The following is a 107,304-nucleotide window of genomic DNA, read 5'->3' on the forward strand; positions in this document are numbered from 1 at the left end:
AAGGGTCAAATTGTCCTCTTTTTTTCTGTGCATGGAGGGAGGGGATGAGAAGCCTGTGGTTGCACTACTGGGGAGCAGAAAAGGGAGGAAGAATGTTTCTATAGCATTCTTTTACAGAAATCCCTCCTTGAGCAATGGTTCCATGCATGGGGGAGATATACATCCTCTCCCTACCACCCCTGGGAATAAACACTGCTACAGTGTCAGTATTAACTTTTCCACGGAGAGATTCTTGGTACTATTGAACCTTCCTCTGAAGGCAGGGCTGAGGGAGAGAAGGTGGTGAGGGGAGTAGTTGGCAGGGGAGTGTGTTGCATGAGGATTCAGTTGGATCTGTACTGCCAGGAAACCTTAAACAGTGGATTGCAGGGGCTAAAGGGGGAATGTGGAGGATCCAGCTTTCCTCCCCTCTCCTTGCAAAGAGCAGAGGGAGAGATCCTTTCCTTGTCCCTCTCCCTGGCTTGTGGAAAGCAGAGCTCCAACACAGCCTGTCACCCAAACCATGAAGCAGGCATCTGTGAGTTCTAGAGGTTCAACCCCACTTCTTCAATTAGAAGGAAAAACACCTTAGGTGGAAGAGAGAGGAAACTCTGTAAGGGGAAGCTCACTTGGTTTCCTGTCACTGAATAAAGTTTCCCATGTAAGGGACTGCTTAGGCCTTAGTCGCTTATGTTCAGCTAGAAGAACATTTAATGGACATGGCCTAGCAGACAAACACTTATTTAAGGACTGCAGATCTTGATGAAGGGAAATGCTTTTTCCCTTCTGCGCCCACCCAGTCCTCCACCACCTCCATTTTATCCTTCCCTCCCCAAAATTAAAAACGAGCAGGTCCAGGGCTGCTCTGGATGCACTGAAATACTTTTTCAGGAACTATTAAAAAAAAAACAAAAAGGCCTGTGGCAGCTTTCACAAGTCATTCTTCTTCCTAATGAATCATTAAAGGGATGGTTCTTTTGGCGCATTGCTTACTCCATAACTTGCCACGAAATTCAACATTTTCCTGCTAGTGGTGCCTGCTCTTACTGGAACCTTGCGTGTTTCTCGATTGATCTCTAGCCAGGAACAGCTATTTTGTTTTAATGCCATTATCTATGCTGACAATTGGATTTAGCTCTACAAGAGTTAGCTGATGTATACATCAGCTAAAACCATGGGTCAGGTCTGAGAGCAGACATGTGGCCAGAGGAGGGGATTAGGAAGTAGGAGTCGTACTAGCTTCTAGTCCCAGCTCTGCTCATCAGTTTGTACCTTGCAAAAGCAATTTCTGTGCCTCAGTTTGTTTGTAAAACGGGTCTGATAATAGGAGTGACCAGTTTTGTGGGGGTATAAGGAGAACTAATCAGTGTTTGTAAAGCGCCACAGAATCCTTGGATGTACAAGATGCAACAGTACCAAGGACAAAGTATGCCTTATGTCACAGGGCTGCCCTTACCACCACCTCATTACATTTTTTGATGCAAGACGATCAGATTATTTCATTGAAATACATTTTTACCCCATATTTTTCTAGCTGTTGACCAAACACTCATTGTATCTGTGACGAAGTGGGACTGTTCTTAATGTTTCCTCTGAATACTGTGTGGGTGCCTTAGTTTCCCCTATGCATTTCTTAAGTCTCCAGTGTGCATAAATAGCTGACACTCTGTCTCCTGGCAACAAATGGCTGGGGCCCTCCCCCTGGCAGACGGGGTTGTCTGGCTCACTAGGCCCCAGAATGGACCCCGCTGTGGGATCCCATTCTCTGTACCTACAAGCTCTGTTTTAGACTGTGTTCCTGTCGTCCAATAAATCTCTGTTTTACTGGCTGGCTAAGAGTCATGTCTGACTGGGAAGTTGGGGTGCAGGACCCCCTGGCTTCCCCAGGACCCCACCTGGGCAGACTCGCTGTGAGAAGCACACGGAGGGGAAGAGGATGCTGAATGCTCCAAGGTCAGACCCAGGAAGGTGAAGCCATGTGAGCTTGTTGCCCTGAAGACAGTCTGCTCCAAGGGAGAGGAGGCTCCCCAAAGTCCTGACTGGCTTTGTGGGGCGCAGTTCCAGAGAATCGCTCAGAGACTCCGTGATAATATCCAAATGTTCTCACTTTTTGATGAAAAACGGTTTTGAGCCCACATTTTTAGTTTTGGATAAATTTTTTACCGACATCAGATTTATTTTCATGGAAACATGTTTTTGTCCCAAATGTTTCTCTCTCTCCACCATTTCTTTTGATGGCCACTTTCAAGCCGTGATCCTCTACAAAGAAAGTTGCAATAAGCAGCCAGTAGAAATTTATGAGCAAGAGAGGGAGAACAGAGGAACATGATCTTCCTTTAACAACCCACCTCTTTATTTTTTCCCTGTCCAATTACAAATAACCCTGGCACTTCTACCACTCAGTGTGGTCACCATAGGGCTTAGCTTTACTTGCACTCATATGAAGCCTCCATTCACACTTGCACTAGAGCACAACAAATGTTTGCACTGTGCAAGAACATGCAGGGTCCAGAGTTCAGTCTTAATTTTAATAAATACACAATGAGGAAAAGATGGTTACACACCTTTATAACTGTTGTTCTTCGAGATGTGTTGCTCATATCCATTTCAACGCCGCCCTCCTTCCCCACTGTCGGAGTAGCCGGCAAGAAGGATCTGAAGGGCCGTTGGGTCGGCAGGGGTATATATCCGGTGCTATAGCAGCGCTACTCCAGGGGGCGACCCAGCCGACCCACCGAGTGTTGCTAGGGTAAAAATTTTCCGAGGAGCGTGCATGCAGCGCGCGCACACCTAATTGGAATGGATATGAGCAACACATCTCGAAGAACAACAGTTATAAAGGTGTGTAACCGTCTTTTCTTCGAGTGCTTGTTCATATTGATTCCAACTAGGTGATTCCCAAGCCTTACCTAGGCAGTGGGGTCGGAGTGAGACGTTGCAGAATGCAAAACTGCTGAGCCAAAGGCTGCATCGTCTCTGGACTGCTGAACCAAAGTGTAATGTGAGGCAAAGGTGTGAATCGATGACCAGGTGGCAGCACAACATATCTCCTGGATGGGGACATGGGCCAGGAAAGCGGCAGATGAGGCTTGCGCCCGAGTAGAATGGGTGGTGAGATGGCTAGCCGGAATGTGAGCCAATTCATAGCATGTTCGGTTGCAGGATGTCACCCAAGATGAAATTCTTTGGGAAGAGACCGGCATGTCTTTCATCTGGTCTGCCACCGCTACAAAGAGCTGAGGCGAACGTCGGAAGGGTCTGGTCCTCTCGATATAAAAGGCGAGAGTCCTGTGGACATCCAAGGTATGCAGTTGTTCCTGACACGATGCGTGCGGCTTCGGGAAAAAGACTGGGAGAAAGATGTCTTGATTGACATGAAAGGCAGACACCACCTTAGGGAAGAAAGAGGGGTGCGATCGCAGCTGTACCTTGTCCTTGTGGAATACCGTATACGGGGGATCCGCTGTCAAAGTCCGAAGCTCCAATACTCATCTTGCCGAGGTGATAGTGACAAGGAAGGCTGTCTTCCAGGAGAGGTACAGCAGCGAGCAGGTGGCCAGAGGCTCAAAAGGGGCACCCATAAGCTTGGCTAGCACCAGGTTTAGATCTCAGGTAGGCGTCGGGCATCTGACTTGAGGGTACAACCGCTCCAATCCCTTAAGGAACCTGGAAACTATGGGGTGAGAAAAGATTGAACTGCCACTTTCCCCCGGGTGGAAGGTGGAAATAGCTGCCAAATGCACCTTTATAGAAGAGACCGCCAGGCCCTGCTCTTTCAGGGACCATAGGTAATCCAGGACACTGGGAACAGATACCTGTCCGGAGACTAAGTTACTCTGAGTGCACCAGTAGGAGAAACGCTTCCACTTGGCGAGATATGTCATCCTCGTGGAAGGCTTCCTACTGCTCAAGAGCACCTGTTGTACCTAGGCAAAGCAACGCGACTCAGACTGGCTCAACCACACAGCAGCCATGCTGTGAGAAGAAGAGATTGCAGGTCCGGATGGTGAAGCCTGCCAAAGTCTTGTGTTATGAGGTCGGGCCAGAGTGGCAGGGGGATCGGGTCTGCCACTGAGAGGTTGAACAACAGGGTGTACCAATGCTGCCTTGGCCATGCTGGAGCAATGAGGATCAGGTAGGCTCTGTCCCTGCAGAGCTAGAGTAGGACTCTGTGGACGAGCGGAAACGGTGAGAAGGCATAAAGTAGGTGCCTCTTCCACGGGATCAGGAATGCATCTGAGAGGGAGTCCGAGGAGCATCCTTGGAAAGAGCAGAACATCTGGCATTTCCTGTTCTCTCGAGAGGCAAAGAGGTCTATGTGGGGAAAGCCCCACCTCCAGAAAACAGAATGGATAATGTCCGGGCGTATCGACCACTTGTGAAACAGGAAGGACCTGCTGAGGTGATCTGCCAGAGTGTTCTGGACTCCTGGGAGAAAAGATGCTACCAAATCAATAGAGTGGGCTATGCAAAAGTCCCAGAGGCGAATGGCTTCTTGACAAAGGAGGGAGGAGCGTGCTTCGCCCTGCTTGTTTATGTAAAACATGGCCGTTGTGTTGTCTGTGAACACTGATACACAATGGCCTTTTAGATAGTCCCGAAACACCTGGCATGCTAGATGGACTGCTCTCAGATCCCTCACGTTGATGTGCAGGGCTAGCCCTTGGGGCAACCAGACGCCTTGAGTGTGAAGGCTCCCAAGGTAAGCACCCCAACCCAGAGATGACGCGTCTGTGGTTAGGGCCACCGAGGGTTGCGGTGGGTGGAATGGCATCCCTGCGCAAACCAGAGAGGGGTCTAACCACCAAGTGAGGGAGTCGAGAACCTTCCTGGGGATAGTGAGCACCGAATGCAGACGATCTCTGAGTGGACGGTATATTGAAGTAAGCCAGGTTTGGAAGGGACGGAGACATAGCCTCGTGTACTTGGTCACGAAGGTGCAGGAGGCCATGTGACCTACTAGGCCAAGGCAAGTGTGCACCGACGTTGTCGGAAAGGATTGAAGACTTCAAATTATCGAAGCCATCGTTTGAAAATGTGACTGGAGGAGGCAGGCTCTGGCCAGATTGGAGTCCAGAACAGCTCCGATGAAGTCTATTCTCTGCGGGGGTGTCAGAGTAGACTTTTCTGTGTTGATCATGAGGCCTAGGCTCCCGAAGAGGTCTCTGATGATGCACAGGTGCTGCGATATTTCTGATTGGGAAGTCCCTCGAATAAGCCAATCGTCGAGATACGGGTAGACGTGTACTTGACGATGCCAGAGGGAGGCGGCTACTACAGCCATGCATTTGGTGAAGACCCTTGGAGCTGTAGAAAGGCCAAAGGGAAGTACCGAGAACTGAAAGTGTTGATGGTTGACCATAAAACGGAGGTACCGTCTGTGTGGTGGATAAATGGGGATGTGGAAATAAGCATCCTTCACATCGAGGGTGGCATACCAGTCTCCCGGATCCAGGGATTGGATGATGGTCCCCAGGGATACCATGCAGAACTTCAGCTTTATCAGGAATTTGTTGAGGTCTCGCAGGTCTAGGATCGGTTGTAGACCTCCCTTTGCCTTGGGAATTAAGAAGTAGCGGGAATAGAACCCCTTGTCCCTCATGTCTTCTGGCACCTCCTCTATGGCTCCCAGTTTTAGGAGCGCCTGGACCTCTTGTAAGAGGACTTGCTCGTGAGAGGGGTCCCTGAAGAGAGACTGGTAGGGAGGGTGGGAGTGGGGGGTTGAAACAAACTGGAGGTGGTATCCCGCTTCCACCGTGCAGAGGACCCAACGATCTGAGGTTAGCTGGGACCAGGCAGGGAGGAAATGGGAGAGGCGGTTGAAAAAGGAGGAAGGAGGATCCGGTAGGATAACTGGTGGGCCGTCCTCGAGCGTCCCATCAAAAGTTTTGCTTGGGCCCCGTTGGTGGTTTCGGAGGCACTTGACTTTGGGTTCCTTGAGGACCAGACTGCCTCCGCCGATTCCCCCTGCCACGCCTTCTGATAGCGTCCTGACGCGGCCTAGACTGGTTGTAAGGGCGGTGTGGCTGGAGCCGGAAGGATCTTCGTTGGGTCACTGGCATGTGCATACCCAGCGAGCGCATTATGACCCGGTTGTCTTTCAGACTTTGCAACCTGGGGTCGGTTTTGTCTGAGAAAAGGCCCTGACCCTCGAAGGGTAAATCCTGAATGGTCTGTTGCAATTCAGGGGGAAGGCCTGAAGCCTGGAGCCAGGAGATACGCCTCATCGTCACTCCGGATGCCAGAGTTCCGGCAGCTGAGTCCGCTGCGTCCAGAGAGGCCTGGAGGGAGGTTCTTGCTACCTTTTTACCCTCTTCAAGGAGGGCCATAAACTCTGGATGGGACTCCTGGGGAAGAAGCTCCGTAAACTTCCCCACGGACACTCACGTATTAAAGTTATACCGACTTAGGAGGGTTTGTTGGTTTGCCACCCTATGTTGGAGGCCCCCAGCCGAGTATATTTTGCGGCCTAGGAGGTCCATGCATCTAGCCTCCCTCGCCTTAGGAGCTGATGCTTGCTGGCCATGACACTCCCGTTTGTTCACCAATTGGACAACCAGAGAGCAGGGAGGTGGGTGGGTGTAGAGATATTCGTACTCCTTTGAGGGGACCATATATTTCCTCTCTACTCCCCTAGCTGTAGGTGTAATTGAAGCTGGGGATTGCCAAATGGTGTCCGCATTGGCTTGTATAGTGCGGATGAACGGGACAGCCACTCTAGTGGGTGCATCAGCCGATAAGATGTCCACGACTGGGTCCTTTATTTCAGTGACCTCCTCCATCTGCAAGTTCATATTCTGGGCCACCTGCCTCAAGAGGTCTTGATGGGCTCTGAGATCGATTGGTGGAGGGCCTGAGGAGGATGTTCCTGCTACCGCGTCATCAGGTGAGGAGGAGGAGGAGAGGCCCGGGACCAATGGGTCCTGTGGTGGGTCATGCACTTAAGGGGCTTCATCTGCATCAGGTGGAACCTCGGTGACTGCAGAGGGAACTGGAGCCTCGTCCGTGCCCGTAGGGGAAGGGCGGCTCACTGTCGCCTCTGGTACTCGGTGTTCTGACGGGGCCAAGCATTGAGCCACTGATGTGGCACCTTGGGCGTGTTGGTATGCCCATGATGTCCAGAAGGACCAGTGATGAGGCCCTTGTTTGTGGCTTTGTCCCTGTGGATATTGGCTGGGGACGTCAGATTCCCCCTCCTGATGGTAAGATACACTGCCAGCCTGAGACGATACTGATGTGTGTCTCGAAGGCCATGGTGGTGCCGAGAGACACTGGAAGGGTGCCACTGTTCTTGACGCTCAATCCTGGGCGGTACCGGGGAGTGGCACAGCGAGCGAGACCGGGACCTTCTACTGTACTGGTGCTGGGAGGTCAACCAGGATCTCGAGTCCCTTCACCTGGAGAGACTGTGGGATACACGGTACCAAGATCGGTGCCGAGAGCCAGATTGGTACCGGGAGTATCTGTCCGGTGAACGAGATGTTGAACGTCGCTGCAAGTGCGACCGGTACCATGATGGAGAGCGGTGCTGGGACTGCGAGCGGCACCGGGAGCGGGAACGACGTGATCGAGAGCGTCTGCGAGACCGTGATCTGGAATGACGTCTCTCTGGTGGACCGACAGAAGGAGGCCTTACGAGGGCCGGCTTGCCGATGGATTGAACAACCTGCACCGATGGTGCCGGGGGTTGAGGACATATCGGCTCCGTCATAGAAATGTGAGCTCCCTTGCCGTAGAGAAGGTCTCCGGCGTAGAAGGGAGAACAAGCTCAACCACAGCCGGAGCCAGGGAGCTGTCTGGCACCGGACTCAACGGCCCTTGTGTGACCAGAATTGACAGTGCCGCGCCAGGTGGAGCTGCAATCTGCGGTGCCAGCTTCGTCAGTGCTGCAGCGGATGACGGTGCTCGCCGAACCGTCTTAGACCAGTGCTCCTTCTGCGAGGCTGGAGTTGGAGCACTATGTCATTTCCCAGTCGGGGAAAGGGAGCGGTGCCAAGGAGTCGGTGCCGGTAGAGGTCGGTGCCGGGACTCCTTCTCGGTACCGGAGTGATCCGGTGCCGAAGGGGCACTCCTTACTGAGGCAGTCTGTTGGGCTCTCGGTACCGATGTTGCAGGACTAAGTGCGGACTCCATGAGGAGCTGCTTCAATCGAAAGTCCCGCTCCTTCTTCATCCTTGGTTTAAATGACTTGCAAATGCGGCACTTGTCAACTAGGTGGGATTCCTCTAGGCACTTGAGGCAGCAGTCGTGGGGATCCCCTATTGGCATCTGCTTCTGGCACGCCGAGCCCGGTTTGAATCCTGGTGCCTTGGGCATGGGCCTGCACCAGGGTGGAGGAAAGGGGCTAATCCCCAATCCCCCCTTCAACTATATACACTAACTATGAATAGAAGTACTAACACTAACTGTAACTACAAGAACTTGAACTATAAACACAGTAAAAAGCAAAGAACTACGAGAAGCTAGGGATGTGGAGATCAGCAAAGCCGTGCTCCACAGTTCCAACGACCATCACGGGTGGTAAGAAGGAACTGAAGGGCCATTGGGTTGGCAGGGGTATATATCCGGCGCCATAACGGCGTCACTCCAGGGGGTGACCCAGCCAACCCACCGAGTGTTGCTAGGGTAAAAATCTTCCGACGAGCGTGCACGCGGCGCGCGCACACCTAATTGGAATTGATATGAGCAAGCACTCAAAGAAGAAAACTGACTTCCCTGAAGGAAGATGGATCATCTGAGCACCCCACACTCTCACTTGGCTCCCTGTTTGTTTCCAGATTCAAATCAAGGTCCTTGTCTCTGTGACTTTCAACCCAGAATACCCAGAGGCCAACTCACCATCCACGACCCGTCAAGATATCCTCCATGAGTGAAGTTGTGGAAACTGGAAGTCTCCAGATGAAATTTTTGAGAAACGAAGACCAAGCATCTGGGGGTGAACACAAGGGATGGTGAAGAGCCATTTAAGCTAATGGGCAATGCTGGCACAGGAACAAAGGATATGAACTAGCCATGAGTAAAGTTAGTGGGGAATTAGAAAAAGGTTTCAAGTATCAGAGGGGTAGCCGTGTTAGTCTGTTTCTGTAAAAAGCAACAGAGTGTCCTGTGGCACCTTAGAGACTAACAAATGTATTGGAGCATAAGCTTTCGTGGGTGAATACCCACTTCATCAGATGCATTTTGACGAAGTGAATATTCACCCATGAAAGCTTATGCTCCAATACATTTGTTAGTCTCTAAGGTGCCACAGGACTCTTTGTTGCTTTTTAGAAAAAGGTTTGTAACCCTCAGAGAGTTGAGGTCCTAGAACAGCCTCCTGGGAAGAATAGTGGGGACTAGAAACCTGACTGGTTTTATAGCAGATCTTGATAAGCTTGTGAACAGGATTATATGACATGTGCCTGTGATAGCAGGGGAATGGACTCAATGACCCAGGTGGTCCGTTCCAGTGCTACATTCTTACATTCATTCTCAGTGCTGAGTCTTAGAGCATGGTATTCGCTGCCAGATAGACTGACCCTTAATATGAGCAGTGTTAGAGCCTGGCGCAAAACCCATCCCTCCACCAAAGCCTACCAGCAATAGCAGAAACAGAAAGGAGAAAAGAATTAGGAGGACAAGGCATCCCAAAGGCAAATTTAAGCAGCTGAACCCTAACATGACAAGAGCTGAGTCCAATTCAACCATTATCGTTTGCTGATCTTCATTTAATATTGTGACAGGTTTCAGAGGGGTAGCTGTGTTAGTCTGGATCAGCAAAAACAACAAGGAGTCCTTGTGGCACCTTAGAGACTAACAAATTTATTTGCACATAAGCTTTCGTGGGCTAAAACCCACTTCATTAAATGCATGGAGTGAAAAATACAGTAGGCAGCACATGAAAAGCTGAGAGTTGCCTTACCAAGTGGGGGGTCAGTGCTAATGAAGCCAGTTCAGTCAGGGTGGATGTGGCCCATTCCCAACAGTTAACACGAAGGTGTGAGTATCAACGGAGGGAAAATTACTTTTTGTAGTGACCCAGGCACTCCCAGTCTAATTGTGTGTTTCAGTGCTATTCTTGTAAATACATAACTTGGCAGATAGCTCAGATTTGATTAGATGCTACAAAAATCTGATTAACTTATCTATAAGAAAATGCAGAAAAGGACACAGAATAGGAGAGAGCAGGGCAAAGAGAAATTGAGTGGCAGTAGGTGGGATATGTGGAAGTGAGCAAGAAATTGACAGGAACACAAGCAATCAGGCATGAACAAGGAAATAGAGTGGGAGCAGGTGGCTTGGGAGAACAAAAGCAGAAATGGATGGAGTATGGGTATACAGATCATGTGGGGCAGCAGGTAGAGGGGACTGGCTAGCTCATGGACTGGGTAGTGCAACATGGAGCATTTCCTGGTCACCAGATTAGCACTGGTGGGAAGCCTTTACCATCTGATGACTGTTGGCCTCAGTGAAATGACTTTTGTCATCTCCATTCAGTTCCTAATGTGCAGGTGTCCACCTCCCAAAATCACCACTGCAACTAGCAGTCTCAGCCCAGAAGCCAAGGGCTGAATGAGCCATGGACACTGAACTCCCTTCTCATCCCTTCCCGGTCAGGATTGAGGCACATAGGCAGTGAGGGGAAAGTTTTCACTGTCTTTATTTGTGCTACGCCTGTTCTGTGAGCGCTCCTTTTATTGTGAGAGGAAAGATCAGTCAGGGGATCTTCACTGTATTCCTGTAACAGGTCTAGTCAGTAGTCACCCATCAGTTGATGCAGGGGCCGATATAGTTTTAAGCTCCCAAAATCTGTTTGTCACTAGCAAATTAATCTGTGGCTGCTACCTGGCTTTCTGTACAAAGCTGATAGGACATTTTCCTTGGAATGGGATGGCTCAGGGAAGTTGATTTGGGTGAAAGAATGTGGAAGTTCAGCCCCCAGAGAATAGCTATTAGCCAGAATGGGCAGGGACGGTGTTCCCAACCTCTGTTTGCCAGAAACTGGGAATAGGTGACAGGAGATGGATCACTTGATGATTACCTGTTCTGTTCATTCTCTCTGGGGCACCTGGCATTGGCCACTGTCGGAAGACAGGATATTGGGCTAGATGGACCATTGGTCTGACCCAGTATGACTGTTCTTATGTTCTAAACCCCATTAGCAAGCTGACAAGTTGTGGCTTGTTTCAGGAGAGATGCAGGCAGTGGTTGGGTGATGGCATTCTGCCTAATGCCCATTCTACAATTCAATCCCCACATCCTCAGCAAAATGAAATTGTGAAGGCAGCAAGCCCCTGAATCCCATTAGAAAGACAAAGTGCACACGCATTTCCTGTGCAACTCGTAATTCCAGATCCCTGTAGAGCAATGTTTCCCAAACTTGGGATGCCGCTTGTGCAGGGAAAGCCCCTGGCAGGCCGAGCTGGTTTGTTTACCTGCTGTGTCCACAGGCTCGGAAGAGTGCGGCTCCCACTGGCCGCAGTTTGCTGCTCTAGGCCAATGGGAGCTGTAGGAAGCTGCGTGGGCCGAGGGACATACTGGTTGCTGTTTCCTGCAGCTCCCATTAGCCTGGAGCAGCAAACCGTGGCCACTGGGAGCCGTGATCTTCCGAACCTGTGAACACGGCAGGTAAACAAACCGGCCCAGCCAGCCAGGGGCTTTCCCTACACAAGCAGCGTCCCAAGTTTGGGAAACACTGCTGTAGAGTGATAAAGCCCACACAGCAGAGTTGATTTGCCCCCCAATGGAATACTGAATAATGTAATTTTTTTCTCCCCTGCTTTGTAGGATCCATAACCTTGCCAAATTAAGATACGTAGCCTAGACGAAAGCCCTGCATATTCTCCCCTCAATGCACACACACACTTAGCTTTCACCTACCTGAGACACCCATGGGTACCTTCAAGGAATCCTAATTAAATGCTCAGCATGTCCTTTTATCAGTCAGGGATGTTGTCATCCCCCTTATCAGACTGCACACAGCTGTGGAAGCATTGAGCCTTTGCAGAATTCAGTCTTCACTCAGGGTAACCTGCCTTCCAAGGTATGTTACAATGAAGGGCAAAAATCACAAAACCAGCTGGACTTTTGTCTTCAGGTTGTTGCCTGGTCTGTCAGCACGGAGATGGAGACACCTTTTTGCCCACCCTCTCAGACAAGGGGCAAAGAGTATGTGGGTGGGGTGAGAGGTGGAGAATGCTTTTTGACTTCATGATTTATAATGTGGAAACAGTATAACTCCCACCTCCCCTTGATCTGCATGGCATCAGCACCAGCTGCTGACATCATGAAGAGATTCCCTCTTAGCATTGCTAAGAACCATGCAGAAAAACCTTGTTTTCTATTAAAAAAGGCTGCATACATTTAAAAAAAATAACCCTCAAAAATAAAAAAAGGCTAATTCAAAACCAAACAAAGTCCTATCTGGTATCTCTGTCTATAAACTGCAGAGCATGCAGTCTTATCAGCTGGGGGCCATGTGGGAAGGACAGTGTTACACAGGTGTCTTTTGCGCTATCAGATTTTTTGAAGTGAATTTATTGCTGGCTAACAGCCCTGGGGACAGGACACCCTCTATCCCCAGAACAGGTATAACATGGGCAACAGCAGAGCAAGCACCTGCAAAGCTGCCCTGCCAATATGTCTCAATTCTGCCTGTGGCTCATACAACTGCACTGAGGTGATTAGCAGTGAGAAGAGAGTTCACTTTTCAGTCTTGATCCCCCCACACCCCCTCCTTTTAAACTCCCAGCAAATGGAGCCAGTTCACAGATTCATCAATTCCAAGGCCATACCACACAGGACTTTCCCCAGAATAATTCCTTTTGAACCGGAGTGATCATAATTCTTTGCTCTTATAAAACATCTTTCATCCAGGATTTTAAAATGCTTTATAAATAATGCATTACCTCTCACAGTACTCCTGGGTGGGTAATAGTAACATCCCTGTTTTACAGACTGGACGACTGAGGGACAAAAGAGTAACTGATTTACCCAGAGTCACAGAAAATCTGGGGCAGAATGGGGAGTAGAGCCCAGGAAACCCCCAGCTCTAACACCTAGATACAATCCCTCCAATGGTGTGACAGGTCTAACATGTACTGTCAAATGAGATAGGCCAGAGCACAAAAGTCTACTAGGAACCATACTGAAACCAACTCCCCCTAATGCTCATCAACTCAGCAGCTGCCACATGCTAGTGGTCACCACTGCCCTGACACAGAATCAGGCAGGTGAGATCTATGAAAGTGTTCCTGTCTTTATTACCAATGGCCTATTTAACAGCATGTGCTGTTTCTATTTGAATTCATCTAAATTGCTTAGTGACCCCCCTCACCCTTCCTGCTGAACCATTCCCTGACAGAGAAACTTTAGTGCTATGGTGTGGAGGCAAGATGAGCAGGTGAAAATGAAAAAGCCCTTGCAGCAAATTTTGTCCTTCGAGACTGTTTAAAACAGCACATAGAACATCAGGGCACTGACAAACACCACATTTGTGCTCTCCACCCATGCCAGGTATTTCAGTGGAATCCCTTTCTGCAACCTCCTGTGGCACAGAGCTGCTAGTGATCAGTGATCCTTTTGCACTAATAGGTATGGGTCCTGTAGCTGGAGACCAGGAGCAGCTCCTCCTTAGTCATCAGAAGAAGCTGCAATGAGAGACTACCAGCTGGTGTCAGATACTCAATTTCATGCTCAGTAAAAACTGTTCCTGGCTGCTGTGGCATTACCTTGGCCACAAACCTTTATTCCCAAAAGGAAAGTATCCTGGCAACACTGACTTTCCAGGAGATCTGGTGCCAAATCCTGCTCACAGGTCATGGACTTTAGATTGACCCATCCCAGCACTGCTGAGAAGACAAAAGAGCTGCATCCCATACAAGTTTCACATAAGCCATTACCTCCTGTGGTCAAATCAAGGCATTTCACCTGCACTTACAATTAAAATACACATTATAGTGCACATCAGCCTAACTCAGTGGTTCCCAAACTTTTGAAGTCAGCCCCTGCCTTACTCTTAATGTAATTTTCCCTCCCCCCTGCCCTCTAGGCACTGGGGCTGGGAGCAAGGCAACGGCTGGGGTGCAGGTGAGAGCTGGGGACTGGTACGGCCCAGCCCTCACCCCCAGTCACAGAGACCAAGGCCAGGGCTGGAGCTTAGGGCAGAGCAGAGAAGGGCTGGGTGGCACTTCCTCCATACCCCATTGTTGCTGGCCCAGGTCCCACTGTGCCCCGCAACTATTCTTCTGCACCCTTCTAGGGGGTTGTGCCTCAGAGTTTGGGGATGCCTGGCCTAACTCCAGCCTGACACCAAGACACTGCTGAGTACCTTCTATGCTCATATTGCTGAGCATCAAGCAAGTGGTGTATTCACTGAGCTGTGTAAAAATGAAGGCAGACACACATCTGTAACATGCTGATGAATGGGATTCTTAAGGGTAAGTGTGGAAGAGTGACAGACAAAGAGACAGAAATCGGCAAAGGAGAATTATCAGGTCTCTGACTGACCTGGACAGGGATAGGTAATCTCTTCTGAACACTTGCATAGACTTAGGTTCAGACCTTAGGTAATTTCAGTTAATTGTTTTCCAGATCAGAATACAGGTCAGGGTCCAGAGTCCCAGGCACATACTGCAAGTGTTAATGCTACAGCAGCAAATTGCTTTTACTGTAAGTTGCTAATAACCACCAGGAGATCATCATGTGCCCATTACATTATACAAGATACAAGCCCACCCACACACCAAGGCTGGCGGTAAGCGTACACAAAGGAAATAGCTTCCTGTGCCCTGCTCATTTGGAGCACAACATCTCTTGCAAGTTCTGCACCCTATTTGCTCATCTCAGAAGGGCCAGAAGCATAGCCTTGTTAAGATACAGGATTAAGAATGCGGAGATGTAGCATCTGCTCCTGGCTCTGCTGCAGACTCATGGTGTGACCGCAGACAAGTCACTTAACCTCCCTCTCGCTCCATTTCCCCATCTGTAAAATGGGGATCAAACTTCTCCACATCACGATGTTACGAGACCTATTCACATTCACTGGTTTATGAGAGGGCGTCAGGCACGATGGCGGTGCGTGCCACACAAATTCCCATAAATGAACTAGACACTACTATCCCCCTAGAAGGGCCAAAGGGTGAGGCAACTTGAGGCCCTGCTGAAGGGTGGGGTCTGTACATAGTGAAGTTGTCCCGACATACCAACTGTGAAGACCTGACAAAGGATTCTTCTCACTCCCAATGGGATGAGTGTGACAAGCTGTTTAAAGGTACAACAGGAGAATAGTTTTATTCTAGTGAGAAGCTTACAAAGAAAAAGTTCCAATACTTAGCTCCATGTGGACAAGGTGGGAATCTAGGAGCTCACAGCAAAGCCTGAAACCCTCACCATAATCTGCAAACAGCTAGTTAACTTCTAGCTCCCCCTAGTGATATGTTGCATAACAGAATTACCTGCCCAAGGAATAAATCTTTGAAGAGGCTCGTGCAGTTATTATATTGATATCACAAGGCAAAGTTGAGACTTCATTGCGTATTTAGAGGAACTAATCTTTCCAAGGGAATATGGCATGATTGCCATCTCCTAGTAGTCAAGACAGAGCTTGCATTGACTGCTTCGGGTGCCCATTTATTAACAGTGTGTTTAGTTTTGTACAAGACACAATCCTTGCCTGAAAGAGCATACCCTCTAAACACCAGACAGACATGCTGCAAGACCCAGGGTCATCATATGAAGTTTAAAAATCATTTTACTGCTTTTATTGATTAGATTATTCTTCTTCACTTTAAAATTGACTGTTGCAGAAATGTCTCGAGGCATTTCCTGCTTAAACTAATTAGACAAAGAGTGAATGCAGTTGGACTTACTCAAAAACCATGGTAATTTAGACCCACATGGTGGTCCAAGATGTTTGATTTGTAAGACTACCTTATGGAAAAGTCACATAGAAAATTATAGCCTTTCTATAAGTATTTTGAAGCAGACTTTAGAATTTAACAGATAATTATGTCCCTGTTATAGAATTCCTTAGTATGCTGCAAAAAAAACTTATGGAAAGCATATACTTCTAAAAAGAAACTACTATGATCTTCTTTAGAGAGGCATGTCAGACTGATTCAAGTCCTTCCTTACAGCAAACATCTTCCAATAGCCTATCAACCTTAGTATTTCCCTGAGAAAGGTCAGAACAGAAGAAAAACCCTCTAAGCACTATTTTGCTGTATCCCATTCTTCATCTGTCCATTGTTTATTTAGATACTAACCTCTTTGGGGCAAGGAATGTCTTCTTACTTTTACTGTAAAAGGGCCAAGAGCACACATGACACAATCAATAATAAAAGGTGCAGGGGGTTAGTATACTGGCCTTTCACCTGTGTGGATCCGAGTTTAACTCCTAGGTAAAATAGAAATATTCTAGAGTGGGGGATCCTTCAAGGTTAGTAATACTAGAGATTTATGCAGGTTAGAGAACCATCACACAGTTCAGCTTTGATATGTAGTTTTCTCAGGAGAAGCCCAGGACTGAAACAACATGACAGTGTCAAGATCGACAGCACTGACAGAATCATGAGGGAGCCAGGACTAGAATACCAGGGACACTATAAGTCAGGATCAAAGGCTATGCATCTGTAGAGGGCAGGGGAGCTGGCTCCAGATTAGAACAGTAGGGATTGGTGCAGATCAGGATTCAGGTGCTCTGCTAGAGTACAGGGATAAAATTAGAATAGCTGAGGATACTGCAAACTGAGGAACACTGCCATAGGTGTGCAGGGGCTTAGGACTGAAACAGTCTGTTTTGGGGGATGACTGCAATTCAGGACAGAAGTGCACTGGCGGAGCTGTGTAGGGAACAGAGTGCTGGAACAGTCCGATAGTGTTGCAGACACAGTAGAATCTCGAGGAGGGGAAAAAGAAGGCATATACATTTAGAGACTGGTTTGCTAAATGAAACAGTCTTTGCTCATTCTGAAGTCAGTATCAAAAACACTTCAGAGGTGCGAGGAAGTGACAGCTGCATTGTAAGAGAGGAGAGTTCACAGACTATCGCTAAATAAGAATGGTCATACTGGGTCAGACCAAAGGTCAATCCAGCCCAGTATTCTGTTTTCTGACAGTGACCAATGCCAGGTGTCCCAGAGGGAGTGAACTTAACAGCTAATGATCAAGTGATCTCTCTCCTGCCATCCATCTCCACCCTCTGACAAACAGAGACTAGGGACACTATTCCTTACCCATCCTGTCTAATAGCCATTAATGGACTTAACTTCCATGAATTAATCTAGTTCTCTTTTAAACCCTGTTATAGTCCTAGCCTTCACAACCTCCTCAGGCAAGGAGTTCCATAGGTTGACTGTGCGCTGTGTGAAGAAGAACTTCCTTTTGTTTTAAACCTGCTGTCCTTTAATTTCATTTGGTGGCCCCTAGTTCTTATATTATGGAAACAAGTAAATAACTGTTCCTTATTCACTTTCTCCAAACCACTCATGATTTTATATACCTCTATCATACCCCATCTTAGTCTCCTCTCTTCCAAGCTGAGAAGTCCTAGCCTCTTTAATCTCTCCTCATATGGAACCCATTCCAAACCCCTAATCATTTTGGTTGCCCTTCTCTGAACTTTTTCTAATCTGTACGCAGTATTCAAGATACGGGCGTACCATGGATTTATGTAAGGGCAATAAGCATAGGCATGCACAGCACATTTCATTACGGTGTGCACCCAGGGAATTTTTTTTTTAAAAGGCAAACATCATAAAGGTTGGGGTGCGGGAGGAAGTGTGCTGTGTGGGAGGGGGTGTGATGTGCAAGGAGGAGCTCAGGGTAAGGGATTGGGGCAGAGCAGGGGTGTGGGGTGTATAAGGGAGCTCAGGGCAGGGGGTTGGGGTTCAGGAGGGGTGGGGAGTGTGGCAGGGGGCTCACGGCAGAGAGTTGGGTGCAGGGTGCAGCAGGGGGCTCAGGGCAGGGAGTTGGGGTGTGAGGTGCAGGCAGGAGACTTAGGGCAGGGGGTTGGGGTACAGGAGGAGTGCGGGGTGTGGCAAGGGGCTTAGGGCATGGAGTTGGGGTGCATGGAGGTGCAGCATGCAGCGGGGGCTCAGGACAGGAGGTTGGGGCATGAGGTGCAGGCAAGGGGCTTAGAGCAGGGAGTTGAGTACAGAGGGGTGCAGGGTGCAGGCAGGGGGCTCAGGGCAGGGAGTTGGGGTACAGGAAGGGTACAGCAGGGGGCTCAGGGCAAGGTGCAAGGGGGGCTCAGGACAGGGGGTGGGGGTGCAAGATGCTTTCCTTTTTACCATTGTCTTGGAAAACTGAAGATTTAATTTAGTTAGTTTAGTTTAGATTTGAGGTTTAGAAGGAGATATGGATGCGCTATTGTTACCATTACACTTTTCAAATACACCATAATAGAGGCCCAACTTAAATGTATACCCCAAAAAACATAGCAAAAGAACTAAAAAAGAGCCACCGTGGCTTAACAACCATGTAAAAGAAGCAGTGAGAGATAAAAAGGCATCTTTTCAAAAGTGGAAGTCAGATCCTAGTGAGGTAGATAAAAAGGAGCATAAACACTGCCAAATCAAGAGTAAAAATATAAGAAAAGCCAAAAAGGAGTCTGAAGAACAGCTAGCCAAAAACTCAAAAGGTAATAACAAAATGTTTAAGTACATCAGAAGCAGGAAGCCGATTCCCTATGTTGCTAGGACAGAGCAGGACAGCCCCCGTCACAGTCACCACAGGTAAGAGTCCCACCTCCATCAAGACAGGAGAAAGAGTTAATGTGGTAGCACCATCGTACATTGCAAATAACAGACGATGTCTGATACCCTCAGTTTATGCTGACAGATTTTATCATCTCCCAAGATACAGTCAATACAGAAACAAATTGCTGCTTCTTTAACTGCCAAGTGAGAGAAGCACCAGACTGTCCTTCAAGTCAACTTACTAAATGAACATTTTAGACATTTAAGCAAGATACAAAAAAGTGAAAATGTCATATGATCTGAATGACATTCTCTCCCATTAATAGAAGAAATTTAAAAGAAAGAAGGATAATGGAATGGAACATCTTCTTACATATCTGTTGAGAAACAGACATGTAATTAGGATAAACATCCTATACACACCAAGGTTACGATTCACATTTCAAACTATTCCCAGCAGTTTATTTAGTTACTTAAAAATGAAAATGTCTTCAGTAAGCACAAGATGTACAAGATTATTGGACTAAGCACTGTATCATGAAGCCATTTGAAAAGATGGGCCTCCCTCTGATTTCATGCATTTATTACTACTGTTAGTACCTGGAATTTGGAGATGGGAGTTGTAAGGGAAGACAGACCTTGAGGTTTGATGCTGACAGCCCATTAACCCATTTTCAAATCTCCACACCAGCAACTTTGTGCTAAGGATACCAAGATATCCTAATGTATTTCAGCGGTCATTTCCTATACTAAAAGTATAATACTTAGACCTACCAATAGAAGGCATTTTCTGAAAAGAGGAGCTAAATCTATCCATGACAGAACTCAAAGTTACTGCTGGGATGAATTAAGTCAAAAGAACACACATTATGAGTTTGAAGACAAGTATTTACTGTTTTTCATAAAAGATGTGCAATACCCAGGTAGGGGGTAACATGCTCTGATCAAAGATAAAAAGATCTGATGAGATAAGTTTGTAGAATAATAGGAACAAAGAACAATGAATGTGCCATTAAACACATATGGTAAATCAAAATGTGTATGTCTGCACACAGCTGTTTTAATAATAAATTACATTACTAGGACACCTTTCATGCTTAAGGAGCCAAAGTGGTTTATAAGGAATGACTTCACCCATCACTAAAATACATCTGCTCGCAGAGGAATGTGACAAATGGCACACAAACACTGAAAAACAGTTTAGAACAGAAAATGAAGAATCCCATATCTAATGAAAACTGCAGGGGGAATCAGAATGCAATTTCCTGGACTGGAATTTTGCTGGGTGACTGAGGTTAATCCCCTCTACTGCTGTGAAAAGCGCCATGAGATTTCAGCTCAATGTCTCAACCACGGGAGGATATCTCCTCTACGTTGTTTCTTAACTGGTGGAGAGCAGCCCTACAAACTGAATCACTACCTAGAGGTTTCAAGAAGTCTCCCATCCAAGTACTGACCCAGCCCAGTCCATTTTACTTTGTGAGAACTGACAATTACTGGACACAATTTATATCAACAGCTAACCATCCCATGGTGAGTGCTTCAATTAGGTGGTATTCCCATTGTGACACCCTGGCACCCCCCTATTCACCACTGTTATCTAATGATGATATGTTTTGGACAAATATTCCAAAAGTCTTGATCTGGTAGCCATTAATATCTCGTTGGGTTGTATGTGCCATCACTGTACGTGAAGTTATGAAGTTCGGCTATGTATGTGCTACTGAAACATGTAGTAAGGTTGAAAACACCCACAAGCAGCTTTTCAGGTACAACAGTAAAAAGGCCAAACAATGTTAATGGCTTATTGAGGACATACGCACAAGCACAAGGATTAGTCCAGGAACTGTGTACAACAGAAACCTCTCAGAGATAGCACTACAGAATGGGAACTATTTGACCCAGGTCACAGCAAAAGAGTTTTCCAGCAAGTGGGAAGAAAATATAAAAGGGGGAAATGACATCATGATGGTACCTCATGCTTCCCACAACTACACACCTGAAAGTACCAGAGGAAAAAGACTGAACTTTGGGGGAGAGGGTGGAAGAGGGATTTTAGCCTGTGTATAGAAACCTGGTGGACAGCTTGTATCATCAGCCAGTGTGAGAAACTGCTAATTCATACCCAATTTTTCTAATACCTTAGGCTTAGTTTGTGGTTTTGTTTATTTACTAGGTAATCTCCTTTGATCTGTGTGCTATCACTTATAATCACTTAAAAGCACTATATCTGTAGTTAATAAATCTATTTTAGATTTTACCTAAAACACTGCGTGTTGTTTGACATGCAAAGGGGATAAATCTCACCTCATGAACAAGAGTTGGTATATGTCCACTTTCCTTTGTAGAAGTGGTGGACTGGGTAATAAATTCATGCTGGTTGGGTTTTGACCAGGGCAGGACTGTACAGCTTTGGGGCCCTAGGCTGGGGGTATTTGGCTGTAACCTCTCTATTGTGGGTTCATGAGTGGCTGGCCAGAGCAATCATGAACACAGCTGGGTGTGATCCCTGCCTGTGGATGTTGGTGTGAGTGCAAGCTTGAAGGGCTTTGCAGCTTGTCATAACGTCCTAGTGCAAGAGGGAACCCAGATTGGTGAAACAGAGGGTTCAGCTGTACTTCAGTTCCAGGTGGCACCTTGAGGGGAGGGGAACCCATCACCTAATAATGTCTTCATAATCCTTAGTACCCTTTGAGGACATCGGCTTCAGTGGGAATGCAGAGCATCTTGCAGGAGATCCCCGCAGGCTGATAGTCAGCAGCAGATGCTAAGACTGAAAGCTCATCTGTACCTGCAGGATCCAAAGACAGAAAGAGTAGTATGCCTAGACCCTGTTCACATCAAGAAAGGACAGCATCTCATTAGGCCTCTGTTTCCTGGGCCAGGTCCAGCTCAGATCTGTTCCTCTGTTTTCCATTTCTCATAAGCCTCTCATATTCTCCCAGCATATATGCCAGGAAAGCTTTCAAGCAAAGCCTGTTCAGAGAGAGCCCTGAGCATCTCTGAAAAAACACAGCTCAGCAGCCACCAATGTGTTTTCAGCCACTATTTCATTTTTTAAATTGCATTTTGTTGTCATAATGAATTACAGAAAATGACATACAAAATAATAGCTAAAGAGGAGAGATTTACATCAAGATCTCTGCTGAGAACAGCTAAAAATTGTAGGCCAGATCCTGATATCACTGAACTTGTCATTTACTGAAGTGGTAGCAAGACCCTTCAGAAATCTGTGTGTGTACACTTATGTACACACACAATTTTATTTCACCAATTAACATAGCAACAAGTTCAGTCTTCCTAAAAATTAGACACTAAACGAACAAAAACATTTACTCATGACTGTATGTGATTTGCTAGCACCGTCACAAGTATGGCTCCAATAATTATGGCATTAAAGAGGAAGGTAGCCTTTCATCTTGAGTAACTCCAAATGACATTTAAATGTTGACTCAAAGGATAGTATTGAACTGTTATAGAAATTAAGAAATGTTCACATAAATAATAAATGAGAACAAGAGCAAAGTAAATAAGAATCACATGAAACCAGCACAGCAGAAGGTATTTGTGAAGGGCTCTCTCAACATATCATCATCAGTTTTTGCCACCTAGAGAAAAAAAAACAAAACACAAAAAACCAACATGGTAGGATAACCAGACCCCTAAACAATTATATTCATCTTGTTTATCAGCAGCAGTAGCAGGTGCCCAAAATAACTGATGGGTCTGCTCACCACACTGCCTCCTTTCCTTCTTTCTGACACTGCCCTCTGCCTTCCCCATCCCCCTCTCCAACCCTCTCCCAGCAGGCTGACCAAATGGCAGAAGGAAAGAATTTACCCCTTTTCTCTTCCACTCTGGCCTTTACTCTCCCCCTCACTTCCCAGTCTATCCCTACTCTCCACACATCCTCATTCTCTCACTAGAATTTCACCCCCTCAACTCCCAGTCATTCCATTTGATTCTATTCTCACCTGCACTTGCTTGCACACTCACCAGTGTTTAACCCACACTCAGCCTTGCCAACCCAAACCTTCCTCCTCCCTATTCAGAACCATGCAGAACCTTTTGGTTCCTTCCAACTCAACCCCCACAAAGCTCATAACCTCCCCACAACCTCCTAGGCAGGCAACTCTTCCCCAGCTCAGAATCCCCCTTTCCTCAGCTCTGCAGCCTATCCCCCTTCCTTCCTATTTACCCAGCCTGGTTCAGAAATCCTCCTACTCTCATTTCTACCCCCTCCAGGCACATATTCAGAAACATTCCTCCTCCCCTCCCCACCAGCTGAGAACTTTCCCTTACTGGCTGCACTTTGAAAAACAGCAATAGGGCAAGTGGCGGCGGGGGTGGGGGGAGAGCGACAATTCTGCAAAGACTTAGGGCATGTCTACACTTCAGCTGCTTCAGTGGCACAGCTACAGCGCTGCAGTTGTGCTGCTGTGGTACCATAGGGTAGATGCTTCCTACAGCTACAGAAGGGGTTTTTCCACCCGTGTAGTTAGTCCATCTCTCCAAGAGGCAGTAACTAGGTCAATGGAAGAAGTCTTCCTTCCTTCAATCTTCAGTCATGTCTACTCCAGGGACTACGGCACTCGGGGAGCAAAATTTTTCACAGTCCTGAGCAACAGAACTGGGTCAATCTAATCTTCAAATGTAGACCAGACCTTGCATGTGTCCCCAACTTTACACACACACACTGAGTAATCCCACTGAAATCAGTGGAAATACAGTGTGACAAACGAAACAAGATTTTGCTGGATCAGGGCCTTGATTTGTTCTATATGTCTACATTCTTATAAGGGTATTTAGCATCAGAGTACCTGAGTGGCTCCCGTGAGTACTCATAGAGTTTGTGCCTATTTTGTTTTAAAACTGTGCACTATCAAAACTGGAAAGAAACTATTAGTTAGCTCAGTATATGTATGAAAGAAACCAAGTTATTCTTTTTTTCTGGTTTACAAGTACCATAGTACAGCGACTGCATAGAAGAGGTGGATCCGTTATATGCCATACTTTCAAAACTATACATTAGAATAATACTTTCCGAGACATTTAAAGTAACATTTTAAAGCTGATCTGAAAGATCTTGAGCAACCCTTCATGGTACACATCACCAGTGACTCATGTCTGCACACATTCAGACTTTCCAAATGACAAACCCAATTCCATCTCCATTTTCTGATATCTCCAAGAAAGGGAAGTCACAGGAAGTCTTTGGATTAATTTTACACCTTGGACCCTGTGGAGAGAGAGATTAAGTGGTTACGCAAATAACGATGTAGTTTACCTTTTTATCCTGTTTGTGACGCGAGTCCACAGAAATGCTGCATCTTTTGCCCTTGCCACTTTACCTGCCTGCCTACTTCCTCCTTATCTGTCTCTTCCTTCTGTGGCTTCCCCACAAAGGGCACTTCAGCAGATTCTCTGTTTCTGCTTCCCACTCTACTGCCTTTAAAAGGATGAAGTGGAAGGCAGAGAGAGGACGATCCTTCCAGACTGAAGACAGCAGCAAGGAACAATCCACTCACTCAGGCCTCAGAGATAAAGTCTTTGATTAGTTTGATCATGCAGGCTGTGCTAAGGAGAAGCGCCCAGCTTCTTAATCACACCACTCCTGAAGGTGTTAGGAGAAGCTGTGACTGCCTGGCTGGGGGAACAGGGCTGCCAGTGACAAAAGAGGCTGCAGCTCTTGAGCAGGGGTGGCTCCAGACCCCAGCACGCCCAAGCGCGTGCTTGGGGCGGCAAGCCACGGGGTGTGCTCTGCTGGCACCGTGAGGGCAGCAGGCAGGCTGCCAACGGCAGCTTGCCTGTGGAGGGTCCGCTGGTCCCGTGGCTTCGGAGGACCTCCCGCAGGCATGGGACCAGCGGACCCTCCACAGGCAAACCACCGGAGGCAGCCTGCTTGCTGTGCTTGGGGCAGCAAAATCCCTAGAGCCGCCCCTGCTCTTCAGGAGAGGGGGAGGCCTACAGGAGGTGGTAATTGCCAGGAGGACCTCTGTGAAGGGTACACTCACCGCAGGTGGTGCCTCCTTGTGGCTGCTCTGGGGATCAGCTCTCACTCAGTATGGCACCCCCTTTCATCGGTTACTCATCCTGTCACTGCTCCTTTTCGCTCTTCACAACTCTCTCTTCACAACTTGGTGTGCTCCCTCTTCAGGACTCAGCCATCCAGCCAGGTCACTATGTAGTCCTCCCCTTCCAGGGTAACAAAGTCCCTTCAGACAAGCTGTCCAGTTGGCATCTCTGACAATCTTGTCCCACTTCTGTGGCTGGTAGGGGAACCCAGGCTCACCTTCTACAGAGGGTACCAGCCCAAGGACCCTATAAAGAGCAGCCAAGGTCTGGTCAGTCCTACTCCCTGCAGCTGTTTCCCTGGGCTTCTTCCTATTCAGCCCTCTCAGACTCTCTTTCCCCACAATTCCTCTGGGGTGGACTCTTCTTCCAGGGCTAGGATCCCAGGGCTTATTCTCCTTCTTCAGTTGTCTCTTCTCCTCCCAGTAGCCAGAGACTCCAAACTCTCTGCAGCCTCCTTCTGCTCTCAACTTCCTGGCTTTATACTAACGAGTCTGCTCCTGCCTAGGTGGGCTTCATGTTCAGTTAAATCTAGCTCTCTCTCCAGATGCAGCCAGATACCATAATTGGCCTCTCAGACCCACAACTCTTCAGAGCCTGGTTAGGGTGCATACCCCATCACCACTCCTAAAACCCTTGATCATAGGACACTGCTCCAATATATTTCTGTATAATTTCTAGTTTGATGTATAATTCAGTACTGCTCTGCTGCCTAAATCAGGAGGCCCTGTTGCATAATTTAAGTCTTGCCTGTCACATGGTACATAACTTTATTTCTCTCCAGCTATCTTCATTATACTGTAGCACATTGACAATCAGCTCTGTGATATTCAGGGCCATTGCAGAATGGGATCATATTCCACAGCAACAATACCCCAAATCTGCATCAGCAATTCATAAATTCCAAAGCAACATGAATTTATTCTGTTACTATGAGATTCTCTTTGTTCCCACCTCCCAAGCCCCACCCAAACCATGGACTTGCTGGAGCTCATACTTGGAAACACTCACAGATACAAAATTAATGTGTGATTATTTTTTGAAGATGGGTTTTTTGTTATGGTTTTCAGACAGCTCAGCTCCACTCCCCTAGTCTCTGCATCCATAGTGTTGCCCAGGCAGTCTAGCTCAGAATTTCCTTCCTCTTATTTGTGCCAGGCAAAGAGAGAGCCTGTAACTGGCATTAACGGCTCAACTCCTCAGATCAATATGCCTCAGCCACTGTGTTGTCTCTAAGCTGCCTAGTTTATACTTCTGACTCCCCCAACCCCCACCCCTTGGCTGCAAGCTGGACTGCAGCTCTGGTTCCCTGACCCTGATCCCTGCTGCCCAGCTCTGCTGAACACTGCTGGAAGCATGCTCCCTAATCCTATCCAAATAACTGCACACCGTGAGAAAAGCTAGAGACTGAGCATGACTGAGGCAGCTACAGTCAGGTCCCAGCAGGTCAATGAGCCAGAAAAAAAAATTCTGCATCAAAATGGTGAATTCTATTATGATAGAAATGCTAAATTCTGTGGCATTCTGGAAAAATGCCACAGAATTTAGCACACTCATGGACTCATAACCACTGTCTCACAAGATCTACAGCTGTTCACATGGAGATGAATGTGATATTCACAGCAGCTAGTGCTCTGAGCACAGGTCAGCTGCAGTCTCAGATGCAATACTATCACTTTACATTTTGCTTGCATATTCAAGGTTATTTTGGCAATCATGAGAGGTAGAAACTTGGTTTTAAAATGAGGGCTGAGATTCTGGAGCATAAATTTTGTGGCAAGGGGTGAATTCCACAGCAAATACATGGGGCTCTGGGTATACTTAATAGTGGTAGTATAGTCTTTTTCTCTCTTGTATTTATGTTAGAGTGCCATCTTTGATCCCACCACCTTTCACTGCACTTGGATATTTTGTTGAAGGATTTGTTCTTTGTTAATTAAGGAGGACTTAACTGCACTAATCATGTGTGATATAGTAAGGCTCCAGATTAAGCAGCTTTAAGAGGTAGCCTGTATGCCAGAATCTCATAGAGTCTCCATGGAATATGTAGAATCTGTGAGTCAAAAATATAACCAACTACCCATTCTTCTCTTTGTAAGCTGGTCACAGCTTCACCCCACCAGCCAGCTGAACTGTAGTTTCCTTTGAGACTGCAATACTTTTCTGCTCTGGCAGATGAAGGGAGTCCACATCAGAGAGGGAACAAACTGATTGTAATAAAATAACAATCCAATCCTGCCCAAAACACAAACCCAAACTTCTTACAGGTTTGGAAAAATTAAGGTAACTTTTTGTCCCCAAACCAAAACCTGCGATGCAAACAACCCTGAGAAATTAGAGGCAATTCAGATTGGGATTCTAATTTACCAGCTCAGGATTAGCTCTAATTTTCAGACACCACCACAGTTCTGGGACCCAGCCAGGACCAAAAATGTGTCAAAGGCTATTCCACCCAGTATTTCCCTCTCAAATGGAAATCTGAAGTTTTAGCATATCACACATAAGAGGGCTCATTCTCAATTTCCAGCCCAGGCCAGTTTCTCAGGACATCAAGATGGGGTTCAGATAAATTTCCAAACTTCGGAATGCTTAACTGAACCATTTGCAGTTTTATCCATCACTAGCTACAATCTTACCTCTGTCTCCCATTTTCCCTACTGCCATAGCTAAGCCAATCATCACATAATCACACTTTCAGCTGCCTCAGTGAGCCCTGCTTAAACTACAGTAATATTTGTTTAGCTGCACATTCACTCCAGCGCTTTCACTAAAGTCTGCAAACTCCCTAAAACGATGATGTCAACTTACTAGCCAGCAGTGAGAACTTCCAAGCAAACCTATCATTATGCAATCAATTAGGTGTCTGCTAAGCACAGGGGGTGCTTTACTGAGATTGCTTTTCTCTACTTCCCTCATGTTTAAGAAGAGCTAAGCAAGTAAACATTTAATTAAAAAAGGAGATTAATGTTATTTTATTAGCTGAAGCTGGATCAGATGGAGAAGTCTGGACTCTTTCTCCTTAATCTGTTTAGAAAGCTGCTAGGAGTTTCCTCAAAGAAATATATTCTTCTGATAAAAAAAGAAAAGATAATTAAATGAGCTGTTCTAGCATGTGCCATCTGCTGGTTGCTCTGATGCTTTAGTAAATCAAAGCCTCCAAGGGAGTTCACCTCTACACCTGATCTTGTATAAAGCACAGAGATCACATAAGAAGCTGTACTCCAGAATGTGTCCACCTTCCTTTTATAAGCAGAAAGATAGTTATATTACTCAGTCACAAAGTAACTCCCCAGGGTCCTTTTTTTATGTATAACTCAGCCTTAGTGCCCCCACTCACACTGCCTCTTAATGTGAGGTGCATACTCAGTAACAGATCATCCCTTCAAGGACCCTTCGTCTACTACGTCTGGTCAGAAAATGGAAGCCAACACCAAGGACTTTTGAGTTTTTGCGGCTGCTGTGCCTCATGCTCCCATTCTCCTCTATAGGCTGTGTTCCCTCATCCGAATGCTTCTGCTATGCTGCGCCATGGCCTGGCCTCTTGGTGAGGGGAAGTGGTGCTTCCTGGCAGTCGCATCGCCATTGTGCATCATGGGAGATTATGGAGCAGGCTGCCCAGATGGACTTCGCGGGGAATGGGAGCATAAGGTACCCGAGCTACAACTCCCATGAGGCACCCCGTAGCAGCATTTCAAAATGGAAATATTTTGGGTTTAGGCATCCACATTTTTGATGAAAAACATCAAAAGTTTCCATCGGACACCTTTCTGTGAAAATGTTCATTTATCTGAACTGATTTAGAATTTTGTTTCCATTTTAGATGAAATTCAATTTTCCATCCAAAAAAACCTGTTTCAACAGAAAACTTTCAACTAACCCTACTCCATGCATTCCTGGGCTATATAACATCCCCTCGACTCCTCATGCACCACTCAACCACCCAGCATTTCTTTTTACTTTTGATGGAGAGATCCACCCAGTTTTATCCCCTTTCTGGCACACCCTAATGTTATAAAATCCTCCCTCTCAAAGGGAGCTGGGTAACTTGCCTGCCCATAGGACCATCAGTGCAGCTCCATTAATTTATTACAGAGGGCTGCCTGACAGCTGTATGAGATGCCTCCTTCCATTAGGAGAAGAGTATGCTGCCAGGATTGAAACTCAGATCCCTACACATTTCCATCTGCCATACAAGAGCAGAGTAAAGATTCTGAAAAGGCCTCTGCCACGCAGCAGTCTGACGGGTTCAGTGAAATGACAGGAAGACCAAAGAAAGTTGTCATTAAAATTAAAATGCCACGATTCATGAGCCAAGTGGGTTACTGTATTAGCCTTTCGACTCTGGACAGCTGTAGTCACATTTTTGCTTCGTCATATGTAGAATAAGGAGAAGAATAGTCTTAGCTAATTCCTATATGAACATTAGCCTTAATAAAAAACAATATACAATTAAGCAGTCTGTTCAAAGGCGGTCCAGGATTAGGTTAGCAGATGGTCTTGAAGGTCAGAATTGAGAGACAAAGCTGTACTGAGTACCAGGAATGGAACAGCAGTGGTGCTACATGTCAGCACGGAGGTGGATTTGCAGAACTATGTGGAGGTCCAAGACTGGAACAGCAGGGATGCTGCAGGTTTGAACTGAGGTGCACTGGCAGAGCTACATAGGGCGAGACTGTAGAGGCATGCCCTGCTTTAGCAAAGACTATCAGTTTTCTGCAGTCATGGTCAGAATTATCAAAGCTTGCTCAAAAATACTTGAAAAATGGAACAAAAACTCAAAACCTAAAGTCAATGACAACAGTTTTATTCAAGTCTCTGTGCTCTGTGTTCAGACAAGGCCTAGATCAGCATTACACTGTAATACAATAATAATTTTAGCCATTGAACCAAGCCTGCTTGGCATCCTTGGTTTACAATTTACAGTACATCCAAAAAAAGGCAGAGAAATGAACAAAAAACCTGACAACATTAATTAGCTCTTTGAGTCATTTAAATATTATTCTACAACAAAAGAACTTAATACAAAAAGTAACTGAAATATAAGATACACACAATACATTGACACAGAACTGAGGAAAGAGATACAGTAGATTATACACAAGGGTAATCAGTTGATATGTTAGCTACAGTGAAACAAACCAGACTGATATAATTTAACTACTTTTTTTAAGCCCCAGTGGGTCAGAGGCAACAGCTGTGTCACAAATAATGCTTTTTAAAAAAATGAATTCAGTCTTATTTTCCCCATAGGCTTGCTGCTGAAAAGTAACGGAATGCTCCAACAAATCACTTCATTTAACAATAAGTCATCACACACACAAATAAGGAAAGAGTGGCCTCAATTGTTTTATTTAAACTTTCAGGAGGAAATTAGCATTTGCAGTTTTGACCACTTTGCTGCTGACAAATATACTGTGTACTTTGGGCAAAGAACACCTTCTAATGCTCCCTATAATGACAAGTTTGTGAAGACCCTAGATAGGAGAGATAAGCCACACTGCAAACTGAGGTAATTAGCAGGTCATAATAAAGGCCCAATCCTGCAGGGTGCATGGTGCTTATGAGGTGTCCAGCACCCTTTACTCCTAACTGACTTCAACAGGAGCAGAAAGAGTTCTGCACCTCAAAAGACTGAGCATAAGGGCATCATCGTACAACCCTGAAATCTGTTTGCCTGATTCTGTTCCAGTTACTCCAGTTTAATGGCATTAATCCATACTTACAGCACTGTAATACAGCAGAACCAGGTCAATGGGATTTTTGCCTTTGAATTTTATGAGAGCAAGATCAGCTTCACAGCTCGTAGATAAGGCAAACAGAGGAGAAATATACTGCATAAAAAGAGCAGAAAATATATCCCTGGCTGAGAAGATAATGACCTTTCAGATATACAGAATAGTTAAAAGGACAGTGATTTCCCAGACCTACTCCATAGATATAAACCACTCCATACACAGCTCAGGCAAAACATCTCAGATGCACCAGAAACATCCCCACATCTACAGTGAACACATTATACACATCAGCAAATACTGTGCTGGACCAGCAGCAAGCAGCTGAAGGTGGCACAAGAGATTGATTAGCATCAGAACAAGAGAGGGTATTGACTGTTGCTGGGCTTGGCAACTGTAGCCAAGACAGAACTCTACCCTGAGTGTGGATTCTGCAAGAGGGTGGGGGAAATAAATCTGACAAAAGAAATCAGGGTTATTGACACTTCTGTCCCCTCACCCACTCACGCCTCTTCACAGCTCACAACCAGCCCATATGGAAACAGTGCCTCCACTTGTTGCAAGAGAAACCACCACTTCCCAAACTACTAAGAGCTAGCATCACAGCAGCAGTCAGCAGATACAAGCACACACAAGCTGGCATTTTCTTAAAGCCTTGTTGAGGAACTGGAGGAAGGAGTCACCTGTCAAGTATCAGAGGGGTAGCCGTGTTAGTCTGGATCTGTAAAAGCAGCAAAGAGCCCTGTGGCACCTTATAGACTAACAGATGTTTTGGAGCATGAGCTTTCGTGGGTGAATATCCACTTCGTCAGATACATGAGTGACAGTCATACACTGCCATTCCTCTAAGGTTATGTCTACCTTGCGATTCAAAACCCACATCTGCCCCAGGCCAGCTGACTCAGGCTAAGGGGCTGTTTAACTGCAATGTAGACATCCAGGCTCAGGCTGGGGTGCGGACCCTAGAACCCTATGAGGTGAGAGGGTCTGAAAGCTCATCTCAGGCTGCAGCTGGAGCATCTATATCGCAATGTAAGGAGGTGCCCTGGCTCCCCGCCGCGCCTGAGAGGGACGAGCCAGAGCAGGTGCCTCAGTGGGCGGAGTCAGCACTGCCTGTCCCCGTCCCCCGGAAGTCAAGGGGCGGGACAGGAAGTATAAAAGCCCAGCCCCAGCGCTCAGTTGGGAGCAGGCTGCCGGAGAGGACAGACGCTGGTGCCCGGGCTCCCGCCGGGCCCAGCCTGCCCCACGCCCACTACCCAGAGGAGCGCTGGCCGGACCTGCCCCGCGCCCACTACCCAGAGGAACGCTGGCCGGACCTGCCCCGCGCCCACTACCCAGAGGAGCGCTGGCCGGACCTGCCCCGCGCCCACTACCCAGAGGAGCGCTGGCCGGACCTGCCCCGCGCCCACTACCCAGAGGAACGCTGGCCGGACCTGCCCCGCGCCCACTACCCAGAGGAGCGCTGGCTGGACTTGCCTCAGACCCGGTACCCGGAGGAACGTCGGCCTGACCTGCCGTGTACCCGATACCCAGAGGAGTGGCCTGAGCTTCCCCACGACCGGTACCCGGAGAAGCCCATGGTCTGGGACCCCTCAGACGACGCCGGCAAGGACCAGGTACCCAGAGAGGGGGAGGTTGGAAGTGGCCTGGGGGTAGCCGACCCTGGTTTGGCTCCTGAAGAGCCCGAACCCATGTCAGTGTGTTGCGGCCAGGATCCCCACTAACCGCAGCAGGTCCTGACCGCTGCTAGGGCCCCGGGCTGGAACGCAGTGGAGTGGGAGGGCCTGCGTTCCCCCTGCCACCCGTAACCGGGTGGCAGACTCCCCCTCTTCCCGCCTATTGCCACTGCTCTGTCCTGATCCAGAGGGCCAGAGCTAACTAGACTTGTGTTTGGTGCCCCGCCCGGACCAAGGGCTGGGCCCCCTTTGACTTTGCTACTGCTCTGTCCTGATCCAGAGGGCCAGAGCTAACTCGACTTGTGTTTGGTGCCCTGCCCGGACTAAGGGCTGGGCCCCTTTGACTTTGCCACTGCTCTGCCCTGATCCAGAGGGCCAGGGCTAACTAGAACTTTTACTGCCCCGCCCTGCCACGGGCCTGTGTTTGCTCAGCCCCTGCTAGAGGCCTGAGCTTGAACTGCTACTGCCCCGCCCTGCCCAAGGGCTGGGGCTTATTTACTTGGAGAGCCCCGACCCCGGCTAGAGGGCCGGGGCTCTACCTTGTTTTCAGACCCTGTACCCCCCTCAACACCTGCGGAGGGGCTAAGCCTACCCAGACTGCGGCGTGCTAGGAGGCGCCCTGGCTCCCCGCCGCGCCTGAGAGGGACGAGCCCCGACACGACCGGCTTACACGCAATTAAACAGCTCCACAGCCTAAGCCCTGTGAGCCTGAGTCAGCTGGTACGGCCAAGCCACAGGTATCTAATTGCAGTTAACACGTATCCTAAGAAGAACAGCCTGATTAGAACAGATAGGAACACAACCCTTCACTTTAGCACAGAAGAGCTCTAAGACCCCACATCAGCAAAGCACTTCAGTTCCATTGACTTCAATGGAAAGGGTTTGCTGAATGGGAATGGATGTATATGCTCAAGAGTTTTGCAGGAACAGGGCCTAAAAGGGTTCACTCATTTCCTTACTGTGTGTATAGCCAATAGGTAGCAGAACCAGAGGAACATCTTTTCTACGTAGATGCTCCCCACTTAAATGATTTACATTGGGACAGTTCCTCTCTGAATTAAACAATGGCCTGCTCTCACCCAAAACTAAACTGACCCACTGGTGAATCTGCTTTGGAGTTCCAGATGCTCAGCCAAAATCAGTCTTGCATTAGAAAATTCATTATCCAACCCCAAGATTTAAAACATTTTAGTGTATTTAGACCTTTAGTGTATTTTCAACTTCTAAATAAGGTGCCCAGTCCTGAGATGCAGAGACATCTATTGACTTCAATGGGAGCTGCAGTGTTCATAATCTTTTTTTTTACTCAGCATCCTAGCCTTTCCCCCAGATGGATCCATTTTAAAGATGAACCCCTTTCAATCTGTGCAAAGCGGAGCTCAAATTCAACTGGTACATCACAGTATACAATACTGGCACCTCTGCCATGCTGCTGCTTTATTCTCCAGAATCTAAGTTTTGAAAAGGGGAAATGTCTACCTGCTATGGTTGCTGAGAAAGACTTGAAAATGTGACCAGAGTATTACTGATGCAGCAACATCTGCTTGTGTTTAAGAGCCCGAAACAGCAGTTCTGGGAGGTATTAACTATCCTACGCAAATACTCAGTGGTAACTGTGCTTAAAACTGGCTATTTCATGTCTCAAAGCATGTGGGAAAGGAATAGAACCATATTATGAAGAGCTCCACAATGTACTGTATGAAAGTTCATTCTGCTGCCACTTGAGAGCTACTGCCATGCTTTCCCACCCCCTACCAAAAAGCCAAACCCAAGATGCTCGCCAGAGCATCTAAGATCTCCTAGATGGAGAATCATGTTCAAGAAATCCAGTAGGGATATGAGCCTTATCAAGGAGAAGTCGAGAACAAAGACATGGGTGTTTATGGACCCCAGTGAGGAGCAGCCAAGCCCAAGGATCCCAGGGAACATAAGTGATCATATTCTGATCATCTAGTATGAGTGGCATTTCATTTGAGCTGAGTTTGGAATACTTCTGCCACTTCACCCCCAACCCCATTTTCTTTCTTTATTGCGAAGGCACAGACTTTGGAAGGCAGAAGGATATGGCCAGGGCAGGCCTGTACCCACACTCCAGCTCTCTCTCCTACTGCGTTAAAATGGGAAGCAGTTAAAACTTCCCAGACTTCATAATCTGCTCTTGGGAAGGTCCCAACCAGGAGATTAGGACATCTGTAGGTAAGCAAGCTTCACAAAGGGGGAGAGGTTTAAACTACTCCCCAATGAGATACACAAAACACTTAGCCTGGTCTATGCTGGCATTTTGGCCATCAGTGTAAATATATCCCCTTAAAACTGGGATAAAGCTGCATCAATGCAAATCATGTTGCACTGGTATATATTTACACACTAGGAGTTTGACCTATTGCAGCTACAGCGGTGGCTAAAATCCCGAAGTGGCCAAGGCTTTACAAAAGCATTTCTATATGGTGAGGGGGATATTTGTCCCAACATGAGACTATATCTTGCAAAGAATTAAAATAAGCATGCCCCACTGGGTTATCCTCAAACTTGCATCAGATCCCCACTTGCTATTTGTTTGTCCAGCTGAACCATCAACTCTGGAGCTAACAGTGTAATTAAGCAAGAGTCCACATCTAGCCAACATTACAATTCTCATGAGGCACTGTGGCAGCATTTCAAAATGGAAATATCTGAGGGTTTGGACATTCAAATTTTTGATGAAAAATGTCAGTTTCCACAGGAAACCTTTTTGTGAAAAATTTCTTTATCTGAACTGATTTAGCATTTCATTTCAATTTTAGATGAAACAATTTTCCATCCAAAAATTGTTTCAACAGAAAATTTTCCATCAGCCCTACTCCATGCATTCCTGGGCAATATAACATCCCTTTGACTCCTCATGTATTACTCAACCACACAGCATTTCTTTTTATTTTTGGTGGAGAGGCGAAGCTTTTTATAATATCCACTGCTCTGGGCACTAAGAATACATCATGCTTTCCTAATAGTTGCTGCCCTAGACTCTGCTAGATACTGACACTCAGATGTTATGGTGATGAGTGCATTAGATATAGATAAAGGGCCAGTACTGTAACTAGAGAAGTGCATCATGGTAATGTGCAGTTCTGCTTTAAAATACATGATATGGCATTTTTTAGTCGGCATGTTTATGTATCTGTATTATTAACAGCAGTAAAAGCCAATATGTCTTGTAGCAAATGATTGGTTGGACTGAGGGCAAATAACTACACAGCTCATAAACTGCCAAGAAACATGCTGATTATTTTGAGACTCCAGCAATGGAAAAATAAGCAGAATCTTTTAAATAAAGTACATACATTCTATCTTATTTTACATCATATATCTGAGACCCAACAGCACAGTGTTATCAAGCTGATTTCTATCTTTGCTGTGCCACCTCATAGCTCACTAGTTCAGTGTTCACTCAAAAAAATGTTGCGCCTTCCCCCCATTCTAATCCCTATGATTCCTGTAAAAGCACAAAGCTACACTGTCCTCCTTCAAATTCCTCCTTTTATACTCACCCTTGCTGTGATGCCTACAAACCTCTCAACAGTGATTAGGCATGTGGAATCTTGTGACTGCTTCTTACTGTGCTACTAAACACAAATCATTTCACTATTGCTTGGTCCATCCCTGCCCACCCACCCCCGCTAGCCTCGATGTTTGTTTTTCTCCATTTGTTGACTCTTTTTTATGCCTAAATTATAAGCTCCTTTAGGAGCTGGTGCTATCTATTATGTGTATGCAATTTCCTGACCATAATTTGACCCTAAAGCACTACCACAATTCAAATAAATAGATAATATTAATAATAAATAATAAACTGATGAAGATGAGGGGGGTGGAGCAAGCCAGTAAAAGCAGAGATTTAGAACAATAACTGAGAGAAGGTAACTGCTTGCTTATTTTTACCCCAGTAACAGAGACAATTCAGTAGATGTTTCAATTAATGGGAAGGTATAAACAGGGGTCGGCAACCTTTCAGAATAGGTGTGCCGAGTCTTCATATATTCACACTAATTTAAGGTTCTGCGTGCCAGTAATACATTTTAACATTTTTAGAAGGTCTCTTTCTATAAGTTTATAATATATAACTAAACTATTGTTGTATGTAAAGTAAATAAGGTTTTTAAAATGTTTAAGAAGCATCATTTAAAATTAAATTAAAATGCAGAGCCCCCCGGAATGATGACCAGGACCCAGGCAGTGTGAGTGCCACTGAAAATCAGCTCGCGTGCCACCTTTGGCACATGTGCCATAGGTTGCCTACCCCTGGTATAAACTCTGCAAATCAGGTATTTGATCTCACATGCTATGAAGCATACTACAGTACTGAAAGCCGCAGTGGTGGTCCTTTCAAAGGAAACAAAACCCAGGAGAGCAGACGTGAAATATAAAAGGAGCCTAGGATGCCAAAAAACCTCCTGATTATAAAAATAGCTAAACTCTGGACTGGGCTTCCAAAGGAGGTTGTGCAATCCCCATCATTGGAGGTTTCTAAGGACAGGTGAGACAGTCAGGGATGGTCCAGATATACTTGGTCCTGTCGCAGAGCACGAGATGGACTAGATGACCTCTTGATGTCCCTGCATTTCTATGATTTTTTTAAACTAAGCCACACAGCATTTGTTCTATGCAGTTCACAAATCAATCCAATCCCACATTCAGTAGGACAAAAGAAACTATACACTGAGACTCCCTGTCCCATACATAGCAACCACCTGAGGCAACAACAGTATACTGAGAAAAAATACCCTAAGAAAAATAATATTGTACTACTGATGTGGAACTCAGGGAGATGGCATGGGATCTCTTTGATGGCAGAGCAGGATCATCTAGCTGGTCTGGGAAGAGGCTACAGCTACTGCCAATCTGGTTTCTTACATAAAGGTCATCTCTCCAATAAAGTTTTTCAGTTTACCAGAGATTAATCAAAAGAGACCTGTGGTTCTTAGGTTTTGGTTGTTCTGGTTGTACAGGATGAACATGGAGAACAAAGGACAATCAAAATCTTCAAGGCACCATATTAAAAGGGCCCAAGAGAGTTTTTTGATTTCCTAATTCAGCATCTCACTTTGTGAATTAAAGTAACAGAAAAGAGAATGAACTGATGGGACAGGGTAAGAAAAGAAACAAAGGTAGAAGAGATCCACAGAGACAAATATGGGAGTTACTCTGAAAATGTTATTTATTCAATTCAATTCCTAGATAGCAGTTTTTAAAAAGAGTGGAGTTTCTCAGATGCAAATATATTTTCTCTTAGCACCACTCTATTTGCTGCTGTTATCGCAGATTCCAGCATTTGCCACTAACTATTTTTAAACCTTAACACCTTTTACCCTAGTATTTTCCCATTATTTCTTGGACAACTCAAGTGAAACTCCAGTCACGCACTTTCCCTTCCCTTGCTTGGCAACTAGCACATGAATTATTCAGATGCCAAAGAACTAATATATTTACCTGAATGGTGGTTTTCCCATAATGAATTTACACTGCCCACCTTCCCCTTCTCAAGAATGATTGGTTAGAGCGACACATTAATCCATTATTACATTGAATACCGGGACTGATCTGAGATTTCTCCATTTGGCAACATGTGGTCAAAAGTAGCAATGGGGATTTGTGCTCTTCCAATTGGCTCTTAGCTTCCTAGCACCTAGTGAATTGTATTTGATCTCTATTGGAGATTTGGAGCAACCCAGCTACTGACAAAAGGGCAGAAAAAGAGAGATTAAAGTAGGAAAGACATTAACCCAGGATAAAAGATCTAGGAGTAGGAACAGGATAGGATAAAGAATGGAACTGGTTAGGACTTTAGCTTAATCCAGATACATATTTTCTACATGATATGAGGCCTCAGTGCGAGATCTGGCTCCCACAGATTTTGATGGAAGCAGGACATTAGGATTACATACCTGATTTTCCTAGCATTGACAGGGTGAGGAAGAACCTCACTAATGAATACATTGAGTTCTTTCTGCAAGCCAAACATACTGTCTGGTTCCTAATGCTGATAGTTTTGTTATACATCATCAGTGTGGAGAGCCTGCATTTGAGGTCACACAGAACTCAATAGAAAGAGTGAATTACTGTTCTAGCTATAGGTCCACTCATACAAAGGGACTACATTATATTATATAAATTAGATAGATTTGATTAGATGGAATGTGTCAGATTTCCAGATGAAAACTGCATTTGAGGAGCATTTAACAAAGAATTTATTAGAGACTATAAAATCCATGCATGTGTGGGTCAGGTGCTTCTGCTGGAGTAGCGGGTAGATGCCAGACCAACCCTGCTGTAAGAATGGGATTCAGTAAGCAAATCTCCAAATATTTGCTATTTCTCCCATTTGGACAGCCTTGGAAAAATACCAAACACCAGTGCCTGATATAGTGTAATACTTGGGATCTCAGGATCCAGGTTAATAGTGGGATATATATCAATATACAACATTTGTCAAGCTCTGTGAGGTCAAATATAGAGACTTTAATATGATCATTTTTGCTTATTGTTGTTTCAAACTGCAACGACAAGATAAGGAAGACTACAGAAAATCCCCACAGCAAAAGTCAGCAGCTTTGAGTTGCCCAGTTACATCCAACTGCAGATAAAAATCAGGCAGTCAGACAACACATTTTCAATAGAGGCAGCACCATTATATGATCTCAGTAGCATCCCTCCATTTTATCTATCTTCAAAGTGCATTCTCAGTGCAAGTAGCATGATTGACTCTAAAGAGGCTTACTGCCCCCTAATGGATTTCATGCTAAGACCAAAACTCTGGTTTCAGTTCATACGCTGCAGGTTTGGTTGTTTTAAGTTCAGTTCTGCATAGCGGAACCGTGTGGTCCTGGCTCTGCCCCTCAACATCTATATCCAATAGCATCCGCTCCTCTACAGGAACACCCACCTGGAAAGGAAGCAGAGCAGTAAGTCCTGGCCTCTCCTCTACGGTGCTGCTGCTACTAGCAAAGCAGGAGTCCAGATTGCTTGGGGTGTCAGTACTTGAACTGTTGGCAGAGGATTCACCCCTGGTTTGGCTGGGTGACACAAACCACCAGGGATCAAGCCGCTGCCGATTGGCTGAAGGGCGTGGCCTTGGCAAGAACTCCAAGGTCTTGGGTCTTTCCAGTGTGGAGTCCTGCTGTGCATTCCAGCGTCTTGGGGTTGGAGGAAAGACAAGGTTGGGGTCTGGCAGGCGAGGGACCTCATTTGGATCTCGGCTTGGGCTGGGAGTTTTTAATACACCTATCCAAAAAAGAGAGAGAGGAAAAAAAGACACATCAGTTAAGTTGGAGTTATTTAAGGCATCTATCTGACTTCAATGCCCAGATACACTAAAGGCAAGTGCAAAAATAAGGTAATATATCCAAAATTCAGAACCCCTCAGTTTTCATCTGAAACACTATGTGAGGTAGACCACTGGGAGCTTGGGGGAGCTTTGACCTTTCCCCCAGAAAATTTTGGTATTGCATTAATAAATATAGGAAACACTGATTTGGGAACAGAAGTTCCAGTGTGGACAAATTATTAAAAGGGGACAAATATAGTTCTCCAAACAACAAAGAAGTCTATAGCCCTGTTGTATTGATTTGAGATAAGAGACTGGTCCACTGGCTCCTGGACTATTCTGGATGCACTAGTGAGACACAGCTGCTCCGATATATAATCGGATCACTTAAAGCTCGAGTAGGAAACCTTAATCTTGTCACTCAGTGGCTCTGGGATGCTTCACTCTATCATCTTAATGTTCATTTAATGTATTTTAATAGAATATACACAATAAGCACAATGTCTCATCATATGAATTTGTATATGGTGAAGAATTCCAAAGCAGAATTTATTGTTCAATAAATGAAGTTTTAAGTTTTCACTAAAGCTATTTTTAAGAGCATAAATGATTATGTTAACTTGTATCTCACTACAGACCCTGATACAATAGGCCATTGTCCTGGCAGGCTGCAGTTGTTCTAAGTAGCTACAGCCACTTAGATCAGAGAACAATTCCAGTGTTTCTCCCCCTATACTGGTAAGGAATTTTGGATGTTGTGGACGCTCAGTCCCTGGCAAAGGTTTGGCAGCAGAGCACACCTTGTACTCCCCAACATGAACCCCCTTGCCAATGAACAAAAAGTGGCACCGGCTCAGTCCAGAAGGCCTCAGGTCTATTTCTTGTTGGCTTTCAGAATAGGAGGTGCCTTGAAAGCATAAGGGGAACTTAAGGAAGGGTGAAGTGTGAAGGTGGAATTCTCGGGAACGAACAACAGAAGTGACGTTATACTTGGATAATGCCTTCTGTCTAAGAAACTAATGTAGTAAGCCTCTGTCATAAACAGATAGTTAAGGGTTAATAGAACAGGAGTACGTCATGTCTCTTTTGCCTGTAAAGGGTTATCAAGTTCAGTGAGTCTGGCTGTCGCCTGACCAGAGGACCAATCAGGGGACAGGATACTTTCAAATCTTGAGTGAGGAAAGTCTGTGTGTGTGCTGTTAGTGTTTGGTTGTTGTTCTCTCTGGGGCTCAGAGGGACCAGACGTACAACCAGGATTCTCTCCAATCTCTCCGGTACAGGCTCTTATAAGTTCAGAATAGTGAGTACTAGGTAGATAAGGCAAGTAAGGCTTATGTTTGTTTTCTTTATTTGCAAATGTGTATTTGGCTGGAAGGATTGAAATGTGTATTTGGCTGGGAAGAGTTCAAATGTGTATTTGGCTGGGAGGGTTTTAATTTGTACTTGTACATTTAGACACTGGGAATACCCTCCCAGCCTCCATAGCTGAAAGACCCTGTAACATATTCCATCTTAAATTTACAAAGATAATTTTTACTATTTTTTATTTCTTTAATTAAAAGCTTTTCTTGTTTAAGAACCTGATTGGTTTTTTTTTTTCTGGTGAGACCCCAGGGGACTGGGTCTGGTTTCACCAGGGAATTGGTGGGGAGAAAGGAGGGAAGGGGGAGAGAGAGGTTAATTTTCTCTCCATGTTAGGATTACTTTCTCTCTCAAGGAGCATCTGGGAGGGAGAGAGAGAAGGAGGAGGGGACGTAAATTTTCCTCTCTGTTTTAAGATTGAAGGAGTTTGAATCACAGTGATCTTCCAGGGTAACCCAGGGAGGGGAAGCCTGGGAGAGGCAACGGTGAGGGAAAAGGTTTACTTCCCTTGTGTTAAGATCCAGAGGGACTGGGTCTTGGGGGTCCCCAGGCAAGGTTGGGGGAGGGGGCAGAGTGTACCAGGCACTGGAATTCCTGGTTGGTGGCAGCGCTACAAGTACTAAGCTGGTAATTGAGCCTAGAGGAATTCATGCTGGTACCCCATCTTTTGGACGCTAAGGTTCAGAGTGGGGAATTATACCATGACAGCCTCACAATACCCTTTGATGAGGAAACAGAGACAGAGAGGTTATGTGACTTGCCCAAAGTTGCACAGTGAATCAGTGGTGACACCAGACCTGAACTGATTAGAGCAGGGGGTTCTCAAACTTCATTGCACCACAACCCCCTTCTGACAACAAAAACAACACACAACCCCAGGAGGGGGAACCGAAGCCAGACTCTGCTTGAGCTCCGCGGCCCCAGGCTGGGGGGGTAGGGGAGCGCAAAGCCAAAGCCCCAGGGTTTCAGCCCTAGACAAGGGGCCTGTAACCTGAGCCCCGCCAGCCAGGGCTGAAGCCCTCAGGTTTCAGCTTCGGCCCTGGGCAGTGGGGCTTGGGTTTTGGTTTCAGCCCTGTGCCCGAGCAAGTCTAAGACAGCCCTGGTGACCCCATTAAAACAGCGTCATGACCGACTTTGGGGTCCCAACGCACAGGTTGAGAACTGCTGGATTAGAGTATTATTTTATTTATTATTTGTATAAGGTAATGCGTAGGAGCCTTTGCCACAGAACATTGTGCTAGGCACTATATAAACACAGAGTACTCATTCTCTCAATGAACAAAGGCACAGGAGGGAGGGATAGGAGAACCACTGCACCAGCTGCCTGGCCTTCATTCTGAAGACTGAGAAAGAGGAGAAGGAGAAACTTACCTGTGCCCAGTGCACCAGTTAAAGAGTTACTGGAAGTGCACCCATTGGGAGAGCACCCATTGGCAACCAGTCCAACTGCTTTGATGGCCCCATCAGAAGGGGTTCGCCTGTGCCCCCTTTGCTGGGCATGGGAAGAGAGAGTCACATGTGTGGGAGTCAGGGATTGGTTGGGGTCCTGCTTGAACCTCTCAATGCGTACATTGACCAGCGGGTTGGTAACTACTGGCAAGGGAGCCTTGACAGTCACAGGGCTGATGGGCATCTCATACACCACAATCTCATCACTGTCTGAGCGCAGCAGGGAGCGGGTGGAGTTACATTCAGAAATGGAAGACAGGGAGAGGAGGGTCAGTGAGGTGGATGGCTCGCCCAGCAGCAGCAGGGGGTCCTCTTTCTTGAAGAGCTTCCGGGAAGGTGGGCTGGTGCTTCTGCGTGGGCGCCCAGACCGCTGGAAAATACTGTCACGCTTCTTCTTCTCCTCCTTGGGTGGTTCCAGGTCATCCTGGGTCAGCAACTGGCACTTGCCTGCCTCCAACAGATCAAAGCCCAGGCCTGCAGCAGCCAGCACTGCTCCGCAACCAAGCAAGGCAATCTCCCACTGCTTATGCTGAGAACCACTCCGCTTAAGGCTATTGGTGGGTGTGAGCTGAGGGGTGCTTGTAGCAGAATTCACAGGGGTGGACTCCTCATTGGCATCACTGGGTGGGCCATCCAAGTCTCCGCTCTTCTGAAAAGGAATGCAGAGGTACGATGGGGTGCGCCCAGGTGAAGGGTGCACTTCGTCTCCATTAAGACACTCGCTGTCTTCATCCTCTGCAAAGCAAATGAAAAATACTTTGTGTTGGCATAACATTTTCACCAGAGAATCACAACGTGCCTTACAAACATGAATGGATTAAGCTTCACAAAGCATGCAAAGGAGGAAATGCCTTCATCTAAGCACTAACTGTTTAACCATAGTCAAATGTGATTGGCACTTCTGTCCAAGCTAGGCAATCCAAGACTGCACAAAAAGCTGGCCCTTGTGGATGTGAATCCAGCTCTCAAAGCTGGTGCAGGCTCGGAGCACTGAAAAGGTAGAGAACAGATAAATCACATGTTCAGCTGTGACCCCTACTGGCTGACCAAGAGTAGCTTTCTGAAAAGAGCTTGTCAGCCTTCCCAGCTGCAGTATATTTACACATGATAAGGACATGAATAGAAAGGTAGGAAATGAGACAAGACCCACTCCCACAGTATTTCCTGTAAGTGATCTATTCCTATATTGCAGCACCCAAATATCCTTTCTCAACAGCATTATTAACAAGATCACAAAGTTTTTAAGGAATCCGGCGCTACCAAAGAGAACAGAGAGCTGGACAGTGGTTTTGAGAGGTTTGGGGTAAGAACTGGTGAGCTGCAGAGTGAGAGAGTGTGAGTGTGGAGAGATGGGAGGGGAATGAACACACAGAAAATCCAAAAGACGAGTTGAGAAAGGGCATTCCTTGTGGAAATTAAGGGGAAATAGTGAGCCACCAAAGTGAAGACATCAGAGTAAGATGCCTTGGATGAATAGAATTACTCACTCAAGGATGTGTAAAAGCAGCAAAGAATCCTGTGGCACCTTATAGACTAACAGACGTTTTGGAGCATGAGCTTTCGTGGGTGAATACCCACTTCCTCAGATGCATGTAATGGAAATATCCAGGGGCAGGTATATATATGTGTGCTAGCAAGCAAGCTAGAGATAACGAGGTCAGTTCAATCAGGGAGGATGAGGCCCTGTTCTAGCAGTTGAGGTGTGAAAACCAAGAGAGGAGAAACTGGTTCTGTAATTGGCAAGCCATTCACAGTCTTTGTTCAATCCTGAGCTGATGGTGTCAAATTTGCAGATGAACTGAAGCTCAGCAGTTTCTCTTTGAAGTCTGGTCCTGAAGTTTTTTTGCTGCAGGATGGCCACCTTAGACCTTAGAAACTGCTGAGCTTCAGTTCATCTGCAAATTTGACACCATCAGCTCAGGATTGAACAAAGACTGTGAATGGCTTGCCAATTACAGAACCAGTTTCTCCTCTCGGTTTTCACACCTCAACTGCTAGAACAGGGCCTCATCCTCCCTGATTGAACTGACCTCGTTATCTCTAGCTTGCTTGCTAGCACACATATATATACCTGCCCCTGGATATTTCCATTACATGCATCTGAGGAAGTGGGTATTCACCCACGAAAGCTCATGCTCCAAAACGTCTGTTAGTCTATAAGGTGCCACAGGATTCTTTGCTGCTTTTACAGATCCAGACTAACACGGCTACCCTCTGATACTTGTCACTCAAGGATGTGTGCACGTGCGTGAAATAAAGTACATGGTCTGCCCTTACCCATCTCTGCTAGGCTGGTGAATCCTGGCAAGGCAGGTGTAGTTCTTTGGACCTTCCCTAGGTTTGGAGCACTAGATGACCATTGTTTGTATCCATCTACCAGAGACTTCAGGCTGGAGGAGGAAAAGACAGGGAAAAATATGTATTACACAAGACTAATGTAACTGAGTTCAAAAACGAATTAAATAAGTTAATGGAGGATGGCTAATAGCCACTGATGAATCTAACATAATCAAGGATGCAACCCCATGCTCTAGGCATTCCTGAACCTCTGACTGCTAGAACCTGAGACAGGGAGACAGGGGATGGATCACTTGAAAAATTGGTTTTGTTCACTCCCTCTGAAGCATCTGGAACTGATCACTGTCAGAAGACAGGATACTAAGCTAGATGGACCACTGGTCTAACACAGTATGGCCTTTCTTATGACTCTTCTCCCCTACATTTCCAAATACTATTCCGTTTAGGACTGCAGACCTGGGCCAATTCATCTCCACATAGACAGAGCTAATGGCCTCCTGAAGTAAGACATTTTGCAACAAAGACATGTTTCCACCACTAAAGAAAAAAAAATGAAAAAGCATCTTTCCTACTGTACTACAATGTGGCAAGCACAGGGATGTCTGCTGAGAGTCAATTATGTGTGGGGGTGCAAGACTTTACAAAATACCATTTTAAACAGAACATGTGGAGGCAATTATAGAAGATACAGAGACTACGCAAAATTCAGTTCTTTTACCAAAATGTTGCAACTCGCATTTTAAGGCAGGTGCAACAATATATAGCGAGCAAAGAAAATTAATCTCCAAGAATATTTCAGCATAAAACACAAAGCAATAATTAAAGCTGAAAATCACTGCAGGGAATGGGATGTGCCAAGGTCATGCCTTGTATATTTAACCCTTTCCAAACAACAATTTTAGAGCAACCAGTTAACAGTGGTAATAGTCACACGTGTAACTCCAGTGCACCTTGGAATGATTATACTACAGACCCAACAGTCAATGCAGCCATCTAGTGTATGACTGTATCATTCATTTTCTTCTAAACATGGGCCAGAACTAAAAGCTCTAATCCAAACTCAAACTTTAGGGGAGTTTGGATCTGCAGCCAAACTTTTGTAGCCCAGATGGATCTTTACTTTCCATCCACACAAGCGTGTTACCATCACATTGTTTACTTCCTAGGGCCACTGTCAAGCCACTGTGAATGTCAGAACTTTCAGTGGTGCAACTTTTTTGCACATCAGCAAGAATATCAGCAACCATTAATTGTCTTGTACTATCTGGACTTGCAGATCTGAAGTGACTCTCTTCAAACTCCTAAACTTATACACTTCACAGCTTAGGTGAAGAGCTAAGACCCAGCTAAGAGAGTCAGAAGCTGAGAGAGAGGTGATTTAACCATGCCGATAAGTCAAGGTCAGCAATCTCACTGTACTATGGATGTGCACACATTATCTCAATGGGCTGGGAAAGAGCATGTTTAATGGTCAGAGAATGAGTGTGCAGATCAGGAGATCTGGGTTATATTCCTACCTGTGTTGTTGACTTGTGTGATCTTGGGGAAATCATACAATTCTCCTGTGCTTGTTTCACAAATCTATAAAATGTGACTGATACTGACCTCCTTCCGGGGTTCTCATGAAGCTTAATTCATTACTGGAGGCACTCTGCACTTTTTAGTGCCTTTCACCTAGGATCTGGATCTCAAAGTATTATTATTACAGATTTCATTGTCTGGGTATGCATTTCCTTTACTCTCTATTTAATTAAGGTTGCTCCTGTAGCTCACTGGACAGAGGACTATCTTTTTGTAGCAAAATTGCAAAGACTACACTTGATTTTGCACATGATCAGTTGGGTAATGACTGTTGCAATATCTTAGAACCATAGATATTATTTCCAATTTAGGGGCATAGTTTTAAATTACATTAAAAGCATTCTGTTCTCATCGGTCTTGAGATATTATCATTCTTCCACATTAATCATTCCCACTAGAGTGTGTGCAATATCCTGCCATGAGTTTGAACCCAGTTAGCGCAATGTTGATCTTATGTCCCAATGGAAGGCGTCCCTATGACTTAGCAACAAGAGTGTGATTGATGGGGTGACCTATACAAGGACAAAATTCTATATCATGATTTATTCATCCCAAGATGTGCTGTAACTATGTGATAAAACAACCTGGTAGCTTTAGTTACATTTAAGCATCCCACCTATATATACACACACCTGGATAAACAAACACAGAGGAGACATTAAGGAATGGACAGATGGTCAATGCAAGCAAAAATAAGAGGGGGCACTATGCTCACCCCAAGGGTAAATGCCAAGGTCTTTTATAAAGTATATAGACAATTAGTATGGAGTCTCTCCGTGGAGTTGGAAGGGTATGTACTAGGTTCTCAATGTATACAGACGGTAAACAGTAAAACAGTGAATAATGCACAACTATTGTCAGTCTAGCCTTCACCTTCGTCCTGATATCCCTGAAGATTACAGGGGTGTTCTGGGCTGACCTTTGTGGCACAGCACGACACATCAACTTCATCTGCTTCTCTATGCCTCCTTCTAGACACAGCTTCCTTCATAAAAAAGCAGAGGTCGAAGATTCATTGGCACTGAAAGTGAGCCTTACTTTGAATATGAAGACTAGGAGTGATCAGAATAATTCCAAGACTTTGCTGAAGTTGACTAATTATTATTTTCACCTCATTCTTACATTCTTTTACCATTTCACTCCCACCCAAATTACAAACATTGCTAATTACAGTCCCTGCAGGCCTGACAACGAGACTGCTGCACAACATATACGCCACTAGGGTGCACTTGAAAGAAGTTCAACATACATATTCCACTTGCTAAAGCATGTCACCTCTGGAACAGTACTAGCAGCCAAACAACCTACTTTAGCCCCAACCCCACCCCAGCACTTTTTTTTTTGGAGGGGACGGGGCTAGGTTTAGATTTTTTCAGTTTGGGTGGGAAAGTTGATAAAGTATTCATATATTTATGTTATGAGAAAGTAGTAACTACATTCGTCCTCCTCAGCTTCCCTTCCTACTAGAAAACTGTTATCCCTCCTTGGGAATTCCTACAAGCTCCTTCTTTAGCCTGTGAGTTGATTAGATCTCATTTGGTCAGTAAATTGCCAAATGTGTAATGGGATCCTTAACAATGTCTCATCTGAAAGAGAGAGTCTCCAAGAGTACACTGTCCTTTAAACACCATGCTGGGGCATTGGTACAGTACTGATGCAGGAGAGCATGTCTGCAGCTGAATTTCCAACACCACTTTTTGCAGCAAACAGATTTTCTTTTAAAGTCCCTCATCTACGTATTGATCAGGTTATGTCCTGCTTGGCTTGCGAGATCTGAAAGGGATCACAGCTCAAGGGCCTATAGCTACCATAAATCCATAAATGTCACCTTCAGTCCAAAAGAACATTAAAATCACACAAACACTAACAACCCAACTGCTGGTATGAAAACCTGAAAGTGTCTATCCCTAGGCAGAACAAAAATCTCTCATGTCACAACAGCAGGCTGAGGCCAGGTCACTCTATCAGCTCACTTGAGGTCTACTAGGGCTAGTGGGGCTCAGAATTAGAAGACTAAGGGTTTCCATCACACACCCTAAAGTAAATATCACAAAGTCACAACGTAAATGTCATGACACTGTTCCAAGTTATGTTCAGCCTTAATCAGCCCCTGCTAGTTCAGCATATCAGCCTGTTATCAGGTATGCATATCTCTGCAGTTCATAGACAAGCTTTAAAAGGATAAAAATAATCACTGTCATTTTTCAGTGACTGGCTTTATATAAACCTGAATTTAGAGTGCAGGTTCCCTCCCACCTAGGAGCTCTGGCTATCAGCCCCAGGTAGCTGGGGCTTGTGCAAAAGAAACATGCACCCCCAGGAGGTGGGGATAAAAGGGACAGCCAGAGTCTCACCATCCAGGCTCAGGCTCTCATTCCCCTCCCCTCAATCTCTGACTGGGAGGCAGCCCAGGCTTGGGCGCTCCCCGCACCAATCCCTTATAGGGAGGCAGCCTGGGCTCTCCTCCTTCCTCCCACCCAATCCTTCACCTGTAGGTGGCAGGGCTCCAGCTGTCAGTCCTGGGGTGGCAGCAGCAGGGCAGAAGTAAGGGTGGCAACGAGGCATTAAATCTGCTGTGAAAAGTGATATTGATGAATATTACTTTTCACATTGCCACCCTTACTTCTCTGCTGCTGCTGGCATGGCGCTGCCTTCAGAGCTGAGCACCAGTGAGCAGCTGCGGCTCTCCACTCTGCCTTGAGAGCTGGGTGATGGTAAATGTATTGGTGGGTGGGTGTGGGTGGGGAGTATAAAGGACTACAGACACACAGAAGGTGGGCCCAAATCAAATAAGTTTAAGAACCACTGATCTAGTCTGACCTTTGGTAAAACAAAGCACACAGAACTTGTTGAAAAAATTCCTAGAGGATCTCTTTTAGAAAAACATCAAATCTTGATTTAAAAATTGCCAGTGACTGAGAATCCACCATGACCCGTAGTAAACTGTTTCAATGGTTACCACTCTCACTGTTAAATCTTTATTTCCCTTCCCCCGCCCCGCCCCAAATTTGTCTAGCTTCAGCTTCCAGCCATTGGATTGTGTTATATCTTTCACTGATAAATTGAAGAGCTCATTATCAAATATTTGTTCACCATGTAAGTACTTATATGGTAATCAAGTCATCCCATAACCTTCTCTTTGTTAAGCTAAACAGATTGAGCTCCTTGAGTCTATCACTATAATATGGGTCTTTTAATCCTTTAATCATTCTCATGGCTCTTCCCTGAACCCTCTCCAATTTATCAACTTGTTACTGTAACTCTTTTTTTAAAAATCCATGTTGGAAAAGACATGGCAAAGGATAAAGGAAATACGGATTCAAGATGCCTTAGCAGAGAGCTATGTAGACAACTGAAATGACAAGAATGTTGTCAGCCAGGATTAAAGAGCACTTGCACAGCTCTGTGCGAAAAGCTTGCAAGGGGATTTTTTACCTATGTCTGGCACTTAAGTGAGTGAGCCTTAAAATTTACCTTTAACTAACCAAAAATAAAATAAAAGTGGGCAGCATGCCTTAGAGTGGCTGCAGCTTATTGCAGCTCTGTCTGCTTTGAAGAGCCTCTCAGTCTGGCACGATTTCAATGAGCAGCAAGGGCTCATCATGTATTCACTGTATTGCCCATTCAGCAAAATAGTCACCATGTTCCAGATGCTGCTCTGTACAATGCTGTGACCTTACTGAGTTCCTCTGTAAGAGGAGAACAGTCAGTTACAGAGATAACACCTCAGTTTTGCAGGGAACAGGATTAAGTTAATTTCAACCACTCTTAGGAAACTGGCAAATCCCATCCTCCTAGCTCCCTGTGCACAATAGACGCTTCACCCTTTCCAGCTGTTGTTTTGGAGAGGAGAATTGGAAGAGATGAAGAGATTTTAGAATCACAGAATATTAGAGTTATAAGAGACCTCGGGAGGTCATCTAGTCCAATCCCCTGCTCAAAGCAGGACCAACACCAACTAAATCAGAGTTCTAACTCTCTCAGAGTTCCAACAAAAGGCTTCTGGACTTCAAGGCAGAAGCATTTTCCACCATCAACATTTTTTCCTCACCCTGTTAAATGCAATGCTGGTGAAAGGCATGGGACTATGTGATAAATAAAAGCATTCATTTTCAAGAGTTATCTACAGAACAGATACAGCTTGAGTAGTGGCCTTGCAAGCTCTCTCCACATTGTCCTACTAATACGCCTCAAAAGCCTGGACTAGAAAGACCACCATTTAAGGGCGATTGTAACTGAATTTCCATGGACCATTCAATCCTTGGCTTTTCTGCGGGGGGCAATCAATGTCAATTTTAGAGGGCAGGTTTGTTATATGGACACTTGTCTTCCAGGAATTTGGCAAACTAACAGACACCAGACTTATTTCAGATAGGCTACTGACCAGCTATCAGACTTTTTCCTCTACAAATCTGGGCTGCGTCCAGACTAGCAACCTAGGTGTGAAAGGCTCTATATCCAACCTTCAAACCTATGAGGCATCAAGTCACCTCAGATTTTTTAATAATATCATTAAAAATAAATACTTTTAAGCAGCATCACAAAAATGTTGAGGTTTGAATCTTGGTATACAGTCTTCACGTAAGACTGGAACCACAGAACAGAAATCAACAGCAGCAGACTTGGCACAAGTATACACATACTTTTTTAAAAGCCTGAAAAAAATATCTACCTGGCTCCTCTAGTCCTAGCTTAATAATACTACACAAGAGAAGGAAAATATGTATTTGAAGTGTCATAAACAGACAGTTACGGGTTAATGACTCTTTTACCTGTAAAAGGTAAAGAAGCTCAGTAAACCTGGCTGACACCTGACCAGAGGGCCAATAAGGGGACAAGATACTTTCAAATGGAGGGAAGTTTTTGTTTGTGCTCTTTGTTTTGGGGGTTGTTCACTCTTGGGACTAAGAGGGACCAGACATCAATCCAGGCTCTCCAAATCTTTCTGAATCAGTCTCTCATGTTTCAAACTTGTAAGTAATAGCCAGGCAAGGCGTGTTCGTCTTATTTTTGTTTTCTCAACTTGTAAATGTTCCTTTTTTGCTGAGAGGATTTTACCTCTGTTTGCTGTAACTTTGAACCTAAGGCTAGAGGGGGTTCCTCTAGGCTATATGAATCTGATCACCCTGTAAAGTATTTTCCATCCTGATTTTACAGAGATTTTTACTTTTCTTTCTTTAATTAAAAGCTTTCTTTTTAAGAACCTGATTGATTTTTCCTTGTTTTAAGATCCAAGGGGATTGGATCTGGACTCACCAGGGATTGGTGGGGGGGGAAGAGGGGGGAATGGTTAATTTCTCCTTGTTTTAAGATCCAAGGGGATTGGATCTGGACTCACCAGGGATTGGTGGGGGGGGGAAGAGGGGGGAATGGTTAATTTCTCCTTGTTTTAAGATCCAAGGGGATTGGATCTGGACTCACCAGGGATTGGTGGGGGGGGAAGAGGGGGGAATGGTTAATTTCTCCTTGTTTTAAGATCCAAGGGGATTGGATCTGGACTCACCAGGGATTGGTGGGGGGGGGAAGAGGGGGGAATGGTTAATTTCTCCTTGTTTTAAGATCCAAGGGGATTGGATCTGGACTCACCAGGGATTGGTGGGCGGGGGAAGAGGGGGGAATGGTTAATTTCTCCTTGTTTTAAGATCCAAGGGGATTGGATCTGGACTCACCAGGGATTGGTGGGGGGGGAAGAGGGGGGAATGGTTAATTTCTCCTTGTTTTAAGATCCAAGGGGATTGGATCTGGACTCACCAGGGATTGGTGGGGGGGGAAGAGAGGGGAATGGTTAATTTCTCCTTGTTTTAAGATCCAAGGGGATTGGATCTGGACTCACCAGGGATTGGTGGGGGGGGGAAGAGGGGGGAATGGTTAATTTCTCCTTGTTTTAAGATCCAAGGCGATTGGATCTGGACTCACCAGGGATTGGTGGGGGGGGGGGAAGAGGGGGGAATGGTTAATTTCTCCTTGTTTTAAGATCCAAGGGGATTGGATCTGGACTCACCAGGGATTGGTGGGCGGGGGAAGAGGGGGGAATGGTTAATTTCTCCTTGTTTTAAGATCCAAGGGGATTGGATCTGGACTCACCAGGGATTGGTGGGCGGGGGAAGAGGGGGGAATGGTTAATTTCTCCTTGTTTTAAGATCCAAGGGGATTGGATCTGGACTCACCAGGGATTGGTGGGGGGGGGAAGAGGGGGGAATGGTTAATTTCTCCTTGTTTTAAGATCCAAGGGGATTGGATCTGGACTCACCAGGGATTGGTGGGGGGGGGAAGAGGGGGGAATGGTTAATTTCTCCTTGTTTTAAGATCCAAGGGGATTGGATCTGGACTCACCAGGGATTGGTGGGGGGGGGAAGAGGGGGGAATGGTTAATTTCTCCTTGTTTTAAGATCCAAGGGGATTGGATCTGGACTCACCAGGGATTGGTGGGGGGGGAAGAGAGGGGAATGGTTAATTTCTTCTTGTTTTAAGATCCGAGGGGATTGGATCTGGACTCACCAGGGATTGGTGGGGGGGGGGGGAAGAGGGGGGAATGGTTAATTTCTCCTTGTTTTAAGATCCAAGGGATTTGGATCTGGACTCACCAGGGATTGGTGGCGGGGGGGAAGAGGGGGGAATGGTTAATTTCTCCTTGTTTTAAGATCCAAGGGATTTGGATCTGGACTCACCAGGGATTGGTGGGGGGGGGGGGTAAAGAGAGGGGATGGTTAATTTCTCCTTGTTTTAAGATCCAAGGGATTTGGATCTGTGTTCACCAGGGAATTGGTCAAGTCCCTCAAGGCAACCCAGGGAGCGGAAAGTTTTGGGGGGGACAGAGAGTGCTCCAGACATTGAATTTCTGGATGGTGGCAGTGTTACCAGATCTAAGCTAGTAATTAAGCTTAGAAATGTCCATGCAGGTCCCCACATCTGTACCCTAAAGTTCAGAGTGGGGGAGGAACCTTGACAGAAGGGTATAAATATGAAGAATGGAGAAGAATATTTCAGGGTAGTCCAAAGGGGGTATAATTAGAAGCTGGAGGATATCGAGCTACAGAAAATTTAGACTGAATATCAGGAAAAGATACCTAATATCTGAGAGTTATTAGCCGTGCAATAGTCTCCTAAGCAAAATTGAAAAACCCCACCAGTCTAAATCTACCCTGGATGAAGTACTGGAAAGCACGCTGAAAACAATGCTGCACTGGATCACTGAGGATGGATTAGATGAGACTTTACCTGTTTCTTCTATCTCTAATGTCTGTGAGACAATGGATAAATAATTATTTCAGCTGAAAATTGTGGCAGATCTGCAGGACAGAGCTGGAGTTTTACCAGGCAGCCCTTCTGAGAACCAAGTGCTCGTAAGCAGCTTTAAAGTTCAGAAAACTTTGGCCACTCACACTTCCCCCCAAGACCCTCCCTGTTTGTTCTTACCCATCTTCTCCTACAGTTAACTCTTTATGACAAAGAGAACTTGGTCCCCAGGTACGCCCTTTCTTCTTCTGGCTTCTCTTCTCTTCCTCCTCTCCTTTCTCCTTTTGTAGGACTGAGTTGCATCCCCATGCTTTGCTGCTTTCGCCAGGTGTCACTAAGGAAACCAATAAATGCAGGGGGGAGGAGAGAAAAGATGGGCATGTGGGGCAGGAAAAACACAAAATGCTGCCTTCACCTCCTGAGTGGCAATGTAGCATTCTGCAGCACTGGTGAAAAGAGAAGCAAGGCACAATGCTACAGACCCTGAAGGAAATGTATTAACATTACTTAACCAACCACCTGAAGAGTGTGAGGTGCTCACCAACATCAATTTAGCCACACAACACCCACATGACACAGACAGATTTGTTTTAATCCTTATTTTAGACATGGAGAAACTGGCACAGAGGTTAAGTAGCTTGCCTAGGGGTCTCACAGGAAATCTGTGGCAAAGCAGGGAATAGAATACAAACCCAAAGGAGGTTTGCCAAAGGCAATGGCTGTGTAACCCTCCTTTATCATGCCTCAACCCTGAGCCTGAAAGAGCACCTGTCATAAACAGATAGCTAAGGGTTAATGTCTCTTGCACCTGAAGCACCTGACCAGAGGACCAATCAGGAAACCGGATTTTTTCAACTTTGGGTGGAGGGAATTGAGTGTCTTTGTCTTTGTTTTCTGCCTGCCTGCTTTCTCTGAGCTTTGGAGAAGTAGTTTCTTTTTTCTAGTCTTCTGTTTCTAAGTGTAAGGACAAAGAGATCAGATAGTAAGTTATATGGTTTCTTTTCTTTGGTATTTGCATGAATATAAGTGCTGGAGTGCTTTGATTTGTATTCTTTTGGAATAAGGCTGTTTATTCAATATTCTTTTAAGCAATTGACCCTGTGTTGTATCATCTAATACAGAGAGAACATTTGGATGTATTTTTCTTTCTTTTTATATAAAGCTTTCTTTTAAGACCTGTTGGAGTTTTTCTTTACTTCAGGGAAATTGAGTCTGTACTCACCAGGGAATTGGTGGGAGGAAGAAATCAAGGGGAGATTTGTGTGTTGGATTGATAGCCTGACTTTGCATTCCCTCTGGGGGAATAGGAAAGTACTTTTTGTTTCCAGGATTGGGAACGGAGAGGGGGAGTCCCTCTGTGTAGTTTCACAGAGCTTGTGTCTGTGTATCTCTCCAGGAGCACCTGGAGGGGGGAAGGGAAAAAGGATTATTTCCCTTGGTTGTGAGACTCAAGGGATTTGGGTCGTGGGGTCCCCAGGGAAGGTTTTTCAGAGGGACCAGAGTGCCCCAAAACACTCTAATTTTTTGGGTGGTGGCAGCAGGTACCAGGTCCAAGCTGGTAACTAAGCTTGGAGGTTTTCATGCTAACCCCCATATTTTGGACGCTAAGGTCCAAATCTGGGAATAAGGTTATGTCATGAGTGGCAGCTGGTGGGAGATAGACAGAACCCAGAAGCCAGTAGGAATATTATATTTTTCTTTTCTCTGCTAAGGGCTTTTTAGCAGAGAGAAGCAGTTGGTTTTAAGGGAACCAGAGAGAATTTTTTTTTCTGCTCTCTCTCGCAGTTTGTGGCTTGCATGTTAAGCAGAAGTCGATAAGGACTATTAACAGTCTTTTGTCACACAATAGCACTCCCATTGAGAGTCATACCAGCACTTATAGGCATGCAAATAAAGTGGTTTTTCTGGTTTCCCTTCATTGAACATTAGCTAGAGAGAGAAAAGGAAAATTAGCTAAAGGCACTGTTGCTAGGCAGACTTCAGGAGGCAACAGAGAACCTGCAGTTCAGAAGATAAACACCGGAGGGCACCCCAACACAAGAAAACAGGAACCATGACTTCTAAGGCAAAAATTGCCGCCGAAGAACAAATCAAAGAAGCTGAACACAGGCGACAGATGGAGATGAAAGAAAGAGAAGAACAGATCAAAGAGGCAGCCTACCAAAGAGAACAGGCAGCCAAAGAGGCAGCCAAAGAGGCAGCACACAAAAGAAAACTAGAAGAAGAAGAGGTGGCCTACCGAAGGAAACAAGCAGAAGATGAGTTGGCCCACAGAAGGAAGCAAGAAGAAGAGGAGGCGGCCCACCACCGAGAAATGGAAAAACAACAAAAAGAGAATGAAGAGAAGGAAAAACAGAGAAAACATGAACTGGAGTTGGCAAAAGCTGGGCTGCCTGTGCCAGCCAACCCTAACAACCCGGCGCCAAATATTGCTCCACAGCCCAGGAAATTTCCCACCTACAAGGCAGGTGATGACACCGAGGCCTTCTTGGAAAACTTTGAAAGAGCCTGTCTTGGGTACAGCATCCCCGAAGACCAGTACATGGTAGAATTGAGGTCACAGCTCAGTGGACCTTTAGCAGAGGTGGCAGCTGAAATGCCTAAGCACCAAATGAATGACTATAAACTTTTTCTAACCAAGGCCAGATACAGGATGGGGATAACCCCAGATCATGCCCGTCGGCGCTTCAGAACCCAAAAGTGGAAACCAGAGGTGTCATTTCCCAAACACGCCTACTACATTGCAAAAAACTATGAGGCCTGGCTAACAGGAAACAACATTCAAACCTTGGAAGAACTGAACCTCCTCATACAAATGGAGCAGTTCTTGGATGGTGTTCCTGAAGACATCACGCGGTACATACAAGATGGAAACCCCAAGAATATCGCTGAGGCGGGGGAGATTGGAGCCAAATGGATGGAACTGGCAGAAAGCAAGAAAGCTACTGTCAAGGGGAACGATTACCCCAGGGGGCACACAGACCATAAACCCTACAACCGAGGACAGCCAAAGACCCCACATACCACCCAAGTAAAGCCACAGATACCCTACCCTTCAACCTCACCAGTCTCCAGTAACTCACCTCGGCCCAGTGACCCATCAGATGGAAGATGCTTTAAGTGTAATGAACTGGGACATATCAAGGCCAAGTGTCCCAAGAACACCATGCGAGTGCAATTCATTACACCACCATCACACCAAAGATCCCCAGGCCCGGATGCCTCTCAAATACCCTTGGAGCGAAGGGAAAATTTGAGAGTGGGCGGAAAGAAGGTTACTGCGTGGAGAGACACGGGGGCACAAGTGTCAGCTATCCACCAATCCTTCGTTGACCCCAAATTCATCAACCCAAAGGCCAAAGTGACAATTTACCCCTTCATGTCACAAGCTGTAGACTTGCCTACAGCTCAACTGCCTGTCCAGTACAAAGGCTGGTCAGGAATGTGGACTTTTGCAGTCTATGACAATTATCCTATCCCCATGCTACTGGGGGAAGACTTGGCCAACCAGGTGAGGCGGGCCAAGAGAGTGGGAATGGTTACACGTAGCCAAACCAGGCAAGCTTCCAGACCCATTCCTGTTCCTGAGCCGTCCACAGAGGCCCCGTCTGTGTTACCAGAGACCCAGACAGAGGTAGTGGACCCGGATTCCATGCCTACCACTGAAACAGCCACAGCATCTCCAGTCCCAGGCCCGGAACTGGAACAGCAACCAGCACCAGCCATTGCAACCCCATCTTCAAACTCAACGCCAGAGGGCGCCAGCGAGCCAAAACTGGCAGAAGCAACAGACAGCCATACCCAAAAGGCTCAGCCAGAGCCTGAAATACCCTCAGGTGCACCAGCGGAGAGCGGTTCACCAGCAACGGAAACAACCCCATCACCTACATCGCTTCCAGAGGGACCAAGCCCAAGTCCACAGTCTGAGGAAGAACTGGTGACCCCAGCCTCAAGGGAACAGTTCCAGACTGAGCAGGAAGCAGATGACAGCCTTCAGAAAGCTTGGGCGGTGGCCCGGAGCACCCCACCGCCTCTCAGCTCTTCTAATCGATCCCGGTTTGTTATAGACCAAGGACTTTTATACAAGGAAATTCTTTCTGGTGGACACCGGGAAGAATGGCAGCCGCAAAAACAGTTGGTGGTTCCAACTAAGTACCGGGAGAAGCTCTTAAGCTTAGCCCATGATCATCCCAGTGGCCATGCTGGGGTGAACAGAACCAAAGACCGGTTGGGGAAGTCCTTCCACTGGGAGGGGATGGGCAAGGACGTTGCCAAGTATGTCCGGTCTTGTGAGGTATGCCAAAGAGTGGGAAAGCCTCAAGACCAGGTCAAGGCCCCTCTCCAGCCACTCCCCATAATTGAGGTCCCATTTCAGCGAGTAGCTGTGGATATTCTGGGCCCTTTCCCAAAAAAGACGCCCAGAGGAAAGCAGTACGTACTGACTTTAGTGGACTTTGCTACCCGATGGCCAGAAGCAGTAGCTCTAGGCAACACCAGGGCTAACACTGTGTGCCTGGCCCTAACAGACATCTTTGCCAGGGTAGGTTGGCCCTCTGACATCCTTACAGATTCAGGGTCTAATTTCCTGGCAGGGACCATGGAAAAACTGTGGGAAACTCATGGGGTGAATCACTTGGTTGCCACCCCGTACCACCATCAAACCAATGGCCTGGTGGAAAGGTTCAATGGAACTTTGGGGGCCATGATACGAAAATTCATCAACGAATTCTCCAATAATTGGGACCTAGTGTTGCAGCAGTTGCTGTTTGCCTACAGGGCTGTACCACATCCCAGTTTAGGGTTTTCACCATTTGAACTTGTGTATGGTCACGAGGTTAAGGGGCCATTACAGTTGGTGAAGCAGCAATGGGAGGGGTTTACGCCTTCTCCAGGAACTAACATTCTGGACTTTGTAAGCAACCTACAAAGCACCCTCCGACACTCTTTAGCCCTTGCTAGAGAGAACCTAAAGGATGCTCAAGAAGAGCAAAAGGCCTGGTATGACAGACATGCCAGAGATCGGTCCTTCAAGGTAGGAGACCAGGTTATGGTCTTGAAGGCGCAACAGGCCCATAAGATGGAAGCATCATGGGAAGGGCCATTCACGGTCCAAGAGCGCCTGGGAGCTGTAAACTACCTCATAGCATTTCCCAATTCCTCACTACAGCCTAAAGTGTACCATGTTAATTCTCTCAAGCCTTTCTATTCCAGAGACTTACAGGTTTGTCAGTTTACAGTCCAGGGAGAGGATGCTGAGTGGCCTGACGGTGTCTACTACGACGGGAAAAAAGACGGTGGCGTGGAAGAGGTGAACCTCTCAACCACCCTGGAACGTCTGCAGCGGCAACAAATCAAGGAGCTGTGCACTAGCTTCGCCCCATTGTTCTCAGCCACCCCAGGACGGACTGAACGGGCATACCACTCCATTGATACAGGTAATGCTCACCCAATCAGAACCCCACCCTACCGAGTGTCTCCTCATGCCCAAGCTGCTATAGAACGGGAGATCCAGAACATGCTACAGATGGGTATAATCCGCCCATCTTCCAGTGCATGGGCATCTCCAGTGGTTCTGGTACCCAAACCAGATGGGGAAATACGCTTTTGCGTGGACTACCGTAAGCTAAATGCTGTAACTCGTCCGGACAACTATCCAATGCCACGTACCGATGAGCTATTGGAAAAGTTGGGACGTGCCCAGTTCATCTCTACAATAGACTTAACCAAGGGGTACTGGCAAGTACCGCTAGATGAACCTGCCAAGGAGAGGTCAGCATTCGTCACCCATGCGGGGGTGTATGAATTCAATGTCCTTCCTTTCGGCCTTCGAAATGCACCCGCCACCTTCCAGAGACTGGTAGATGGTCTACTAGCTGGACTGGCAGAATTTGCAGTTGCCTACCTCAATGATGTGGCCATTTTTTCAGACTCCTGGCCCGAACACCTACTACACCTGGAAAAGGTCTTTGAGCGCATCAGGCAGGCAGGACTAACTGTTAAGGCCAAAAAGTGTCAAATAGGCCAAAACAGAGTGACTTACCTGGGGCACCAGGTGGGTCGAGGAACCATAAACCCCCTACAGGCCAAGGTGGATGCTATCCAAAAGTGGCCTGTCCCAAGGTCAAAGAAACAGGTCCAATCCTTCTTAGGCTTGGCCGGATACTACAGGCGATTTGTACCACACTACAGCCAAATCGCTGCCCCACTGACCGACCTGACCAAAAAGACCCAGCCAAATGCAGTTAAGTGGACTGATGAGTGTCAAAAGGCCTTTACCCAGCTTAAGGCGATGCTCATGTCTGACCCTGTGCTCAGGGCCCCGGACTTTGACAAGCCATTCCTAGTAACCACAGATGCATCTGAGCGTGGTATAGGAGCAGTGCTCATGCAGGAAGCAACAGATCACAACTTCCATCCTGTCGTGTTTCTCAGCAAGAAACTGTCTGAGAGGGAAAGTCACTGGTCAGTCAGTGAAAAGGAATGCTATGCCATTGTGTACGCCCTGGAAAAGCTACGCCCATATGTTTGGGGACGGCGGTTCCAACTACAAACTGACCATGCTGCACTAAAGTGGCTTCATACTGCCAAGGGGAACAACAAGAAACTTCTTCGTTGGAGTTTAGCTCTCCAAGATTTTGATTTTGAAATTCAACACATCACAGGAGCTTCTAATAAAGTTGCTGATGCACTCTCCCGTGAGAGTTTCCCATAATTCAGTAGTTAAAAAGTGTTCTTAAAATGTAGAAGTCTGTTAGTTATATACTTAGGAGTATATGTAAAGGTGTATGTGTTGTATTAATCTGTTTATTTTCAAGTTCTAGAAGGAAATCGCCGCCAGTGAGCTTCCCCACTGTCTGCAATTTGGGGGGCGTGTCATAAACAGATAGCTAAGGGTTAATGTCTCTTGCACCTGAAGCACCTGACCAGAGGACCAATCAGGAAACCGGATTTTTTCAACTTTGGGTGGAGGGAATTGAGTGTCTTTGTCTTTGTTTTCTGCCTGCCTGCTTTCTCTGAGCTTTGGAGAAGTAGTTTCTTTTTTCTAGTCTTCTGTTTCTAAGTGTAAGGACAAAGAGATCAGATAGTAAGTTATATGGTTTCTTTTCTTTGGTATTTGCATGAATATAAGTGCTGGAGTGCTTTGATTTGTATTCTTTTGGAATAAGGCTGTTTATTCAATATTCTTTTAAGCAATTGACCCTGTGTTGTATCATCTAATACAGAGAGAACATTTGGATGTATTTTTCTTTCTTTTTATATAAAGCTTTCTTTTAAGACCTGTTGGAGTTTTTCTTTACTTCAGGGAAATTGAGTCTGTACTCACCAGGGAATTGGTGGGAGGAAGAAATCAAGGGGAGATTTGTGTGTTGGATTGATAGCCTGACTTTGCATTCCCTCTGGGGGAATAGGAAAGTACTTTTTGTTTCCAGGATTGGGAACGGAGAGGGGGAGTCCCTCTGTGTAGTTTCACAGAGCTTGTGTCTGTGTATCTCTCCAGGAGCACCTGGAGGGGGGAAGGGAAAAAGGATTATTTCCCTTGGTTGTGAGACTCAAGGGATTTGGGTCGTGGGGTCCCCAGGGAAGGTTTTTCAGAGGGACCAGAGTGCCCCAAAACACTCTAATTTTTTGGGTGGTGGCAGCAGGTACCAGGTCCAAGCTGGTAACTAAGCTTGGAGGTTTTCATGCTAACCCCCATATTTTGGACGCTAAGGTCCAAATCTGGGAATAAGGTTATGTCATCACCCTGAGAGGCCTTCATAGCCTATTTAATCCTTGGGTTCTCTTCTAAAACTCCAACAAGAGAATAGAAATCCAACTCTCATGGTGCTGAGACCCACACTAATCACTAGGCAACACTACCTTCATATTGCTCTTCAAAATGTACTTGTGTCCCCTTTAAGGTCTCCACTGCTTGTTATGACAGGGCCACATTCCCAAACCAATTGCTTCCATTTTTCTTGAAATGTTTTTAACAAACAATTTCCATTCCTTTGCCACACAGTTCTCTTTCAGCCTATTCAGCTGATCCACCTCAAAAATACATTCTGAACTTCCAAATATATCCCATACATTTAGTTATAGCAAGCAGGCTATATCCCTGAGAAATATACTTCCAATACAATCAATCAGCAAGTGCCCAGAAACACAAATAAGTGAGGTTCAATTTCTGGGAGAAGGAACATTCCCCACCTACTCCCCACAGTTAGACTTCTTTCAGGAACGTTTATAGGCCTTTCCTAAACAAGACTCAACACCCCACTGCGGCACCTGCTAGACATATTATATTTCTTCCCAAGTTCAATGTTATAGTAAGCTCCTTACACTGTATGGCCCTGAGTCTGGGAATGACGGTAGGACTTGCAGGAGGACTGGAACAACTACTGATCAAGCTTTTCCTTTTGTCCATGGTTGGAGATGCTTGCACAGTGAACTTGTGCTGGAAATCTGTTTAAAAAAAAACCAAAATCACAATTAAAATACTCATTCATGAAACACAACAAAGAAGATTATTAATTCTTTCTGGTACCTTTGCAGAATGGCATCAGTGTTTCAGTGCATCTTTGCAGGCACATAAACCCCCAATTTGCACACACACCTAACGTAGCCTGAACATTAGCACTTTGCATCTGGACATACAACTGCAAAGGAGCCGCATATAAGTGTGTCCAGTTGGGGACTAACATTCCTACCCATATGTACCTGCATAATTTTTCAGGTAGAAACCTTTTCATCTCATTTCCCAAAGAGGCTTATGGGGTAAGCTAAAATTCATGAAACAAATGTTTACAATCTTATTAAAGATGGCTGTTATTATTAAAAATATAATCTACCACCATCTCTTCCCCCCAACTCTCAGTCTTCCTTCGGAGAGAGAGTCAACTGTGCAGTACATGTTAAGAACCATCTATAACAAGGCTGCCAACTCTGGGTGAATTATATAATCAAACACAGGCAGCTTTCTGTTTTCCGCCATTTTGGAACTCCCCAAGCAATTTGCACATTCAGTACCCACTCTTCTCACAATGGACTCACTACTCAATTGGCAGCCATCCTCATTCTCCCACCTACTTTCCCAATTGCTGGCCAACCAAGTGACATTTTCCATCCAGTCTTGAGGGAACGAAGCAGCAATCTAATTCTGTATTTATGAGCTAAATGGTGCTGAGAAGTTGAGTGCTGTAGTCCTCATAATCTTCCCTTAGCTACCCAACATGACTCTCAGAGTCCCACGGCCATTTCCCACACCAGCAGTGTAATGGACTATGGTTGCTGTTCTGATATCAAATATACCCACATGAGCTTTATTTAGCAATAAGAAGACTCCAGAGTAGACACTTCCACCACTTTCAGGTATTGCCTTCAATGAAAGTGGGCATTTGGGGTATTGTTGAACTAAATGTTGCATTGGTAGTTAAAATTAATATTTTGCTTTAAAGTGAATTTCCTGATACCAGCTGCAGACTAGTGATGTGTGCTACAAACACACAAACATTCACCATTCCTCTTTAACCACATCCTTACCCTTTGGACAATGTTATTCATAGTGCATCCTATTGTTACCATTTCCTATGTTTTTCCCTATAACCACTAATCTTTAATTTCTTGATGCCAAAGAGGTTGGGATTTTTTAAGGCACATCTTGTGACCATCAATGGGACATTCTACGACTGCAGGCACAAAGGAGCTACATTTAACAGAAACTCATTTGGCACAAGAGGACCCCTCTATAACCCGGCACTACAGCATCACTGACCTGAAGGGAGGCTGATGCGATTGCCATCTTTCAACTTAAGACGGTTCTTCTTGAACTTGCCTATGCGCTTCTTCACCCGAGGCTTCTCCTGGCACAGCTGGTGGATGATGATGTTGAGCTCCCTTTCTAGGATGTCAATCTCACGCTCCGCCAACTCCTGCTCCCGCCGCCGCAGCAGCTCCTCATGGTTCTTCTGCTGGAGTGCAGCACGGGTCAGCTCCTCCTCCCACGTGCGCAGCTCCTGCGGGGAGGAAAGAGAGAAGAATTCCATAGATCACAAGTATGACATATGAGTTCTGAAACTATTCTACCTACTAGAGGAGCAAATCCAAAGATGGCTGGAGTTCATTACTGGCCTGGCTCACATACTCAGCAAGGAGGCCAAGGAGTGAAGTGACAGAGACTGAACTCCACTCTCCCCTTTCAAAGCTGTCCCTCCAGCTTAGGGTTGAGGCACTTTGACAGGGCAATGTGGGAGAAGCTTATTCTGCTGCTGATCATGATGTGTCTGATCTGTGATTAAACAAAGAACTTCAGTCTCTACAGAGGTCAGCCAGGCACTTTTCAAGCACTATACTGACTGCAAAAATAAAGTAAACATTTCCAACTTTGGCATGTTAGATGTTGTTCCCTTTAACTAGTATAAAATATTTCAGATGTAGGTGCTTTCCCTAATACGTACAGTTAGATATTTAACTTGGAGAAAAATGTTTCAAGATAAAAGACTGAACATTACAATGTGCATCAAAAGATTCGGCTCTGCATCAGATCTCTTGATAAGCACAGATTTGACTATGCTACTGGAGGCTCAGCCAGAACTTTCACATACTCTGGCTTGTTCAGGTCTGGGTATTGCCATTATGACAGGGGAGCCAGGGAGTAAGTAGCACATGTCCACATCAATGAACACAGCAACTTCAGACTTTCCACCTTTCCAGCAAGATGATGACAGCAGTTGAAGCTGGATGCTTGCTTTCCAGGTATCTGGGAGGGTGAACGGGGGAAGACATAGAATATGGCAGCTTATTTTTGCAGGATTTGTTCAGAATTTCCAACTGTTAACTCCCCCTTGTTTTCCTGACTAAATCAGCATCTACATTAATTTGTTTAAATTGACTTCAAAACAATCTAAAAATTAAAATGTTCCCATCTAGCGCATCATAAGACAGAAAACAAAACAAAAAACCTAGCTCCAACGTAAGGCAACCAAACAGAGGAACTAGAATTACTGGTGCAGGAAGTGAAACAAGATATTATAGGGATAACAGAAACATGGTGGAATAGTAGTCATGACTTGAGTACAGGTACTGAACGACATGTGCTGTTGAGGAAAGACAGAAATAAAAAGGTAAAGGCAGTGGACTAGCATTGCACATTAATGACAAGGTACACCGTAAAGAAATTAGAAGTGATGGAATGGGAAAACAGAATCTGTTGGTGACCAAAATCACTTTGAGGAAGAAAGGTAACAGAAGCTCCAATGAGATAGTGCTTGGGATATGCTACAGACCCAAAGGATCCTATTTGGATATGGATAGAGACCTTTAATGAAATAAGTATTCATAGGAATTGTGTGATTATGGGAGACTTGAATTTCTAAGATATAGATTGACGGACAAGTGCTACTAATAACAGCAGGGCGCAGATATTTCTCGATGTGATGGCTGAAAGTTTTCTCCACCAAATAGTCACCGAACCAACAAGAAGTGACACCATTTTAAATTTAGTATTGGTAAGCAACCAGAACCTCACAAAAGAACTGGCTGTAGAGGGCAACTTTGGATCAAGTGATCATAAGCTAATTCAATTTACACTAAAAGGAAGGATAAACAAAAATAGGTCTGCAAGTAGGATTTTTTTATTTCAAAAGGGTAAACTTCAAAAAAAATTATGGGAAGTAGTGAGGAAAGTGGACTGGACTGAAGAACTTAAGGATCTGAATGTGGAGAAGACTAGGACCCAGGAGGCGGTGTTCAGCTGCTGAGGCAGGACCCAGAGCGCAGGGGAAAATCCGCTCCATCCTGCTCTGTTCACTCCTCGTGAGCCGAAACATGCTGGGGAGCAGGGTAGGGGCGCGGGGTCAGGACACATTTTTCCTCAGAGTCCCCCAATTGGCTGGGGACCTGGGGTCCGTCAGCAGAGTGGCTAATCCGCCATTGTGAAGGAGGACTGGAATATCCTACAAGATGACCTTGAAAACTGGAATAGAAATGGGATGAAATTTAATAGTGCAGAGTGCAAGGGCATGCCTTTAGGGACTAACTGCAAGAAATGTTGCTATAAGCAGGGGATGTATCAGTTGGAAGTGACAGAGGAATAGAAAGACCTGGGTCTATTGGTCGATCGCAAGATGACTATGAGTCACCAATGTGATGTGGCTGTGAAAAAGCCTAATGCAATCCTAGGATGCATCAGGTGAGGTATTCCCAACAGAGACAGGGAAGTATTAGTATTATTATACAAAACACTAGTGAGACATCATATGGAATACTGTGTGCACAGTTCTAGTCTCCTATGGTTGAGATAGATGAATTCAAACTGGAACTGGTGCAGAGAAGGGCTACTAGGATGATCAGAGGAATGGAAAACCTATCTTATGAGAGGAGACTCAAGGAGCTTGGTTTGTTGAGCCTAACAAAACAAAGGCTGAGGGGAGATATGGTTGCTCACTATAGATACATTAGAGCAGTGGTTGTCAACCTATGGCAGGCGTGCCAAAGGTGGCATGCAAGCAGATTTTTGATGGCATGCGGGGCGGGCTGAGCCGCTCAGCCTGCTGCCACTCTGGGGTTCCCGCTGCTGGCCCCTTGCCAGCCAGGGTCCCGCCGCTGGTCCCACTCAGCACCCGCTGCTGGCCTTGGGGAAGGAAACCCAGACTGGCAGCAGGCTGTGACCCCAGCTGGCAGGAGTTGGCAGCCAAAACCCCAGAGCAGTGGCGGGCTGAGCTGCTCAGCACGCCACCGCTCTGGGATTTCCACCACCGGCTCCTGCCAACGAGGGTCCCATTGCTGGTCCCACTCAGCGCCCGCTACTGGCCTGGGGTTCCTTTCCCCAGGCTGGAAGCAGGTTGAGACCCCAGCTGGCAGGAGCCAGGGGCCGAAACCCCAGAGTGTGGCGGGCTGAGCCACTCAAGTGACGTCATCGAGAGGCGTCGCCGCCGAAATGCTGCAGAAATTTGGCGGCATTTCAGTGGATGCTCCACCGCCGGCCAGGACGCGGGCGCATTTAGATGCCCCCACGGGCGCCATGGCACCCACGGGCACCGCATTGGGGACCTCTGGACTAGATGATCACGATGGTCTCTTCTGGCGTTAAAGACGGAGTCTGTGAGCTCTAACACAAATCTACACAATAACGTTATCAAGAGAGATGAAGTGAGGTTTATTTGTTTCCTTTTAAACGTTCGTTACATAGAGGTCATTCCTATCAACTCATGCTAGGGTGCAGCATCCTTGTGAACATGGAGGATTTTAAAGTTAACTATTCACCTTGCCCTTTGTTGATGAAACGGATCTACTGGAATTAATTGTTCCTGAGATCTCCAAATCCTTTGCTCTCCCCATCACATTCCTTCCTTCTCACCACAAGGACAAAAGGTTTCAGAAAAATCACAGAATAATTATCTCCAGTTGGTCAATTTAACTGCAGAGGTAAAAGTTGAAAAGTTCAAGTTTAATTCCTTTTGGTTTGGAAGCATCCTGTTAAATTGTATGGATTTTTAAACTGATTTTCTCTCTCTCTCTCTCTCTTTTTCTTCTTTTTTCTGTAACCTCACTGTTATCTGTAATACCATCCTACAAGCTTAATGATAAGCTTTATTTAAAAACAAATACTAGTTGTCAAAGTAAGTATTCTTCAAAATGTCCTTTTCTGAATGCTATAGATGATTCATATTTTTACTTCTCTAATAGTAGCACCAGAAGCTCCAATTGGGATTGGGGCCCCCACTGTGCTATGCACTGTACAGACAGTTCTTGCTCTGAAAAATTTATCAATTTAAGAAAAACTACACATTTAAATAATTTTTTTAATTAATTCACATAATTGGTGGTTTTATTTACTGTTTGCACATCACTAAGACTGGACACTGAACTTGGACTAATTAGAGCTGTTTCATTTTCTGCCTCTACTGCACTAACATAATGCTGTTGTACCACGTGTACCAATGGACACCACCATCAGAAGGAAGTGTTTATATGTAAAAAAAGTTCATGTAATTTAAAAAAAAAGTTCTGAACACATTTGTATTCACATTAAGGGTTGTTTTTTTCGCTTGTTTGTTTTGTCTTTTTTTAAAGAGCCCTTTCTCCCTCAACCCCTAAATTAACATTTGAGCCTAAAGCAAATTGACCTTTAAGTGACACTTTCATTATAGATAAGCTCATTGTTCCCTTAACCTTGTTTAGGCATATATCCACCAGCCCAACTGCTGGACGTATTAAGTCACTCCATTGTAATACACTGATGGGGACTTCCTCCCCTCTTCTTATACTGACCATAGTAAGCAGATGTTCTACGAGGGCAGTAACAGAGCTGCTGCAGTTTATGTTCACTTTTCTGACAGTACTCCACTTTTCTGATGAGAACTCCACCCCCATTCACTGAGCAGCCTTTATTTTTGGTGGTGGACATTGTTCATCCCCTTGTCCTTACTATCCTCCCATGCTGTCTCCACTTAGTCTGCTGCCACACTCAATCATTCAGTGTTTCTCTTACACTTACTAGACAGTGCAATACCACTATGGGGAAGGGGAAGGAGGAAAAGGGAAGACAAAGGGACCTGCTGGAGTTTTCCAGGAAAACAGAGTAGGGAATAGCTGGGAAACAGATGCTTCAGTGGCTCCAGTGACTATTTGCAGCAGAGACCATAAAGAAAAGTATATGAAAGGCAGATAGCTTTTTAGCGAGCCAGCCACCAGCTGTGTTTCTTCTTCCTCTGGCCCTGCATCAGTTCCAGACACATGGAGAACTCCTGCTATGGGGAGGGGGGCAAATCAGGGTACAACAGCTCTGTCTACTTGAACTTCTCTTCTCATTGATCCATCCTCTGAGGCTATTTCCATTTTGTCTTTACTGTTGCTCTTGCTTGCTGGCAATCCCTACAGTCCAGAGCCTGAGGAAGACACAGATTAGAGGCTCCATGTGTCACAATCTGGTTACTGACACTGCAGGCCATATCCATTACATTTTAAGTGTACATGTGTACTTGACACCTAGAACAGCACTGCAAAATTGTGCCATATCAACTAAATCAGTCAAGTGGGAAACCCGTATGATTTGTGAAAGAAAGCGGTCAATACCATTACTAGCATGATTATATCAAGAGACCCCTAAAAACACAGGCATACTGACATTTTTAAAAGCTTCCCAAGTACATGATGAGCTGAGCTAATTCCCTACAAAGAGTCAAATTGGGTTGGCAGATGTACCTTGTGCTCCAGTATCTGAAATATAATTACAAAAATTTAAGTCTCTAGCCCTTGTGGTTGTGACCAAAACCTTGACAAGGTGACCATCGTGTAACCAATACTGATGTTCGTTTGAATTTGCAGGCAGCCAGAAACAACAGCTCTGAGAATGTGAACTGCCTCTTCCATATTATTTGGGTGTTGACATCTAAGCCTAACGATAATGTATTTGTCACGATTGTTAACAATTTCACTGCCAGGTGACACATGGAAAAATGGAGAGGGACTATCATATTATGGAAAATCTTCAATATTTGTGACTGGACTCTCATTTTGATGTCACAAGCAGGCAGAGTTTAAGCGTGGACACAGCATGGAAGAGTACTACAACCTAATTTGTTCCCATTCCAATCCCTTTAGGTACATATTAAAAATGCCAGTAAAAGAAACTAACACACAAAGATGATACCTGTTTAGGCTGTGAAACTAGACAAGATCACAGTCCAAGATAACATGAGAGCGGAATGTTGTTCTCTTTTTACCTTTTCTTTGGCTCTGAGCTGATCAAACATCTCCTGGATCTCATGCTTCCAGTCTTCCTGCAAGGAGTGGAAGGAATCTTTGGGCATTTCAAAAAAGCCAGACTCCTCTATGGTAGTGAGTTGGTCTAGTATATCGGTGAAAGATGGTCGTGAGTGTGGGTCAGAATTCCAACAGTCTAAAAGAGGACAAAGGCAAGCAAGTTGTTAAACATCAGAATAAGTAAGTTAGAGACTAAACAGGTGGTAAGTTGTGTTTACTCCTTCTGACTGGCTAAGAATTGTGCACAATCGCATTTTTGTTACCCTGCCTCTCCCATCCCCCAACCTCATCTTCGTGTCTTCTCTTGTAGACTAGGCTCTTTGGGGCAGAGACTGTCATTTTAAATATGTCCTGATTCGTTGGCTTCTAAATGCTACTGAAATATAGATGTTAACTAACTAAAATATTGTTAGAGACTGACTCAATTTATAGATAACTACACTACCAAGCTTGTTAAAAACCACACAGTATAAATATTTCCCCCAAATACTTTGCTTTAAACTCTAATTGGTTATGGAGCAGAGACTGGTTTTGCTGTGAGAGCATAGCTCGGCATAGAGAAGCAAGGGTTAGTATTAGCTTCTTCTGCACTTCATTGGAGAGTTAATTTGGATGAATGGTACTTAAGTTAGACTAGATTGGGTGTGAGCAGCCACAATACAAAGCCATACCCAAGTTAGTGTGTCCTCACTGGTGCTGTGCTCTCCCATGTGTGCTGCTAGGATTTCTGTGAGCATGTCTCATAACTCTTTGTGCTGCAGTTAGAGCCACTCTATGGATTATTTTCCAGTGAGTTGTAGGAGAACTCATCTGTCCTCCTGCACACAGAAGGAATTGTGAGAAGGCTTGAAGGACTATCAGCACTCTTGTGATTTAGCCTGCAACCTCACTGCAAAGTGGGCAGGTTACCAGTCTGAGTGAAAGCAAAGCTAGGCTCTAACCCATACCAGCTACGCCAGTTAGTTGAGGTAGAAAGAATCACCTAACTCAGGTAAGAGGGCTGATTGTGTGGATGAAAGGGAGCTGAGGGGCAACAACTGAGTAAGAGCCTGAGCTAACCTTGCAGTGAAGATGTATTCTATATATCTTCAATTCTGATCTGCAATATACCTTGCTATTCTCGTCCCAGGCAGACACAGTCAGTCCTTGACACCTAGTTGTGTGGTGTGTGTGTGTGTGTGTGTGTGTGTATTAGATGAGCAAAGAACAAGTAACTTTTTCCACTTAATCTGAACCAGATCTGAGCTTTCATGTTTCAAAAAGTAAACTCAAAATGCAGTGAATTATTCTATTATATAGCTCCCAAAATACAGAATTTAAGGCACCATCTTACCACATGTACAATTCTCAGCCGCTGCTAACAGGCAATAGTATATAAAAGATGCTCAGATACTACGATAATGTGGACCAGAGATATTAAATAAAGAATGGTGTATAATAAAATCACAAACTCTTAAATTACCAAGACCCTGCTTTTAAAAATACCATCATGTTAAGTGGATGATCTGAAACTCTCATGACCAGGAAAATCCCAACCATTCAACCTCTTCACCTCAAATGTAGGCCCCCTACCTCAGCAAATGTCAGTTTTTCATTCTACATTTTTTCTCCTACTGTAATCTTCATTATTGTCTTCTAGTGCAGTCTTTGCAGATTCCTGCCTGAGCAATACACTTATTCCCTTTAATGCTAGAGAACTCCTGCATGCCAATCCCCAACAAGAAGTCAGATAGGAAAGGCCTATCACATGACCATAGTCCCAGAGGTGGCAGAGTACAACAACCTCAACCCCCCACAGTTGCAGAAACACATGCTGTAATGCAGAGGGCCTTCCCAATGTGTAAGTGTAATCATTCCTTCCAACCAGTACCTGGAGGGGCTGAAGCACGGGCTTCCCACATGGCCAAGGGAAGTTGTGCAAATTGTGCAAAAAAGTGGAATATTGCTTGCTTTTTTGAAGGAAAAAAAAAGGAAGTTTAGAACATTCCAAGAACATTAAATATTCTACTGATGCTTTATAATTTTAAAATTGCCATTTAGATTAGAGGACATCACGAGCCAAATTCATCCCTGCAATAATTCTATTAATTTAACACAATTAAACCAGGGATTAATCTGAACTCCTATTTCTTATCCTTTTTGACTCTGCTGGGATTCTGATTTTGCATTATTTTTTTTTTAATTTTGAAATTATTACAATTCTCCATTTGCGAATTTTGATACTGAGATTTTGAGCATCAGGATGCTGTTCTTTAGGCATCTGATTGGGTCCCAAAAGCAACACAGGAATGAACATTTTTTATGGCTCACAAGATGCTTCTTATATCTATGTGCAGAACCAGGGACGTCCAAAACTGCTTCGTAGTCTCCCTGCTGCTGACCAACTAGTGACGATGGGCGATACAGAAAAATTGTCAAGGGCATAATCCCTGCCCCTCTATCCCAGTTTTTAAGAATGGCAAAGCAAACATGACCCAGTGTAAAACAAAGTGCTGCAGCCAGCCAAGTGCATGAGTGAGTGAGCTTGATAACGATGCAGGTGGTCCATGGCTTTTATTTTCCCAGGCCTAGAGCTGCCATTATCTGCACTAATGAGGACAGTTGTAACTTACAAATCTTTTCTCTGAAGAGAGGAAGTTCATGTTTGTCATCTCAGTAACGACCACCAGGGCAGTAATTCAAAAGAAAATCAGCATTAGGGGAACCAGAGTTCACCAGGAAGGGAAATGGTGTTTTTGACTAACAATTCTGACTAAGGGGGAGGAAAGTGATTGTTTTCTTATTCTCTTCCAGTTGTTCTCCCTGGATATCCTGAAGCTAACATTCAAAAGTGGAAGTGGTGGTTGCTCTATGGTATTGGGCTGAAATATAGGGCATATGACTTTATTTCACACCTTCCAATATTTTCCACCTCACCAACACCCATGTTTGATTTTAAGAAACTGACTCCCTTCTCCTAAGAAACACTGTCAGTATAAAATGCACTGAATTATGACTGCTTGATGTTGTCATTAGCTCTTTTAGACGGAGCTTGCTGCACTGCATTCTTTGTGTTGTACTTAAATTCACTGACTTACAATCTGATTCCCATTGTTCCCATTGTATGTCCTGTGTATCTAACCAGGGGAATTCATAGTTGTAGTAATGCAGATGCATGTACTATATCTGCAATTCTATTGTTTGTAATCCTATGGCTCACTGTTTTAGCAAAGCATTATGCAGAATTCTAGATTATTAATTGAACTGTGTTTGTAATCTGTATCAAAAGGATAGAGAGAGACAATAGTATTCCAGAAGCAGACAGACCTCTCAGTGACACCTGCTTAAATCAAAGGCAAGTCTATCCCACTAACAGGGGGAAATCAGTAAACTGGGTTTATTTCCAGTCCTGCTACAAACTCATTGGGTGACACTTAACAAGTCACTTCACCTCTCTATGCCTCCGTTTTCCCCATCTGTAAAGTGGAGGTAATACTACCAGACTCATGGGAGGGTTGTGAGGTTTAATTCTTTAATGGTTGTAAAGCACTATGAGAGCCTCAGCTATAAGGCACAAAATAGAAGTTCTAAGCATTCTTTTAGAATTCTATATACATATTTTGATAAAAATTAAGAACTGGATTGGAGTGGATGGCTTAGGGGACATTTGCAGAGTTATAATAGTCAGAGAACCCATCTGGGCCATCACCTGAATTGCACCCTACAAAAGGCTATTCCTTCCTTTGGTACTATATTCGTACTATAACCCACCTCTGGAAACTGATATTTTTTTATTTTAAAAAAGCCTTCAACCACCTGGGCTTTTCAGCATGTCAAAGTCATGATTAAATCCCCCCAAAAATTTGAGTATGACATTACCAGATTGATGGGGATACAGATGACGTTTAGCACTAGTACTATATAGAACTTTACATTTTGAGAGTACTATATACACGTTAAGCTTAACAACCCTCCTTTGTGAGATAAGTGACTCATCAAAAGTCAAATACCAGGCCCATTTCACCACCAGTTGTACTGCAGGTAGCATTCATTTCAATTATTGTGTCAATACTGCAAGCAGGTACTATTCCATTGATTACAAAATACATTAATGTGGCCCATCAAGTCAATGGCACAGCAGGAATAGAATACCAACCTTCTGATCCCCAGCCAAGAGTTCAATTCACTAGACTAGTGGTCCCCAAAACTTTTTACCTTGCACCCCCCTTACCCCTGTCTATGCCCCCCCTCAGAGCTGGGAGTGGGCTGCGGCTCCAGGAGGGGGGACGCAGACAGGGGCAAGGGGACAGAGGCTGGGGCCACAGCTGGAGTCAGGAGCAGACCCTCAGCCAGGGGCTGAGGCCCACAGCTGCGGCTGGGCACAGAGCCCCAGAACCTTGAGCACGGGGCTGTCAGCCGCGGCTAGCGGCGGATCTCCAGGTGCGGGGCAAAGGAGGCACTCCCTCCCCACCCCCTGTGGGGGTTGGTGAGGGCCCCAGCTGTGCCCCACCCAAATGTTACTCTGCACCCCAAAGACTGAAGACCTCTTCACTAGACCATTCTGATTATATATAATAGTGATAATACTATTAGCTATCAATAGGCTCAAGCTGCAAAATTCAGAAGTGGGCTTAGATTTCAAATATTCCAAATGTGGTGGTATTTGGATCTGGGGGTTTGGTGTAAGCTCATCAACCACAATCAAGACTGCAAGACAACAAGAACATCCCCTTCCCCTCTTCATAAAGGCTTTTATTTCTGCAGCCTAGAGGTCTTATGATACAGTAACTGTCATAGCAGACTTAGTATGGCTTCTGTAATAACATGGTCCACTGAGAAAAAAAACCATCTAATTCTGTGGTCTGAGCTACTGAAACCTACAAAAATAGGCACTCATGGAAAGCACTCAAGAAAAATATATAAACACTATCTCTCCCACTGCAATTGGCTCTTACCTTCCATGAGTTTGGCAAAAGGTTCTGGGCACGTGGATGGGATCGGAAGGGCAAGTTTATTCATGGCAACTCCGTATGCAACTGCTAGACCATCAATTCCTCGGAATGGTACCTCCCCAGTTAGCAGTTCCCAAAGCAGCACACCGTAACTATTTGGAGAGAGACAGAAAGTGCGTGTATGGCTATAACGAACACTAATAAACCTCAAGGAAAAAGAGGGCATAAGGCTCTCTTATTTATCAAGACTGTCTCACATATTAGAGGATACTAAATAAATCCAACATTTACAAACAAAGAAAAAAATTAAATGGACTAGTACGTCTGTACACAGACCACCTGCTTTTGTGGGATGTTTGGCCAGTATTAATCTGTGCAGCCCCCTCTTCCTGAATTTAGCTGTCCTGTTTTGGCAAACTCCCTTTCCCCGAGGATGTGACAGGGTTCCTGATTTGTCAAAGTTACAGAAGCACAGTCAATATAGCAACAATTAGGGTTTCACTCTTTTTAAATGAGCAGTTTACCATTTTCATTTTGAGCAGTAAATACTCTTGTAAAAATAACTGTGCAAAGGTTTCTTAATTTTACCATCTAAACTCTCTAAAAATAGAGCATGTAGCAAAATAGTCTATGTGGATCTGTACAGAGACTGGAAATTTTTTCTTTAGACAGAATTTAGTCTTCCAAATATTTTTACTGTGCTCATTACTGTAGTTTTCAAGTACCTAAAATTCCAAATCACAGTTTGATGGATTTCTGTACCTCTCCATCATCCCAAAAGATAGCTTGTATATGCTTGTACTGATTTGGGATGGCTAGGTCAAAGAAGTGGCTATGCTTTACTTTTTGCTCTGAAGGCAGAGCGATTTGTGGTCTCTCTGATCATTCTGGTTCACAAGCCTGTAGAAGAAACTTCTGTGGCAAATTTAATGACACAGATTGATCTATGATTAAATGTGGTGCTCCAGAAATAAATATTTTGTTACACCACTCCTGCAAAATACTTGAGTACTGATCACCTGAGGGATGGGTGGGAGGGATGCCAGCTCTTTCCTATAATACGCTACTGAACCTTAAAGGAGGATGTGTAGTGACATAATCCACCCAACAGCCTAACTGGGGGGAGGGGGTAATAAGCCTGCCAAATTATATTTCTGCATAAATTTCAATACACTCAGGTACAAACTTCAGAACCAGATGCCACTCCATTTTAAAGTTATGCTATTATAAAAGTGCAATGTGGAGAGCTGATTGTGTTTATGGGGAGCAGAGAGCTAGCTAGATGTCAGGTGTATAAATCAGAAAATAAATATGTACATTGACATGCCATACTTTCAGAATTAGTCCTATTCTCTTTTTCATGACAATAAGCCCCAAGAAATGGGAAGGTGGAATGCCTATTAGTACTACCCTAGTTTAAGGATTTCATTAACCCTGAAAATGTCAATAAGAAAGTCTACATCTGGATCATTTAAATTATGAGACAAGTTAGGGAAACAGGAAATGACAACTTCAAAAACACTATAGTGCCTTGCCTTTTTTGTCGTTGTTAAATACAAATGATTTTCTGATTTCCTATGAAATCCCTCTGCAATGAACCTTGAGACAGGTATCAGGAGGGGAAAGCAGGGCTAGTAGTAGAAAGGGCAATATGGCAGTGGAAAAGAGGGAAAAAAATAGACTTGGCAGGTCTGTAGGGGTGCGATGGAGTATTCATCACACCCACAAGTGGAATGGGTTAATGGAGGCCTTGGGTGCCTGCCACACCCCCTCCCAGAAAGGAGCAAGGGAGGTGAGTCCTCATAGCAGCCTAGGAAAGCTGCACAGGAAGCAGCCAATTGGAGGGAGGCTGCAAGGAGTCGCCAATCAGGGCCCAGAGAGCTAGTACCGAAAGAATACAGAGCGGAGGAGAGTGAGTTGCTGCGGGGAGCCTAAGGAGTGAGAACTGTACTCCCAGCAGGCTGCAGCAAAGGCAGCATCTGGGACAGAACTGTTGCTGGCAGGGACCAGGGGAACAAGGAACTTCTTCTGGCTGGCTGTTGGGATTTGCTGACTGAATGCCCTGAGAAGAAGGAAAAGAAGGTGCTGGGGCCACCGGGAAGTGGCCCAGTCAATTGAAGCACCATTGAAGAAAGTTAAAGAGATACAGCAGGAGGCTGCTATCTGCAGGGTCCCTGGGTCAGGACCCAGAGTATTGGGTGGGCCCAGGTCCCCCATTCACCACTGGGGAAATTGCTTGACTACTGAACAGTAGTACCCATCCTGGAAGTGGGAAATACAGATGGTGACTCGGCCACAGGGCCGAGTCATGAAGAGGACTTGGACTGATGCAGGTCTGCAGGCAGAGAAGATGATCGTAGAGGCATCACATGGAGAGGGTGCACTGTCTGGCAGAACTAATCCCCATGATGGTCAGCAGGAGGCACCACTGTAGTGAGTGGACCTCATCACTCTGAAAAATCTAACTTACCAGCAGCTGTACTGGGTTTTGAACATTAACCGTCAACTATGATGTTATCACAAGAAAGAGTGCTCCCATATGCTGGCAGAAGTGCCTCTGTGGTGACATATCAGCTAACCAGTGTTTGATGCAGCAACTTTATTTATGGAAGTTCAGCTTTTAGAGGTTTTTCCCTATGTTGTGGTTAAGGAAAGGCTTGGCAGTGAAACACCATTCCAGACCATATCCCCAGGCAAGCAGGTACCCACATTTGGAATAATCTGAAGTGTCTTGAACCAGGTAGATGTGTCTGTACTGGACACAGTGACTTTCAGAATTGGTTTGTGCTCCACTATTGACATTAGAGCGCATGTGATACAACTAGGTCCTACTGTACGTGAACTGATGTACCATTCACAATTTACTGTTTATTTAGCATTCATTCAGAAGCATCCCACAGCACTTTTCAAATTATAGCTATTACTTCATCTACTACTGAAATATCTCTGGAATGAAAGAGGGAAGCCATTTAGCGCTGACAGGAACACAAAAAAAGGAAGCACCAAATCCGATTTAAGCCATAAGGGAAATTTTTAAGTGATGTGAAGTTGGAATATGAATCATGTCCTGTTTTTTATTTAGCAACTGATGTGACATAATACAGTAGAAGGCAATTCAACCCAACATACCATACACTGCTCTGTCATGTGATTCAGTTTTATGAGACAGATGCAGAGGTTTAAGGAGATAAGAGGCTCAACGGGACATTGCCTAATACTAACAAGTAGTCTGTCTCTCTTGTTTCCCTGAAGGAGCAGCTCCAGCAACAGATCACACGTTACTCTACACATCCGTCTTTATTCCTCACCCAGGAGTAGCAGCAGAGTGAAATTTACCAGGTCCCTCAACAATCTCTCTCTACAGCTGCTGCTCCTATCAGTGCTGCTGGGCAAGTGTTATGAACATGATACTTCCTCTGAGGGAAATTTCAAAAAGCAGAGGGGATGGGCAAATATGGGATTCCAGCAATCCTGTGCTGAATTAAAATGCTTGCAGGAGACATGATTTTGATTCCTGCTCCCAATCCTGTCACCATCTCTTCTGTAGGGTGCTCAGAATTCTCTGGAGACAATGTTCTCAGTCCCAAATGGTAAGGGAAGGCTGCATTTTTCCAACTAATTAAGAAGCGATATTGATACATATTGAACACAGTGTCTTTCAGCCCCTCTCAAGCAGAAGGTTGGTGGTCATAAAACAGAAACCAGAGGATGGAAGAGGTTAACACATTGAAAGGAAAAACAGCAGAAGAGACTCTCTATCCCCATTAAGGAGAAAGAGAAGGAGATGAGGCCCAGATCTTTTTACAGCATTCTGAAGTGTTGTTTGGACTTTAATTACAACAGGAACCACAGAATACTGACTGCACACCCAAGCGAACCAACGTTCATATGAATAATCAATCACCTCCTAGTAATCCAGTAATCCTTTAAGACATTTAACCATCAGGTTCAATCCTACTCAGTGGATTTTCAGGGAGTCAGAGGGGCTAAGTGATATTGCCACCTTCCCTGACGTCTCTGAACTTATTCAAAGGTCTTAATTTCCTCTCTGGTTTTTATTTTGAAATGTCAGTAGTGCCCTATTTTCCTTCTCTGCCTCCCTCAATAGTCTGCACTTAACATGAAAAAGGAATTCCCCCCACAAACAAGTGACAGCAAAGTCAGACAGGGGATCCAAAGGATGGAACCCCCCCCCCCTCCTGCAGCCAGTTCCTTCACCTTCCCAATGTAAAACCCACTGGGAAAACTGACATTTTCTATTAAGAATGAAATCTCATTTCATTTAAAAAAAATCCTGATTATACTTTAGTGCTGACAAATAGTACTGGACTGAGAGCATGGGAGACTGTTTATCCTCAGAACAGGTATAGCATGCAGTGCTAGCTTCCCCAATTCCGCCCTACTCAACCCTGACCTGGAGGGACCACCACAGAAGCTGAAAGGGAAGTTTAACTTCACTACTGACTTCTTGGCTTTTCTGCTAAGGGCTTGGCTACACTTGAGAGTTAGTGCACAGTAAAGGAGCCCCATGTGCACTAGCTCACTCCCCATCCACACTAGCAAGGCACATACAGCGCTTTGACTCCACGGCTACAGCGCTGCTGGTATTTCTCCTCGGTGAGAGGAATAACGTTTGCTGCGCCTTGGCTACAACGCACAGGCATCAGTGTGAATGAGGTGTTGCGTTACTGTGCTCTGATTGGCCTCTGGAAACATCCCATAATCTCCTTAAGCTCCATTTCTGACAGTTGGCATGCAAGCCTTTACTGCGGAATGCTGTGTGAGAGAGAGGCAATGGGGGGGGGAGGGAGGTCTGCTGCTGTCTTATCAGACAGCATGTTAACATGCTCTCAGCCCCTCAAAAACTCACTCTCTCCCCCTATATACACACACCACACTCCCTGTGACACTCTACCCCACCCCTCCCATTTTAAAAGCACACTGCAGTCACTTGCATGCTGGGACAGCTGCCCATAATGCACCGCTTCCAATGCCACTGCAAGTGCCACAAATGTGGCCACACCAGTGCGCTTGAAGCTGTCAGTGTGGACAGATTGCAGCACTTTCCCAACTGCACTCTATGAAGGCTGGTTTAACTGAAAGTGCTCTATACCTGCAAGTGTAGCCATGCCCTAAGACTGCAAGCAAAGAGGATAATTAATGATTTTGAGATAGTGGCTGGACTGTGTTCATGAGATATGTACCTATCCATTGGGATAGGAACTGCCACCACTGACTCATTTCACATAGTCTGTTTCAGTCACAACAGACTCGCCTGGATTCAAATTAGCATTCTAAAAGGTAAGTATAAGCCTCTATATCCAATACTCAGCCTCTGAATCCTCTCCATCTGCTAGTCAGACACATCTAAATGATTCCAGTACTTTATTCCCACAGGTGAAAATTTAAAATTCTGGGCAGATAACTGGTCTGAAGGTGCCACACATGCATCTTGTACATATTTAATTAAAGAGACTAGGTGATATTGTGGCATCACTTCCTGCATTATGGTAATATCACTGACACGGATAAAGAAAAAAATTATTGTAAAAAGTGTAAGTGCATCAAAGTGAAGTATACGTAGCGGTTAGAAATTTCCATGAGAAAATGGAAAAAAACGTGCTATACCCCTATATGGCCTGCTGGTCTTGCACTTCTCCTCACTAATAAAATGGCTCTCTGAGGAAGCATTTACTTTGAGATTCCCCCTTTCCCCCCACCAAACACCAATTTTTGGATGTTTCTAAAAAACAGCTGAGCATTCCAGAATCTGGGAGAAATGAAAATGCACCAAGGAATAAATAGGGGTAATGTCCTATAAAACAACATTCGAATACTGAAGTAGTTTGCTGGACATGCCCTTTTCCAGGTGAACTACATCCATGGATGAAAGGTGCCATACAAGAGCAAGGTAATAGATACCAGCAGAAACCACACCTACAAATAAAAAAGGCATGAGCAGTAATGTTTGGGGGTGGCAAACAACAGATAGGAATCACAGTTAAGTAGTTACAGTACCCAGCTGATATCTACTTTACTGTATGACTATGTACAAGTTGCAATCTCTGCGCTTCCTTTTCACCCTTTGCAATGTGGAAATAAATATCTATTTTACCTGAGAGGGCTGTTGTAAGAATTACGTGTCTATAAAGTACATTGAGAGCCTCAGAGGGAGGGACTGTTTGTCATGTGTTTGTACAGCATAGTCTATAACTGGGGCCCTTAGATGCTACTGCAACATAAAAAAGTAAGTGATAATAGTAAGGCATGCATGCTAGGTAAGTGCAAAGTCTTGTTTACCAGCAAGCCTAACTAAGGCACTGGTGGGAGAAACCACTCCTCAGAGCATTGCTGTGGCCTATAATAAGCATCTTCTCCAACAGCTACCTGTGCATTTGTGCATCAAGGAGATGAGCTGGATAAGATCTCTGGCAAAAGACTAGGATCCCCATTCATACAGGAGCTTGTCCAATAAATTAAGAGACCTTTTAGGAAAGGTGTTGGGATAAAAGAGTTCGCATCTCTCAGGAAGGGAGACAGCTAATTTTGTTGTTCTTATAGAGATTAATTGTATGGATGCTTATCAGCCAAATTCCAATCCGGCAGCGATTAGCCAGGAGAGTGGTGTGGGGGAGAGACATGTCTAATAGGATAAAAAAAAAGTCTATCCTGTCAGGGATTTGAACAGCATGCTTAGGTGGGAGTAAGAGTCTTTAATTGTGTCTGTTTGTGAACTGCCTAATGCTTGCAAATGACAATATTGCCTGGGTGGCATTTGCTCCTCTATACATGTATCTCAGACACCACGTGGCCAGGGCCCAATGCCCAACTGGACCACGCTCTGTCCAACAAACCTCAACTGTGATCCTACAAGTGCCAGTATCTTGCTGCCAGGGCTAAGAATACCACAAAAGAAACAAATATTTCAGGCCTGTGGAGAGGCAGAACATTGTGGCACTCTCACCAGCGAACCTCTCCAACTAAAGAATACCACAGATGGCTACAAAGGGAAATTCATTCTGTTCTCTGTGAGAAGGCTGGTAGCCAGAAGACAGGACTTTGTAGTTGAGAGATGTAAAACAAGGAAAATGGGGAGAGAGGCTCACAGGAGGATTATAATACTGTGCATGGCTATCATAGGTTCTCAACATGATATCCATATTCATTAAGGTCTTGTCTACACTGAGCTTTTTTTACTCCTGGGGGAATTCTGTGCCACTGCGCAAGTGCAGAATTAATGCTTCCCTGCAGATTTTACTCTTTCCCTGCAGAATAATTGATTCATACACTCCTCCCCCAGGAAATGCTCCTGAGCAAGGTCTAGTTCAGACATCAAGAGCAACCAGGGGAGACATAAATCACCATCTCAGGGGCCGTGGCTGGGCATGCAAGACTCTATCCCTCATGCATGCTATCGCAGTGTGTCCAGAGTCACGGAGGGGCAGGACTGGGGATGTCCCAGCCAGTGGCTCCTATGGTGAATCAGGCTACAGCTGCTAGCCCCAGCTGGGCTGGGTAAGGAGACAGGATTTCCTCTTCTTCTGCATGGGTCACTCCTGGGGCTGGGTCAGACCCATCCCCAGGAACCTTCCTCGGCTGCAAGAAGCTCTGCACACAATCCTGCTGCTTCCAGCACCCATTGCTCCCTAACTGCTGGGGAGGGATCATTAAATAAGGAGCTGCCACGCCATCCACCCAACGCCCATGCATCCGCCACCCTCTCACACACACACACACACACAGGCCTGCCCCCTCGCCACGCCCCACCCCCTGTATCCAGACACCACCCCCGCACTCAGACCACCTCCCTGGATCCAGACCCTACCCCTGTTGAGTCCCCTGCATTTGAACCCCACCCCATCACACCCCACTCCTCCTGCACCTGGACCACCATGCTGAGCCCCCTTCAAACCCCACTGAGCGCCAACCGGTTGCTCCCAGACCCCCACCCCAAGACCCACTCCTCCAGCATCTGGATGCCTATGATGAGCCCTCTGCACCCAGACCGCCCTGTTGAGCCCTATCTTCACACACCCAGATTTCCCTGCTGACCCACCCAAGTCCCATTCTCCCTGCACCCAGAACCCCCCAACAAGCCTCTGTACATCCAAATTCCCCCACACCCAGACCATCTGTCAATCCACCTGCACCCAGATTGCCTCACACAGAACCCTCTCACCCCACACCTGGATCCCTCCACACTAAGCACCTCCACAGTTGGATCCTGCTGGACAGAGCCTGCTTGCCCCACTCCTGGAGCAGGGCTGGACGTGCGTGAGAGACTCTGTCCCTCTTGCTCACTATCGCAGTGCACCCAGAGAGGATGGGTATGGCCCTTGGGTGTTTCAGGGGCAGGCCCGTCCCTTGTGCTGTGTCAGGGTGAGGTGCAGCATTACTGCCACATCCATCTCCCGGGGAGGGGGCAGGGGCTACAGAATTATCCCCCACCTCCATGCAGCCAGTGGCCTGCCTTCTGCACCGCTGTGCTGGAACCTCCACTCCCATTGCTCTTCTACTCTATTGTCTGCAGCAATTTCAGTTTTAGACCAGTGACTGTACGATGACATGCTGAGTACTACTTAGCTATGCCATCCAGTAAGGTCCCGACCTGGCAAAGCCTTAGTTTCAATGGGGATACTTTATGCACATATTTAAAGTGTTGTGTCAAATCATGGCCTAACTTCACTCCTAAGGATATGTTTACACAGCAAAGAAAAACCTGAGGCTGGCCTGTGCCAGCCAGTTTGGGCTTGCAGGCCTTGGGGTGCGGAGCTGTTTCATTGCTGTGTAGACTTCCAGACTGGGGTTGGAGCTGAGGCTCTGGGATGGGGTGGCCAACCTGTGGCTCCGGGGCCACATGCAGCTCTTCAGAAGTTAATGTGTGGCTCCTTGTATAGGCACCGACTCAGGGGCTGGAGCTACAGGCATCAACTTTCCAACATGCCGAGGAGTGCTCGCAGCTCAACCCCTGGCTCTGCCACAGGCCCTGCCCTCACTCTACCCCTTCCCATTCCCTCACTCCTTCCCCTCTCCCCCAGAGCCTCCTACACAAGAAGAAACTGCTGATCGGCAGGGCTGCACATGGAGGGGAGGTGCTGGGAGTGGCGGGGGGGAGGGGGCTGCTGACATATTACCATGGCTCTTTGGCAATAAACATTGGTAAATCCTGGCTCCTTCTCAAGCTCAGGTTGGCCACCCCTGCTCTAGGAGTTTGAAGAGTGGGAGGGTCCCAGAACTCCGGCTCTAATCTGAGCCCAGAAGTCTGCATAGCAATGAAAACAGCCCTGCAGCCTGAGCCCTGCAAGCCCAAAGTTGGCTGTGTAGACACATCATAAAAAGTCTTCTGTGCTTGACATACAAGGAAATATTAGTATTGCCATATAGATGGGCTAATATGTCTAATAAGGAATCAACTGGTCAAAAAACATGTCCTGAATCTTTTTTGTTTTCTGTATTGTTACCTGTCAGCAAGTATGTCTATTTTGAAATAAATTATCAAAATAATTGAAAATGGTGTGATTATATTGTGTTATTTAGAGAAATAAAACATGCAGAATTTTTAGGTGCAGAATTCCCTCAGAAGTATCTTTTGCACAGGTTTAGTGGGGTTTGGTACAAAACCTCTAGTACAGATTTGTTATATCAAGGTAATGAACAAGCTGAACTGGTGCAGCCACACTGCTGCAAGTCACTTTTTACATTGGTGCAGCACATGTATTCTAAAGGCATGCACCAACATCAAAAAATCCTTGTACTGATAAGCTCTAAGCTTCATATCGTCATTATATAGATAGGAAGCTGAGGAACAAAAAGTTAAAGTGATTTGCATTAAATATACAACACTGAAAACTGGTAAAGTACATGTAATCATGTTCCTTCCTTGTTTGGTCTGCATCAATGATAACAGCCTGCTGTTTATTTACAGCAAACAGTTATTCCTTTAGCTCAGCTGGCAGTAGTTTTGGGGTTTGGTAACAAAAGGTCCTGGTTTTCAATACCATCTACAATAGTGACTATATGTATCCATCACCCATGGCCACACAGCAAGTCTTCGGCACACACGTAAGAAAATCAAGAATCCTCCCAATACGTCTGCTCTAACAGCGAGACCATTCTTTCTCTCACATAAAGAGCAGAGTTCTACCCTTCACTTTCCTGAATTACATCACGAAAGTAACCATGTTAATTTTTGCATGTTACATACGAAGATGGGGGGCTGCCAACTAATTGTGAATAACAGGACTTTATAATAATAAGGTCCATTTTCAGCAGTGTCACGATTTCTGGAACCTTCTTTCCACAGAAAAAATAAATCCAAACACAATGTCTAAAACCTGCCCTCAAATACAGTAATGCATGAAGAGAAACACTTCTGCTCATTCAAATCACTCCAGCTGCAATTCAGCACAAGGCCAGCTGTACATGCATAACAACAGCAAGCTGCCTTAATTTAATGAACCAAGTGGGGGCCATTCACCTGTGTACAGTTATGAGAAAATCTCATTTGCTATCCCAAAGCACTGACTCTATGTAATTTCCCAAATACAAATCTCATCATCCTGGGACTACCTCCTGGACTCTGGATTTGCTGACTGTATCACAAGAAAAGCACACATACAAACACACACAAAATACTGGCCACTTGGCATTACCGTAATCATTTACTTTTCCATACCAACTTCCATTCAGAAGAATCACAGTGATTTATAAAAGCGTCAAGTAAGTGTACAGCATTACCTACAGTTTGCATATTTCATAGCCAATATTTCACCTACCGTTGAAATGTATCCTCCTCCATTGGAATACTGGAAAAGACACTGTATCACACCAATTTAGGAATGAAAGTAAGAAATACCATGTCCAGGTAAAACTCCCCCTGCAGTTTAGATAGACAGAATGTAATACTAGAGCTGGAATACTGCTAACATCAGCTGGAGGAGGGACAGCTCAGTGGTTTGAGCATTGAACTACTAAACCCAGGGTTGCGAGTTCATAATTCTTGAGAGGGTACTTAGGGAACTGGGGTTAAAAAAAAACAACAGTCTGGGGAATGTCCTGCTTTGAGTTGGACTAGATGATCTCAGAGGTCCCTTTCAATTCTGATATTCTATGACTGCATATGAATCCCTTATGCTTGCAAAAATTAACTCTGTAATAATCACAGGTGGATAGGACCTTGATTTTGTGTCTTATTCAAAAGACAATTGTTAAGTGAGTGCACAGATTTTGTTTTATGTATTGCAGAGGAGTGAGGCTAATGGAGACTGGAAAAGCAGAAGTCCGAACCCATAAAGCAACAGGGATTTGGAGGGCTGCAGAAGTTGGCTGGTCACTTTGAAAAGCCCATGTTCTGGATTCCTAATCCCCAAAGGAGGGTGATGATACAGCAGGATGGAAAGGTAGAGGACACAGAGCTTTAGTAAAACAGGCGTTTGGGGATTCAATTAACCAGGATTGGTACTGTATTAAGCATACAGTAGGTTGTCTGGCAGTACCCAGCACTTAAATGTTTAGTATTCAAGTACTCAGTGCCAAATCAATACCTCCACACATCGCTGCCTTTGGAGAACATGGAGGAGCGGATGACTTCAGGAGCCATCCAGGCATATGTTCCAGCTGCACTCATTTTGGTGGTTTTATGCCATTCTCTGGCCAAGCCGAAATCCGTGATCTTCAATATCTTGTTGCTCAGGTCTCCATTTTCCACCTTCTCGAGTATCAATACTGGAGGAAAAGGGGGAAGGAGGAAATGAAACACATGCACAGTGAGGCTAGGATTTATCCATAAAGATCTCCTCCCCCGCGAAGAGAAGCCATTTTCCAAATGTAAGTCTTGCCTTGACTTTTAGCTAATCTCTGCTTCTGAATGCTTTACACAGTATCTTAACTTGTAAAAGAAGTTCAAACTGTGCCCTAAGTCTGACGAAAAACCAACTGTAATTAATGTGTCCATTCCCATAATTAATAAAAACATTAATCGCAGCCAAGACCTGAAAGCAAGGATTTCAGAAGCAGAACTGGCCAAATCCTGAAATCCTTGCTCAGTTTTTCCTCAGTCTTTACTAGACCACAATTGAGGATATAGGGTTATAGCATCATATATGCACTTCTAGGATGCTGGAGATATGTGGCCTTTGGTTTTTAATGTATCAGGATACCTAAGGTACAGGTAAATAGGACATAGGAACTATTTGGCGTACTGCGTACTGTTACTCTATATAAACAATCCTCTGGTAAAGGGAAGTGAACCACCGTAACTTCCAGAAATCCAAAAAAGGGGAGGTGCCTCGTATATAATTTCCTAATTAATCCTTTCTGAGCAAAGCAACTATCGCATCTTTCTCAAGAACTGCTCAGAAGAGATTCTTATCAAGGTGAACAACCCCATAAGTGTAGATGTACACTTACATTAAAATGGAAATGGCCATACGATAAACTTATCTTCAGGTCAGGATTTTCAAAAGTCACAGTGATTTTGGGTGCCCTATTTGACACACCTTAAAAGGGCTTGATTTTCAAAGAATGGATGCTCAGCACTTCCTGAAAATCAGGCCCCTTTAAACTGTCTCACGTTAGGAATATCAAAATTGAGGCCCCAAAAATCACTAGGCACTTTTGTAAATCTTGGCCAAGTGAATAAGTTGCATGTGATGTGTCACAATGGAGTACAGGGAGGGAACAGCGTTGAGGCAGGAACAAAGAGAGAAACATAAGTAGTAACAAGACTGCTTCCAGTTAAACTGAGCAAACAGATTAAATGTGTTTAACGGTATTACAGTTCTACTCCAGTATGAACTCAAATTTAAATCCGCCTTGGCCATTATCTATGGACAGGGTTCAGACTATGCAGAATCTAAAGCCGAATCCAGGCATGGAAGGACACTCTAGATTCTTAACTTTTAAGAAATTTACAATTCTAGTTCTTATGGTAGAAACGAAAAACTTAAAGCCTACCTTAAAGTAAGCCAACATAATGTTGTCTTCCTGAGTTTGCAGACAGCCTGAAATAGCTTAAACAGAAGTCTGAACCACTACATTCATCTTAATGAGTTAACACTGAAATTTAAAGATGACAATTAAAGTGAAACAGTTGATTTTGCTGATCATTTTAGCACAAAAATCCAGCTAGTGTGATTATTCTACAATTCAAGACCACCTTCAACAGCTTCCTAGGTGCCAAGTGGACACTTTCTCCTGTGCCAAAACCTTCATCTTCTATTCTAGCAACTTTTAAGATGTAACTATGCATTGTCTGCACAAAAATCTGTAGTATATTTAAAACAAATGGTGCAGACAACAAAAACTACATTGGATTTAATATCAAAATGAGCACCACAAGGGCTATTGTACTGATTTTATTATTCATTTTCTTATTTAAACTTTACACCAGCTCCTTTTTTATTTTAAATAAAGCTGCCATGGTTCTTAGTCTGTTGCAATATGATACAGCAATAAAAGGGGCCTTTGCTACAGAATTAATGGGAGTTTACCATAGAGTACAAGAATCCTTGTCTATAAGAAACATGATGCCTGTTCCTCCATTGCCTTGCACCTTGTGCTGTCATTTACACCACTACAAAGTTAATGCAAAGTGGATTTAAAACACACCATTCAGCTTTAGTAACACTTTAATGTGAAATGTCCAAGTTTTCTTAGGAGCTAAATATGTAAAACTTAAGTCTGTGTTGTAGATAAAGATAGGAGAGAGGCTAGAATAAGATGCAAGGAAATAGGCAGGCTTATACAACTTGACATCCAAATGCAAACCCTATAAAACAAGGCACACAACCACCAAATGACCCACCTGTAACTACAGCACATGAGCAGCAGTATCATTAACGGTAACTACATTCAATGGAATGTGCATAGCAGGAGTGCTGGGTTTTTATTATTTAGGATTCACTGCATATGAGATTTTTTGTTCTTGACCCAGAACAAGTATTCATTTACACAGCTGTATCAGCCCAAATAAGGGCACATTTTTGTCCTGCAATTTTTTCTGCAGGCTTTAGAATCCCTTCACCTGTGTGGGACTGGTTGGCTCAAGAAGTTAGTAATGGGATATTGTGCCCTATATGGCTCCTGTAGACTACAGGTTTATACAGAATGAGGATGGTTCTGATTGAAAGTAATCACAATCTGACAGCTTTTCATTTATGTAGGATAAATAAATTGGTGCTCTCAATCTAATTCCAGTGGATAGGTGTCCATACAAAAAGTCTTGGTGCACAATCTCAGACTGGCAGACTAAGAGCCATGAAGAATGGCCTCTTGGGGGGAAGTAGGGGAGAGGGACATTAGTTCAGGGTTCAGATTGCTGGGCAGATAGAAGAAAATTAATCAACTCAAATCAAACTTTTCTCAGCTCAGATTTAGGTGGATGGCTAATGTCAAAAGAGTCATGATTAGTTTGGAAATGGCGTTCAACATTATGTTTTTTCAGCAGTGCAACAGCACCCCCGCACAATAAGCAAACACATTTCCCTTTATTTTCAATAAACCAATAGGTTTCTTCCCACTCTGCGTTGAAATAATACGTACATTGTCTTATTTGAATCACTCATTTTGGGGCAAAATGTTAAAAAAACCAATAAATTGCAAAACACAAGAAAACAGCAGTATCAGTGCAGCGGAATACTCACATACAGGGCAGACTCCAGGCACCAGTGGAGCAAGCACGTGCCTGGGGCAGCACATGCTATGGGGCGGCATTCAGTCTATTCTGCAGAGTCGGAGCTTTTCGTTGTTGTTCTTTTTGTTGATGGCAGTTCTGGGCAATGCAGAGAGAAGCCGGGGAGAAGCCGCAAGGACAGAGAACACCGGCACCCACAGCCTGCAGTCCCGGAGTACTCTGTCCCCAGCAGGCGTGGGGCTTCGGCTTCTCTTCCCTACTGGGCAGTAGGCGGGCCCCGCGCCTGCCGGAAACAGAGAACACAAGCGCCTGCAGCCCACAGCCTGCGGGTCTCAGAGTTCTCTGTCCCCGGCAGGCACGGGGCCATGACTTCTCTCCCCTGCTGGGCACTAGGCGGGTGCACATAAATGCCCCAGTGGGCACCACAGCACCCACGGGCACCGCATTGGGGACCACTGCCGCAGGGGGTTTCTGTGATCCAACCTGTCAGACTCTGCATTTCAGAAAAAAAACTCTTACAACTACTGTACATGAAGTGAGTAACAGACTTGCATGTGGACTAGGTTTGGGTTTCCCTACATACTATATGCATACTCCCCCTCATTACATCATTATAGGTCCTGCTGGATACTTTGACACTAGTTTCAGTGGGACTGTGTCTTCTTACACCAGGTGTGAATTTAGCCCCACAAGTTAAGCACTTTAAAAGATTCTGTAGCAAGGACTTCACTGGCCACCCTCAAAATTCCACAATTTGGAAAGAAAAACCAAATTGTGAATTCTGATTCTGCTAACAAGCAGATATTCTCCCACACTCAACCCTATCCAACATCAGCTATCTTAAAAGGGGGAACGTATTTGCCTACAAAGACTCAGACTTTAAGGTCAGAAGGGACCATTATGATCATCTAGTCTGACCTCCTGCACAATGCAGGCCACAGAATCTCACCCACCCACTCCTGTAACAAACCCCTAACCTATGTCTGAGTTACTGAAGTCCTCAAATTGTGGTTTGAAGACCTCAAGCTGCAGAGAATCCACCAGCAAGTGACCCGTGCCCCATGCTGCAGAAGAAGGCGAAAAACCTCCATGGCCTCTGCCAATCTGCCCTGGAGGAAAATTCCTTCCCGACCCCAAATATGGCAATCAGTTAAACCCTGAGCATGTGGGCAAGACTCACTAGCCAGCACTCAGGAAAGAATTCTCTGTAGTAACTCAGATCCCACCCCATCTAACATCCCATCACACACCACTGGGCATACTTACCTGCTAATAATCAAAGATCAGTTGCCAAATTAATTGCCAAAATTAGGCTATCCCATCATACCATCCCCTCGATAAACTTATCAAGCTTAGTCTTAAAGCCAGATATGTCTTTTGCCCTTACTACTCCCCTTGGCAGGCTGTTCCAGAACTTTACTCCTCCAATGGTTAGAAACCTTCATCTAATTTTAAGTCTAAACTTCTTAGTGTCCAGTTTATATCCATTTGTTCTTGTGTCCACATTGGTACTGAGCTTAAATAATTCCTCTCCCTCCCTAATATAGCAAATGCAGTTTAATTATCACACATGTGAGTGTCCAGCAAAGCTCAGCAGCTGTCCCATTCTATCAATCTGGAGCATGTGATAGATGTGACAGCACAGCTTCCTGGAGTTTAAGCTGAACTGTATGGTAACACTAAAGAGTGAATGCTTAATGGGGGAAGGGGATGTGTAGGCCTCCAGAGCCATGATATATTTAGAATTGATACATTTCACTCAGCTAGGGTGAAGTAAGTCTTTTTTAGTGGAAAAACATCTTGTACATTTGTGAAAAAGAGAACCTTGGAAAAAAGTGGAGTTTCTCCTTTGTGGATTGAGATTCAATTCCTGCCAATTGGTTGGTTTAAAGCACCTCTTTTTTTTAGGCTTGAATTAGACTGCACTTTATAATCATTTAAGTGCTCCATGGGAAATAATTAAGTCTAGAAGCCAGCTCAATTCTTCCTCAAAACACATCAACTTGAAAGTTTGGGGATAAAGGGATTTCCTGGAATCAAGATAGCAAAACCAAGGAACATCAGCAATGTCATGGGAGTAAAAACTGTCTATCAGGCAGAAATCACATGAATGGCATTTTGTTAATCAGGTCCACTAAGACTTTTTGAAAGTTTAGGGCTATTATAATAATGTCTATATATATTTATAATATTATGACAAAGCTTCAGCAGGAGCTATCTCCAGTTGGAAATATAATGGTAAAAGGGAATAATTTTGTTGTTACATTTGCAATCACGTTTCCACTTTGTGCAGTTTTCTTTTAGTTGTATGCAGCATGAGAGCTCTCTCCTCATCCTCCTTCCCTCACCACAGCACCACAGTAAGCAGGGGGCAGTATATCCCCATAGCTATGAGTAGGGCCCTACCAAATTCACGACCATGAAAAACACTTCATGGACCGTGAAATCTGGTCTTTTGTGTGCTTTTACTCTATACTATAGAGATTTCACCGGGGGAGACCAGCGTTTCTCAAACTGGGGATCCTGACCAAAAAGGGAGTTGCAGGGGAGTCACAAGGTTATTTTAGGAGGGTCACAGTATTGCTGCCCTTACTTCTGTGCTGCCTTCAGAGCTGGGCAGCCAGAGAGCAGTGGCTGTTGGCCAGGTGCCCAGCTCTGAAGCCAGCACCCCGCCAGCAGCAGCACAGAATTAAGGGTGGCAATAGAATACAATACCACTTTTACCTCTGTGCTGCTGAAAGTGGCGGCTGCTGATTGAGGACCCAGCTCTGCAGTCAGCAACACAGAAATAAGGGTGGCAATACCATGCCATGCCATCCTTACTTCTGTGCAGCTGCTCGTGGAGGCACTGCCTTCTACACTGGGCTCCTGGCCAGCCGCCACCACTCTCCATCTGCCCGGCTCTGAAGGCAGAGCCGCCACCAGCAGCTGCGCAGAAGGATGGGTAGTAGTACCACAAGTCCCCCTACAATAACCTTGCGACCTCCCCACAACTCCTTTTGGGTCCTCACCTCTACAGTTACACCACCATGAAATTTCAGATTTAAATAGCTGAAATCATGACATTTATGATTTTTAAAATCCCATGACATTGACCAAAATGACCATGAATTTCATAGGGCCCTAGCTATGAGTATAAGTGCACTACCCCAGAAGTTGATGTTAAAGTTAGAGTTAGATTTAGATGTTAAACAGAAAATGGAACTAACTGTATCCTTCTAAACAGTGGCTACAGAGAGGCTCACAGATCCATGATAGACCCCAAACTATGGTTGACAGTACTATTAGCATCACCACTTGACTTTATGTGCTACAATTAAAAAAACAAACAAACAAAAAAAACAACAAAAAACACCTTCAAATCCCAAGGCAGGAGAGGCAGCAACCTGGTGGGAGTGCACAGAGTTGATCCTACCTATTACCAGGAAACAAATGAAGGTTCTGGAAGATAAAAGGCTTCCTGCCACAATGCACAGTCAGTTACCCCTTAAAAGGTTACTCTGTCTCCTCCCTTTCACACCACAAGCACACCCAATAAAGAGAACCAATAGGAAGCCCTGTAATACAGAAGAGGTGGTAGAGTGAATCACTTAGATCCACCACCCCAATCAATATTATATCTATATATATCTCGCCTGGTCTCACTACACAGCAGTTATCATTAAGTCATAATCAACCAACAGTTATTATACAGCAGAATCTCAGACCCTGCAGCAATCAGTTATTAACTAGGTCTAAAAATACAACCTTGTTTAATAGGAACGGAACTTTGACTCTTCCAATATATAATTCTATTTCTGCTCAAAGAAATAAGAACTTCTGTTTGCTCAGTATTGTCTTATTAATATTTGGTGGTTTTACTCAGACTGTTCGCCTGGGTATCAAATACCCCATATGGTCACAGCATTTTGAGCCCGTGACTTAGAGTTCGTATAAGATAATATTTTATTAAAATATTGAACCAAAAAACTTTTAAAAATTAAAGTAACAGCCCCCCTTATATTGCAGAATTAGAGTAACAACTGCCTTCAAAGTTGTATAATTGAAAAACAAGAAAGTATCAGTATAATCTCATTACGAAAAAAGTGCCACTAATTTAGACAAGTTAAGAAAAACAAAGAACCAAGGAAAAGGCCTGAATTGAAAACTTTCCCACTCTCTGGAATGTCTTAATGAATGGATTTTCCAATACATCAGTAGCAAAAATAAAAAGTTAACACCAGCATATCATTGCATCCAGACAGGGAAATAACTCCTCAGGACCAATAACCCATGTTGTGACTGATGAATGGGCAGTAAGCGAAAGACTTCTTTTTGGCAGAAAATAATGCAGGATTAGAGAGCCCACCACATTCTGTATATTTCTAGCAGCATTGTGCAATGTACCCACAAAGCCTGGCAAACTGACAAAGGATGGAACCTCGAAAGGTCAGTCTACAATATTCCTCAAGTTGATCACAGCTCTCCAGAAGTACATATTCTTACTCACCTTTATGATCTTAAAAAGTACAGAACTAATTAGTGCTCCCTGCACTCCTCACTGAACCTGTATGTATGCATTTTTTTAAATTAGCATGTCAATTTATTGGCTAGAAAGTGACAATGCTCCCATCTCTCATCTTCCTGTTGGTGGGGGGCACCAATCTGTATGCCCAAGAGCAAATAACTCTGATTACCTCATAAAACTGCCTCCCTCTCCTTATACAGAAATATTACTTTTTTAAAGAAAGTAGTGTTGGTTACCCAGTTCAATTCTGAGGGGGGATGCCAGATTGAAAGCCCGAGAGAGTTTAGTCAGCGGTTTACACACACACACACACACACACACACACACACTTGACTTCCATGCTGCGCTGCCAGTGCACCTTAATCTTGCCCTGAATGGATCTAACTCTGGAACTGTGGCGATTGGGGGCGGAAAGAGGGGAGAGAAAGGCAGTGGTTTCATGTCCATTCAGTTTTTCCCTCTGATGTGATTGTCAGGAAGAGGGACAGTTGTAACTGGGCTATGCTATACCTAGAAAATTAATTGAGGCCGCCATTTCATAAAGACCTATAAAATAGTAACAATTTTCAGCCACTATTACCCTTGAGCTGGATTTAAGATACTTATCTGGAAGTAAAGGTTAAATGCTCTGCACGTATTTTTAAAATCAATTAATATTATTAATTGCTGGGTCAGCTGTTCAGATTCATGCTGAAGTTAGTTTTATTTGGGAGGTTTTGGAAAGGAGGTATGTTTCACAGTTTTATAGAATGGAGAGCCAAAAGCATGGCAGCGATGGGAAGTCATAAGAAAGCGGCAGCTTTGAAGTATCAATATGGATATTTCAGACTCTACACAATACACCAAAAACTGCTCACTTAGACAGCAGTATCTTTTAGATTTAATGTGTTAGAAAGATACAAGAGTGGAGTCAGAACTCCTGGGTGTTATTCTCAGCTCTGCCCTTACCACGCTACATCACCTTGACCATGTCACTTAGTCACCCTGGGCTTCAGCTTCACTTTTTGTAAAACAGAGACTGACTTTTGTAAAGTGTTTTTAAGACCTTGGATGAGTAATACTGCAAAAAATAACCATGTTTTACTGAACCAACCAAGAGAGTGCAAGTATCGCTTGCTGGCTCCCTGCAGCATCAGTTAACTGGCATTATTCCTGTGCTGCCATCTCTAAGGCTGATGCACGAGTAGAGAAGTAAACAAGAGCAGCTATGTTAATTTCTTTCTTCCACTAGAAATAAGAGATAGTGACTGCTCAGTATCTGAAAGTCTTGGCCAATTTGTTTAATTCCTTAGGCTGGATAAATTCTGAACCTCTCAAACACTATGCAATACAAAGGGAAACCATATTAATCACATACTGGGGGTGGAGGTGAAGAGAAAGAGAGAGCGGGAAAAAAGAAAGATAGAAAGAAAGACATGTGGGGGATAAATCCCAAAACAGCTGCTGTACTTATCCAGTCACATAATTGGGATTATACATCCCACTGAAGGAACCATTAGAAAGCTTGCCTAACAGATTCTAAATCTGTCCATGGCAGTACAATTGGAAGTCACTTGGCAGCAAAATATCATTATGCACCCCAAAGTACAGCACAGACCTCTCAAATGTCATGGGTGCAGGGTCAGCTATCTTTAAGGATTACATTTGTTTTCTGACACTGTCCACAAAGTAATCAAACTACTCATCTCAAATCCTCAGAGCTCCTAAGGATGGGGAGTTTCTGCTCCAAGTTAGATAATTACCCCAAACCTACAAGCTTTAAGAGACTGTTCTTCTTATTCCTCACCACACGCATCTCCATGGGCATCACATTTCAGGAAGTTTAAGAGGATGGAAAGAGAAGAAAAAATTGGGACAGATGCCTGAGCTAAGCTGTACAAGGAGCTACAGGCACCCTTACTCACTTCCCTTTTCATTTAAGGAAAGAAAGCATAGAATCTATTTTGGAGGCTGCAATGCAGCTACCAATATCTTCAAGAATGGAAATCAAGGAACCTTTAAAAGGGACAATTCAGCTGTCTTCCCCACCACAAGATGGAATGATCTCCTGTAACAGTGCTGCTGTCCCACTTTGTTCCCTTCCACAGGGGATAGATGACTGCCTAGTCTCCACCAAACTATGGCAGAATTTCCCCTCTACAGTTACTCCTTGTGACCCACTGTGGCACTATTCACCCTGCCTCAGTCCCCCCGCAGGAAACTCTCCCAGGTAGAAGTGTCTCTCAGTATCATCCAGAAAGGCACCAGAAACAAATTTGACAACAATCCAAATACAACAAACAAAAATTTTCTATTCCTCCTGAGCTCCAGCTCTCAATTCTTTCCCCCTCTCTTACAGAGTGCTGACTCGAGGCTTTCTTCCAGGACCAGTCACAGGAGCAAGCCTCCCTCCCACAACCCTGCTCAATTCTCCTCCAGGTGAGCTATCTGGGAGTTAGCCTTCTACAAGAGCTACCATAGGAGCCAACTGCCCTCCTGCAGTTTCCTTCCCAACTGAGCTCTCACAGCTCTTTTGTAGAGAGCCCATGACCCCTTCTTCGTTAGGTCCCATAATTAAATAGGCTAATTATCAGATGGCCCTATCAGAATCAGCTGGAAGGGTAGCTGATCTGTCACAGGCAAGGGTGGGCCCAATATCCCTTAGAGGGTCAACCAACTTGTGACATCTTCCCAAAGAACAAGCCTAAGCCCATTATTTTCAAAACCTTTGGAAGGTACAGAAATAGGATTCTACTCTGAAAAACACAGCTTCTCTAGTGCCTGCCAATTAAACCATTCAGTCCCTCAAAAATATTCCATAATTTTCTTTCAAACTCTTGTTTGTTAATATCTACACAGAGTATACATTCAAACATGAACTCTTTGTAAGCTCTGAGGTTCCGAAGGTCATACACCATGCATCACAGGAAAATAAAGTTTCCATCTTGATTTGTGTCCTCAATGCCAAAATAATCTGGGAATTTAAGTATTGCATAGATACAGCCAGAAGAAAGTGTACATAAGACAATAAAAACAAGGTCACTCATTGCAGTTATACAGTTTGATAGATAAACTTTAAAAAACTAAACAATCAATCATCTATGATCATCATCTGTACTATGCTGAATCCATAGTTGTAGTACCAATTAGATTGTTTCCATATTTGCAAAATGTGGGAGATAAAATAATAGAATTTGTTTACAGATAATCTAACGCCCCTTCCTCAACTACCAACCTTGGCATTTAGTTTGTTTACTGTCCTGCTGTTTTCTGCAGATATGCTGGGTTAGAGCAGAAACTTTCCCTCTTCCAATGTTCCTATCCTTTTTTTCTGATAGCATCTTTAACTCACAGTCTTCGATGGAGTACTGCTGGACAGGCCTAAGTGGCACAGCACGTTGTGCAATAAATTCTCAGCCTTTCCCCTCTCTCAACAAGAGAGGCCTCTGGACTTCAAAAAGAATTTTCTTATTCACTTTGCCTTAACTTCATCCAGGCACTCACTCATTTCCCCCCCTTCCCCCAATACTTAATGTACTGTTTCCTCCCAAATCGAGTTGAGTGGGATTTTTGAAAAGTTACAGCATCTCTATATAACTGCAATCCACTCCATCTCCAGTGGAGCAAGCGCCACTAATTTACTTTGCCAACATTTACTGTTACTCTTCACAACACAGATGGTACAGATAAGCTATAACATTTTGCTTCTCTATCCCAACCAGAACTCTGTGCTTGGCTGCAGGGCCGGCTTTAGGAAGTGCGGGGCCCAATTCAAATACTTTCGGCGGGGCCCTGGCAGGGATGACTTAAAAAGAAAAAAGTGTAAAAAAAAGCCTTCCATTTCTTCCATGTACTATTTACTTTCCATAACTATATAAATAATAAAATTGTATAATATGTACATTGCATCATATATGCTGTTGATTGGTTATTAATGACTGCCGTTTCACATGTGTGGGTCCCCGCCACTCCCTGGGGGTGTGCACATGTGTGGGTCCCTGCTACTTCCTGCCTCCCTCATTGAAGCAGGTGTGCAGGTTACTGGCCTGGGAACTGCAGGGCAGCAGTGGACATGGGGCTGGTTCGAGACAGGGCAGGGGCTGACTGGAGGTAGGGTCTGGCTGCAGGCAGCACAAGGGGTGCGGGGCTGGCTGGAGACAGGGGAGTGTGGGGCAGGCTGGCTTCAGGCAGGGCCACAGGGGGGTGCAGCAGGGGTTGGCAGGGCTGGAGACAGGAGTATGGGACTGGCTGGCTTCAGGCAGGGGAGTGCAGCAGGGGTTGGCTGGAGACAGTGCAGGGCAGGCAGTGCAGGGCTGGTGCAGGCAGGGGTGTGTAGCAGGAGTTGGCTGGAGACAGGGTAGGGCGTTTGGTAGGGGCTGGCTGTGGGCAGGGAGTGCAGAGCTGGCTGCAGGCAGCGGGGGGTGGGGCTGGTGCGGGCAGGGCAGGGGGTGCAGCAGAGGCAGCTGGAGCCCTGCTATCTCAGGGCTCTGGGGGCTATTTAAAGGGCCCAGGGCTCCCCTGCTTCTACTCCACCCCGGACCTTTTAAATAGCTGTGGGAGCCCTGGGGAACACATGGGGGTGGTGGGGCTCCGGTGGCAATTTAAAGGACCGGGGTGGCAGAGGCAGCTGGAGCCCTGGCCCTTTAAATAGCCCCCAGAACCCCCTGCTACCCAGGGCTCTGGGAGCTATTTAAAGGGCCCGGAGCCCCAGCCGGGGCCGTGGGGCTTGTCGCGCTCCGGCTGAGAGAGCGGGGCTGTGGGGCAGCCGCGCTCCCCCGGCGCTTTGGTCAGGGGAGCGGGGCCATGGAAGACCCTGGAGCAGACTGCAGCCAGGGTAAGTAAAAAAATTTAAAAGGTGCCTAAAGCACGGGGCCCTCTTAGGCGCGGGGCCCGATTCCCAGAAATCGGGGGAATCGGCCTAAAGCCGGCCCTGCTTAGCTGAAGAACTTAATATGTCGTGCAGCTTGCAATGCTCTAAATGTTTAGACACAAGGAATTCAAAACGAAATATGCAGACAAAAGGAGTTTTAAAAATAAGTTTTATGGCACCTTTCACTGAATAATTCAAAATGTTCTATAAGTGTTAATGAATGAAGTCTCACAGCCTCCTTATGAAATAGACAAATAAGTGTTTTCTTACAGAGGGAGAAAATAGGCACAAAAATTGAAGAACAGGTCAGTGTCAGAGCTAGGACCTACTCTGGTCAACTCGTCACTTCAAAGCATTTATTAACATGCCTTTAACAAATCCACAACAAAGAAAGGAACTGAAAATTTTTAGGGTTCTGGTAAAATTTTCCTATGAAGATATTGAAAAATTGGGATTATTTACTTTAGAAAAGAGATGAATAAAAGAACAATGACAGCAGTATGTAAGAATTAATGTCATAGAGAAAGTTGGTTGAGAGCTTCTGTGTTCCTTGTCTTGAAACACAAGACCAGAGGGACATTCAATTAATTAAAAATGTAACAAAAGACTAAACACTTTTTCCATACAACTCATAATTCAACTACGAAACTCTCAGCCATAGAATTTCCCTGAGGCCAAAAACTTAAGATTCAAAAAGGGATTGGACATTTACAGAGATGAGGCTATCTAACTTTAACAGTTAGTACTAACAAGTTTGAAAGCAACATTATGCTTCAGATATTAATCTAAATCTCTAATTACAAGGGATTGGGGGGAGACCTAATGATGAGAGTAGATCATTCCACATCTGCCAAATGTGAGATTTCTTGTACTTTTTTCATCTTCAGCATCTGGTGCTGGCCACTGTCAGAAACAGCATACTCAACCACATCTGGACCACTGGCCTGATCCAGTTCCTAATATTAAGTATTACTTACATTTACCTCAGGTTTAACTAGTCTCATTATTCTACCAAAGGATAATGCAAATTTGCATTTTAAGGTCAGTGGTACTTTTCTATATACTGATGTATGCTGAAGTGACTCAATTCAACTTCTTTTGAAATCTCAGGAGTATTAGCTGTTTGTAAGCAAGTATGTATATTAGCTCACTATACAGATATGCTTCCTGTTGGGGGAAATATTGTCCTTTACCGCACGCAACCAACTTGATTACCTCTGCAAAGTACACACGAATGACACTCTGAAATTAAACACCTGCTCAAAGTCTTTGTTTATAAGATGCTTACCATCATGTTGCTGAGAACTTGGCTTCCTTGCAACACTCAGTTTTCTTAACCCCAATGGATTGTACTAGAAGATACAGTGGTTCACCACAGAGGATTTAAATTAGCAATATGCCTCCTTCCTTACACTTCCTTTCAAAACCCAATCCCAACCCTGGCTACACAAGGCATAGTACTTACTGTTGCTAGACTTGAGGTCACGGTGGATAATAGAAACAATCGCTTCGTCATGCAGGTAATTCATTCCCCTGGCAATCTGGACAACCCAGTTCACTAGTATGTCTGGGGGGATCCTTTTACCTGACAGCACCCTATTTAGCGACCCACCACGGGCAAACTCCATGATCAGGCAGAGGGTAGGTTCCTTCAGACATACTCCCCTGAGGGCAATGATGTTGGGATGCTTTAACATAGCAAAGAGCTTGGCCTCTTGGCGGACGTTCTCAATGGTCTGGCTGATGTCCTCATCAGGGTCATAACGAGCTGCCTTGACAGCAACTTCGTCTCCTTCCCAAACAGCTCGATAGACTTTTCCAAAGCCTCCTATGCCAATGATTTCCTCCAGAGCCAGCTCTGAGAAGTCAATCTCCAGTACTAGAGAGAGAGAAAAATAAATGTTAAACTGTTCTTAAGAATTATCCAATCACTAGTTCATACGCGGAAAAGTCTGTGATGCCCAATGCAATCCTTACAAAATAAATCAACCTCTAATAGAATCCGTAAGTGAACTACTTACTAGACTCACCTTTAAACAGTAGGCATGAAAAAGATAGCTCTGCGCCTCCCTACTGTGATCTGAGGGATCTTCCAGGGGTCAGCACATTTTTATAAATACGTTGTAAAACCTATCATGAAAATTACTCCTGGGGGAATTCTGCGTTGCTGTGCGTACACAGAATTCATGTCCCCCTGCAGATTTCTTTGCTTCCCCACAAAAAAATTACCTTCTGAGGGGAAAGCAAAGGGAAGCCACATGAGCAGTTATGCGACACTCCCCAGCAGTATGTTTTGGGTGCCCAGGGAAGCCAGCAGAGAGGTAGGACTGCGGAAGACCCAACTGGTGGCTCCTACCCTGTGCCAGGCTCAGCTGCTAGCCCCGGATAGGCTGAGGAAGACAGGACTTCCTCTTCCTCTGCACGGCATCTGGTCTGGGTCAGACCCACCCCCCGATTTCTTCCCAGGCTGCAGGAAGCTATGCAAACTGCACCCACCACTTCCTCAGATGCAGGGGGAAGGATCACTGTATGGGGAGCTGTTCCCCCATCAATCTAACCCCCATGCATCCAGAGCCCCTGTCACGTTATTGATTTGAACTGGGACCATATAGAACACCCGGTGCACCTGGCATGGAGGGGCAGGGCCCTGGGGTGTTTCTGGGGCAGATCCAGTACTTGCACTGTGTCAGGGTTGGGTGCAGCCTCATCGCTGAGTCCATGTCCTGGGGCGGGATTTGCAAAGTGATCTCCCACCTCTGTGAAGCCAGGGGCCTGTGCTCCTCAATGCCATGCTGGAGCCTCCACATTTATTTGACAAATAAAATTTGCAGAATTTTAAGACGTGTGCAGAATTTTTATTTTTTTGGCACAGAATGCCCTCAGGAGTAGAAAATGTTCTCCATCTGCACGAGTTCATTGAACTTTATCTTCAGGCAGTGCGTTTAGTTTGTGATACACCTTTATTAAAACATCCACAGTTTGACACAAATAAATGCTGTTAAACTATTTTTTTTTTATCTCTTGACCCCATCACATGATGTGTCAGGATTACACTCTATTCACATAGTAGCCACTGCTATAGACCTAGTCAAAATCAAACTAAAATTGCATTTTTTTGCATTTGCTCCTTCTGTGTCTATGCTTAATCGACCGCTACAAACATGTTTTCACTCCTGTTAAAATCCAGTTTGCCCCTGTTTGGCTGTATAGACTGCAGGGCTGTCTCACTAACAGGTCAACAGAATTGTTAGCAGAGTTCTGATGTCACAGACATTATCTGACAGAGGGCAAAGCGGGATTTTCAGACTGCACACTGAATTTGCAGAACTGATAAGAAGAAGAGTCATCTTTGGACCAACACATAATGTGACTTTGATATTGAAATATTTAATATGGAAAACCAAGGGTTCATCATTTTAAAGATTTATTTAAAACACTACCCATAACTGAACCTTAAGTTGTATATACTGGCTCATATCGGTCATCGCACAAAATTAAATTTGTTTGTAATTTTGGTTGACTTGTTTCTGACCAAGATCAAGGAAACATGGATTAGACACAAGCAAGATAGAAAGATGCTATAATTAGGCTTGGAAGGATTAGATTTTTAATCAGCAAATGTCAGTAAACATCAATTTCACCAAAGACCCACAAGAAAATAATTCCATCAGTAATACTCAAACTTTACAGATGGGCAAATCAAGAAAAATGCTGCTTGAGAACTTAGAGACTGATTTAAGGGTATTTGCTTTGTATATTTTCATGTGCTGTTGATAATTTGTGTTTAACAATCATAAAACTTCAAATTTTTGAATCTCAACATTTTATTAAATAATTGTCTGACCCACTCCCAAATTTCCCACAACTGAAAATTTAAACTGAAAAAAATGCTTTAAAACATCAATATGCTTTAAAATTGTTAATAAAAATCAAAGTCTGCCAAGCTTAGTTATAAAGCTTCCTCACACAATAGTACCAGCACAACAGAAACCTCACCTTCAACACCTCAACTATTTCACCCAGCATTACACTGCCTTCCTTCAGCATCAGAAGTTTTCACCCGATACAGCTTTCTTGACTCCTGTGACTCTTCCAATACAAGAGACCAAAAACACCCAAAAAACCATGCCTAAAACAGAGGAGCCCAGGTTACACTTGTCTAAGATCTATTTTGTCTTCATGTAATCACCCTGTTGAACAGAGCTGGAAAGCAGCCTATTCATGGACACAGTTTCTTTCACTCCTACAGTAATGGCACTTTGGTGTTCTAATACTGGTCATCTACATGACTGCAGAAGTCACAATACCAGTTTCTGACCAAAAATATTAGTGATATTTTAAATCAAGCCTTTCTATGACAAGAGCAATAACTGACATGAGCCAATTATTTTGGCACTGAAAGCATCTAAGAGACATTATTACAGTTGTGTTAAGGCCCTCCAGTGCAAGTACCAGCCCTGTTACCGCTTGTTAGAAGATTCAAAACAGGAAACAGTGCCTCAAAACAGGAAACAGTGCCTCTCTTCTACTTTTTGAATCTTTCAACTGAATTCCAAAAGTTGCGCTATTTCCTTATACTCTGCCTTTAGAGAGAAAATGGGTGGTTAAAATGTACTTTATGTGCAAATACATAACTACAAAACAAGTTTTATGGACCCAACAATCTACCCTCTGAAAATGCTTTAGAGAGGCTCTTGATCATAGGATTTTTCCATAAGTACTTTAGCTAATAAGCTAAAAAGGTAGAGGAAAGGAGTGCAGAAAAGTGATGAATTAGTGCTGGCCTGATGTTAATTGGTTAAAGAACCTTGAGAGATATAGCAAAATCTTTACATCCAGATTTGATCTCAACATCCACACTCTAGTGAAAAGGTATGGTTCTAACCCTAGGGGTGCTGAATGGACAGTTCCTCTAGCAATGCATCTTGTTTAGTTAATGGCTCGAAAGCTAGGGAAGGAATAGAATGGCTCTGGATGTAGTAATAAAATTCTTCCAGATGCTCTGCTCCATTACAAAAGCTTACTCTAATAACTGACATACAAAAGAAACACAGAAAATGTAGAAGGCAGTGCTGGGGATGGAAGGAAGAAAGGGGTTATTAAAAAAAGAAAGCCAAAGTATGACAGATTCTCCACAAGGAACTGCCATGCTTGTACCTAGTAATTCAATCCTGATTTGCAAGTTATACTCTCATGCTGGAAACACAATGTGATTTTATGCCCAGTGATTATTTGAGGTTTTGTGCCTCCACACATAAGTTTGCATCTCATAGCAAAACTTCATTTGTAGTTAGAAAAATAAAGTATCTGTGAACTTAAAAGTTTGTTTTCAGTTTCACTTGCAGTTTGTATGTTGCTATCCCACTCTACCTGAAAGCAACCTCACAATCTTACTTCACCCATGGACAGTCTACTCAAGAACATCTAAGAGAATTTACCTTTGGAGAAATCAACAAAATCTAAGACAATAATAGAATCACAGAACAGGAAGGGACCTCAAGAGGTCATCTAGTTCTGTCCCCTGCACTCAAGGCAGGACTAAGTATTATGACTGATTAGATTCTCATTCTTCATAAAGATAGTTACAAAAATCCACTGGGTAAGATGTATGAGTTTGTCTAATGAAGTGCAAGGGTGTAGAAGTGCACAAAAAACTACTTGTGTTACAAATCCTCATTTTTCTTCATTTTGCTGGAAGTACTAACCCACTTTCTAAATTCAAATGCAATGTGTAAAAAGTAGTGTTCTCCTGAACTGTAAAAATTAAGGGAAAGATTATAATATTTAAACAATACTTAAATCCATTACTAAGATTTAACAGAGAAATCAAATAAACTGAAGTAGATGAAAGGTATACAGATTCCTCAATCAAAGGACTGGTTGCAGAGCCCGTAGATCATTGGTTCACATCAAACTAAGTTGAAAGTGAGTATAATTACCATTTCATCAATGATTAGTTCAATTGCTAGTGGACAGGAGTCCATAATACATATTGGCATTCACAGTCTTTCAGCATCCCTGCTGGCAGCCTTAACAAAGAGGCCATGGATTAACAGAGCATGGAACCTGAACTATCCTTCCACCTCTTGAGGTAATCTGTCTAAGTGGGACTGAGGCACATTGGCTGAGTAGTGGAAGAGAATGTCCTGCTATTGTCCACACTATTCCAGCTATCTGCATGAACGAAGCTGCCAGGACTTTCAGTCCAGCACCTTTCACAAGCATTAAAGTAAAAATCCAATTCAACAGCAGCCACACACACAACAGATGGGTATACAGCTTATCAAATTCCATCACTTCTTAACAAGCCATTAGGGCACACAAAACTCCTAATGCACAAAGGCAATCCTATCAGCCGGAAATGCAAAGAGGCCCTATACAGCAGAAGCACCACAATTCTGCTGTTCAAGTGGAGCAGCAGGATTTGAGACTGCTGGAAGGGGTGTACTCTACAGCAACCCCCTGAGCACCAACACACAGAGAATGGAAAAGGGTTGGAGAATCCATTGCTATGTACATTTCCCCTGCACTCCCAATAAAATGTTAGGGCCACAGGATCTTGAGCAGTCTCAGGGAAGCAGAAATGGCTCTGTGATGGAGGGATTCCTTTCCACACTTACTGGTAATATTTGGGCTGTTCCCTGCATGGAAAGATTGGACCATACAGCTGCTGAGCAGAGAAGGGCAGAATCACTGATAAAACACTCAGCTTTAATGATCGGAATAGCGTCTGTTTCTTGGTGCTCCTAAACCAGGATTCTCCCATAGACAGCATGATTTACTATTTAATCCCAGTTACATACTTTTGAGCATACAGGGAGCCAGACTGAAAAACATTATCATTTCACAAATTTTCCTTGAAGGAGTTTACTGTCCTATATGAGCATTTTTGTACACTCTACCACTGCTTTAAACAAAATAAGCTAATTCAAAAAAGAAAAATCTTAATTTTGGCTTTGAATTTCCAGTATTAATTGAAAAAGATATTAATAGAGAAGACAGAAATATGTTCCAGATGCAGACATTCTAGAATGTTTTGCTTTCCACAACTATAGCTCACAGTTAATAAACTGAGAGACTGTGGAATGGCTTCAGGCTACAGAGCAACTAATGGCCCCAATCCTGCAATGAACTCCATTAACAGAGGTCTGTGCACTCCTTCAGAGACCCACAGAAGTCAATGAGGCTCTGAGTGGGCATAAGAGATCATTACAGGATTGGTCCTAAGTATCTTATGTCAATAGGACTCATGTGCACATATCTGAGGGCAGAGTTTGATCTTAAGGACAAAGGGCTGGAAAGCAGCCTTTTAACATACAACGTTAGGTTAGGAAAGTACAACTTCCTTTTTAAAAAAGTCAGTTTTAACAAAGGAATATATGGAATAACTAGCAGCAGTACACCAACATGTATAATTAAGAATTAACTGGTCTCTTTCCAAACAACCCTTCCCTAAGTGTACTGGGAGAAACACCAAACTAGATAAAAATTTCAAGATTAAAGCTCCCAGGATTGTTTATTATCATAAATGAACATACCAAACTCTTGAACACAGGTTAGTTCAGCAAAAGGTGATAGATATTCAGGTTAATGAAATAACAATGTGATGACCTACATCTAAAACATAGGAGGTGTAGTCCTCTTGAAATTAGAGAAGGATGTGGAAAAGGAAGAAATAGTGACATTTGGTGGAAAAGGATATGTAATGTACTAGTAAAGAGACTGAAATTTTTTACAGGGATCTCTGCACATCTCAGATGGGACATGATGGATTGCATACAGAACTTCATCCGCATCTAATCCTTTCACAAGTTACTGCTAAATTGGGATCCTAGAACCTTAGCTTCTAGCTTTCAAGCTCCCGGCTGCAAGTGACAGGATAAATAGGACGAAAAAGCTTTGTCTGTGACCTCCAACCCTGTACCAGATTGACAGCGTGCCTCGCTTGGCCTAGATAATTCCACACCAATGCCAAAACCCATGGGGTGGGTGAAGAGTCAGTGTAGATGCTTTAAGGACATGGCCATTATAAATCATACACTTGAGCTGCAGGAGGCTGGCACTGCCTGACCAAGAAGCCCAAGCCGGGGCTGAGGAGCTGCCCCCCAACCCACCCCCTAGCAGGCTCCTCAGCACAGAGAAGGCAACTCCCTGCTGTCACTTGCAGGCTAAAATTAAAAGACAAGAAATAGTGACAGGCTAGGCCGCCCCCGTACGACCAGGCGCACCCCTCAATAATCCCCACCCCACCCCCCGCCAATGGCCCGCTGCTCCCTTACGGTGTATGGCCGGGGGCGGCGCGTAGTGGGGCCGCAGCTCCTGGGCGCCCCCCTGGCGGCGGCTGTGCGCGCTGCTGCTCACGTAGTTGCTGGGGAAAATGCCAACGCGCTGGTCGATCCGCCCCGTCCACCAGCCCTCGTCCCCGGACACGAGCGAGTCCCGGGACAGCACCTGCACCACGTCCCCCGGCCGCAGGCTCAACTCGTCGTCGCCGCACGCCTCGTACTCGAACACTGCGGTCCAGAGCGGCCCGCCCGGAGGGGGCTCCTCTGCCGGGCTGCTGCTGCTGCCGCCGTCGGCCCCCGCCTCCGGCTGCGGGCTGGTGCTGCGCGCTGTGAAGGGCTCCATGGAGCGGCTGCTCCATAGGGGGAGGCGCCCGCAAAAGCCGGGCACCGCCGTCGCGGCCACTGCTCATGCAGCCGGACCCGGGGCGCCTCCAGGCAGCGCAGCAGGTACGGGCGGGGGGCAGCGGGGACTTCCTTAGCCCAGTCTGGGCACGGGCAAGTGCCGGGCACCCCACCTCCTGCTGCCGCGCATCCTCAGCCACCTGACTCTGCTCCCGCAGCTTCAGCTCGGGAGCGCGGTCCCCGCCCCCTCTGCCAGATGGTCATCTCTATTGGCTGATGAGGTTGTCCATCAGCACCTCCCCTACCTGATTGAAGATACTCAGCCACGCCCCTCCCTGGGAAATCCCCACCCACCCGGTCCTTCTGTCTCGCGCTCACCGGCTTTCTCCCAGTTGGCCCTACGCCCCGTCAGTGGTAGGTTTTCATTGGCTTGACGAGCCACGTCAGTTAAACCGCTACAGCACCGCCCCTTCTCCCACTTTGCGGCGGAGGACTCTATTCTCTGTGTTGCTCGTTTCATTGGCTCGCAGGGTGTGGGGGCGTGTACCATTGATGAAACGCCTCATTTGGATTGGGTAATTGTCCCCGCGGTGAACGTTTGTTTGTTTGCTATTGGTTGGGAGGAGGGTTCAAGTAAGACACTGCCGTCCAA

At 45.0% G+C, this 107,304-nt stretch overlaps 1 protein-coding gene across 1 annotated transcript; it reads right to left on the reverse strand.

Annotated features, from left to right (window-relative positions):
- Window positions 1–36,844: 36,844 nt before the first annotated feature.
- MAP3K9 (mitogen-activated protein kinase kinase kinase 9) lies at window positions 36,845–106,653 on the reverse strand. Its single transcript, XM_050953647.1, has 11 exons — window positions 106,305–106,653; window positions 99,491–99,904; window positions 85,581–85,761; window positions 74,041–74,189; window positions 69,067–69,242; window positions 63,117–63,357; window positions 61,685–61,807; window positions 53,543–53,696; window positions 44,525–44,637; window positions 42,170–42,982; window positions 36,845–39,393 (listed from the first exon to the last, which is right to left on the reverse strand). Exons 1-11 carry the CDS (start codon window positions 106,651–106,653, stop codon window positions 38,912–38,914), a joined length of 3,195 nt encoding a protein of 1,064 aa, XP_050809604.1. The 3' UTR covers window positions 36,845–38,911.
- Between the last annotated feature and the right edge of the window lie 651 nt (window positions 106,654–107,304).

This window comes from Gopherus flavomarginatus, chromosome 5 (genome assembly GCF_025201925.1).
Source record: "Gopherus flavomarginatus isolate rGopFla2 chromosome 5, rGopFla2.mat.asm, whole genome shotgun sequence".
Taxonomy (NCBI): domain Eukaryota; kingdom Metazoa; phylum Chordata; order Testudines; family Testudinidae; genus Gopherus; species Gopherus flavomarginatus.

Excerpts from the sequence above, each read along its gene's own strand:
- MAP3K9 (XM_050953647.1), bottom strand. The coding sequence starts at position 106,653 with ATGGAGCCCTTCACAGCGCGCAGCACCAGCCCGCAGCCGGAGGCGGGG. Across the intron at positions 74,190-85,580 it reads AAAGGCAGCGATGTGTGGAG|TTACGGTGTGCTGCTTTGGG; the intron begins GTATTGATTTGG and ends CTCTCCAAATAG. Across the intron at positions 42,983-44,524 it reads CACCAGCCTAGCAGAGATGG|AGGATGAAGACAGCGAGTGT; the intron begins GTAAGGGCAGAC and ends TTTGCTTTGCAG.